The 144,179-nt window shown below is 42.8% G+C and overlaps 2 protein-coding genes across 8 annotated transcripts; one reads left to right on the top strand and one right to left on the bottom strand.

The window, feature by feature from the left end:
- Positions 1–29,287: 29,287 nt before the first annotated feature.
- On the bottom strand, positions 29,288–53,423 carry fkrp (fukutin related protein). Of its 6 annotated transcripts, none has more exons than XM_072269848.1 (5): positions 53,371–53,423; positions 44,013–44,140; positions 38,202–38,588; positions 32,896–33,187; positions 29,288–32,196 (listed from the first exon to the last, which is right to left on the bottom strand). In XM_072269848.1, the coding sequence occupies exon 5, from the start codon at positions 32,028–32,030 to the stop codon at positions 30,525–30,527; it is 1,506 nt and encodes a 501-aa protein (XP_072125949.1). In that variant the 5' UTR covers positions 32,031–32,196; positions 32,896–33,187; positions 38,202–38,588; positions 44,013–44,140; positions 53,371–53,423; the 3' UTR covers positions 29,288–30,524. The 6 variants fall into 6 exon arrangements, with proteins under 6 accessions (XP_072125949.1, XP_072125948.1, XP_072125947.1 ...); XM_072269847.1 differs by lacking the exon at positions 38,202–38,588 and adding an exon at positions 35,949–36,019; XM_072269846.1 differs by lacking the exon at positions 38,202–38,588.
- On the top strand, positions 52,993–137,586 carry LOC140203776 (striatin-3-like). Of its 2 annotated transcripts, none has more exons than XM_072269843.1 (18): positions 52,993–53,221; positions 67,566–67,669; positions 68,722–68,795; positions 78,940–79,021; positions 83,740–83,919; positions 95,087–95,246; positions 96,721–96,862; positions 98,435–98,539; positions 103,707–103,828; positions 105,241–105,416; positions 107,655–107,702; positions 108,127–108,248; positions 112,608–112,775; positions 115,195–115,335; positions 119,216–119,314; positions 121,818–121,904; positions 125,062–125,268; positions 127,511–137,586. In XM_072269843.1, exons 1-17 carry the CDS (start codon positions 53,012–53,014, stop codon positions 125,229–125,231), a joined length of 2,190 nt encoding a protein of 729 aa, XP_072125944.1. In that variant the 5' UTR covers positions 52,993–53,011; the 3' UTR covers positions 125,232–125,268; positions 127,511–137,586. The 2 variants fall into 2 exon arrangements, with proteins under 2 accessions (XP_072125944.1, XP_072125943.1); XM_072269842.1 differs by having other exon boundaries at positions 68,722–68,807.
- Positions 137,587–144,179: the final 6,593 nt, after the last annotated feature.

Raw genomic sequence — 144,179 nt, 5'->3', positions numbered from 1 at the left:
TTTTATTGTCATTTGGACCATAACTGCTGGTACAGTACACAGTAAAAATGAGACAACGTTTTTCAGGACCATGGTGCTACATGAAACAATACTAAACCACACTGAACTACGTAAAACAACACAAAAACTACACTAGACTACAGACTCACCCAGTGCATAACATGCTCAAAACAGTGCAGGCATTACAATAAATAATAAACAAGACAATAGGCACAGTAGAGGGCAGTAGGTTATGTCAGTCCACGCTCTGTGTATTGAGGAGTCTGATGGCTTGGGGGAAGAAATTGTTACATAGTCTGGTCGTGAGATCCCTGAAGATGTCCTGGGTATTTTGCAGGCTGGTGCCCAAGACAGAGCTGACTAGATTTACAACCTTCTGCAGCTTGTTTCGGTCCTGTGCAGTAGCCCCTCCATACCAGACAGTGATGCAGCCTGGCAGAATGCTGTCCATGGTACAACTATAGAAGGTTTTGAGTGTATTTGTTGACATGCCAAATCTCTTCAAACTCCTGATAAAGTATAGCCGCTGTCTTGCCTTCTTTAAGGAAGCAAAGAGTGGGAATAAACAGGACCTTTTCAGAATGGCAGGCAGTGACTAGTGGGGTACCGCAAGGCTCAGTGCTGGGACCCCAGTTGTTTACAATATATACTAATGACTTAGATGAGGGAATTAAATGCAGCATCTCCAAGTTTGCGGATGACACGAAGCTAGGTGGCAGTGTTAGCTGTGAGGAGGATGCTAAGAGGATGCAGGGTGACTTGGATAGGTTAGGTGAGTGGGCAATTTAATGCAATTTAATGTGGATAAATATGTGAGGTTATCCACTTTGGTGGCAAAAACAGGAAAACAGATTATTGTCTGAACGGTGGCCAATTAGGAAGAGGGGAGGTGCAACGAGATCTGGGTGTCATTATACACCCGTCATTGAAAGTGGGCATGCAGGTACAGCAGGCGATGAAAAAGGCGAATGGTATGCTGGCATTCGTAACAAGAGGATTCGAGTACAGGAGCAGGGAGGTACTACTGCAGTTGCACAAGGCCTTGGTGAGACCACACCTGGAGTATTGTGTGCAGTTTTGGTCCCTTAATCTGAGGAAAGACATCCTTGCCATAGAGGGAGTACAAAGAAGGTTCACCAGATTGATTCCTGGGATGGCAGGACTTTCATATGATGAAAGACTGGATTGTCTAAGCTTATACTCGCTGGAATTTAGAAGATTGATGGGGGATCTTATTGAAACGTATAAAATCCTAAAGGGATTGGACAGGCTAGATGCAGGAAGATTGTTCCCGATGTTGGGGAAGTCCAGAATGAGGGGTCACAGTTTGAGGATAAAGAGGAAGCCTTTTTAGGACCGAAATTAGGAAAAACTTCTTCACACAGAGAGTGGTGAATCTGTCAAATTCTCTGCCACAGGAAACAGTTGAGGCCAGTTCATTGGCTATATTTAAGAGGGAGTTAGATATGGCCCTTGTGGCTAAAGGGATCAGGGGGTATGGAGAGAAGGCAGGTACAGGGTGCTGAGTTGGATGATCAGCCATGATCATACTGAATGGCGGTGCAGGCTCGGAGGGCCGAATGGCCTACTCTTGCACCTATTTTCTATGTTTCTATGTTTATAACTGCATCAATACGTTGGGACCAGGTTAGATCCTCAGAGATCTTGACACCCAGGAATGGTAACATCATGGCTAGCAATTTATTTTAAAGTGCGTCAGGCACTGGAGTAAAGGGTGGTGGTTATTGAATGTTGGTGTTGTTGTACCCAGTTGTGCTGATTCCTAACTCGTACAGCCAGCCAGCATGGGACTCCCACACCCACTACCCCCAGCTGGTGCTGTAGAGACAGAGGAAGCAGCTCCAGGAGGTTGTAAGGTGTTGATAATTGTTGGAGTGAAAAGAGGAGGCAGAAAATGCTGGATATGTTTAATAATGTTTCTAAAACCTTAACTGTTTTTCTTCCTTTTGCATTTGCATCATTATCTGGTTTCACTTTAAACTTGCAGAAGTTGTAATTTTTTAAAAAGTTTTAATCTTTTTTTGATACAAATTTTCACTGACAAGGCCAACATTATTACCCAAGTCTACGCCTTTATTCCTTCTGCCAAAGTTCAAAGATAAGCAGCCTTCATAATGCACAAGCAATACAATGTACGGTAGATCATCACAGACAAGCGGCACTTGCACAATCTTCAGGTACATGTGAAAAGTGGTAGCGTTCAAGTAGCAGACAAAGATTCGTAAAGATTAAAGGTTAGATCATAAGATAGAAGGAGCAGAATCAGGCCATTTGGCCCATCGAATCTGTTCCGCCATTTCATCATGGCTGATCCATTTTCCCTCTCAGCGCCAATCTCCTGTCTTTTCTCCGTATCCTTTCATCCCTTGACTATTCAAGAACCTAACAACCTCTGCCATTAATATACCCAGAACTTTGCCTCCACAGCCACCTGTGGCAATGAATTCCACAGATTCACCACTTTCTAGCTAAAGAAATCCCTCTTCGTTGCCATTCTAAAAGAACGCCCCTCTATTCTGAGGCTGTGTACTCTGGTCTTAGACTCTCCCACCATAGGAAACATCCTCTCCACATCTACTCTATTGAGGCCTTTCACCATTCGATAGGTTTCAATGACATCCCCCATCATTCTTCTGAATTCCAGTGAGTACAGGCCCAGACCCATCAAATGATCTAAATTGATAAGCTTTTCAACTCTGGAATCATTTTTGTGAACCTCCTTTGAACCCTCTCCAATGTCAGAACCCAAAACAGCTCACAATGCACCAAGTGAGGCCTCACCAGAGCCTCATAAAGCCTCAAGGTTACATCCTGGCTTTTATATTCTAGTCCTCTCAAAACGAATGCTAACATCACATTTGCCTCCCTCACCACTGACTCAACCTGCAAATTAACCTTTAGAGGATCCTATACGAGGACTCCCAATCCTTTTGCACTTTGGATTTTTGAATTTACTCTCCGTTTAGAAAATAGTCTATGCTCTTATTTCTTCTACAAAAGTGCATGATACACTTCCCAACACTGTATCCCATCTGCCATTTCTTTGCCCATGGTCTTAATCCAACTAAATCCTTCTGTAGCCTCTCTGCTTCCTCAGATTAACTTGCCACATGTACAGCACTGTGTGGAAAGGTCTTAGCCGCTCTAGATTTTTATATGGTTTCAGATGGTACGGCCTCCACGGAGCCTTATCGCAGCATCACCGAGGCTGGCTGGGGTTACCTAGAGACAGAAGCAAGGGAGACAACCAAAGTCTGCAGAAGAACTGTGGCAAGTTCTCCAAGATGCTTGGAAGAAACTACCAGCCGATTTTCTTACAAAACTGCGCAACACACTTCCTCAAAGAATTCAATCAAACCTGCCCCTCACAAAGCCACGTTGCCTATCCCTAATCAGTATTAAATTTAAAGGCATCCGTTAGTTTTGCGAGACCATGGATCTGCGCCTGGAAAGTCTTCACTCTCCAGGACGCAGGCCTGGGCAAGGTTGTATGGAAGACCGGCAGTTGCCCATGCTGCAAGTCTCCCCTCTCCACGACACCGATGTTGTCCAAGGGAAGGGCATTAGGACCCATACAGCTTGGCACCAGTGTCATCGCAGAGCAATGTGTGGTTAAGTGCCTTGCTCAAGGACACAACATGCTGCCTCAGCTGGGGCTCGAACTCACGACCTTCAGATCGCTAGTCAAATGCCTTAACCACTTGGCCACGTGCCAAGTATTAAGACCATAAGATATAGGAGCAGAGTGAAGCCATTTTGCCCATTGAGTCTGCTCTGCCATTTCATTATGTTTGATCTATTTTCCCTCTCATCCCCAGTCTCCAGCCTTCTCCCTGTATCCCTTCATGCCTTGACCAATCAAGAACCTATCAATCTCTGCCTTAAATACATCCAATGATTTGGCCTCTACAGCCACCTGTGGTAATGAGTTCCACAGATTCACCACTCTCTGGCTAAATATATTCCTCCTCATCTCCATTCTAAATGGATGTCCCTCTATTCTGAGGTTGTGTTCACTGGCCTTAGACCATAAGAAACATCCTTTCCACACTCTGGAGAGATACTCTGGAGTTAGGGTATATAGTAAATATTAATTTCAGAAACCAAACTTCAGATCTGATTACGGATTGTAGATTAAATTTAAAATGCAGCTCGGAACAGTAAATTGCAAAACAGAAAACACCCACTTAACTGGTATATGTCTGCATATGCATGAATAGGACTCAGACAACAGCTTTTTGTAAATTGTAGACCAGGGGAGATCCAGATTGTAAACCAGATTGAGATGTCTGCATGGGCATGAATGCCACATTGCATGATTAAGACTCAGCGACCTTAGTAATTAACACTCATGTTGGGTGTGCTGGTAGGAAGACCCGGGCATTTGAAAACTACATGTAACTCAAAAGAAGCTTTAGGAGGGCATTGTAACTATAGAAATTGTCCTATTACCTTAGGTCTTTAACTTATAAGAAATGTGCTGTAATGTTGGGTTGGGGAGTCTGCCTCTGTCCCTCTTGAGTGATTCCAAAGGTTGTCAGCTTGAGTGTGTGTGTCCCAAGTAAAAAAATCTACTCTCTATCAACAGGTTGCTTCTCCCCAGCGACTTTATTCACATTACAACAGAGGCCTTTCAACATTCAATAGGTTTCAATGAGACCACACCCATCTTTATTCTGAATTCCAACGAGTTCAGCCCCAGAGCCATCAAATGCTCATCACTATTAAAGAAGGGAATTATTAATTTTAGGCAGCCACGATGTTTACCCAATGTACAATATTAACAATTACCTTGTTCTACCCATTGGCTATGTGATGGAATTGCAAAGCACATGCCAGTCAAAGTTATCAAAATGAGTAATGGTTTAATAACATAATAATGGGAGTAGACATTGATTTGCACTGGTGCATAAATAGACTCTTCCTTTTAAAAGTCTTTTCACCACCTGAAACAATAAACGTTACACATCATTCATCCGTTATTCATCCTCCCCTATCGGCATTTCCTTCCTTCCTCACCAAACTATTCTTTAAAAGCATTCACCTCAACTTTTCACGGTCAGAGTTAGGTTTAATATCACCAGCATACATTGTGCAATTTATTGTCTTTGCGGCAGCAGTACAATGCAATACATGATAATAGAGAGAGAAAATAAATGTGAATTACAGCAAGGATATATATTTATATTAAGTAGTTGAATTAAATAAGAGGTGCAAAAAAAAAATCAAGTAGTGTGGTGGTGTTCTTGGGTTCAACATCCATTTAGGAATCAGATGTCAGAGGGGAAGAAGCTGTTCCTGAATCATTGAGCGTGTGTCTACCTCCTGACGGTAACAATGAGAAGAGGGCATGCGTTGGGTGATGGGGGTCCTTAATAATGGACACCGCCTTTCTGAGGCCCACGCAAGCCCCATGCCTTCACACCTGGAACTCCGTCTCTGCCACTTGCCTCACGCCCCTCCCACGGTGCTCGACCCTCGCCATTCCCAACACCCCTTGCTCCCGCCAGATTTACAAACCCGCTACCCGCTCCACGTTGACAAATACGAAAGTCTCAGGACCCTAGCTGTATATAGGTGCCTAAGACAGTAGGAGTGGGGTCACAAAGGGCGTGCCAGGTGTAACTGAGAAATAAGGGGGATCAGGAAATATTTGGACTGCAGGTCCACCTGTCCAGAGAAGGCCGTTCCATCAGAGCAGACTAAGCAGGAAGGATTTGGAGGAAACATTTTTGAGACTATTTGAGGCTTGGCTGGGAGATTAGGCATAATAGATATTTTTACAAAATCAATTTGAATCTCAGATTCAGATTCATTTACTTATCACCTGCACATCGAAACCGACAATGAAATACTTCATAAACAAGAGAAAGCCTGCGGATGCTGGAAATCCAAAGCAACACACACAAAGTGCTGGAGGAACTCGGCAGGTCAGGCGGCATCTCTGGAAAAGAGTGAACAGTCGACGTTTCGGGTCGAGACCCTTCATCAGGACAGAAATACCAAATCTGCACCAACAACCAACTCAACCTAAGGACGTGCTGGGGGGTGAGGGGAGCTGTGGCAAGCGTCGCCACACGTTTTGGTGCTAACGTAGTGTGCCTACAATGTTCACAGAACAACACAACCAATAAGAACAGCAAAAACAAACCCTATTCCTGCCTTCCTTTCTCTCTCTCTCTCACTCTCTCACTCTCACTCTCTCTTTCACTCTCTCTCACTCTCTCACTCACTCTCTCTCTCACTCTCACGCTCTCTCTCACTCTCTCACGTTCACTCTCTCTCACTCTCACTCTCACTCTCTCTCTCACTCTCACTCTCTCTCAGTCTCACTCTTTCACTCTCACTCTCTCACTCCCTCAGTCTCACTCTCTCTCACTCTCTCACTCTCTCTCTCACTCTTACTCTCTCTCACTCTCACTGTCACTCTGACTCTCACTCTCACTCTCATTCTCTCACTTTCACTCTCTCACTCTCACTCTCACACTCTCACTCTCACTTTCACTCTCTCTCACTCTCACTCTCACTCTCTCACTCTCTCACTCTCACTCTCTCACTCTCACTCTCTCTCACTCTCATTCTCTCACTCTCTCACTCTCACTCTCTCACTCTATTTTTTAATCTATTGAGTATATGTATACTGTGATTTATTTATTTATTTATTATTGCTATAAATAAGATGAAGAAAAGAAAGGCAGCAGGTCCTGATGAATTAGTAATAGAACAAATTATCGCCCTTGAAGATTATGGAATTGAAAAGCCTACTGATTTGATCAACAACATTTATGAGACTGGGATAATACCAGAAGAGATGAAAAAATCAGTATTTATCACTCTTCCTAAGAAATCTGGAGCAATAGAATATGAATTACATAGGACTATAAGTTTAATGAGTCATATCACTAAGATACTTCTAAGAATTTTGATGACAAGAGCTAAAAGTAAGATACAAGCTGAAATAGGTAAAGAACAATGTGGTTTTGTGAAAGACAAAGGTACAAGAAACACAATACTGATGTTAAGGATACTATCAGAATAAGCTATTCAAGTGCAAAAAGATTTGCTTGTTTTATCGACTACACAAAAGCATTTGATAAAGTGAGGCACAATAAGTTATTTGAAATATTACAGAAAACTCTAGATCTAGATTCGAAAGACCTCCGCCTCATCAGTAATCTGTACTGGGAACAAACTGCCGCTGTAAGAATAGATGGAGAAGTGAGTCAGTTTACGAAAATCAAGAGAGGTGTTAGACAAGGGTGTGTTTTCTCCCCGATTTATTTAATGTGTACAGTGAAACAATATTAACAAAAAATAAGAGACATCTTGGGAATCAAAGCTGGCGGTGAAAACATCAATAATTTCAGATATGCGGATGACACTGTGTTATTTGCAAGTACGGAGGAAGAACTACAAAACTTAATTGATATAATTGTTGAAGGAAGTGCAAAAATGGGTCTATCTATCAATTACAAAAAGACAGAATGTATGGTGATATCCAAAAAGAAGGAGAATCCTATCTGCAGGCTGAGAATAAATGGGGAAGACATTAAACAAGTACAGAACTTTTGCTACTTAGGAAGCTGAGTGACATCAGATGGCAGGTGCGACATGGACATCAAAAGAAGAATAGGGATGGCAAAAGACACCTTTACAAGAATGAAGAGTATACTGACCAATAATAAACTAGGCACGACAACCCGCCTCAGAGTACTGAAATGTTACGTTTATCCAGTTATGTTATATGGCTCAGAATCTAGTTACACGAGGAAACGAGTTGAAGCAGCAGAGATGTGGTTTTTGAGGAGGATGCAAAGAATATCACGGACAAAACGAATATCTAACGAGGATGTCATGAACAGAGCAAGCACAAAAAGAGAAATAATGTATGAGATCATGAAAAGGCAACGTGACTTCATTGGACATGTGATTAGGAAAGAGGAGTTAGAATGCACGGTAATTATGGGAAAGATTGAAGGGAAGAAAGCAAGAGGAAGACAAAGACAAATGATGATGGAGACAGCAGCCAGAGAACTGGAAATGAATACCAATGAATTGATCCACTTGACCCGAAACAGGAGTGTGTGGGCCATGGCAGTCAAAGCTCAAACTGGGCACGGCACCTGATGATGATGATTTATTATTATTATCATTTTCTTCTTCTATATTATGTATTGCATTGAACTGCTGCTGCTAAGTTAACAAATTTCATAACACATGACGGTGATAATAAACCTGATTCTGATTCCAAATAGTAAATTAAAAAACCCAAACTCCAAAGAACTAATCCCTCCTACCTACACAATGTCCATATCCCTCCATCTTCCTCACATCCATGTGGCTGTTCAAAAGTCTCTTAAAAGCCTTTGATGTATTTGCTTCTACCATCATACCAGGCAGTGCATTTCAGACATCCAGCACTCCCTGAGTGAAAAACTTACCCCTCATATCCCCCTTGAACCTACCCCCTCTCACCTTCAATGCATGCCCTCTGGTGTTAGACATTTCAACCCTGGGAAACAGATTCTCCCTGTCTACTCGATCTATGCCTCAATAATTCAATTTCAGAGAATTAATCAATTTATTTGAATTAAATGCTGTTAATATCCAATTATCATATTGCCCGTAGATGAATGTTATTAATTATTCCCTTCGTGAGAGCCCACTTTCTGTTGTATTGCTATTTGTGTCAAGGCTTCAAAAATCATGGAACGTCTGTGATTTAGACAAAAGTATGCACAATTATGAGGGCTATAGATAGGAAAAGTGCAAGCAGGCTTTTTCCACTGAGGTTGGGTGGGACTAGAACTAGGAGTCATGGGCTATGGGTGAAAGGTGAAGTGTTTAAGGGACATATCGGGGAAACTTCTTCACTCACAGGGTGGTGAGAGTATGGAATGAGCTGACATTGCAAGTGGTGGAAGCGAGCTTGGTTTTAATATTTAAGAGACGTTTGGATAAGTACATGGATGGGAGAGGTATGGAGGACTATGGTCCAGGTGCAGGTTGATGGGAATAGACAGTGTAAATGTTTTGGCACAGACTAGATGGGCCAAAAGGCCTGTTTCTGTGCTGCAGTTTTCTTTGACTCTATCTTAGCATGATTTCCATCAAAGGGCTAAGTTGAATTAGTAGAGCAATAGTAAGACAGTAATCACAGGCATGTGTCGTGAAATTTGTTAACTTAGCAGCAGCAGTTCAATGCGATACATAATATAGAAGAAAAAAAAATAAATAATTGAAACAATTACAGCATATATATTGAATAAATTAAAAATCGTGCAAAAAAACAGAAATAATATATATTTAAAAAGTGAGGTAGTGTTCACGGGTTCAATGTCCACTTAGGAATCGGATGGCAGAGGGGAAGACGCTGTTCCTGAATCGCTGAGTGTGTGCCTTCAGGCTTCTGTACCTCCTGCCTGACGGTAACAATGAGAAGAGGGCATGACCTGGGTGCTGGAGGCCCTTAATAATAGACGCTGCCTTTCTGTGACTGAGAGGTGAATGAATTAAAAGATGAGAATTTTTTTTTAAAGTAATTACTGAACTACTTTTTAGTGCAGGTTAGGATTCTGAAAGACTGGAACTTAGGAGTTCGGGAACAGGCAGAGTTTTGGAGAGATCTGAAGTTTGAACAGGATGAAGGAGTCTCACACCTTGCCAGTTCCTCCCACACATCCTAAAATGTTGCCTTTCAAAAGACATTCCATCTTCTGGTAAGGGAGTGGCACATTCAGCCGCAGCCGCTCCTACAAGATCAACCAAAGGTGTTTTTGTCTTGTTTTAAAATATTTTTGTGACTGCAAGACTCTGCTGGACATTGAGAACTTAAAGAACTGTAGGTCTACCCCATCACCGCGTTACTGGTTGGCAGAGAAACTGAATGAGCTGGTCGTGGCTCGGCCTGCGGTAGAGAGGCGTCGGAGGAGCCAGATCGCGAAGGCAGTGTGCAGTCTAACAGCGAGCGATCACCTTAGTCGCTTTCCTCGTGACCGCGGGACCCTGTTGGACGTCGTTAATGTGGAACGTTGCAAGTCCGATTCACTGATTTATGGGCGGACGGCGAGGCTCCCGTCGTAGCGAGGACCAGGCCTCAAGCCGCAGTGTCACCTGTTTACAGCCATCCAGGAGAGAGGCACCGGAGGCGGTGTGGCACGGCGTCCTGGAGTCAATGCTGCCACCCCTCCCCCCATGTTAAATTGGGGGATTGCTGGGTGGCACAACTCGAAGGGCCGATTCCGCGCTGTAGCTAAATAAATAAATAGATTTTGAAGAGCCGAGGATTAAACCAGGTGCACTTGCAAATATTTATTCCTCATTCAGTGACACGGAAAACAGTCAGCCGTGATCACAATATTGTTTGTCATGCAAGTCTTCTTTACACTGTGACCTAATTTCCAAAGTCTTTAGTGCTTGGGACATTGTGTGAAATGTAAGCCTTTTGTACAATATCTGCAGTGGATGATTATGTCATTTAACTCGAGGGTTCGTGGTAGCGTCAACACCCAACCTTCTATTATTTTCTATCTTCTCTTTGTCTGCCTTATCCTTAGAAGAATCAATTCGATCCCATTCAATTACTTCCACTACGTTAAACATGGTAATTATAAGGTTAATGCTGCTATAATTCTGTAATAAAATAGTTCTCCCTCCCTTTCTGTCTTCTTCTATTCCACACTCTGGCCTTTTACCTCTTCTCACCTGCCTATCTGTTACAGGACGCACCTGGCTGTGTCAGCTTCCGGGGTTATCATGCTCTGATTCTTCAGAGTATGGATAGCTGCCTGGTTTCTCTAAGATTCTGGCCCGCTCTGCTAGCTGGCAGCCAAGATTTGGATATTTAAAGAGCTGGTGAACTCATGCTCGGAGTTCAGTTGTCAGCCCAACTTTGGTTCAGTCTGCGATTGCGTTTAGGGTTTCTGACTCATTTGGGTTCTCGTCCAGCATCTCATCAAGAACCCTGTTCCCACCTGTGCCCTGCTCTGCGAGCTTTGCCATGATTTTCTCCCCCCCCCCCCCGCTGTGCGATGATCTGAGACCGAGGCTATAGGCCTACCCCTGCCACTCCAGGCTTTGGGCCTGTGGGCTCAATTTTGTTCTGAATGCTGTTGCTTGCTTTTTGGTTTGCATAGTTTCTTTTTTTCTCTCTCTCTCTCTCCCCACCCCCCACCCCCGTATTGGGTGTTGGCCTATATTTAACTTGGGTTGTAAACACAAAATACTCTGCAGATGCTGGGGTCAAAGCAACACTCACAACACGCTGGAGGAACTCAGCAGGTCGGGCAACATCCATGGAAACTATCAGTCGACGTTTCAGGCCGGAACCCTTCGTCAGGACTGTAGAGGGACGGGGCAGAGGCCCTATAGAGAAGGTGGGGGGAGGGTGGAAAGGAGAAGGCTGGTAGGTTCCAGGTGAAAAACCAGTAAGGGGAAAGATAAAGGGGTGGGGGAAGGGAGGCAGGGAGGTGACAGGCAGGAAAGGTGAAGAAGGAATAGGGGAAAACACAATGGGTAGTAGAAGGAGGCGGAACCATGAGGGAGGTGATAGGCAGCTGGGGGAGGGGGCAGAGTGACATAGGGATAGAGGGAGGGAATTACCGGAAGTTGGAGAATTCTATGTTCATACCAAGGGGCTGGAGACTACCTAGACAGTATATGAGGTGTTTCTCCTCCAACCTGAGTTTAGCCTCATCATGGCAGTAAAGGAGGCCATGTATGGATATATCTGAATGGGAGCGGGAAGCAGAGTTGAAGTGGGTGGCTACCGGGAGATCCTGTCTGTTGTGGCGGACGGAGTGGAGGTGCTCGACGAAGTGGTCCCCCAATCTGCGTCCGGTTTCACCGATGTAGAGGAGGCTGCACTGGGAGCACCGGATGCAATAGATGACCCCAACAGACTTACAAGTGAAGTGTTGCCTCACTTGGAAGGACTGCTTGGGGCCCTGAATGGTGGCAAGAGAGGAGGTGTAGGGACAGGTGTAGCACTTGCGTTTCGGGTTCCTTCTTTTGTAGCTGCCTGTAAGCAGATGAATCTCAAAGTTGTATCACTTGTGTATATACTTTGATAATAAATTCAATTTGAACTTTGAAATCGTGTCGCAACTCTAATCTCAGATACGCCAGCATTTGTCCTTACCTAGGCCTCTCATCACAGCAGTATGATGGTATTGTGAATATCTAACAGTCAAGGTGCCTGGTCCCAAATCTCACTCGGGGGGGGGGGGGGGAGTAAGGTCAATAAGTTAAATGAATCTGATGACTCTGGAATTTAAAAGCCGGTTACTATAATATTCACCGTCCATTAGATTGTTCACAATAAACATCTGGCTCACTAATGTCTTTAGGGAAGTTGATCTCCTGCCTCTTCTGGCCCACCCATTTGCAACTCTAGTACTATAGCATTGGGGTTGCCTTGATATTCATTTGATTCTATTTTATATTTTATTATTATTCAGAGATATATCACGCTAACTGGTCCTCCCAGCCCAACGAGCCCATGTCGCCCCAGTTGCATCAATTAACCTACTGACCACGCATTTTAATTCCACAACCCATTCCCATTCTGAGATGTCTATCCACGGCCTCCTCTACTGTAAAGATGAAGCCACACTCAGGTTGGAGGAACAACACCTTATATTCCATCTGGGTAGCCTCCAATCTGATGGCATGCACATCGACTTCTCTAACTTCCGCTAATGCCCCACCTCCCCCTCGTACCCCATCTGTTATTTATTTTTATACACACATTCTTTCTCTCACTCTCCTTTTTCTCCCTCTGTCCCTCTGACCATACCCCTTGCCCATCCTCTGGGTTCCCCCCCGTTGTCTTTCTCCCCGGACCTCCTGTCCCATGATCCTCTCATATCCCTTTTGCCTATCACCTGTCCAGCTCTTGGCTCCATCCCTCCCCCTCCTGTCTTCTCCTATCATTTTGGATCTCCCCCTCCCTCTCCCATTTTCAAATCCCTTACTCACTCTTCCTTCAGTTAGTCCTGACAAAGGGTCTCAGCCTGAAACGTCGACTGTACCTCTTCCTAGAGATGCTTCCTGGCCTGCTGCGTTCACCAGCAACTTTGATGTGTGTTGCTTGAATTTCCAGCATCTGCAGAATTCCTGTTGTTAACCTACTGACCTGTATCTTTGGAATGTGGGAGGAATGTGGACCAGCCGAGAGGAAACCCACATGGTCACAGGGAGTGAACAAGGTCACCAAAGCTGCTGGATACAGCTGTGTTTTATTCAAGAAAATGAGAGTGCCGGAGGAAGAGGCCTGTTTGACCCGATATTACATGACGTTTTAAGTGCTAGAGATCAAAGTTAGTGGCAGGACAATTCTATAGTTACAATGCATCTACAGTCCTTTCTGTGAATAGATATAATTTCACTCCTCCTTCTTCGCACCCACACTCCAGACACACGAAATGAATGTTAATTTGCATTCCCTGGTTTTCAATTAACTGGTGTCCACAGCTTCAGGAAACTATAGTCGAGGGCTGCATTTTTAAACTTCATCCACAATCCATGTTCAGGTCTAAAGTTTGGTTGCTGAAGTTAATATTTGCCACATATCTTAACTCCAGAATACACCCTAACAGGGAGAATGTACAAACTCCTTACAGACAGCTGTCGGGACTGAACCCACGTTGCTGGTGCAATTGCAGCATTACACTAACTGCTATGTTGTCAAGCCACCATCTTGTCTTGCAAGCAATTAGTTCCAGGGTTTGGAACTAAATGCCAGGCCATGAAAGTTTAAAGAAAGGTTACTCTACCAGCTCTGAGAGAACCATGAGAGCTTCTGGGCAGTTCTGGTCTTCGAGTACAAGGCTAAACTCTAGAAAATTCGCTCGATACATCGACCTTTATTTTCTGCATTGGGTCCACTCACTGGATAAGCTGAAGATTAGCCTTATTTGCCACATGTACACTGAAACATAGAGCGAAATGTGCCATTTGCGTCAAATCAGCGAGGATTGTGCTGTAGGCTGTCTGCAAGTGCACCACACTTCTGGCATCAACATAGTATCACTAACCCCAACCCTCACCGTATGTTCAAAGTTCAAAGTAAATATAAGTCTCCAGGTACTGGGCTGAGATTAGTTTTCCTGTGGGCATACTCTATAGAGTAATAACCATAACAGGATTAATGAAGGACCGCACCAACCAGGGTGTTCAACCAGAAAGCAAGAGGACAACAAATTGTGCAAACACAGAAAAGAAGAAATAATAATAATAAATAATTAAGCAATAAATATCGAGAACATGAGACAAAGAATCCTGGAAAATTAGTCCATTGGTTGTGGGAACATTTCAATTGAAGTGAAGTTGAGTGAAGTTGAGTGAAGTTATCCTCTCTAGTTCAAGAGCCTGATGGTTGAGGGGTAATATCTGTTCCTGAACCTGGTGTGTGGGTCCTGAGGCTCCTGTACCTTCTTCCTATTTGTAGCAGTGAGAAGAGAGCATGACCTGGATGGTGGGGGTCACTGATGATGGATTTTGCTTTCCTGTGACCACACTCCTGTAGATGTGCTCAATGGTGGGGAGAGCTTTACCCATGACGGACTGGGCTGTATCCACTAATTTTTGCAGGATTTTCCATTTAAGGGCAGGGGTGGCATGGTAGCATAGTGGTTAGCCCAATTTTATTACAGCACCAGCGGCTGCCAATTGGGATTTGATTCCCACCACTGTCTATAAACAGTTTGTACAACTCCATGGATTTGCACCAGTTTTCTCCCACATTCCAAAGACAAAGGGAGAAGGTATTTCCTTTATTTCCTACAACAGCGCCTTTATTTCCTGTGGAGCATCAAGAAAGCTCACTTCTGTCCCAGGATACTGACAGACTTTTACCGCTGTACCATTGAGAGCATACTCACCAACTGCATCTCAGTGTGGTATGGCAATTGTCACTTAACGAATCGCAAGGCACTCCAGCGTGTGGTGAAAACTGCCCAGCGGATTATCGGCACCCAGTTGCCCATCATCAAGAACGTCTACCATAAACGCTGCCTGGGCAGGGCGAAAAGCATTATCAAGGATGCATCTCACCCTAACCATGGACTTTTTACTCTCCTACCATCCGGTAGGCGCTACAGGAGCCTCCACTCCCACACCAGCAGGCACAGGAAGAGCTTCTTCCCTGAGGCTGTGACCCTGCTGAACCTCACATCACAGCGCTAAGCAGTATTGCATCCGTATTGTACTGTCTCAGTACTTCTATATTTGTGTGCTGTTACTTTTTATTCACAGTTATTTTGTAAATAACGCTATTCTTTGCATTTCTGGTCAGATGCTAACTGCATTTCATTGGCTTTGTATCTGTACTCAGCACAATGACAACAAAGTTCAATCTAATCTAATCTTATCTACTAGTGCCTCAGGACCCACACCACCAGGTTCAGCGACAGCTACTATCCCTCAACCATCAGACTGCTGAATAATGGTTATTATTCTATAGATTTACTGAGTATGCCCACAAGAAAATGAAGCTCAGGGTTGTATATAGTGACATAAATGTACTTTGATAATAAAAATTTATTTTGGGCTTCGAGTTGGGTGGTGTCACAGTAACAACTCAGTAAGACCAAAGAACTGACTGTGGACTTCAGGATGGGTAAGATGAAGGAACACAAACCAATCCTCATAGAGGGATCAGAAGTGGAGAGAACGAGTAATTTCAAGTTCTTGGATGTCAATATCTGAGGATCTGTCCTGGACCCAACATATTGACACAGCTACAAAGAAGGCAAGACAGCAGCTATATTTCATTAGGAGTTTGAGGAGATTTGGTACAACACCAAAGACACTCGCATTTTCTACAGGTGTATCGGGGACAGCATTCTGACTGGCCGCATCACAGTTTGGTATGGGGGGTGCTGGATGGCTACTGCACAGGATTGAAGCTGCAAAAAGGCGAGGAGGTACAGGAGCCTGAAGACACACACTGAATAATAGAATAATAACCATTATTCAGGAACAGCTTCTTCCCCTCTGCCATCTGATTTCTGAATGGACATTGAACCCATGGACACTACCTCACCACTTTTTTATTTTTGTCTTTTGCACTACTTATTTAATGTAACTATATATATATATATATATATATATATATATATATATATACAAAGTTTGTATATATTGTAAGGGGGTTTCGATTTTTATGTTACTGCGGAGGCTAATTAAAATGGCGTTTTTGTTATGTTAATCTGGGGAATGCGGCTTTGTTGTGCTTTAACGCTGAGAAAGTTTGCGCTAGCAGCTTATTGTGGTTTAGAGGGTGATAAGAGGGTGCTATTAACCAATTGGGATAGTTGTTATGGTTTTGGTGTATTTGAAGATACTGTTTGCGAGGGGGTTTTGGGGGAGAAGGTGGGAGAGCGAGACAGAGGATGGACCAGGTGCTGCGAGTCCGCTAACGGGGTCGGACCCTGAGGAGGGCGTTCGGCAAGGAGACGGAGACGGACTCGTGTGGAGAGTCTGGTCGACCACCGTTGTTGGTCCCAGGTGGCCGGTCGAGGTGGTCCGAGGGGGTCGCAGGGTGAAGAAGAAGGTCCTTGAGCTCCAACGGTTTTTGTGCACGAAGAGATTGAACTTTGATAAGTGTGGCGCCTTTTATTTTCCTTTTATATTTTATTCTCTTTTAATTATATAGTTCCAGTAATATCTATAAACTGTAAATCATTTAATTGCATCTGGTGTAATGTCTGTTATTTGGGCGGGGTGGGGTACCTCACACAGCATCCACACAAACGAATTACCCAGTTTGGCGGGGCCGAGACTGTTTCCCTAGACGACAGCGAGCCGAGCGACCCTGAGGGTGGCCGGGGGGCTACATTGTGGGGGCTTTGTCCGGGATGCTTGAGTCTGTTGGTATGCTGTGTGGGTGCCCTGTTTAAATCTGTAATGTGTATCTCTGTGGGTTATTTGCTGTTGATTGCTGTATGCGTTGTGGGTGCTGTCTTTGTTCGAGTTCAGACTAGCATTGACGAGTTAGAGGTGGCACTCGGAGCTGTCCATGCAGTTGGGAGAGAGAGGAAAGAGTGGTCTGATTTGGAGGTAGAGTCTGCGAATAAATGTTCTAGCTCTGGCAGGCTCCGCCTGGCGTTTGGGATAGTGTCCACCCCAAGAGGGTCGGAGCGGATCTCTCAGTTGTTAGATGAGTGGCAGTGCTTGGTTGAGGGAGAGCAACAGGGACTGGTTGAAAGTTTGAGTAGGCGGGCTGGTGACGGTGTTAGAGCTGTCAGGTTCACTTACACCGTAGTGACAGCTGTCAGTTATTTGAAAGGTGGGGGGGGAGTTTTCAGTGTGTCTTCTCTGGCGAGGAGGGCGGCTAAATTGCTTGTAGTGCCAGGGGGATCATTTCAGGGGATCAGTTGTTCAGCTGATCAGAGAGGTGTCGGGAAACTTAGTGGAGGCCCAGTGGGGGAACGGCCTGCGGTCTCTGGGGAAGCACGTTCCTAGCAATGTACCACTGAACTTCCGCAAGGAAAAGACCCTATTCCTGAAGGCTTAGAGGGACCACGCCCCAGGGTGACGTTATGGATAGAGGGAAGCGATTCTAAAGCCATCCTTCATCCCGGGGCACAGGTCAAGTTGTTGGACAGTTCGTTTTACAACCGGTGTCTGAAGCATTTACCCTTGACAACTGCAAGGGCACCGGAGACTTTGGGTACTAGTGGCAGTAGTTATCCAGAAGACGATGATTGGTTAATGACCCTGGAGTTCATGGGGGCATTGTCTTGGGCACCCAGCGTGTCGAGTTGCTTCTGAGGACGTGTGTAGCAGCCTTGAGCCGGTACCGAATTTAAACGAGACCCAGCGATGGTACGGCTTGGGGAAAGTAGCTGAGGGTGAGACCCTCTTAGTAGATGCTCCGAACCACCAAGAGGGAGGGGAGTTGACCGCTGAAGACACCTCAGTGAGAGAGAGGTCGCGGCAACTGGACCCTGGCGGCGTGGAAGATGAAGGCAGCGTGTGTGTGGATTGATGCGACGTGGTTTAATGTGCTGCATCTGAGGGGTGGATGTTGCCAGATCCTGAGGAGTGCGGCTGTTGAGCCGAAGATGGCCTTTACTAGTTCCCTAGGATTCTTCCCATCCGAAAAGATGCCCAAGGGCATATCCGGAGTCCCTGCATCCTTCCCGAGGGGCATGAGGAAAACCATGGGGGAAGTGAAGGTGTGTGGAGTTTTGACGTATGTGGATGACCGCCTAGAGCTTGGATTCGCCTGGGGGGACTATGAGGCGAGGCGAGTGGCTGAGCCCGGGCGACCGAAGCGAAGTGTCAAATGTGGAGGAGTTTTTGGCCGGAGGAGTTTGGTGCAATGTGAGGAAAATGACCCGACATACCAGTTGAACTTCCTGGTGTTGGGACAGACGGTGGTGGACCGGGGGATGGAAACCCAGGTCGTCAATCTGAATGAGACACAGGGAAGAGAGGGGATTTGCACCGCACTGCGGTCATGTACTGATGAATTAATCCAGCGAGAAGAAACAATGACCCATCTTCGAAGGGATCAGCACAAACTCAAGACGTCCATTCAGAACAGATTGGAAGATTTACAAGTTGGGGAAGATCAAGGAAGTGTTCTGACTAAGGTCAACAGAAAACCGAGAGCCCAGGGAGGGGAGTTTGACTACACTCCCGAGGAGGTAAAGAAATGGAGGACAGATCTCGGAAAAGGGAGGCGGACGCTTGAAAGGAACCTGAAGATGACTATCGCGAGCTTAAATGAAGTGGAAAAACTGAAAGTTGACCTGGAAGACGCCCTCAGGAAGAAACAACCGGAGGCTGAACATCCTTTAACTGCTGCTTTTCAGGTCAGGGTGGAAGAAGCTGGTGGGGTAACTGCGTCCCAGATTGAGATGGCCAGGAACCCTAAGTCAGAACTGCTGAGGCTGTGGCGAGAGTTGAAGGAGTCCCCGAAGAAGCTGACGTCTCGACTGCAGGAGGCTGAAGGGGTAGCCCCAGCTAAATGTTTCAGTTTGGAGAAACTCAAACAGCAGCTACCGATCGAGGGAATGAGGAAGGATACGGATTCGAAGGACGATGTGCTGCACATGTGGTACATGCTGCCTTTCGCTAACTTCCCCGTGATTGAGGAAGAGACCTTTGGCCCTTCTCCCACTGAGGCAGGTGTAGTGGGGAGGGCTAGCTGTGGGCAGTCTGAGTTACGGCAGGATCAGGAAGGAGGAGAGGCGGGGCCCCGGCCACGGGACAGGGGGCTCCGAGCTGTAGTGGTGGCCTGAGTGAGAGAGGAGTTGGCAAGCAGGCCCGAGGTATCCCTAGTAGTGTCTGAGCCTTGTGGGTTTAGGTGAGGGGGTACGGAGGTCTCAGAGGGTTAAGAAGCTCCCAGATAGGTTGGCCTATTTAGCGCCCGTGGGACGGGAGTAAGGTCCACTGTTTGGGGAGCACTGTCACTGTGTGTATCTGTGTATGTGTGTGGTGTATGTCTGTAGGACTGGGTGGCGAGTTATTTAGAAGTCATGAGGACATGACTTTATTTGGTGGGGGGAGAGTGTAAGGGGGTTTCGATTTTTATGTTACTGCGAAGGCTAATTAAAATGGCGTCTTTGTTATGTTAATCTGGGGAATGCGGCTTTGTTGTGCTTTAACGCTGAGAAAGTTTGCGCTAGCAGCTTATTGTGGTTTAGAGGGTGATAAGAGGGTGCTATTAACCAATTGGGATAGTTGTTATGGTTTTGGTGTATTTGAAGATACTGTTTGTGAGGGGGTTTTGGGGGAGAAGGTGGGAGAGCGAGACAGAGGATGGACCAGGTGCTGTGAGTCCGCTAACGGGGTCGGACCCCGAGCGGGACGTTCGGCGAGGAGACGGAGACGGACTCGTGAGGAGCGTCTGGTCGACCACCGTTGTTGGTCCCAGGCGGCCGGTCGAGGTGGTCCGAGGGGGTCGCAGGGTGAAGAAGAAGGTCCTTGAGCTCCAACGGTTTTTGTGCACGAAGAGATTGAACTTTGATAAATGTGGCGCCTTTTATTTTCCTTTTATATTTTATTCTCTTTTAATTATATAGTTCCAGTAATATCTATAAACTGTAAATCATTTAATTGCATCTGGTGTATTGTCTGTTATTTGGGCGGGGTGGGGTATATCACACAGCATCCACACAAACTAATTACCCAGTTTGGCGGGGCCGAGGCTGTTTCCCTAGACGACAGCGAGCCGAGCGACCCTGAGGGTGGCCAGGGGGGCTACAATATATTCACACATATACATTCATATAGTAATTTACAGGTTTTTTTTCTCTATTATTAGGTATTGCATTGTACCGATGCCACAAAATTAATAGACTTCATGGTATCTGCCGGTGATATTAAACTTGATTCTGATTTAAGCATGCCTACCTCTGCTAAACACCTGTCCATTGACAGAAATCACTGTCATTACGCATGTGAACAGAAGAACTAATTCCAGTCATTTTGACAACCTGGTTGCTAACAGACGATCTGATTTTGAGCTGTAGGACTTGCTCCAGTAACCATGTGAAAGGAATCAGCTGCCAAATTGTAATCATTCATTGCACACTGTTTGACAAAACAGTCATACACAACATCCGGATGTTGTTTAGGCAGCTCACTCAGTAAATATTAGTATGACAGGAACATAAAAACTTACATGTACTGTATGTAAACAGAACCTTTCACAGCCACGTCTATCCAGAAAGTGCTTTACAGCCAGTGAGGTGAAGGTGGTAACCAAGCAGTATATAGGAGGGAGATTGAATGATGCTGCAACAGCTCAACATCAGCAAGGCAAAGAAGCTGAATATTGACTTTGGGAGTAGGAAACTGGAGGTCCATGAGCCAGTCCTCATCGGGGGTCAGCAGCTTTAAATTCTTCAGTGTTATTACTTCAGCGGGCTCAGCAGGTAGGTGTGATTATGCAGAAAGCACGGCAGTACCACAACTTCTTTCGGAGTTTGTGAAGGTTTGGCATGTCATCTAAAACTTTGGCAAACTTCTGCAGAGGTGAGGCGGAGAGTATATTGACTGGCTGCATCACAGCCTGGTATGGAAACACCGATGCCTTTGAAAGGAAAATCTTACAAAACGTAGAGGATACGGCACAGTCCATCACAGGCAAAGCCCTCCTCTCCATTGAGCATATCTACACTGAGCGTTGGCACACAAAAGTCGCATCCATCATCAGGGTACCCCACCACCAAGGATGTACTTTTACCTCACTGCCGCCATCAGGAAGAAGGTACAGGAGCCTTAGGACTCACACCAGGTTCAGGGACAGTTATCATCAGGGACCATCAGGCTCTTGAACCAATGAGGATAAAATCACTTGGCCCATCACTGAACTGTTTCCATAACCTATGGACTCACTTTCAAGGACTCTTCATCTCATGTCCTTGATATTTAATGCTTGCTTGCTTATTTATTTATTTATTTATTATTTCTTTTTTATTTGCAGTTTGTTGTCGTTTGCATACTGGTTGTCTGCCCTGTTGGTGCAGTCTTTCATTGATTCTATCATGGATATTGGATTTACTGAGTATGCCTGCAAGAAAATGAATCTCAGGGTTGTATACAGTGAAATATATAATTTGATAATGAATTTACTTTGAACTTTGAAGCAGACTACTTCTGCAAAGCGAGTTTCCACAAACTCAATGGAATATCAATCAGATGGTCACTTACATTAATGCCGATTAAGGGATAAACAATGGTTGGGAATGGAAAGAGAATTTAGATGTTCTTCTACAAATAGTACCATGGTATATCATATCAATTTAATATTTCATATGAAATACAGGAACTTCTTTAGAGCGAATGATTGATTGAGGAACAATTTGCCTTATTTTGTCACATGTTGTGGCCATTACAGAGACTTGGATGGCTCAGGGCCAGTAATGTTACTACAAGTACCAGGCTTTTGATGTTTCAGAAAGGACAGGGAGGGAGGCAAAAGAGGTGGGGGCGTGGCACTGTTGATCAGAGGTAGTGTCACGGCTGTCGAAAAGGAGGCAGACATGGAGAGATTGTCTACGGAGTCTCTGTGGTGGAAGTTAGGAACAGGAAGGGGTCAATAACTCTACTGGGTGTTTTTTTATAGACCACCCAATAGTAACAGGGACATCAAGAAGTAGATAGGGAGACAGATTCTGGAAAGGTGTAATAATAACAGGATTGTCGTGGTGGGAGATTTTAATTTCCCAAATATTGATTGGCATGTCCCTAGAGGTAGGGGTTTAGATGGTGTAGAGTTTGTTAGGTGTGTTCAGGAAGGTTTCTTGACACAATATGTTGATAAGCCTACAAGAGGAGAGGCTGTACTTGATCTGGTATTGGGAAATGAACCTGGTCAGGTGTCAGGTCTCTCAGTGGGAGAGCATTTTGGAGATAGTGATCACAATTCCATCTCCTTTACCATAGCATTGGAGAGGGACAGGAACAGACAAGTTAGGAAAGCATTTAATTGGGGTAAGGGGAAATATGAGGCTATCAGGCAGGAACTTGGAAGCATAAACTGGAAACATGTTTTCAGGGAAACGTACGGAAGAAATGTGGCAAATGTTCAGAGGTTATTTGCGTGGGGTCCTGCATAGGTACATTCCATTGAGGCAGGGAAAGGATGGTAGGGTACAGGAACCGTGGTGTACAAAGGCTGTTGTAAATCTAGTCAAGAAGAAAAGGAGAGGTTACAAAAGGTTCAAAAAACTAGGTAATGATAGAGATTTAGAAGATTCTATGGCTAGCAGGAAGGAGCTTAAGAAAGAAACTAGGAGAGCCAGAAGGGGTCATGAGAAGGCCTTGGCAGACAGGATTAAAGAAAACCCCAAGGCATTCTACATATATGTGAAGAGCAAGAGGATAAGATATGAGAGAATAGGACTAATGAAGTGTGACAGTGCAAAAGTGTGTTTGGAACCGGAGGAGATAGCAGAGATACTTAATGAGTACTTTGTTTCAGTATTCACTACAGAAAAGGATCTTGGCGATTGTAGGGATGACTTAGAGTGGACTGAAAAGCTTGAGCATGTAGATATAAAGAAAGAGGATGTGCTGGAGCTTTTGGAAAGCATCAGGTTGGATATGTCACTGGGACCAGATAAGATGTACCCCAGGCTACTGTGGGAGGTGAGGGAGGAGATTGCTGAGTCTCTGGTGATGACCTTTGCATCATCAATGGGGACAGGAGAGGTTCTGGAGGATCGGAGGATTGCAGATGTTGTTTCATAAATCAAGAAAAGGAGCAGAAATAGCCCAGGAAATTATAGATCAGTGAGTCTTACTTCAGTGGTTGGTAAGTTGATGGAAAAGATCCTGAGAGGCGGGATTTGTGAACACTTGGAGAGGCATAATATGATTAGGAATAGTCAGCACGGCTTTGTCAAAGACAGGTCGTGCCTTACGAGCCTGATTGAATTTTTTGAGAATGTAGAGCAGTAGATGTAATGTATTTTGATTTCAGCAAGGCATTTGATAAGGTACCCCATGCAAGGCTTATTGAGAAAGTAAGGAGGCATAGGATCCAAGGGGACATTGCTTTGTGGATCCAGAACTGCCTTGGCCACAGAAGGCAAAGAGTGGTTGTAGACAGGTCACATTCTGCATGGGGGTCAGTGAACAGTGGTGTGCCTCAGGGATCTGTTCTGGGGCCCCTACTTATAAATTTTATATAATTTTATGAGTTTTATAAATGATCTGGATGAGGAAGTGGTGGGATGGGTTAGTAAATTTGCTGATGACACAGTGGTTGGGGGTGTTGTGGATAGTGTGGAGGGCTGTCAGAGGTTACAGTGGGACATTGATAGGATGCAAAACTGGGCTGAGAAGTGGCAGATGGAATTCAGCCCACATAAGTGAGAGGTGGTTCATTTTGGTAGGTCCAATATGATGGCAGTATAAAGTATTAATGATAAGACTCTTGGCAGTGTGGAGGATCAGAGGGATCTTGGGGTCCGAGTCCATGGGACACTCAAAGCTGCTGCGCAGGTTGACTCTGTGGTTAAGAAGGCATATGGTGCATTGGCCTTCATCAATCGTGGGATTGAGTTTAAGAGCCAAGAGGTAATGTTGCAGCTATATAGGACCCTGGTCAGACCCCACTTGGAGTACTGTGCTCAGTTCTGGTCACCTCACTATAGGAAGAATGTGGAAACCATAGAAAGGGTGCAGAGGAGATTTACAAGGATTTTGCCTGGATTGGGGAGCATGCCTTATGAAAATAGGTTTAGTGAACTCAGCCTTTTCTCCTTGGAACAGCGGAGAATGAGAGGTGACCTGATAGAGGTGTATAAGATGATGAGAGGCATTGATCATGTGGGTAGTCAGAGGCTTTTTCCCAGGGCCAAAGTGGCTAGCACGAGAGGGCACAGTTTTAAGCTGCTTGGAAGTAGATGTCAGGGGTACGTTTTTTTACACATAGAGTGGTGAGTGCGTGGAATGGGCTACCTGCGACAGTGGTGGAAGTGGATACGATAGGGTCTTTTGAGAGACTCCTGGACAGGTACATGGAGCTTAGAAAAATAGAGGGTCATGGGTAACCCTAGGTAATTCCTGAAGTAAGGACATGTTCAGCACAGCATTGTGGGCCGAAGGGCCTGTATTGTGCTGTTGGTTTTCTATGTTCCTGTGTACATGAAACATATCGTGTGCATCAAATCAAATCAGTGAGAGCTGTGCTTCCAGCGCCAACACAGCATACCCACAACTCAAAACCCTAACTGTTTGTCTTTGGAATGTGGGAGGAAACCAGAGCTCGTTCATTCTATACGTGCCGTGTTGTATGAAGTGGGTGATCATGGTTGTTCCATCACCATGATTGTTCTTGGCAAAGTTTTATACAGAAGTGGTTTGCCATTGTCTTCTTCTGGACAGTGTCACAGGACGGGTGACCCCAGCCATGATCTATACTCTTCAGAGATTGTCTGCCTGGCATCAGTGGTCACATAACCAGGACATGTGATATGCACTGGCTACTCATATGACCATCCACCACCTGCTCCCACGGCTTCACATGACCCTGATTGGGTGGAGGGGGGGTGGCGGCTACACCTTGCCCAAAGGTGACCTGCAGGTTAGCGGAGGGAAGGAGTGTCTTACACCTCCCTTGGTTGAGACATATCTCCACCCTGCCACCCATGTGTATATTTTCCTAAAATTCAGTTGTTTTACTTTCTTTCTGTAATTGCCAGCAAGAAGATGAATCTCAGTTTTGCAGATGGTACTTTAAAATAAATTTGCTTTGGACTTTGAACTCTTTAATTTCTTACCAGTTAATCCCCTGATTCCCAACTCGTTAACCTCAGGGAAATAGGTTCTTTCCATTCAAATTGGGGGGTGGGGGGGGCTAGACAGGTGCTACACCTTGCCCAAGGGTGACCTGCAGGACAGTGTAGGTAAGGAGCACCTTACACCCCCTTTGGTAGAGACGTATTTCCACACTGCCACCCGGAGGAAGCTCACACGATTACAGGGAGGATGTACGTACTCCTTACAGATAGCAGTGAGAATCCAACCTCAGTCTTACGGCTGGAACTGTGAAGTGATGTGCTGTGTACTACATCACCGCATGGCCCTTCTACAGCACCTAGTTCCCTTTGTAGATGGGTTATGTACTCAGGTCCAAGCTGTGGTTTTTGAACCCATGTTCTGACTCGGAGATGGACCACAGCTGATAACAAACAGAAAAATGTTGCAATAAGTCCTTGATTCACAGCTCAATACACAGTACTAATTGATGGTGAACTGTTTTTACCTGAACTGGTTCTGTGATGAACATGGAGGGGGAGAAAGGCAATGACCTTGTTGTTCAAGGTTTGTTCACCCTGATAAGTGTATTCAAAGGCTGTAAATCACTTTGGGATGACCTGGGAGGCATAAAGCAGAAAATGCTGGAAATAGTCAGCATGTCAGGCAGCACCTGTGGAGAAACAAGAGTTAACAATGTCTATCTTAAAATAGACGGATGGTCGCATGAGTAGCTGGTGCATATCATAGGTCCTGGTTATGTGACCACTGACACCAGGCAGACAATTGCTAAAGAGGTTTGATAATGACCGGCATCACCTGTCTGCTAAAGACACTGCCTAAGTCAATGGCAAACCACTTCTGCAGAAAAAATTGCCAAGAACGATCATGGTCACAGACTGTGATTGCCCATGTCATATGTCACAGCATATTTTGATGATGATGATCTTAAAATAGAGGCTACAATTAGGTTGTAGGTTTGCACTCACACTCACTGTAGCTGTAGCTCCCTTCTAGAAACCTTACTCTATTCCCTTAAATATATTGTGGGTTACACTAGAACAGCAGTAATGGACTAGTAATCAAAATACCTGGCCTCCTCCAAGAGGACCATAACCTTGTTGTAAGGTTTCGAGGCTTGTGTGCCTCAGTATCCTACAGAACCATGTTGGCTGGAGTCAGGGCTATGTGCTTTGGCACAAGGTAGGGTCACCCACATCAAACAGGTCAAAGGGTAGAGGTCGGACAAATATTCACCAGTCCTCCAGGTTAACAACCCCGACTGGTCAAAAAAGATTTGTTACAGAAATAGTAATGAAGAGTTCTTCTATATCTAAATGCAACGGTGTATGGTCAAGGAAAAACAGAGATGGAGGACCTTCATTGCCGCCCTAAATGCCAGCGGTGTAACAGACAGTAACCAATCAAAATGCCTGGACTAATGATCTGAAGTCTTGCTGTTGAATCTAAACAATACTGCCTAATCAGCTAAGTACTTACAGCACTTTATTTCAAATTTCAAGCCTCTTGGACTATGACAAAAGAACTTTTCGTTATAATCGTGACACCTGTTAAAATCAGCTGTGTGGCTGAGACAGCAAAGGTGATCTACAGAGTCTATAGTTCACCACATAAGAATCTTAGCCATGTGAAAAGTCATGGGGCTGGGTGAAGATTTTTGTGAGAGAGGTTGAAATGCTGATTCTGGCATTTTCCAGGTGAATGTAAAGGGATAATATTCTGATGGTTAATCTTTCAAAGGAAATAGTTGAGCTCTTTCCTGGGAGTGGGCCAAAACCAGACAGCAGAATCACGAGGCCTTTTTTCTGTTCAGTCTTGGTCACAGCAACCCTGATGTCATTCAATATTTAAAGCATGTTGCTGCCTAAGTGAGATCGCACGGTCTGCTGGGTCCCTCAGGAATCATTCAGTGAATCAGTGTACAAAAGTCCAGTCTGGGTAACTGCACGAAGGCTCTCTGGTGGGGGATGAGTGTTAGAAATCAGATTTGAGAACTTGCGAAAAGGAATTTGAAGGCATCCGGGGTTCCTCATTTTGATCAGGAGGAATAAGCCCTAATGTACACTCAGTGGCCACTTTGTTAGGTACACCTGCACATCTGCTTGTTTATGCAAATATCTAATCAGCCAATCTTGCAGCAGCGACTCGATGCATAAAAACACGCAGACACGGTCAAGAGGTTCAGTTGTTGCTCAGACCAAACATCAGAATGGGGAAGAAATGTGGTCTAAGTGACTTTGACCATGGGATGATTGTTGGCGCCAGATGGGGTGGTCTGAGTATCTCAGAAAAATTTGACCTCCTGGGATTTTCATGCACAACAGTCTCTGGAATTTAAAAAGAATGGTGTGAAAAACAAAAAAAGAGTATCCAGTGTGTGGCAGGTCTGTGGACAAAAATGCCTTGATACTGAGAGGTCAGAGCTTCAGGCTGACAAGAAGGGTAGCAGTAACTTAAATAACCAGCAGCGTACAACAGTGGTGTGCAAAATAGCCTCTCTGAATGCATAACACGTCGAACCTTAAAGAAGATGGGCTGCAGCAGCAGACGACAATGAACATACGCTTAGTGTCCTTTATATCAGGTACAGGAGGTCACAAGTGTATGATGCCTTGAAACTACTGGTATTTAACATGGTATCTTTTATGCCCCCAGGATGTTGCAAAGCAAGTTGCAGCTAGTGAGAAAAAGGGGCTGTCAATTTGAACACAGCAAGATCCCACAAAAAGTAATGAGGTAGTAACTAAAAGTGTAACCCAGGACATTGGCAGAGATTTCTTTCTGGAATAATTCACCAAGACCTTTTATCTCTATTCAAAATGGTAGACTCCTCCTCAAACTTATTCCAGGAAGGGCCTGTGATTGCTGTTCATTTGAAGATTGGCATGCCAAAAAAATACAGCATTGCCTTCAGAATTACAGTACTGTTGTGCAAAAGTCTTAGGCACATATATATAGTTAGGGTGCCTAGGACTTTTGCACAGTACTGTAGTAATTTTATGTATTGCACTGTACTGCTGATGCAAAAATAAAGTTTCATGATACATGTGAGTGATGATAAACCTGATTCTGATCTGGGTCTCTATTGTGGACTGAGAGTGGGGAAGGGGAAGAGAGAGGGCAATCATGGTTGAGAAAAGCAGAAGGGAGAGGGGAGGGACCGGGAAGCACCAGATAATAACCTTGCCAGCCGGCTCAGCATTGGGTCTGCACCCATGCCACATCCCCTGCCCTGGCACTCCTCCTCTGCCACCTGTCCCACATCCCTCCCACAGTGCCCCACCCTCACCATTCCCCACATCCTTTGTTCCAGCCAGATTTACAAACTCGCTCTCCACTCCACATTGACAAATACAGTACTGTGCAAAAGTCTGAAGCACATTAGTTATATACCTTCTAACTCTAAAATGAGAACGCTGGACTACGCCAAAAAGATTATAAAGACAGGTCAGGGCAAAACCCAGGTTGGAATCGATGCAATACACTCAGCGGGCACTTTGTTAGGTACCTCCTTTACTTAATAAAGTGGCCACTCAGTTTATATTCATGGTCTTCTGCTGCTGTAACTCATCCCACTTCCAAGTTTGACGTGTTGTGCATTCAGAGATGCTCTTCTGCACACTACTGTTGTATCGCCTGGTTATCTGAGTTACTGTCGCCTTCCTGTCAGTTTCAACCAGTCTGGTCATTCTCCTCTGACCTCTCTCAGTAACAAGGCATTTTTGCTCACAGAACTGCCACTTACTGGATTTATTTTTGTTTTTGTACCATTCTCTGTAAACTCTAGAAATCAATGTACCATAAAATCCCAGAAGATCAGTAATTTCTGAGATACTGTAACCACCCCATCTGGCACCAGCAATGATTCCATGGTAAGGCGACATTTCTTCCCCATTCCAATCTTTGGTCTGTAACAACTAAATTTCTTGACTATGTCTGCATGCTTTTATGCATTGAGTTACTGCCACATGATTTTCTGATATTTGCATTAATGTACCTAATAGTGTGGCCACTGAGTGTATGAATGACAGTTTGATATTAATGGACTGAACAAAAGGGAGTCAGTGAAGTTAATGATTAAAGTTAAGATCCAACTAACAGATTATTGGTTACGCAACAACAGGAATTCTGCAGATGCTGGAAATTCAAGCAACACACATCAAAGTTGCTGCTGAATGCAGCAGGCCAGGCAGCATCTCTAGGAAGAGGTACAGTCGACGTTTCAGGCCGAGACCCTTCGTCAGGACTAGTTATGCTGGAACTATGTTGGGAAATTCAGAGTAATAGCTGGGTAAAGTGAACGGAACAGATGCAAAACAAAAAGTACTTGGAGTGGACACTGTATTTATTGGGCAATGGTGCAGTTCATCAAATTGTGGGTGCACAGAGTTAGCAGCAGATTTTTCAAGTCCGGTAATACATCAGAAGCTTAGCTGTGATAGGGACATGTTCAACACAGGCCCTGCATTGTCAGAGAGCGCCCTCTAGTGTTCTGCGTGCCTTAGTACTTCCAGTTGTGCATGCACATCTGGTCATCTTATATGTTCAGTCCTAACAGAGAACTCTTGTAGTTAAGAGTCTTGAGATGTCTCTGTGATCCTTGTGCAAGTTTGTCTCTTTATATCCTATGATCTGTTTATTCAATCCATTGTCTCACTTACTAGATTTAGCAGAATGAAATCATCTCTACATCGACAGTTGACAAATGCATCACTTGATGTGTTAATGAGTCAGATCAGACCTTTTGTTTGATGACACTGAGGAAACAGACGATCAGATCAGTTGGGAGATTGCTGCTTCAGTGGAGATGCAGCCTTACCTAGGAAAGGCCAGATATGGATGGATGGATGACAGACAGACAGAGGGACAGGATTTAACAAGTCAGATCAGGTCTTTTGTTTGACCACACTGTGTTCAGTGGAGAAAACATTATCAGTCCGGATTGCTGCTTCTGTGGAGATGCAGCCTTTCCTCCTTGGAAAACTATGCACCTGGATAACAGACAGAGGGGCAGGATAAGGCTGAGCTCAAACCCCAATACCTCCCAACCGCTCAGCAACCATACCCACCTGCATTTGTGCACAAAGAAGGCGGTGGCCATGGAACCAGAAAACAGCTCAGAAGAAACAGTTACATGGGATATCATGTCACAGAGCAAGAATACTTCTTGAAAAACTCTTAACAACTGAACCCCCCCCCCTTGTGTTAACTGTGGCATATTTCATTCTGAGATACCTAATAGCTCCCTCCCTCGCCACTTAGTACACCTTCTCCAGTTTTTTCTTTGCAGGATTTGGGTACTGAGGGTTTTCGATGACGCCCTCCCCGAATTTTAGTTCTAGAAACCGCCTGTGATTGTTGGGCGCATAAGCAGTGACCCCAGCAAACTGCATGGGTACCAGTGGCTTCAGAAAGTGCTCGGGGAACTCAACGTCCTGCTTGTGATCCATCCAGCTGTTTTTGGTCATGATGCCTTCCCTGGGGTAGAAGGGCCATAGGTCAACATGCAGGTGATTGCTTTCACTGTACTGCACTCTGTAGAATTCTCCCTCCACTGCCTTTTCCCATAAGTAGCCATTCTCATCAACAATTGAGCCCGAATCCAGGCTCCTCAGCAACTCGCACTTCTCCACGTCTTCCAGGTAAATTCCAAAGTCCACATCGTAGTCCCAGGGAATGATATCCTGCTGACGGACTGCTCCCAGTAGCGTGCCGCCCTCCATCCAGTAGCGGACCCCTGCGGATTCCAAGATCTTGATGACGTACTTGGCGGTCTCACGCAAGGCCCTGAGGCAGCAAGGCGGAGTCCACTTGTTTTCATATAGGTATTCAGGGGTGTCATCATGCACAGTGCCAAAACAGCGAGGAGTGTCTTTGCCGCATCCGTACCAGTGCTCCTTCCCGTCAGCCTCAACCACCCGCTTTATGCCAAAGTCTTTGAAGAGCTGAGCCAACCTTGCTTTGGCATTGTTATCAGCCTTCCACTGATTGTGGGCAGACATGTACAGAGAGCGCTGGTACGAAGAGAAAGCCACGTTACCTGCCGTCTTCACCCTCCAGCCGCGCAGTGCAGACTGAACGAAGAGGGAGGTCATGAGTGGCCTCAGCATAGGCTGAGAGAGGTTGAACAAGTCCTCGGTCCGAAGGAGAACCACGGCATCTCCCCCAATGGCATCACAAAACTGACCGGCAGACAGGCTATAAATTGCACTCCATTCCTTTAGGTTAATCCGCAGGCTTAGACATTGAAACATTCCCGAAGGCTGAACGGGGGCAGCAACCATTCTGGCTTTCTCTTTGTTGGCCTCGAATTCCTGAAGAAGGTGCTCAACTTGCTGGGCTGAGTCCAATTGTACTCCATCTGGCACCAGTAGGGTGTACTCTGTCTTGATATAGAACTCAGGTCTAACGACATGGGGTGGCTGATCAGGAGATGCTTTCAACAGGACCATCTGAATATTCCGCTTATCGGGCAGCCCCAGCGGCGGGTAGGGTAGTTTGTCAGCAACCACCACAATGGGCTGATCCAGCCTTCCCTTCGTGAAGGACTGTGCAACGCCTACCACCCAGTTCTCAAAGTCTTCAAACTCTCTGATCAGCACGGTGATTCCAGTGACTCGCGACAGTGACAGCCTCCTAGATACAACCTTCCCTGGCTCCTTGTGCTTCAGCATTTGCTGTTGTGTTCTGGAGACATAGTAAAGAACCACCAGGTTAATCAGTATTGCCCCAGTCAGCAGAACCTGGCATAAACTAATCCGCATTGTGCTGTTTGCGGTTTCAGTGGTGTTGCTGTTCAATTAGCAGCTTCTCTTAAATAATGTCTTGTCTCCTCTTGACATTACAAAATTAACAATTGTTGTGGTTCCCGATTTCTGGACAAGTTATATTTGCAGTTATTTCCTCAGGAATGTATCATCATGAACAGATCTAAAAACATAAAAGAAAGTCTTATGAAAAACTTATCTTTGTGACCCACAACTTGGAACTTTATCAAATGGCCACCACAAAGAGTTTTTTGATCTCTCTTTCAAGCGACGCAGAAAAATGTAACATCAAACAGGGAGCTGCTGTTCTCCCCTCTCCCTTTGGTAGGAGCGATATCTCTCTCCCCCTCACTAGTGAGAGGGAGAGCCTGTCTGAGATGCTAAATGTTGGGATGGACAGTAGCTTTTTTGATGGACTCTAGATCATGGTCTCTGGGGCACCGTGGGCAGTGGTGGGGGGAGGGGGGGTTGCGGTTGATACGTTTGCTGGAGCAAGTGGGAGGAGGGTTGATGGTTTTGCTGCTGCTTGTGTGTGGGGAGGTGGGGGGCTTTGGGGTTCTAACATTTTCTGTCATTCGTTCTTTAGGGATTTTTCTCTCTGTTTCGTAGATGTCTGCAAAGAGTAAGAATTTCAGGATGTATACTGTATACATTCTCTGATATTAAATTGATCCATTGAAACTATTGAGTGGTGGAAGGCAGAAGCCATCATTCAGGATCCCCATCACTCAGTATGTGTTCTCTTCTTATCACTACCATTACAGAGAAGGGACAAGATTCACAGGGTTATATGGGGTGTCCAGGAGGGGTAGCACCTCTGGTGAAGGGGCTTGACATGTCCATTTTGGGGCAGCTCACTCACCTTTGGTCACCAGACACTCGGCTCCCACCTGTGGCTCTAAGTAGCTGTTCACAAGCGACAGTGGACACACCCTGGTACACCACTTCTTCAGGTGAGCTAAACCAGGTGAGGGTAGCCAGCAGCCTCGTACCCCAGTGAGATGGGGTCATGCCTGCCCCAGCATGTGAAGTCAGCTCTGGTGGACTGGAAGGATGAGATCTACAGTGAGATTCAATGGCCGGGAAGACGGTTCTGCAACGCTCAGTGGAGAGTGAAGAGCATGACAAGGCACAGAAGACGTCACGGTCATCCACTGCAACCAAAGAAGAACTCAGTTTGTGACACTTGTTCGTACCACTGGATCCGGACTTCTGAGGTCAAAAGAGTAGAACTGGCCCAGTGCAATGGCTTTTCCACTTTAAAAACTCTCCCACACAGGTTTCCTGTCATCATCGGACATGATGGACAACCACCACTGCAAGATTCTGAAGACACACCTCAACGGTTTAGGAACAGCTTCTTTCCCTCCACCATCAGATTTCTGAACGTACCATGAACCAACCCATCAACACAACCTCACTATTTTTGCAGTACTTACTTAATTTTCTATATATACTTATTGTCATTTAAATATATTAGACAGCTACCGCGAAACAACAAATTTCATGACATACTGTATGTCAGTGATATTAAACTTAATACCCTTATATTGAACAAGTTATATTTTCAGTTAATTCACCTTCTTTAATGGTAACTTTTATGAAAAATGTAGAACTTACCTTTGTGACCCATAGCATGAAACTCATCAAGTACCAACCATAAGGAGCTTTCTGATCTCCCTTTCTCCATTTCCTTAATGCCATGGTGGGCAATGCTTTCCCTCTGTTATTTCCTTAACTACACCATTCCATATCCTCTTCCTGTTCTCTGTTTTTGCAATGTGTCAGATATTGTCCTACCCTGTCACTCTCCTAAACTTGCAAGTGGTGTAGGTTCACTCCTTCTTCAGACTCTCATTACTCCAACAATTAGCACCCTTTTAAACTTTTTAAATTGCAAGTTTGGCATCTGCTGGTCCTTTTGGAATGTGTTCAGCCTTCGGCTTTACATCCTGTAGGCCGGTTTAGGCCAGTTTTCTCAGCAGCTGTAAGTTTGACCATAAGGCTTAGGAGTAGAATTAGGTCTTTCCACCTTTTGAGTCTGCTCCACTATTCCATCATGGCTGATTTATTTTCCCTGCCTTCTTCTCATGATCTTTGACAATCTTACTAATCTAGAACCTATCAATCTCCACTTTAAATATACCCAGTGACTTGTCCTCCACAGCTGACTGCGGCAATGAATTCCACAGATTCACCACCCTCTGGCTCATCTCAGTTTTAAAGGGATACTCCTTCTTCTGATGCTGTGCCCTCGGATCGTAGGGTTTCCACTGCTGGAAATGTCCTTTCTATGTCCACTCTATCCAGACCTCTCAATATCCGGTAGGTATCAATAAAATCCCCCCTCATTCTTCTAAACTCCACCGAGTATAGGCCCAGAGGCACCAAGCACTCCTCATATGTTAACCCCTTCAATCCCAGGATAATTCATGTGAACCTCCCCTGGACCCTCTCCACTGCCAGCAAGTTCTTTCTTAGATAAGGGGCCCAAAACAGCTCACAATATTCCAAGTACAGTCTGACCAATGCCTTTTAAAACCTCAGTATTACATCCTTGCGTTTATATTCTAGACCTCTCAAAACGAATGCTTAATATTGCCTTTGCCTTCTTTAGCACAGACTTGGTTTTAACTGATATTTTGGAAGCTGTATGGGACACTGAGTGGGACTAAATGACTGTAATTACTGACCCAGTTGATTGGAACACATCGAGACCAGTACATTTTGACCCAATAAAGCGGATGCCGCAGTTTGCTGAAGTTTCATGGAAATAGCCCAAAAAGTCAAACTACCATTATGTATTTAAATGAAATACAAAACAAATTAGAACACTACAGTACCACAAAGCTTTGTATAAGATCCCAATAGTTATGGACGGAGGAATGCATCCAGTATACACTGACGTGTTCTTTTGATTGTAAGTGAACAAAATCAGTGCAGACACCTAGTGTGGATGGTAGACTGCTTTCATACAATGCTTTTGATGATTGCATTCTCCAAATCTTCATTTTCATTGTAATATTCAAGATGATTGCTGATACCTTCAAATTCATCATAGTTCCTAAGTTGTTGAAGGAGTGAAATAGTTTCATTTTCATTCCTGGCCATTTCTGGCATCTCCGAGCCTAAATGCTTGAAACCACAGTGAACAAAACGGTTCTGAGTTGTCTTAGTTGCTTATTTCTTGCCAACTATCAACGACAAAAATCTCTGCTTATTGAGCAGAGACACGCACAACTGTCACTATTTAAAAACTGTTCAATGTAAGCACGGTGTAGTGTCTAATGGCCACAAAAGTGCACACAACTGATGCTAGTGAGAAACCGTTCGGCAACAGTCCCTCCTCCAAGTTAAGTGGCGTAGTATCCCAAATAAACGAAGGGAATCATGGCTATTTTATTGATTAGTTTTTGTTTTCTAAGAGTTGTCCCAAATAAACAGCTACCTTGATTAACCGGTGGCCCAATTAACTGGAATCCACTGTATACGTCATCATCATCATTATGTGACATGTCATATGACGCAGGCAACCACGGCCTTTCCATGACCATGATTGTTCTTGGCAAATTTTTCTACAGAAGTGGTTTGCCATTGCCTTCTTCTGGGCAGTGTCTTCACAAAAAGGGTGACCCTCCAGCCGTTATCAACACTCTTCAGAGATCGTCTGCCTGGTGTCAGTGGTCACATAACTAGGACTTGTGATAAGCACCAGCTGCTCATATGACATCCACTAGCTACTCCCATGGCTTCACATGACCCTGACCAGGGGGCTAAGCAGGTGCAACACCTTGCCCAAGGATGGCCTGTAAGTTAGTGGAGGGAAGGAGCACCTTAAACCTCCTTTGGTAGAGATATATTTCTACACTGCCACCCCACTATATATATAAATGTATGAAACAAGAAAGTACTAACCAAAAAATTCTGCTCAGGAGCCAGTACAAACGATAGTGGCATGGATCTCAGCTCTGAAGGTTAAGTATCTCCTGCTTGCGTAAAAATAAATTTAACTTCTGTCATTTATTTTATTTGTAACATGATGAAAGATACTCCAATACTCTATCAAAACTCCAATTGCTGTGGAAATCTTCAAAAATTGCTGAAGAGCCTCGGAGTCAGAAACTCACAATTTTGAAACCGAGCCCGGGGTGATAATCTTGTTCCAACAATGACTACATCATCTTGGACTCAGGGAAAAGTCCTTCAAGGGAAAAAGTCCCTTTAACAGAGAGATCTTGGGGTCCATTTTCCTAGAACTTTTAAAGTTGTTGTGCAATTTTATAGGGTTGTTGAGAAGCTGTATGTTGTGTTGACCTTCATTAGTTGAGGGACTGAGTTCAAGAGCTGCAAGGTAATGTTGCAGGTTTATAAAACTCTGGTTAGACCACACTTGGAGTATTGTGTTCAGTTCTGGTTGCCTCAATATAAGGAGAATGTGGAAGGTTTAGAGAGGATATTTAACAGGACGCTTCATGGATTTCAGAAGATATCTTATGAGGATAGGTTGAGCAAGCTAGGACTTTTCTCTTTGGAGCAAACGAGGAGAAGAGGTGACCTGATAGAGGTGTACAAGATGTTAAGAGCTATAGATTGAGTGGATAGCCAGAAACACTTTCTCAGAGTGGAAATGGCTGAAAGAAGAGGGAATCATTTTAAGGTAATTGGAGGAAAGATTAGGGGGAACGTCAGAGGTTAATATTTTTATAATACATTAGGGGCACTTGAGAAACTCTTTGATCAGAAGAGAAGAGAAGATGGCGGCGCGATGCAGCACACAGCGGCCACTCCGGAATGAATATCTGTTATCTGTCAAGTAGGATGCCATGCACAATCTTGATTTGATGGAGACAGACGTGACGAGCACAGAGGAACATCTGGTGAAACTTCTGAAAGGCCTGTTTCGCTGCTGCTGCTACTGTGTGATCCAGAATCTCCAGAGGGGAAGGCCCCAAATCCTCGGCTTTGCCTGTTGCTTGGCGGCCGGGGCCAGGGTCGAAACACTCGGCAGAGATGGTGCTCGGTGCTCAGTGTCGGAGGGCTAGTCGGAGGCTCCAAGTTTTCGAACGGACTCAGAGTCGGCTGTGGTTGGGTGCTTCCAGGGTGCTGCATCAGCAAGTTTGCGGCACTGGAGGTTCACGGCAGGGAGAGCTTTTCTTCCTTCTACCGTCTGCATGAGATGATGGGGCTATCGGGACTTTGAGACTTTTTTTTAACCGTGCCCATGGTCTGCTCTTTATCGAATTATGGTATTGCGTTGCACTGCTGTAACTATATGTTATAATTATGTGGTTTTTGTCAGTTTTAGTCTTGGTCTGTCTTGTGTTTCTGTGATATCATACTGGAGGAACATTGTATCATTTCTTAATGCATGCATTACTAAATGACAATAAACGAGGACTGAGTGTCTTCATAATCTCATCTAATTGGCTCATGGATGATAGAAAAATGGAGGGCTACATTGGAGAGAAGGGTTAGATTGATCCTAGAGTAGATTAAAAGATCAGCACAACATTGTGGGCCGAAGGGTCATGTTTCATGTTGTATGTAAGCCTTGCCCAATCTATTAGTGGAGGACTTGGTACTATCACTGATGCGATATTAAATCAGAATCAAGATTATTATTACTAGCATGTGACGTGAAATTTGTTAACTTAGCAGCAGCAGTTCAATGCAATACAGAATATAGAAGAAAACTAAATCAATCAATCAATTACAGTACATGTACGTTTGTATATTGAATAGATTCAAAATTGCGCAAAAACAGAAATAATATATATTTAAAAAGTGAGGTAGTGTTTACAGGTTCAATGTCCATTTAGGAATTAGAGGGGAAGAAGCTGTTCCAGAATTGCAGAATGTGTGCCTTCAGGCTTCTGTACCTCCTACCTGATGGTAACAGTGAGGAAAGGGCATGCCCTGGGTGCTGGAGGTCCTTAATTATGGACGCAGCCTTTCTGAGACACCGCTTCCCTAAAGACATCCTGGGTGCTTTGCAGGCTAGTACCCAAGATGGAGCTGACTAAATTTACAACCCTCTGCAGCTTCTTTTGGTCCTGTGCAGTAGCACCCCCTCCCACCACCCCCCCACAATACCAGCAGTGATGTAGCCTGTCAGAATGCTCTCCACGGTACAACTATAGAAGTTTTTGAGTGTATTTGTTAACATACCAAATCTCTTCAAACTCCTAATGAAGTATAGTCGCTGCCTTGCCTTCTTTATCGCTGAATCAGTATGTTGGGACCAGGTTAGGTCCTCAGAGATCTTGACACCCAGGAACTTGAAAATGCTCCCTCTCTCCATTTCTGATCCGTCTATGAGAATTGGTATGTGTTCCTTAGTTTTACCCTTCCTGAATTCCACAGTCAGCTCTTTTGTCTTACTGATGTTGACTGCAAGTTTGTTGCCGTGACGCCACTCAACCAGCTGGTATATCTTGCTCCTGTACGCCCTCTCATCTCCATCTGAGATTCTACCAACAATGGTCCAGTCTCCTCTCAGATGGCAATTCAAAGGAGTAGAAAGGTTCCCTCTGGCAGCCAGGCTAATATTTATCCCTTAAAGACACATAAAAATATTCAGATGACCATGGTTTGTAGGACCTTACTGTGTGCAGGTGGTTTCAATAATTGAAGCACTCTAAGATCATTTGCATTACCTGTTCTATGTTTGAGAAGACTTGGTATGTCTCCAAAACACCCGAAAATTTCTACAGATGTAGTGTCAAAAGCTTTCTAACTGGCTGCATCATCGTCTGGTATGGGGTAGTGGGGGGGGCGGGGCTACTGCACACGATTGAAATAAGCTGCAGAGAGTATATATACATACAACAGAGGTTGTATGGAAGACCAGCAGTTGCCCATGTTGCAATCTCCCCTCTCCACGACACCAATGTTGTCCAAGGGAAGAGCAGTAGGATCCATACAGCCTGGCACCAGTGTCGTCGCAGAGCAATGTGTGGTTAAGTGCCTTGCTCAAGGACACAACACGTTGCCTCGGCTGGGGCTCGAACTCATGACCTTCAGATCGCTAGTCCAAAGCCTTAACCACTTGGCCACGTGCCCACATACATACACACACACACACACACACACACACACACATACATACTGCAATTCATGTTTTTTCTCTCTGTTATTATGTACTTTTGCTGCAAAGTTAGCAAATTTGATGACACGATGGGTGGAGCTTAGGAGGATGATGGCGCCTAACAGCGACTCCTTTGTTTGCATCTTCAGAAACAGCTCTACTTCTACCTTTAATATCTTTACTTTTCCCTTTCAGGGTTCTTTTGAAGACCCTGACCTGGAGTTACACGCAGGCTTCAGTTCTTTGCGGGAATGGGACCTGTTCTTGGGGTTCCACAACTGGCCGCTATTCAACATGCCAAGGGTTTGGCCTGAGAATCTCGCTCGTGTTCTGAAGCCTAAGATCTCGGGGCTCTGGAGACGGGGGTTGGTGTCACGGCAAGAGACTCAGTGTGTTGTCAGGGAGGCCGGAAAATCTATCGCTGTGGGCCTGAACACCCGAGATCTTTGCGATCTTCGGACACAGAGCTCGAGAAAAGCAACGAAATGGACTTTCAAGATCGTAAACCAGCGGGTTGTTGTTATGACTCCCGCTCGCTGTGAAAATGGGGGACACCTCCCTCTCCCTTAGCAGGAAGAGAGAAGACCTGTGGGCTGTTGAATTTCAGATGAAATGCAAAGCTTTTGGGGTAACTTTGGTCTGTGTCTTTGCTATCGCTTAGCACACGCTTGGGCTCGGTGATTGCACTGACGCATGTTTATTTTTGCTGGTGGGGGAAGGGGGATCGTTGCTTGCTGCCGCTTACGTGCAGGAGGGGAGAGCTGGGGGGGACTTTGGGGTTCTCACGTTTAAATGTCATTCACACTTTGGGGCACTTCTCTGTTTTCGTGGCTGTTTTGCGAAGGAAAAGCATTTCAGGATGTATATTGTATACATTTCTCTGACATTAAACTTGACCTTCAAACCTTTGACATAAGCGGTGATATTAAACCTGATTTACATTCTGATTGAATAAAGCATGGAATTCTGTACAGAATGAGACTAGTCTAGACCTTGGCATTAATACAAATACCCAAGCTGTTGGCTGTCATTTTAGAGGGTAGGACAGAAGTAAAATGCCTTGGCAGATGACATGGTATCAGACAGACAGTATCACACAGTCCACAACCAAGGGAAGAAAGAGAGAGCATAAATGTTCAGAGCACCTGTCACAGCCCCAGGACATTCCAAGATTGTACTGAAGTCCAGTCTCTGTTACAGTACAAAATGAATCCACAGAAAGTATCTGCAGATGGACATGACAGACACCCAGATGGTATGTTGCCACCCAGGTGCCAGGGTCAGAGATGCCTTGGATGGGGTCCATGCCATTCTAAAGGGGGAGGGTGAGCAGCCAGAAGTCTTGGTGCATATTGGCACCAATGACATGGGTAGGAAAATCGAGGAGGTTCTGAAGGGAGAATTTAGGGAGCGAGGTAGAAAGTCGAAAAACAGGACCTCCAGGGTAGTAATCTCTGGACTGCTGCCTTGCCACACACCAGTGAGGGTAAAAATTGGATGATTTGGCAGATGAATGTGTGGCTGAGAAACTGGTGCAGGCGGCAGGGTTTAACATTTCTGGATCTCTCCTGGGGAAGGTATGACCTGTACAAAAGGAACAGGTAACATCTGAACCCGAGAGGGACCAATATCCTTACAGGCCCGTTTGCCAAAGCTATTGGGGAGGGTTTAAGTTAATTTGGCAGTGGGATGGGAATCGGAGTGATCGGGCTGTGGTTTACAATTAGAGACAGTGTGTAGTGAGACTGTCAGGAAGGACAGGTAGACGATATGTCAAAATGGTAGTCAGTGGGATGGGTTGCAGGATAGAAGGGGGACAAAATCGAAAAGGGTGCTAGGTACAGGATTGAAGGTATTATATTTGAATACACGGAATACAGAATGAAGTAGGAGATCTTGCAATTAGAGATTGGCTGGTATGATACCCTGTGCATCACTGAGTCACGGCTGAAAGAAGGTTACAGTTGGGAGCTAACATTCAACGATACACGTTGTATCAAAAGGACGGGCAGGTAAGCTGAGGGGGTGTTGCGGCTCTATTGGTTAAAAATGAAATCAAAAGGCAGAGTCCATTACCCAGAGCATGCCCTCTTCTCACTGTTACCATCAGGAAGGAAGTACAGAAGCCCAAAGGCAGGCACTCAGTGATTCAAGAACATCTCCTTCCCCTCTGCCATCCAATTCCTGAATGGACATTGAACCCATGAACACAACCTCACTGACCTTTATTTGTTTTTGCACTGCTTGTTTTGACTTAACTATTTAATAAACATATACATATATATATATATATATACACACACATACACACATCTAACGAGGAGGTCATGAACAGAGCAAGCACAAAAAGAGAAATAATGTATGAGATCATGAAAAGGCAACGTGACTTCATTGAACATGTGATTAGGAAAGAGGAGTTAGAATGCACGGTAATTATGGGAGAGATTGAATGGAAGAAAGCAAGAGGAAGACAAAGACAAATGATGATGGAGACAGCAGCCAGAGAACTGGAAATGAATACCAATGAATTGATCCACTTGACCCGAAACAGGAGTGTGTGGGCCATGGCAGTCAAAGCTCAAACCGGGCACCTGATGGTTATAATAATGATATCTATACACTTAATTCACAGTTTTTTTCTTTCATTATGCATTGCATTGTACTGCTGCCACAAAGTTAACAAATTTCATGACATATGTGGTGATATTAAACCTAATTCTGATTCTGATTCAAATCCTTAGAAAGAGGTGACATAGGATAGGGAGATGTATGATCGTTGTGGGTAGAGTTAAGAAACCGCGAGAGTAAAAAGACACTAATGGAAGTTATATACAGGCCTCCAAACAGTAGCCAGGATGTGGGCTAAAAATTACAATGGGAAATAGAAAAGGGCAGTGTTGCAATAGTCATGGTGTTTTCAATATGCAAGTATAGATTAGGAAAATCAGGTTCGTGCTGCATCCCAAAAAAGACTATTTGTAGAATGCCTTCAAGATGGCTTTTTAGAAGAGCTTGTTGCTGAGCAACCTAGGGGATCAGCTGTTCAGGATTAGGTGTCGTGTAATGAACCAGAATTGATTAGGGAGCTTAAGGTAAAGGAACCTTTAGGAAAGAGTAATCATAATTTGATAGAATTTACCCTACCATTTGAGAGGGAGAAGCTTATGTCAGATGTATCAGTAATCCAATGGAGTAAAGGGAATTACAGAGGCATGAGAGAAGACCTGGCCATAGTTGATTGGAAGGGGACACTAAGAGGGATGACAGTAGAGCAGCTAGAGTTTCTGGAAGCAATTTGGAAGGTGTGGGATAGAGACATCCCAAAGAATAAGTATTCTAAAGGCAAGATGATGCAACCGTGGCTGACAAGGGAAGTCAGAGCCAACATAGAAGTAAAAGAGAGGACATACAATACAGCAAAAATTAACGGGAAGTTAGAAGATTGGGAAACTTAAAAACAAGTGGAAGGCAACCAAAAAAAAACATACGGGGGGGGGGAGATAGAATATGAAGGGAAGCTAGCTAAGAATATCATAGAGGATACCAGAAGTTTTTTTCAGATATATAAAACATAAAGAGTAAAAGAGAAGCGGGAGTAGTTATTAGACCACTGGAAAATGATGCTTCCCAATGCTTTAACTTCCCACCAGTTTTTGCTCTATTATATGCCCTCCTGACGAAGGGTCTCGGCCCGAAACGTCGACTGTACCTCTTCCAAGAGATGCTGCCTGGCCTGCTGCGTTCACCAGCAACTTTTATGTGTGTTTGGCTTTAATGTTGGCTTTGACTTCTCCTGTTAGCCACAGTTGTGTTGAGGAATTATATGCAGAGTTAAAAGGGCTAAAACCTGACTTATTTGCAGCTTGGCTAATAATGTTGCAAAGATAACTAACGAACAAAGGAGTGCTTGTGCATGAGAAAGCTGCTCTGTATCAAGATGCCTAGCAACAACCAGAGTGTGTATGTGATAATGAATGTTTTAACAAGCAGCCCTAGACAGTACTCTATGAGCAGGACTGAGACACAAGCTTCCTAATAAACAGTATGTAATTTTAAATGAACTGTGTTTAACAATTATTCCCTGGGTCTGAATCTAAAGTCCTCTGGTAGACAGGCAGATCAACAGTGTCAATTTGCCTTTAGAATACTTCTTCCTCTTTGGGATGTATATAATCTGTGCCTTCTGAATTGCTTCCAGAAATTCCAGCCATTGCTGCTCTGCCATCGTCCCTGCCAGTGGTTCTTTTCCCGCCAATTCTGGCCCGCTCCTCTGTAATTCCCTTTACTGTAATACCGATAAATCTGACGTTAGCTTCTCCTTCTCAAATTTCAAAGTGAATTCAATCACATTATGATCACTTTCCCCTAAGGGTTATTTTACCTTAAGCTATCTAATCAATTCTGGTTCATTGCATAACACCCAATCCAGAGCTGATTGGCTGATCCCCTCATGGGCTCAAACCGAGGGGCTCAAAAAAAGCCATCTCATAGGCATTCTAGAAATTCCCCTCTTGGAATCTAGCACCAGCCTAATTTTCCCAATCTACCTGCATATTAAAATCCCCCACGACTATTGTAACATTGCACTTTTGGCACGCATTTTCTGTCTCCAATTGTAATTTGTAGACCATATCTTTACTACTGCTTGGAGGTCTGTATACAACTCCCATCAAGGTCTTTCTACTCCTTCTGTTCCTTAGCACAATGATTCAACACCTTCTAACACTCTGCCACATCATTCTAATGATTTGATTTCATTTTGATTTGCCCCTTGCCATATTTATAGAGTTGCAACTGTAGAGCTCTGGCAATTGATCTATAGATTTAGCAGATGGTGAATTGAGGCTGGGAGGATAGCTTAATGTCTAAGAACAATATAGATTGCGGTTTACCTGAAATTATGGTGAGACAGATTATTCCACCTTGCCTTTAAGTGCTTCTGTCACAACAACTGACGCAGCTGTGAGGTCTCGTTGCTGATTTCTGTGCATTACATGATACGCACGAATGACCATGAAACCTGGATTCATTAAAGAGAAGCCAATTAATTTCCACGTTCAGCAGCGCTATCCAATTTGCAGTACCATGGGGAGCAAACATGGAACTGGAACTAGTTCACAGAAGACCATAAGACATAGGAGTAGAATTAGGCCATTTAGCCCATCAAATTCTCTCCACCAATACAACCTAACAGATTAAATAGATCTTCTCAGCAGTAGGTGAATCAGAATCAGGTTTATCAGTACCGACATATATCACGAAATTTATACTTTATCCTTTATTGTCGCCAGACAATTGATACTAGAACGTACAATCATCACTGCGATATTTGATTCTGCGCTTCCTGCTTCCTGGATTACAAATCGATAGTAAATATTAAAAATTTAAATTGTAAATCATAAATAGAAAATAGAAAAATGGAAAGTAAGGTAGTGCAAAAAAAGCCGAGAGGCAGGTCCAGATATTTGGAGGGTACGGCCCAGATCCGGGTCAGGATCCGTTCAGCAGTCTTATCACAGTTGGAAAGAAGCTGTTCCCAAATCTGGCCGTACGAGTCTTCAAGCTCCTGAGCCTTCTCCCGGAGGGAAGAGGGACGAAAAGTGTGTTCGCTGGGTGGGTTGTGTCCTTGATTATCCTGGCAGCACTACTCCGACAGTGTGCGGTGTAAAGTGAGTCCGAAGATGGAAGATTGGTTTGTGTGATGCGCTGCACCGTGTTCACGAACTTCTGCAGCTTCTTCCGGTCTTGGACAGGACAACTTCCATACTGGAAGAAGCTGCAGAAGATAGTGAAATTTGTTAACTTTGCAGTAGCAGTAAAATACAATACATAATTATAAAAATATGAATTAAAGTAAGTATATAATATAGTTAAATTAAATGGGAAATTTAGAAAAAGGTAGAGTTCATGGGTTAAATGTCCATTCAGAAACTGGATGGCAGAGGGGAAGAAGTTGTTCCTGAATAGTGGAGTGTGCACTTTCAGGCTTCTGTCTCACATCCCTGATGGTAGCAATCAGAACAAGGCACGTCTTGGGTGATAGGGGTTCATAATGATGGCCATTGTCTTTTTGAGGCATCACTCCTTGAAGATGTCCTGGATACTACAGGGGCTAGTGCCCATTCTGGAGCCGACTGAGTTGGGCAGTTTCAGGTTGACAGTGTTGTTAGAAGGCATATGGTGTGTTGCCATTCATCAACCATGGGACTGAGTTCAAGAGCCGTGAGGTAATGTTACAGCCATGTAAGATCTTGGTCAGATCCCACTTGGAGTACTGTGTTTAGTTCTGGTCACCTCACTACAGGAAGGATGTGGGTACTATGGAGAGAGTGCAGAGGAGATTTACAAGGACGTTGCCTGGATTGGAGGACGTACTTTATGAGAATAGGTTGAGTGCACTCGGCCTTTTCTCCTTGGAGCGACAGAGGATGAGTGGTGACCTGATAGAGGTGTATAAGATGATGACAGGCATTGATCATGTGGATAGTCAGAGGCTTTTTCCCAGGGCTGAGATGGCTAACATGAGGGGGCATAGTTTTAAGGTGCTTGGAAATAGGTACCGAGGGGATGTCAGGGGTAAGTTTTTCACACAGAGAGTGGTGAGTGCATGGAATGCATTGCTGGCAGCGGTGGTGGAAGTAGATACAATAGGGTCTTTTAAGACCCTCTTAGGTAGGAACATGGAGCTTAGAAAATTAGAGGGCTATGAGCTAGCGAAATTCTCGGCAGTCTCTAGAGTAGGGCCTATGATGTGCTGTAAATTTCTATGTTCTATGAGTTTACAACTCCCTGCAGCTTACTTTAATCCCACGCAGTCCTCCCTCCCCTCAATACCAGCCGGTGATGCAGCCAGTTAAAATGCGCTCCACAGTACAGCTATAGAAATTTTCAAGTGTTTTTGGTAACAAACTAAACCTCTTCAAACTGCTAATGAAATATAACTGCTGCCTTGCCTTCTTTATAGCTGCATCGATATGTTGGGTACAAGTTAGGTTCCCCAGAGATACTGATACCCAGGAACTTGATATATGCTCACTCTCTCCCTTCTGGTCCTTCTATGAGGATTCGTTTGTGTTCCCCTGTCTTACCCTTTCCAAAGTCCACAGTCAGCTCTTTGGTCTCACTGATGACGAGTGTGTCAGCACTTAACTAGCTGGTATATAGTCATAGTCATACTTTATTGATCCCGGGGGAAATTGGTTTTCATTACAGTTGCACCATAAATAATTAAATAGTAATAAAACCATAAATAGTTAAATAGTAATATGTAAATTATGCCAGGAAATAAGTCCAGGACCAGCCTATTGGCTCAGGGTGTCTGACCCTCCAAGGGAGGAGTTGTAAAGTTTGACGGCCACAGGCAGGAATAACTTCCTATGACGCTCTGTGTTGCATCTCGGTAGAATGAGTCTCTGGCTGAATGTACTCCTGTGCCCACCCAGTACATTATGTAGTGGATGGGAGACATTGTCCAAGATGGCATGCAACTTAGACAGCATCCTCTTTTCAGACACCACCGTCAGAGAGTCCAGTTCCATCCTCACAACATCACTGGCCTTACGAATGAGTTTGTTGATTCTGTTGGTGTCTGCTACCCTCAGCCTGCTGCCCCAGCACACAACAGCAAACATGACAGCACTGGCCACCACCAGTGTTTTTCTCATTCCTCACTCCTGTATGCCCTCATAATATATTTTAGTGAAAAGCAAGGGAAATGGCTAATCAAGAGCAGTAAACTGGCAGCTGGGCAACAGAAAAGAGAAAGATTATAATGCCAATATTTCTTTTCCAATTAAATTTGCTGAAGTATGGACTGGACTAGATACCAAAATGCTCTAAAAATATATATTGAGCCTCATCAATTAGCAAAGATATATCAGTAACAATCAGAAATGCAGAAACATATTAGTTGATGGTCAGGCAGGATGCTGAGGGATGGAAAGCAAGTGTAGGCAAGACAGTGGTTTGAAACGGCTCCATCATTCAATACAATCTAGCTTAAGTGTTTTGGATGACAAGGCAGAAAGACAAGAAAGATTAGCTTTATTTGTCACAGGTACATAAAAACATGGAAGCACACAGTGGAATGCATCGCCTTGCAGCAACGACCAACACAGTCTGAGGATTGTGCTGGGGGAAGCCTGCAAGTGTCACCAACGTAGCATGCCCACAACTCACTAACCCTAACCCTAACTGATTGTCTTTGGAACATGGGAGGAAAATTGAGCACCCTGAGGAAAATCACTTGGTCAAGGGGAGAATGTACAGGCTCCTTACAGAGAGTGAAGGGAAATGAACCCCAATTGGTAATAGTAAAGCAAAGTGCTAACCCATACCACTTTTTAAGGGGGTTGATCTTCTGACTTACTCAATTTACCATATAATCCCATGTACTTTGATTCACTGAGGAGTCCTAAAGCACTTTTAATGTTCTCAAGATGCCCTAAAGTATTTTTAAAGAGAACTAAGAACACTTATTTCTTCATTTCCGATCTCCCCCTCCCCCTCAAATCTCTTACTAGCTCTTCTTTCAGTTAATCCTGACGAAGGGTCCTGGCCCAAAACGTCACTGTACCTCTTCCTAGAGATGCTGCCTGACCTGCTGCGTTCACCAGCAATTTTTATGTGTGTTGCTAAGAACACCTATGATGGTCACTACTGCAATCTAGAAACTGCAACTGAAGATCTTCAAACTTCTATTCTTAAAATTGTGAAGCACATAAAAATGATTTTACCATCTGCATTTTCCTCCAAAAGTAAAGAGAAAGACTTGGAAAAATTCACATACCACCACGATAATAGTTCACAGGTTCACTGTTGTGTACACCTGTGTATACACTGGCCAGGTTCCTGGAACTGCATGACTCATTATCCCAACACAACAGCAGCTACAGAGGACAAACTGAAGAAATGCCAAGTATTTGGAGACACAAGAGACTGCAGATACCGGAAATCTGGAGCAACACATTTGTGGTTTTCATTTCCAAGGGTGATATTGCCAATTTCTTTAATATTTTAAGCAAGAAAACCTTTTTATTTTTTATTTCCATCCTTTACAGTTTCAAAATAACAAAGAAGGAAAAGGGCCCGAAGCAAAAGTTTGGGCACCCTGCATGGTCAGTACTTAGTAACACCCCGTTTGGCAAGTATCACAGCTTGTAAACACTTTCTGTAGCCAGCTAAGAGTCTTTCAATTCTTGTTGGGGGATTTTTGCCCATTCTTCCTTGCAAAAGGCCTTCTAGTTCTGTGAGATTCTTGGGCCGTCTTGCATGCACTACTCTTTTGAGGTCTATCCACAGATTCTCGATGATGTTTAGGTCAGGGGACTGTGAGGGCCATGGAAAAACCTTCAGCTTGCGCCTCTTGAGGTAGTCCATTGTGGATTTTGAGGTGTGTTTGGGATCATTATCCTGTTGTAGAAGCCATCCTCTTTTCATCTTTGGCTTTTTTTACAAACGGTGTGATGTTTGCTTCCAGAATTTGCTGGTATTTAATTGAATTCATTCTTCCCTCTATCAGTAAATGTTCCCCATGCCACTGGCTGCAACGCAAGCCCAAAGCATGATCGATTCACCCCCGTGCTTAACAGTTGGAGAGGGGTTCTTTTCATGAAATTCTGCACCCTCTTTTCTCCAAACATACCTTTGCTCATTGCGGCCAAAAAGTTCTATTCAAAAGGTTCAAAGGAACATCTAGACAAGCCTGATGCATTTTGGAAACAAGTCCTGTGGGCTGATGAAGTCAAAATAGAACCTTTTGGCCACAATGAGCAAAGGTATGTTTGGAGAAAAGAGGGTGCAGAATTTCATCAAAAAATCCCTCTCCAACTGTTAAGCATGGGGGTGGATCGATCATGCCTTGGGCTTGTGTTACAGCCAGTGGCACAGAAAAGATTTACTGGCAGAGGGAGGAATGAATTCAATTAAATACCAGCAAATTCTGGAAGCAAACATCACACCATCTGTAAGAAAGCCAAAGATGAAAAGAGGATGGCTTCTACAACAGGATAATGAACCTAAACACACCTCAAAATCCACAATGGACTACTTCAAGAGGCGGCAACTGAAGGTTTTGCCATGATCCTCACAGTCCCCTGACCTAAACATCATCGAGAATCTGTGGATAGACCTCAAAAGAGTAGTGCATGCAAGACGGCCCAAGAATCTCACAGAACTAGAAGCCCTTTGCAAGGAAGAATGGGCAAAAATCCCCCAAACAAGAATTGAAAGACTCTTAGCTGGCTACAAAAAGCGTTTACAAGCTGTAATACTTGCCAAACGGGGTGTTACTAAGTACTGACCATGCAGGGTGCCCAAACTTTTGCTTCGGGCCCTTTTCCTTTTTTGTTATTTTGAAACTGTAAAAGATGGAAATAAAAAAGTTTTCTTGCTTAAATATATAAAGAAATGTGTCATCTTTAACCTTATGCCTTTTGGAAATCAGTTCATCTTTGATTCGCTTAGCTATTCACAGTAACAGAAATTTTGACCAGGGGTGCCCAAACTTTTGCATACCACTGTATCTCTCTCTCATATGTTTGAAATCTTGGTCAACCCAGCTAGATTCTCCTATCTTTGAGTTTCCTTGACTTTCTTTTATATATCAAAAAAAGCTTTATTCATAATAAAAAATTATTTACAAGAATAAACTGTACACTTTCATAGATGATGCATTAAATAGTGTCTTAGTATAATCCTTAAAATGTAACAACATACAATAAGACTTGTAGCAGCAAAAATTGATCCAAAATCAAAACAATTACCACCATCCTGAGACGCCAGACCAAGTTGTAATACTTGCGTGACATGCCCACAGCTCTAATGACTGCTCTAAAGAGGCAAATTTCTTATTCCGATCTTTTATTCGCAATTAGCAAACATACAATTACTATTGAGCGTTATCACAGTGGTCATCAAAGATGTGACCTCTTGCAGTCCCAAGCTACAAACTGCCACGAAATAAACATGAAAATGTAACAGCCCCCACTCAAGTGACTTGTTACCATAACCAACGCACAACACAGAATACACAGCTCCTACAGGACTGTTGCCACTCAGGAGGCCTCCTGGCATGGTACACTACAACAATAATTCAGGGGCTTGCTCACCCAGCCAAACCACCCCCTCCAGTGCCCGAAGACTCTACACTGCGGTCCTTCCCCAACAAGCCCTTGCGGTGGCTGCACCAAGCTCCACTGCCTCCCTGCAGCTAGTCGGCAGCATTCCTCTGTGGACGTGCTGGCAGACCAGCAAGTTGCGGGCACACCAAAAGGCATCTTTCACCGAGACAATGATCTGCCAGCGGCATTTGATGTCCGTCTCTGTGTGTCCCTGGGAACAGCCCTTGGATCAGAGGGTCCTCTGTCACACAGCTACTTGGCATGAACTGTGACACAGGCCCTGACATCATGACGTGTGCGATCATGGTCTTTCCACGATCCTGATTGCTCTTGGCAAATTTTTCTATAGTAGAGGTTTGCCGTCGCCTTCTTCTTGGCAGTGTCTTATGAGATGAGGATGCCCCATCCATTATCAACACTCTTCAGAGACTGTCTGCCTGGCGTCAGTGGTCACATAACCAGGACTTGTGATCTGCACCGGCTGCTCGTACAACCATCCACCACCTGTTCCCATGGCTTCATGTGACCTTGATCCGAGGTCTAAGCAGGTGCTACACCTTGCCCAAGGGTGACCTGCAGGCTAGCGGAGGGAAAGAGTGTTTTACATAACCTTTGGTAGAAATGTATCTCCACCCACCAACCCAAATAATAATAACATATTTATAGAGCACTTTTCATACAGACAATTTAGTTCAAAGAGCTTTACGATGGAAGTATATAAATGGAGCAAGCATGAAGATAAAAGACAAAAAGATGTCACTTTAACGCAAGGTTTAATAAATAGGTTTTGAGCCCCATCACTGAACTGTTCCCACAACCTATGGACTCACTTTCAAGAACTCTTCACCTCACGTTCTTGATATTTATTGCTTATTTATTTATTATTATGTTTTCTTTTTGTATTTGCACAGTTTCTTGTCTTTTGCACATTATCTGTCCTGTTAGCGCAGTCTTTCACTAATTCTATTTCTGCTATTGAATTTATTGAGTATGGTGGCAAGAAAATTAATCTCAGGGTTGTATATGGTGACATATACGTACGTAGATAATAAACTTGCTTTGAACTTTGAGACTGTCAGCTGAGTCTGCATCCCTCACAAACTGCTGGAGGAACTCAGCAAGCCAGGCAGCATCTATGGAAAAGAGTACAGCTGATGTCTCAGCCCGAAACGACTGTACTCTTTTCCATAGACATTGCTCCCCCAGCAATGTGTGTGTGATGCTTGGATTACCAGCATCCGCAATTTTCTCTTGTTTGAGTCTGTATCCTTGATGGTTTCAGATATTGAGTTCCACAGTTTTGGAGTGTAGTTCAAAAAAAAAGATAACCTGAGGGCGATTTTCAAGTTTGGGACATCGGCAGAAGAAGACCTGAAAGCTCAAGCAGGATTACAAAACAAAAGCAAATCTGTGATGCACTCCGATCCCAGGCCATTGCGAGCTTTAAAAACAAGTAAGAGAACTAGGAAATCAATTCTAAAAGATACAGGAAGCCAATGCAGAGTAGCGTGGATGAGGGTGATATGCTCCCTCATACTTTTTTCAGAATCACAATCAGGTTTAACTTCACTGGCATGTGCCGTGAATTTTGTTGAAATTGCAGCAGTACATTGCAATATCTGATAATAAAAAACCTGAGAATTACAGTATGTATATAAAATAGTTAAATTACAGTTCAAAGTTCAAAGTAAATTTATTATCAGAGTACATACATGTCACCACGTACAACCCCGAGATTCTTTTTAAATAAAAAGTGCTATATTAAATAAGTACTGCAAAAATAGAAGTTAAAAAGTAGTGAGATGGTGTTCATGGGTTCAATGTCCGTTCAGAAATCAGGTAGCAGAGGGGAAGAAACAGTTCCTGAGTCATTGAGTGTGTGCCTTCAGGCTCCTGTACCTCCTTCCTGATGGTAGCAACAAGAATTGGGCATGTCCTGAGTGAAAGGGGTCCTTAATGATGGATGCTGTCTTTTAGAGGCATCACTCCTTGAAGAAGTCCTGGATACTACGGAGGCTAGTGCCCATGATGGAACTGACTGACTTTAGAACTCTCCCAAGCTTTCTTCGATCCTGTGCAGTAGCCCCCCCCCCCACCCATACCAAACAGTGATGTAGCCAGTTAGAATGCTCTCCCTGGCACATCTGTAGAAATTTGTGATTTTTAGTGACATACCAAATCCTCTAAAACTCCAAACGAAATATAGCCGCCGTCCAGCCTCTTTGTAGAGGTGGAGGGACCAAGTTAGATCCTCAGAGATACTGGCACCCAGGATCTTGAAATTGCTCACTCTCTCCACCTCTGATCCCTCTATGAGGACTGCTGTGTGTTCCCTCGTCTTACCCTTAAAGTCTATATCTTTAACATAACATGAAACCATTAGGATTCTGTGAATTACAGTTATCAACCTATCACCGGTTTGTCCCTGAACCAGTACGAAGTTAACCACAATTTGCATGTATGGCAAAGGAGTAGAAACTTAAAAGGTGTTTCACAGAAGTCAGCAAACATTTGAAAGTGAACCATATCAGGAGAAAATACATAACTCAGAAGGTAGTCACATAAAATAGAGAAGGCAATGGTTTACCAAAAGAATTCGTTAAGTTTCCTCCAGCATGTTAAGAGTATTGCTGAAGGCAGAGGATATTATGGTGGCTCACTATTTGGCAGGAAGTCTGCTGCACCTCCCTCAGCGCGCATGCGCGCCCAGCCAAGCGAACGGGGCTCCCACTATTTGGCAGGGCGAGGGGGGGCGGGGAACGGGCTGCGGAATGGACGGACAGGCGACTGCCATGGCTTCGGCGGGCGGCAACGCGGGCTGTCCCAGCCCGGCCCCGGCCTCGCTGGATAAAATCGTCGCGGAGGGCCCCGCCGAGCCCGACGCCTACACGGTGCCCGGCATCCTGCACTTCATCCAGCACGAGTGGGCGCGCTTCGAGATGGAGAAAGCGCGGTGGGAGGCGGAGAAAGCCGAGCTGCAAGTAAGTGGGGGGGGGGGAAGAATTAAACACGGCGGAAAAGCGGCCCTCTATGTCCAGGCCTTTCTTTTACCTCAAAAGGAATCGACGTCTGAGGAAAACGTACTTAGAAAGTGTGTTTTGTGCGGAAGAAACGCTGTGGTTTTTTTTACCTTCTATTGTTACGGAGGGTCGGTGGTGCGCCGCCATCTTGGATTTAAAGATGGCGGCCGGCGGTTATGTCATTAGCCAAGAGAGCCTGGGCAAGAAATTAGTGCGATTGTTCGCTCAAATTTGTATTATAATTTAAAAATCAATGCACAGATGTGCCGCTTCTGCTGCGAGTTTCTGATTTCGTCTGCAAACCTGCACTTTATTATGACAAGACGTGTCGGAGACAGTTCTCCAAATGTCAGATCTCTTGCTGCAAGTGATCTTTCCCTTTGTTTGGAATGTCAGTGTGTGCATCGATTTCGTAGCTTGGTAAATGCACTCGTCCTGTTACATCTGTTCCTACCTGGAATTGGTAGCGTGGCTGGTTTGTAGTGTCAGTCAGTTGTCAGTATTGATCTGTATGAATTGGCGAGTTGCCAAGTTCCGCAAATTACCTTTATAAGTGGATCTAATTTTAAACGGTTTCATTATACACAGGAGAAAAAAAATCTAGGTGTTGGTTGCTGACAAGTAAATTTGCTAAATTTATATTCACTTTCAAACTAATTTGCTTAGCTGTTGCGAGTATGATTTATCATTGATTGGGTTAAAAACCGTGGCCTCTTGACACATATGAAGTATTTGAGCAGGGGTATGGTTGAGTTGATTATTTTTTCCCCACACATAACTGATTTGATAGCTTCAGGTCCCTCATTGTTCACTGCTGTGAAACATGATCTGCAGCCATTCTAGCAGTCCTGTCGTTTGATATCGTCTATAGGGTGATATGTGATCTTAGAAGCCCTAGAGCCAATTTTAAACTGGGACACAGACCTAAATTTGGAACAGTTAATTCCAAAGAGTTTTATTCCCCATCGGTTGAAGCCAACTTGTTACATATAACAGTATTGTAATAATCAGTTAGATTTATAGAAGAAAGGTATACACACTGACAATATCAAAAGTTCAAGGTAAATTTTATCATCAGAGTACATACATGTCACCACGTACAACAGTGAGATTCTTTTTCCTGTGGGCATACTCAGCAAATCTATAGAGCAGTAACTGTAAACAGGATCAGTAGAAGAGCATAGAAGACAACAAACGGCAGGTGCAATATAAATAAATAGCAATAAGTAGGGAGAGCAAGAAATAACAGAATAAAGGATCCTTAAAGTGAGATAATTGGCTGTGGGAACATCTCAATAGATGAGTGTAGTTATTCTCTTTTATTCAAGGGTCTCGTGATTGAGGGGTAATAGCTGCTCTTGAACCTAGTGGTGTGAGTCCTGAGGCTCTTGTACCTTCTCCCTGAAGGCAGCAATGAGAAAAGGGCATGGCTTGAGTGGTGGTGATCTTTGATGATGGACCCCTGCTTTCCTACAACAGTGTTTCATGTAGATGTGCTCAGTGGTTGGGAGGGCCTTACCCATGAATTACTGAGCCGAATCCACTACTTTTAGTAGGATTTTCCATCTTAATATCGTACTTAAAGGTTGATTTGTGGGGAGCAAGGATGAAGTGAGGTTGCCCTGAAGCAGCGATGCACAGCACTGAGAGTGGATTTCCCTGACAGGCAACTATGAAGTTATGCAACAACACTCTTACTCAATGTTCATCTGTTTATTGACGAAATGAAAGTTTTTTACGCTCCTGCGAGCCACCATTTCACAATCGTGGGAGAGGAAGAGAGCCAGGCCAGTGGCCTACTGTTGATCCTGTTGTCAAGGTTGTCATGTAACTAGCAAGCATTATCCCAGGATGTTTAGCTTTCACCCCCACACCTTGCCCCCCCTCCCGGCACTCCTGTTCTCCTATGGCAGTACCTCCAATAGGCTAAATTTGTTATCCCAAATGTATTGCAGCAGCAGCTTAAATAAAGGTCTGTCTCTTTTGAGCAGATAGTCAGGAATGTTTCTTGAATCTCTCTAAATTCTAGTTTTAGCATGTGTTGAAGTGAATTTTGGGTCACCAAACAGTAAACTTGTGGTCTGTTGTCCTGCTGTTAGCATTGTTAGTTGACAGTTATAAACCTTCTATAGTTGCGTCAAAATGGTAGTAAGCCCTTCTAGGCACTTTAATCCACTTCGTAAGGTTGTCGTCAAAATGCCGTTCAGCTGGGAGTTGCATAGCTTTTGCTCTTCCTTGATTATCACTGTCTGCAATTATAATTCTAAGCCCGAATTTTTTGTCCTGGATTGGAGGTAATCTTGTCGTCAATAACCTGCTGCCCACAATAAAGGTGAAGATCCTCAGTTTGGGAAGTATAGATGAGACCCGATGGCCGGAGCCTTGGGTCTTCAGGTCTGCTGGGGAAGTCGAAGGCTCAGTGTCTGTGAGTCCGAGTCCACTGGAGGCCAACGGTAGCCTGTCCTGGCTTTGGAGGGCTGTGTGTGTGTGCGCAAGTGGATCGGAAGGAGGTACAGGGTTTGTTCTGCTGTTGTTGATTGTGTTCTGTGTACATGGTGGCCATGCTGTATTGGTACCAGAATGTCGGAGCACGATTGCTAGCTACCCCAGCACATCCTTAAGGTTGTGTTGGTTGTTAATGTAAACTTGTTTCAAAGTACAAACTTCAAAGTAAATTTTATTATCGGAGTACATATATGTCACCATGTACAACCCTGAGATTCATTTTCCTGCGGCATACTCAGCAAATCTATAGAATAGTAACTGTAACAGGATCAGGGAAAGATCAGCTGGAGTGCCGAATACAACAAGTTGTGCAAATGCAAATATAAACAAATAGCAATAACTAACGAGAACATGAGATAAAGAGTCCTTGAAGTGAGATCATTGGTTGTGTGAACATTTCAATGATGGAAAGGTGAGTGTAGTTATTCGCTTTTGTTCAAGAGCCTGATGGTTGAGGGGTAGATGTGATAGATAAATGAATCTGAATTCTTGCTAAGTTGCTGCAGTACGTCCATTCTGCCATGTGACACCGAATGAGTGTTGGTCATGTTGTGTTCAGCCAGTCAGTGGAGAGTATTCCATCATCCTTTCAATATAGCAGGTAAATATGAGTTTGTAGAGATGCGTTAGGAGGCAAGAGCTGAGTCATTCATTAGTGATATTTGGTTGATTCTGCCTCAGGCTCCAACAGCTGTTTGTAGCTCATTTTTTAGATTTGGATTCTTCTAATATTAGAGAATGTCTATAATATATAACCTTGAAATTCGAACTCTTCACAGACATCCACGAACCAAGGAACCCCATAGAATGAATAATATGACATCAAAGCCCCAACCCCCTCCCCTTGAGGCATCACCCTACCATGCAAGCAACAGCAAAAGCTCCCAAAGAGACCATCAAAAACCACAGTCCGTAACCCAGCATTCAGGTATCTCAGATGGGCTTGCTCTATAGCTGTTTGCATTGTGGCCATTCCCAGTTACAGAGTTTCCTTTGGATATTTGTCCATAAGAATGATTCTTCATGTTGTTGAAAGGTGAGTTAGCATCAAGCAGCAGAGGAGCATGCACAGATATTCCCAATATCCTACTTTATCCCAGCATTGTCTTAAATGCTAAATGAAGAAGAGCGCTTGTATGCACCTTTCCACCACTGATCAATGTCTCATCTCTAAGTGGAGCGATGATGATGTGCTACAGAGCTACGTCCTGAAATAGGACTGGCTTCATGCAACGGATATTCAGCCACAATAATCCTATCAGTGTATCGTGAATTCCAAGCCATAGTTTTAAAGAGCCAGTAACCCACCTACATCTCCATCTGTGTTTCAGCCGTGAGGAACTTTCTGCCATCTTTTGGTTCTATTTTCAGCAATAGCTGGCATTTTAATTCCCTGATTTGACTTCTTTATCACTTGGTCATTACAAAACAAAATTTTTACAAAGTTCTTTACAGAGCAAGTGCTGGAGGAACTCAGCAGGTCGTGCAGTATTTCTGGAGGGAAATGAACAGTCCTGATAAAGGGTGTCCAGCCAAAATATCCATTGGCCATTTCCTTCTACAGATGCTGTCTGACCTGCTGAGTACCTCCAGTATTTTGTGTGTTGCCCCAGAATCAGGTTGAATATCATTGGCATATGTCGTGAAATTTGTTGTCTTTGCTGCAGCAGTACAATGCAATACATAATAGTACAGGGGGAAATTTTGAATTGCAGTTAAAAATATATATAATAGGTAGTGCAAAAATAGAATCAAAGAAAGGAGTGAGGTAGTGTTCATTGGTTTGATGTCCATTCAAAAATCTGATGGCGGAGGGGAAGCTGCTGAATCTCTGAGTGTGTGCCTTCAGGCTCCAGTATCTCCTTCTTGATGGTAGCAATGAGAACAAGGCAGGACCTGGGTGAAGGGGGTCCTTAATGACGGACACCACTTTTTTGAAGCATTGCTCCTTGAAGATGTCCTGGGTACTATGGAGGCTGGTGCTCATGATGGAGCTAACTAAGGTTACAACTTTCTGCAGCTTCTTTCGATCCTGTGCAGTTACACCCCCAACCCCCTGTATCAGATGTTGATGCAACTAGTTAGAATGCTCTCCACAGTGTATCTATAGAAATTTGCCAGTCTCTTTAGTGACATACCAAGTCTTCTCAGACTCTGAATGAAATAAACTCCTGGAATTCCAGTATCTGCAGTTTCTGTTGTGTCTCAGTTTCATGGAGTGATTTACATTAAAGCGAATAAGACAGTGGGAGCAGTCTTGGAAGAAGGACAAAGAGGTAGAGGTTGGAGGGTAGTGATGGTGCAAGTCAGTGGCATGATTTACAAAGAAAGAAGAGATGTGAGGAGGTTTTGAGAGCAGCTGGTAAGATGATAAAGTCAAAGGAATTCCAGCAGATTGTATGAAGTGTCTGGGATAAATATCGTCAAAACCAGCAGGGGAATTACGTTTTCATTATCTATACGTCTCTGCATTTCACCTTGTTCAGACCTCTCGTTCCCTGTAACTTATAATCAGGAGGTTTGGATTATAAAGATACATTTATAAAGATAGATCATAAGATATAGGAGCAGCATTAGACCATTTGGTCTATTGAGTCTACTCCGCTATTTCATCATGGCTGATCAGTTTTCCCTCTCAGTCCCAATCTCCTGCAACACACATCAAAGTTGCTGGTGAATGCAGCAGGCCAGGCAGCATCTCTAGGAAGAGGTACAGTCAGTTGGTCCTGACGAAGGGTCTCGGCCTGAAACGTAGACGGTACCTCTTCCTAGAGATGCTGCCTGGCCTGCTGCGTTCACCAGCAACTTTGATGTGTGTTGCTTGAATTTCCAGCATCTGCAGAATTCCTGTTGAGTCCCAATCTCCTGCCTTCTCACTGTATCCCTTCATGCCCTGACTAATCAATAATCTATCAACCTCTGCCTTAAATATTCGAAATAACTTGGCATCCACAGCCGCCTGTGGCAACGAATTCCACAGATTCACCACTCTCTGGCTAAAGAAATCCCTCCTCATCGCCGTTCTAAAAGAATGCCTGTCCTGAGGCTGTGTCCTCTGGTCTTAATGTCCCTCACCATAGACTCTCCACATGCACTTTTTCGAGGCCTTTCAACAACCAGTAAGTTTCAGTGAGATCCCCCTCATTCTTTAGAATTGCAATATGTAGAGGCCCCGAGCTATCAAACGCTCCTTATTTGACAAGCCCTTCAATCTTGGAATCATTTTGTACTGCATTCTTTTTTAAAAACCACATGTATTAAACATTCAAGGGCATTTTTATAACATTAGCATATCTCTCGTATAAACAACTTGGACATTTTGTTCCGCTGTGTGCCACCATTCGTGTTCAAAAGTCTAGACTGGCTTAAGTTAATGATCCTTGACTCTGTGAATTGCAGCCAACAATGATGGATGCCAGTTATCATTTGCAAATGAAAAGGGGCCCAGCATATGCTGTGGAGTTTTACACCTTCTTATGCGACAGATGGATGCTAATAACATCATTTTATTTGTGTTACAATTACTGTGCTAAATTGCCTGTGGAGGTACATTGCTGCTTGCAAGCTAGCTGCATGTCTAAGGAAAGCAATTTTTAAACTATGCAGATAGGCCAGTCTGTAATGGGATAACTAATTTTACCTCTGAGATGCAATCAGATTTTTGAGAAAAAGATTCTTAGACTTTTATCTTCTAGGAAGTGTGCATGCTTCGATACTGAGTTAAGGGTTTATTTGCCTTTGGTTATTTATCCTTTTTTTTGCTTTGCAATACGGCTCTTTCCGGCCCTTCAAACCACGCTGCCCCAGCAACCCCTGACAAATCTGAATAACTCTAACCTAATCATGGAACAACTTACAATGACAAATTAATCTACTCGATACATCTTTGGACTGTGAGTGGAAACGGGAGCGCCCGGGGAAAACCCACGCATTTCATGGGGAGGACACATGGAGACTCTGGTATCAGACTTCAGTGGTGTAATTTAACGTCAGAGAATGCATACAGTTATACAGCCTAGAACCCTTACTCCTCGCAGACATCAACAAAATAGAGAGAGAAAAATCCCCAAAGAATGAATGACAAGAAAATGTTTAGAGCCCCAAAGCCCCCTCCCCTTCCCATGCACAAAGCAGCAGCAAAGTATTGACCTTCCCCTCCCCCACACTTGTTCCAACAAAAAGCGTCAGCGACCCCACCACCCACCAAGCCCTCAGAGACCATGATCTATAGACCATCAAAAACTACTGAACTGAACTCAGTATGCCGGAAAGGCCTGAGCTGTGTTGGTTAATATGTTAAGGATAACTTTAGAAACCATAGAAAAACTACAGCACAGAAACAGGCCTTTTGGCCCTTCTTGGCTGTGCCAAACCATTTTCTGTCGAGTCCCACTGACCTGCACACGGACCATATCCCTCCATACACCTCCCGTCCATGTATCTGTCCAATTTATTCTTAAATGTTAAAAAAGAACCCGCATTTACCACCTCGTCTGGCAGCTCATTCCATACTCCCACCACTCTCTGTGTGAAGAAGCCCCCCGTAATGTTCCCTTTAAACTTTTCCCCCCTCACCCTTAACCCATGTCCTCTGGTTTTTTTACTCCCCTTGCCTCAGTGGAAAAAGCCTGCTTGCATTCATCCTATCTATACCCATCATAATTTTATATACCTCTATCAAATCTCCCCTCATTCTTCTACACTCCAGGGAATAAAGTCCTAATTCAACCTTTCTCTGTAACTGAGTTTCTCAAGTCCCGGCAACATCTTTGTAAACCTTCTCTGCACTCTTTCAACCTTATTTATATCCTTCCTGTAATTTGGTGACCAAAACTGAGCACAATACTCCAGATTCGGCCTCACCAATGCCTTATACAACCTCATCATAACATTCCAGCTCTCATTAGATTATCCTTTAAGAAAATGAGTTGCACTTCAAGTTCAGAGGATCATGTTCCATAAGCAGCAGTGGTATGCATGATCTGATAGTTGAGCTACATGTATTGTCTAGAACATCAGAAGCTCCCCTAGTCCACTTTGAATAGTGTCAGAGACTTGCTATCTCAAAGGTTTGTTTTATCAGCTCAGCCATTTAAGACTTTGAGATAGGCACATGGATATAATGAAGGTGGAGAGTTCTGGGCTGCATATGAGGGAAGGGGTAGATTGGTTGTGGAGAATGTTTATTTTGGTCAGCTCTACATCGTGGGCTGTGACCTTGTACTGTGGATGCAGACAGTGGAGTGAGTGCTGCCTTACTACTTTTTTCTTTTTGCATTACTTATTTAATTTAACTTAAACTAAATTACAGTAAGTATATATATTATTATATATTGCAATATGCTGCTGCCATATAACAGCAAATTTCAAGAAATGTGGTGATATTAAATCTGATTCTCAACACAATACTAGTGTAATGGTCTTAAGTATTGTGTTAAGTCAGAAAATGATTTTCAAACAGATGCTTCTGAACTGCAATCGCTGCAATCCACAGCCTGTAATTTCTCTTTAAGACAGGGGTTTCCAACCTGGGGTCCACGGACCCTTCAGTTAATGGTCTACTGAGTCTCTGTGGTCGGAAGTTAGAAACAGGGTCAATAACTCCACTGGATGTTTTTTATAGACCACCCAATAGTAACAGGGACATCGAGGAGCAGATAGGGAGACAGGTTCTGGAAAGGTGCAATAATAACAGGATTGTTATGGTGGGAGATTTTTATTTCCCAAATATTGATTGACATCTCCCTAGAGCAAGGGGTTTAGATGGGTGGACTTTGTTAGGTGTGTTCAGGAAGCTTTCTTGACACTAGTAGATAAGAAGGGAAGCTGTACTTAATCTGGTATTGGGAAATGAACCTGGTCAGCTGTCAGGTCTCTCAGTGGAAGAGTATTTTAGAGATAGTGATCACGATTCTATCTCCTTTACCAAAGCGTTGAAGAGGGATAGGAACAGACAAGTTAGGACAGTGTTTAATTGGAGTAAGGGCAAATATGAAGCTATTAGGCAGGAATTTGGAAACATAAATTGGGAACAGATGTTCTCAGGGAAATGTACAGCAGAAATGTGGCAAATGTTCAGGGGATATTTGCTTGGCGTTCTCCATAGGTAAGTTCCAATGAGACGGAAAGGATAGTAGGGTACAGGAACCGTGTTGTACAAAGGCTGTTGAAAATCTAGTCAAGGAGAAAAGAAAAGCTTATGAAAGGTTCAAAAAACTAGATAATGATAGAGATCTAGAAGATTATAAGCCTAGCAGCAAGGAGCTTAAGAATGAAATTAGGAGAGCCAGAAAGGGCCGTGAGAAGGCCTTGGCAAGTAGGATTAAGGAACCCCGAGATATTCTACAAGTATGTGAAGAGCAAAAGGATAAGATGTGAGAGGATAGGACCAATCAGATGTGATAGTGGAAAAGTGTGTATGGAACCGGAGGAGATAGCAGAGATACTTAATGAATACTTTGCTTCAGTATTCACAATGGAAAAGGATCTGGGCGATTGTAGGGATGACTTACAGCAGATTGAAAAGCTTGAGCATATAGATATTAAGAAAGAGGATGTGTTGAAGCTTTTGGAAAGCATCAGGTTGAATAATAACTCTCCTTTACCAGATGAGATGTACCCCAGGCTGCTGAGGGAGGCAAGGGAGGCGATTGCTGAGCCTCTGGCAATGATCCTTGCATCATCAATGGGGACGGGAAAGGTTCCGGAAGATTGGAGGGTCGCAGATGTCATTCCCTTATGCAAGAAAGGGAATAGAGGTATCCCAGGAAATTATAGACCAGTGAGTCTTACTTCTGTTGTTGATAAGTTGATGGAAAAGATCCTGAGAGGCAGGATTTATGAACATTTGGAGAGGCATTATATGATTAGGAGTAGTCAGCATGGCTTTGTCAAAGGCAGGTCATGCCGTACAAGCCTGATTAAATTTTTTTGAGGATGTGACTAAAGACATTGATGAAGGTGGAGCAGTAGATGTAGTGTATATAGATTTCAGCAAGGCATTTGACAAGGTACCTCATGCAAGGCTTATTGAGAAAGTAAGGAGACATGGGATCCAAGGGGACCTTGCTTTGTGGATCCAGAAGAGCTTGCTCTCAGAAGGCAAAGAGTGACAAGGAGTTCGGTGACCAATGGTGTGCCTCAGGGATCTGTTCTGGGACCCCTTCTCTTCGTAATTTTTGTAAATGACCTGGATGAAGAAGTGGAGGAATGGATTAGTAAATTTGCTGATGACACAAAGGTTGGAGCTGTTGTGGATAGTGTGAAGGGCTGTCAGAGGATACAGTGGGACATCGATAGGATGCAAAACTGGGCTGAGAAATGGCAGATGGAGTTCATCCCAGTTCATTTTGGTAGGTCAAAGATGATGGCAGAATATAGTATTAATGGAGCGGCGGAGGCTGAGAGGTGACCTGATGGAGGTGTATACACTGATGAGAAGCAGTGATCGTGTGGATAGACAGAGGCAGAGACTTTTTCCCAGGGCTGAAATGGCTAGCATGAGAGGGCACAGTTTTAAGGTGGTTGGAAGTAGGTATGGAGGGGATGTCAGGGGTAAGTTTATTTACACAGAGAGTGGTGAGTACGTGGAATGGGCTTCTGGCAACCGTGGTGGAGGCGGATACAATAGGGTCTTTTAAGAGACTGCTCAATAGGTACATGGAGCTTAGAAAAATAGAGGGCTATGGGTAACCCTAGGTAATTTCTAAAGTAAGTACATGTTCGGCACAGCATTGTGGGCCAAAGGTCCTGTATTGTGCTGTAGGTTTTCTATGTTTTTCTAATGGTTGGGGTGCAGGACATGAGAAAGGTTGTGAGCCCCTTCTTAAAGGGATGTTCTTTTGCAGTCTTTGTTTGTATTTTTTTTGTAAATTCTATTGTATTTCATTGTTTTGTGAATGCTTGCAAATAGATGAATCTCAGTTTTGTATATGGTATACATAACTTTGATAATAAATTTGAATTTGTTTCTTGTCCTTGGAATGGACTGAAAGAAGTGTTAGGTGGAGATAAGGCATGGATGAATGTGAAATTGGCAACAGTGTGATATTATTGGTATCTTGACTGAAGAAGCAGCATGTAATCATTCAGTAAAATCACTAAGTGACAATATGTTGCAACAAAATGTAAATCTGTGCACTGTTTGAATCCTGTGGCTCTGATAGCAAACATTATGTATATGAATTATCAGACCCGAAATAAAAGGGCTCTCTTCCTCTTCTTAAGCCCCATTGGCCTACTGGGGCATAGACCGCCAGCAGCAGCTTGCCAGAGTCCTCCGTCTTGGGCCAATCTTTCCAGGTGTCTCCAGGTGTAGCCCATTTTCAAAGATCCTTCCTGTCCTAGGGATTCAAAGTACGTACGTGTGCAGTGTAGAACCCTGAAATTCATCTTCCTCACAGTCACGAAACAAAGAACCATAGAACCAGCAACACACGTCAAAGTTGCTGGTGAACGCAGCAGGCCAAGCAGCATCTGTAGGAAGAGGTGCAGTCGACGTTTCAGGCCGAGACCCTTCGTCAGGACTAACTGAAGGAAGAGTGAGTAAGGGATTTGAAAGTTGGAGGGGGAGGGGGAGATCCAAAATGATAGGAGAAGACAGGAGGGGGAGGGATAGAGCCAAGAGCTGGACAGGTGATACGCAAAAGGGGATACGAGAGGATCATGGGACAGGAGGTCCGGGAAGAAAGATGGGGGGGGAGGGGGAACCAACCCGTTTTTAAAAAAAAACACCAAGCATCACACCCCCCCCCCATGTGGGGGGGGCAAAACAAAAATCATGCAAGTGACAGCAAAAAAAACGAGCTGAAATACAGAGTATAAAACAGAAAATAAATAGGCATATAGTTCAGCTCAGTGTTCATTATCTGCAGGTCGCCCTGATTCAAAAAAACACCCAAAAGTAGTAACAAAAAAGAGCTACCAGAGCTAGAAGTAGAAACTAGAACACATCATAAATCTGAATTAGAATCCAAATCTATAATCTGTGTCAATTAAAGCTTGCGCCATTCGCCGACAGCATGAGGGAGGGAGAGAGAGAGAGCATTCAAATGCAAGGACCTTCCCTTGGGAGCAGCGAGCAAGAAAAATGGTCTTTTGAGCTTTTATCAGTGTTGCTGTAGCTCTGGGTTGTTATAAGATGGGGTTGCAAGCCCCCATGCCCAACCATCCTCCTTTCACAACCAGTCTTGGGACCATCCATGGCAGAGTTATATACAGACGGCTTTGCTTTTAAAACTGCCCCAGCTAACCAGCAACTTCTCCATGTTACAGGTGTTCCCCGCTTTTCGAACGTTCGCTTTACGAACCTCACTGTTATGAAAGACCTACATTAGTTCCCTGTTTTCGCTAACAGAAGGTGTTTTCACTGTTACGAAAAGAGGCAGCGCGCGATAAAAAAGCAGCGCACGATAAAAGGCAGCACGTGCCCCGAGCAGCCGCTCTTCCCTGGATTCGGAACGGCATTCTCGCTGGCATTGCTTAAACACGTGCCTGTGAGCAGCTGTTAGCAAGTTCTAAGGTATCGGAAAAGCCTAAAAGAGCTCGTAAGGGTGTTACACTTAACATAAAACTAGACATAATTAAGCATTTCGATCGTGGTGAACGAAGCAAGGACAAAGTGAGTTTGGCTTGTGGAAGTTGACGAAGATGATGTTGAAGAGGTTTTGGCATCCTATGACCAAGAGCTGATAGATGAAGAGCTGATGCAATTGGAAGAGGAAAGGATAACAATTGAAACCAAATGAGCAATGATAAAGTACGACTTTAATTTTGAAAGGGTACGTTGGTTTAGGGCATATTTGCAAGATGGTTTGAGTCCTTACAAAGAACTGTATGATAGAAAAATGCACGAGGCTCAGTAGTCAAGCATACCGTCGTTTTTCAAGCCTTCCACATCAGCCACAGCAGACGACGAACCTCGACCTTCGACATCGAGGCAAGCAGTCGTAGGAGAAGGTGACCTGCCTGCCCTAATGGAAACAGGCGACAATGAGATGACACCCCGGTGTCCCACCATCCCAACCCCCAGGCCACGGACAGATACCGATTCGCGGAGAATGTGGTGGTAGCCGGGAGGCACACAGCACATCTTTAAGAAAAAAGCCGAAATAAACATGCTAATTAATCATGTGCCAGGCGGCACCTAATTAATTAGCTTGTTTATTTCGGCTTTTTTCTTAAAGATGTGCTGGATGCGTCCCGGCTACCGCTGTACCCCTGCATGCTTCACGGATTGGTATCGGTTCGCTGCTCAGAGGGTGGGGGCCGCTGCACCACCCAAACTCCGACGACTCAGCCTAACACACCATCATCAGTGTGCTCTGCGCTGTCTTCCCAATTCCCGTAAGTGATACTACACTGTACATACAGTATTTCTACTTTATATTGGCTGTGTATTCTTACGTGTTATTTGGTATGATTTGGCAGCTTCATAGCTTAAAGGTTACTGGAGAGCGCTTGCACCGTGTTTTTGCCGAGAGCACTTGCGTGAGATTTTCGCTACGGAGAACAGTTCAGGCAATGATTGTGGAAAAGTATTTCTACTTTATATAGGCTGTGTATTTATCATATCATTCCTGCTTTTACTGTATGTTACTGTTATTTTAGGTTTTATCTGTTATTTGGCATGATTTGGTAGGTTATTTTTGGGTCTGTGAATGCTCACAAAATTTTTCCATATAAATAAATGGTAATTGCTTCTTCGCTTTACGACATTCCGGCTTATGAACCAGTTCATAGGAATGCTCTACCTTCAGATGGTGGGGGAAACCTGTATTTAAATAATACATATTTAGTCACAGTTTTATCATGTTATCACTTGGCTTATGTAAGTCTTTTTGGGAAGAATTGCTCTTAAGCTAATACAATTTAACTCTGTGTGACTGATTCCCCCACCAGGAGTATTGACATGGAAGTCTGCACAGTAGTTAAATTTCAAAGGTCAAGGCCTTTGCGGTTTATCATGTTGTTAAGTAAATCTCCTGGGTCAGGTGGAGATTTAATGATAATTTTGCATATCGACCATTGCACTTTATTGAAATTTAAATGCTCTTCAAGATCAATTCATGGCTAGTGTTGTGGCCATCAACAACCTAAAACAAAAACTACTTGAGATTTGGAATTTCTATTGGGTTTATTTAGAATCAATAATGGATGGAATTCTTGAAAAATAATCTAAAGAGACACTTAAATCACAATTAAATTCTTAGTCAATGTTCATTAAACACTCCTGTTCTTCTAGGAATTGTAATCCCAACACTGCATTAAAAGATCTTTTTATTAATTCAAAGTTCAAAAGTAGAAATCTATCTAATAGTATCTGTAACTGGATCATTGAAAGATCAACCAGAGTGCATAAGACAACAAACTGTGTAAATGCAAATATAAATAAATAGCAATAAATAACGAGAACATGAGAATGCAATAAAGATTACTTAAAGTGAGATCATTGGTTATGGGAACATCTCAATGGATATGCAAGTGAGTGTACTTATACCCTTTTATTCAAGAGCCTGATGGTTGAGGGGTAGTAACTGTTCTGAGACTGTTGTACCTTCTACCTGATGGCAGCAGATTTTTCATATGGTCATTTAGAAATTCTGTTTGGTTATTTTGAGCTCTTGCTGAATATGTTACTAAAATAAAACAGCAAACTGTTGAAATCCAAATCATAAAAAATTGCTGATGTTATACAGCAATTTACTTCAAGTCAGAGAGCCATATGCTTCACAATAGGTTAATAATTTTATTGTAGTATGCTTTACCATTACTTCAATGATAATTGGCTTTTATTATTCAGGCACGTGTCTCCTTTCTCCAAGGAGAGAGAAAAGGTCAGGAGAATCTTAAGAAGGATTTAGTCCGGAGAATTAAGATGCTTGAATATGCCTTGAAACAAGAAAGGTGAGTTGCAATTTTTCTGTCTCCACCCTTCCTGTTTGAAATTACCTGAAATGACACATAATTGCTTGGCTTCCTCTTTCATATAGCCAAACCATTTTACTGTTTAATCCCTCTGGCGCTGTAGTCTTCCATCCTTTCACGGACTTAACTTTTTGTTCTTTGCTTCCTTTCCCCATTACTTTGCAACTTTCAACTTGTTTACACCTGACTTTTCCTAGTTCTGATCAAAATTAAAATGACCTGAAATTGCTCTGTATTTTCTCCCCACAAGTGTTGTCTGGCCTTTTAAACATTTCCTGTTTTTTTAAAATCTGGCTTTTAATAACATTTGCTCCAAAAGCTAAGCTCCTTTTATGGAAAATGTTTAAAAATAACTCAAATAGAACTTGGAAAAACTAGAAACTATTGAGTTCCATATAATAAAAATGATCAAAGTAGTTTGTCTTTATATCAAGCACGAATATATTTTGTTACAGCAGAAAGAGAAGTGAGCTTGTAGTGACTAACCAAACAATTCTTCTGTGGGAATAGGTGTTTTCTACTTAGTACTTAATTTTAATACTTCACTTCGGCTAACTCATCTTAGAAAGAATTGGGAGTGACACACGCAAAATGCTAGAGGAACTCAGTAGGTCAGGCAACATCTATAGAAAGGAACACTACTGCTGTGCAAAAAAACCCAAGGAATTTCATGACATATGTGAGTGTTGATAAACCTGATTCTGATATGGGTCTCTATTGTGATCTGAGAGTAGGAAGAGGGCAGAGAGAGGGGAGTCATGGTTGGGGAAAGGGGAAGAAAGAGGGGAGGGAGCAGGAAGCTCCAGAGAGACATTCTACAACGATTAATAAACCAATTCTTTGTAAATCAAATAACCTTGCCTGGTGCCTTAGTCTGGGTGTGTCTGCATCTGAGCCACTCTTCTCCCCCCACCCCCGTCCCTGGCACTCCTTCTCTGCCTCCCATGTTTTAAATCCCTTAACTTGGATGTTTTATAAATGTCTCACCTATTTAATATTAGAACATTTTTGTTTCAATTTTTCTTTTCTAGGACGAAGTATCACAAGCTGAAATACGGAACTGAACCAGTCCAAGGTGACACAAAGACAGATGCACCCGAATCAGGTACTCGAGAAAGTATGCATCTTTTATTATGAACCAATTAATACAGTTAGAGATGCTTTTATATGCATTTGTAGGTGAAGTGATCTGTAAGCTTTTTTTCTGGGCCTAAAATAAGGAAAACTGTTCCAAGGCACTGAATTGTTAATGCCGCACACTCTCTCCATTCTCTGGCAGTGTCATTGCCATGTCCTCTAGAACTATATAGAGTGCATTTTGGCCCTTTTGAAATTGTTAATACATTAGAATCTGGACTTAATTTGAGATTGGCCTTATGGGTCCTGTGGGATATCAAAAGTTAACGTCCTATGACTTGGGTTTGGATCACAGCTTCTGTGCCTTGCCCTCTGTTGGGTACTTATGTTATATGGCACAGAAACAGGTCCACAGCAACCAAGTGCACGCCAGTCATCAAGCACCAATTTACACTAATTCCAGTTCGTATTCTTCCCTCTTGTTCCAATCAACTCCGCCTCACCTCGCTAGATCTGACCATTCATCCACACTGAAAAGTTCAAAGTACATTTATTAACAATGCAACTTTGAGATTCGTCTCCTTACAGACAGCCACTAAGCAAGAAACCCAAAAGAACTCATTTAAAGAAAATGACTGTCAACACCCAGTGTGTAGCGAGAGGGGGGGAAAAAAAACAAATCGTGCAAGCAGTAAAAGTAAGCAAATAGCATTTAGCAGGAAAGTGAGTCCTCGGACACAAGACCCAGAGCAGGCTTCAAGCCTCAGCCTCAATGCAGCAAAGAATGGAGTAAAACGTCACAGAGAAGCGAGCAGAACTGGCCAGACCTTCGCCTCTGGTCCTGACACCCTGTCTTTTTGATCCACTATACAGTCCTAGCCCACATGTCTTTAGGACAGGGATTCCCAGCCTACTTTATGCCATGGACCAATACCGTTGAGCAATGGGTCAGTGAACTCCAGGTTGGGGGCCCCTGCTTTAAGGTCAACGAAATCCTAAAGATGATGGAAGATGTGAATACGCTCTACATAGACAGCATTGGAAGTCAGATTTGAACCTGGAGCTGTGAGGCTGCAGATTGATATCTCTGAGCCTGTACTCGCTGGGGTTTTGAAGAATGAGGGCGGATCTTATTGAAACCTATTGATTATTGAAAGGCCTAAATAGAGTGGATGTGGTGAGGATGTTTCTTGCAATGGGGGAGTCTAGGACCAGAGTACACAACCTTGGAATACAAGGACATCCCTTCAGAACAGAGATGAGGAGGAATTTCTTTAGCCAGAGGGTAGTGAATCTGGAATTCACTGCCACAGATGGCTGTAGAGGCCAAGTCATTGGGTATATTTAATACAGACAGTGATAAATTCTTGATTAGTATGAGCATGATGAGATATGGGGAGAAGACAGGAGAATGGCATTGAGAGGGGTAAGAAATCAGCCATGATGGAATGGCAGAGCAGGCTCAATGGCCAAATGGCCTAATTCTGCTCCTATGTCTTTTATGGTCTGAGGTCAGTGACCACTTTGAGGTTTCTCCTCTGTATGCCACTCTACTCCCACCTCTGGTGCCTCTGTCCTGTTGATGTCACAGGATTATTTAGGGGTTCCGATGTCACATTCTATAAAGGGTACAATTCTATGATCATGACTATACCAGGTTGTAAATCTGACCTAGTTTTCTAATTTGGGCACTAGTCATCAGATGTTTGTGACGGAAACCTTAGTATCAGTAGATTGGTTGAGTTGGGCATGAGTTTGCCATGCTTGAATTTGACACCTAGTTTGGTACCATATTTGTCCCTTTTTTTGTTTTACAGTAGGGGAAGTGTTTTAACTAAATGGCTTGTTAAGCAGCTTCTGGGGCAAACTGGGAAAGGACAACAGATTTCCTATGCTGAAGGACATTAATGACCCAGTTGTGCTTTTAGAATATTCTTGCCAGTTACATTGTCATCATTATTAAGACTAGATTTTTGTAAAAAAAATAACATTCTACTGAATTTAAATTACATGGGTACCAGTCATCATTGTAATTTTGTGCCTATCTGTGAGGCTGGCATGGGCAGTCTGGCCATCTGAGGAGTTGTGACAGACTGGAAATAAACAACAAACAGCCTCTGTTTCAGAGATTACTGCAGAGGAAAAAAATCATTGATGACACAGATATTGGACTATTGGACTGTCATCTAAGGCTGCATCTATAAGGAGCTCCTGGGACTGTGGTGCCTGGTGACTTCCAACCTTCCTGTCAGACATGATTCCGGCCACTGGAAGATTTTTTCAATGAACTTCCATAACGCTCTGCTAACAACTAGGTCAAGCAACTTGCATGTTTCTGATGAAATCCACTGGATATTTTGGTGAACATTTAATAACTTTGAAACCCGTGAACACTCTCTCTCTTTTTGCACTACCTATCTTTTATGTATATAATTTATTTATTTTCTTACTAGCTTAGCTTATTGCCTATTATGCTGTTGGCACTTAGGGCAGCAGTGAAGGTCCTCCATCTCTGATGGCTTTCAAGACTTCCTTCATCATGTCAGTAGGTTTTCTCTCGATTTTCACTACTGTCAGTCATGCATGTCCCATGTGGAGATTCAGGAACACCATTGTAGTCAGATGTAGAAGATTCTTCATTGCTGTTTTCATAATAGTTTTGTTTTACCAGTGAGGGTGGTTAGCCCTGAGCTGAACCCCCGAACATGAAGGATGGATGGACTGCTCTTAGTCTGTTCTCTACCGTTTGACCTTTTAGCATGGGTAACCCCACCAAGAGCCAAAGCATAAAGCCCTGACTCCAGCCAACATTATTCTCCTGGTCGTTGATGCCCGTAAGCCTCCAAACCTAACGACAGGATTGTGATCCTCTTGGAAGATATTTCTTATTGTAACATATAAAATACTATTGTAACTTTATTTTATATATGTATTGCTCTGTACTGCTGCCACAATAACATATTTCAGTGATAATAAACCTGATTCTGATGGCAATAAGCATTATTTACATCCTCTTGCCTCTTCCAATTCGGAAGAGGTCAAAATTATTTGACAGTAAGTCTTCCATTAGCTGTCATTGATGTATTCAAATTTACTAAATTAATACATTAAATAGCAATTAGATCTCTCTGAAACATTTTAGTATCTCCAACAGGCAAACCTAGAATTATACAATTAGCAGTTTCAAATTGAAAGCTATTAAGTCCATATTGTTAACGCAAATAAGCCTTTGGCTTACCAGTCCAGTAAACACTGTGCCACCAGTGTGCCATATGTTTGCATTTGAATCCATGGACCCGCTGACTACAGATTGTTGGCAGAACACTTACCTGTGGAGATCCTTGTGGTTATCTGCCGTTCCATTGGCACATGTAGGCTGCTGATCTCTTCTTTCCCCAGTACCTTGAGTTAGACTGCTTATGTCAGTTAGAGCCCAGTGTGGATGGGTAATAACATCTCTTTGCTGACTGTTAATACCTTGAGGAAGCATCCTCAAGGATGCCCGCTTAGCCCATTGCTCAGTCATCTCTACGCTCATTATAGCCTGGCTAAGGGGAGCTCAAATGCCATCCATAAATTTCCTGATTGCACCACTTGTTGGTAAATGCTCATATGGTGAGGAGAAGGCTTATAAGAGTTTAGATAGTTTAGCTGGTTGATTGATGTTGCAACACACTCCCACCCAAGTCCAGAAAGACCACGGAGCTGATTGTGGATTTCAGGGGAAGTCGGGAGGACACACGCCAGTTCTCATTATGGGATCAGCAGTGGAAGGGTGAGCAGCTTCAAGTTGCTGGGTGTCAGCATCTTGGTTGCAATCACAAAGAATTGATTGGTCACCAGTGGCTCATAAATTTTGGTGGAGAATATTATGATTGATTGCACTGGTATGGAGCCTCCAGTGTGCAGAACTGCAAGAGGCTGCAGAGGGTTATAGACTCAGCCAGCTCCACAGCCCATCAAGAGCACAACCAAAGATCAAAGTAAAATTTATTATCAGAGTACATACAGGTCACCACATACAACCCTGAGATTCTTTTTTCTGCGGGCATACTTTTAGCAAATGTATAGAACAGTAACTGTAAACAGGATCAATGAACAACAAACTCTGCAAATGCAAATATAAGTAAATAGCAATAAATAGTGAGAACATGAAATAATAAGATAGAGTGTCCATCGGTTGTAGAAACACCAGAAGTAGAATGAGTGTAGTTATCACAAGAGAAAATCTGCAGATACTGGAAATCAGAGCAACACACACAAAACACTGAAGGAACTCAGCAGGCCAGGCAGCATCTATGGAAAAGAGTACAGTTGACGTTTCGGCCTGAAACGTCAACTGTACTCTTTTCCGTAGATGCCTGTCCTGCTGAGTACCTCCAGCATTTTGGGACTGTAGCTATCCCCTTTTATTCAAGTGCCCGATGGTTGTGGGGTCGTAACTGTTCTTGAACTTGGTGGTGTGAGTCCTGAGGCACTTGTACCTTCTACCTGATGATGGCAGTGAGAAAAAACCATGGCCTAGTTGGTGAAGATCTTTGATGATGGATGCTGCTTTTCTATGGCAATGTTCCATGTAGATGTGCTCAGTGGTTGGGAGGACTTCACCTGTGGGCTGAATCTACAACTATCAAGGATGTGAAATAAAGGACAACCTCTCCATTATGCGTTCAAGAGGCAGTGTCTCAGGAAGATGGCATCCATCATTCAGGATCCTCACCTTCTGAGGCCTGCCTCCTTGTTAATTGCATCAAGGAGGAGATACAGGAGCTTGAGAACCCACACACAATGATTTAGGAACAGCCTCTTCCCCTCCGTCATCAGATTTCTGAATGTTCTGGGAACACTTAAGATTTGCACTGTTTAGTTTTGTAATTTGTATATATTTTTTGTCTTTTATACTGTAAAGCAACAAGTTTCACATCATACAAATGAAAAAGTATAATTTTTTTATGTTATTTACTTAATTGGGTTCTCTTTGTCTAGTCTAGTTTTAGGACTTGCATGAAGATCCGATCACATTTTGGGTCATATTTATTCAGAAATAGAGAAAATTCTGAAGGGTTTACAGACTTTGTAGTACCACTGTTTGTCAGTGATAAATTTGATTCAGATTCATTGGGTGATAAGGAGGAATTTCCTAAGTCAGAGAGTGGTGAATCTGTGGAATTTGTTGACACAGGCAGCTGTGGAGGCCAAGTCCTTATGTAGGTTGATAGATCCTTGATTGTTCAGGGCATGAGGGGATACGGGGAGAAGGCAGAAGATTGGGGCTGAAAGGGAAAATGAATCAGCCATGACGGTTTTATGGTCTTATATTGTTTAACTCCAGTCAGACTGGAAACTGGGAATCCTTCTGTAGTGTGTATCAGAGCTTAGTGCTATGTCTGTACCCATAGAAAGAACAGTTAATTTGGACCTCTACTGGTTAAATTTTCTGGAAAGCAGAATTACTTTCAAATTAAATTGTGATTTGTTGCTAAGTGAAATGTTACGTAATAAATATTTGTGTTAATAGCATCCATTAAACACTTTGGAATTCTAAATTGCACAATTCTAGGCTTGCCTTTAAGATCTTCTGTGGATTTCAGTGGTTCCATTTAATATCAGAAAACGTATACAGTTTACAACTTGAAATTCTTACTCTTCACAAACATCCACAAAATGGAAGAAAACCCCAAAGAATGAATGACAGAAAAACGTAGGTCATCAAAGCCCCCTTCCCATGCACAAGCAGCAGCAAAGCATCAATTCTGCCCCCTCCCCTCCCTCCACTTACTCCAGCAGAAAGCATCAACCCCCACCACCCACCATGCAGGCAATAGCAAAGTCCCCAATTTGCAGAGAGGCATTCAAATCCTATTTAATGCTCTAATTCAGGGGTTCCCAACCTGAGGTCCACGGACCCCTAGGTTGGTGGTAAGGTTCCATGGCATGTAAAATGGTTGGGAATTTCTGCTTTAATTGGACTTCTATGAAGATATGAATGTGGAGTTGGCCATTAAGTCTCTGAAGCCATCAGCAAGATGGTGTCTGATCTATTTTTTAACCGGCTGTGCTTTCCCATCTACCCCTAGTAACCTTTCAACTCACCAGCTTATTTGTGTATCAAATCTGTGTCTGTCATGTAAGTATGTAAAAGTTCTGGCATCATCGTCCCTTGGCAAAATTCATTCTAAATACGCAGCTTCTATGTTGGAAAAATTTCACCTCACCTCAGCTTTGATAAATGATCCTTATTATTAAACTGCAATTTCCTGGTTCTCAATTATCCCACAAGAGGAAATCTCATGTCACGCACAAAAATGGTGAAGGAATTCAGCAGGTTGAGCAACGTCTATGGAGAGGAATAAAGAGATGAAGTTTCAGGCTGAGACCCTTCCTCAGGTCTCCAGAGATGCTGCCTGACCTGCCGAGTTCCTCCAGCATCTTGTATATGTTACTGCAGATTTCTAGCATCTGCAGATTCTTTTGTTTATAATTTCCTGTCACGACTTCTCAGGAGCTTACATCCTTCAATCATGTACTCTCCTTGAACTGTTGCTGCATTTGTATGCTGCGTTATATAGAGTAAGGAGACCAATATTCTACCAGGGATTCCCAACTTTTTTACCCCTACTGTTCACAGAGGGGTCCGTGGACCATCAGTTGGGAACTCCTGCCAGATGTAGTTGCAATACTGTCCTGTATAACTGAATCCTAATTTCCCTACTTTTGCTTGATAACTCCCTTAGCGATTAACAAAAAACATTCTGCTGGCTTTCCTAATTACTTTTTCTGCAATAAAAGTTTGGGGATACAGACCCTCCTCAGGTTACAATGCCTGATTCATGGACATCTTCCACATACATATAAGTATTTGGGAGCTTGGCCAGATGGATGGGGAGGGGCTTGCCAGTTGGGAAAATGTTTTTTCCATGTACTGCCTTCTCCCTCCTCCCTCTAAGCTACAACGATTGGAGGCTGAGTCAAGTTGAGCAGAGCTGAGAACACTGAACGGACTCACTCACTCACTGAAGCCCGCTGGCATTCACATTTCCCATGCTTACTCATTACAGCTATTACCCATTACAGCTATTCCTGCGATCATTTCCTGTACGGTGTTAATTTCCAACTTGCAATCAGCTTGGTTTATGAATGAAGTCAAAAATAGGACCCTGTTGTAACCTGGAGACTCCCTGTATATGCTATTGTGAAAAATGTAATCAAACTGTTATGATTTTGGACTGTGCCAGTTATCTTAAAGAAATGAGAAGTCAGAAACAATGTCCAAGATTGATAACTGCTCAATAAATTTCACCACAATCACGTTAAGGTTCAACCAGGAACCTGTTTTTTATTTATATATTGAGATACAGTGCAGAATAGGCCCTTTTTTTCCTATCTTGGTGTGACTATTACAAAAAACCCAGATGACCTTTTGCAAGTGAATTGGCGAAACGAAGTTGAGCAGGTTAAACACAATATTGACTTTTGGAAAACCCTTCCAATTTCTTTGGTGGGGAGGGTTAATGCAGTCAAGATAATTGTACTGCCATAATTTCTTCATCTTTTCCAGTCAGTTCCATGTTTTATTCCTCTGTCATATTTTAAGCAATTGGATTCAATTATTATACCCTTCATTTGGAATTATAAAACCATTAGAATTACTAAAAAGCACTTGTCAAAGCCTAAGGAAACAGGTGGTTTTGCCCTACTGAACGTTAAAATGTATTACTGAGCTGCCCACCTATCCATTCTTGCATGGTGGAAAAAAGGCCCACCCTCTACCTCAGATTCGTGCCCAGCATGGTTACTCATAGAGCGAGTGCTTTGTAAGAAGACTTCCTTACCAGCTCTCTTTAATAGCCCCACTGCAGTTAATGTCTCATTTTAGTAACAGCTTCGTGGTTGGCAACACTATAAGAATTTGGAAGTAGATTCAACTACACATTAAGGCCCCAAAAACTTATATTAACACTCCGATTTGTGACAATCATTTCTTTTTGCCTGGCCTGAATGATACTGTTTTTTCTACCTGGAAACAGAGAGGCATCTGTAGTGTAGGTGACCTATATATTGAAGGAAACTTTGCCTCATTTACACAGTTACAAGCAGTTTACAATATCCCTGCATCTAGTTTTTTTAAGATATTTACAAATTCGAGATTATGTTAGGAAATATATACCTAACTTCGAAGTTTTAGACAAACATGAGTCCCTAGAGGCAATAAATAAATTTGATCCTGTTACTCGTAGTGCGGTGTCCTGTTTTTATCAGATCCTACATTGTGGAGCTCGGGTGAATACTGCAGGTCTTGGGTGGATGAATTGGGTACAGAACTGACAGAGGAGGCCTGGGACGAGTGTTTAAAGAGTATACATGATTGTTCGGTCAACGTCAGACACAGACTTATACAGTTTAAAACAATACATAGACTTCATTATTCCAAAGAAAAGTTGCACAACTGCTACCCTGATGTTTCACCAGTTTGTAATCTGTGAACAGTAACTTGTCACATTCAGTCTGGTCATGTTGTAAGCTTTATGCATACTGGAAAAGTATTTTTCACTGTTTCTCTGAGGCTTTTGGGAAGCGGTGGGAACCAGACCCGCTCATAGCCATCCTTGAAGCAACAAGCTTTCTATCTTCAGCCAATAAGTATGAGAAAAAAGGCTGTATTGTTTGGCATGGTGATTGCTAAGAAGTTAATCCTGCAAATGTGGAAAATGGACTCTGTGCCTACGTACAATCCGTGGCTGAGAGAACTGGCAAATACTTTACATTTGGAAAAACTGAGACTATGTAATGAGGACAGAGGGAACATTTTTGAAAGGATATGGGGCCCTGTATTGGACTTTCTTACGGGGTGAGGACTGAGGTTTTTTGGTGTGGTGCACCTCTGCTGTGTATGTTTACTTCTGCCTTTATATTTTTCTCCCTTTTGCTGTTCAATATTTAATTAAATTTTGTTAAGGTCATGGTTTTTGTAATTGTGCTTTTTTTTTGTTTTTTTTCTTTGTAATATATAAAAAATATTTAAAAAAAATAAACTGTTCTTAGTAATGTTCTTAGTAATTTTCTATGTTTCTATGTAATGAGCAGATTGTCCTGATTGTTGTAATGCCAGTCCTTTGGTATTACCTGAGAAAATTGACTTGGGCTCTCATCTCGCCTCCCGTTTCAGGCCAGGACCACAGACCTGATTAACATTCTCAATCAAAAGAATTGATTGTTTATTTCTCTTCATAGATGCTGCTTGACCTACTCAATGATTCAGGAACACCTTTTTCCCTTCTGCCATCTGATTTCTAAATGGTCATTGAACCCATGAACACCACCTCACTACTTTTTTATTTCTATTTTTTTGCTACTTATTTAATTTGACTATTTAATATATGTCCGTACTGTAACTTACAATTTTTAATTATTATGTATTGCATTGTGCTGCTGCCTCAAAGACAACAAATTTCACGACATGGGCTGGTGACATTAAACCTGAATCTGATTCCTGCAGCATTTTGTGTGTGTGTTCATCTGTATTTCCAGAATCTCTTGTGTTTAAAAGTCCCACCTATCTGTCTTTAAATCTTAGCAGCATTGCCAAATACCCAACTTTAATATCTTGAGGAATATCTTGGGTAATATGTTGATCACGTTTTGATCAGTGGTAATGTGGCAGCGCTGAGATCTAGGATGGTCATGGATGCAATCCCAGAATTGTCCCTTTATTATTTGAATCTATCTAGGTAAAAATGACACAGAACAGGGTACTATCCTACCATATTGTCAACCTCAAGAAAGCAAACTTGCATGAATAGGCAGCAAATTTGACAAAATATTGGTGAACTGCTTCAAGTCCTGAATGTAACTGGTCACTTTTATGCATTGATTTTCAGAGCTACTTTTGGACTTGAAACAGAAAATTATGTTACTTCGACAACTTTTTATTTTTTTCTTGCAAGCATCATTCTGCTTAATTTGTGTTTTGTTTTTCCAGTGACCATTGAAATGAAGTTATTAATAAATAAAGCAATTTTCTCCCTGCTCAAAAACGTTCCATGTAGCAATAGGTATAACTGCCCCACTATGTGGTACAAAAGTAAATCAGCAAACTTTTTATTTCTGGAACTATTTTTGGGATGTTTGGTTGCACAACATTAATCAACTTTTTTTTTGTGTATGTGTTTCAGTTATAAATAATGGCCTTGATGTATCAGCATTAGAACAGAACAGTCCATCATCATGGAATGAAGGACGCCAGCTACTGAGACAGTAAGCACTTGCTATCCTCTATTTCTAACAGAAAATTCTTTTGAAAGAGTTATGCTGCATAAAGATATCCAGGTGGGTTCTGAGAGTCGAGTACATAAAGACCAGTAAACTTAATGGTTGTGGGTTTTCCTAACACTTGCTGTATTCTTCTTCTTAGCCCATCACCCCTACTGGGGCATAGGTCGCCAATGACAGCTCGGTCCTCTGTCCTGCGCCAGTCTTTCAAGTTGTCCCCAGGTTCTTTGTTTATCCTTCCTCTCCCAGAGATAAGATCTTTGGAGCTTCTGTTAGTGTTTTTATAGCTCTAGGTTTTTACGGGATGGGGTTTCTAGCCCGCATGCCTACAAGCCCCCCACCTCCCGGCGCAAAAGGGCTTGGGACTGTCCATGGTGGAGTTACTTGTTGTATTACCTTACATTAATTCTATAGCAGAGGGAGCACAGGCCATCTCACTAGTGTATAAATGCTAATTTGGAACAACAGGACTTGTTTGAATCAGGAGTTTGATGTTTATGCAAATTAATGGGAACCAGAATTTAAATTTTCTGTGACAATGCAGCTTTCCGTGCTATGCACTAAAGTAAACCCCAGAGTCATCAATTCATGGAAAGTAGCTTTTATGCAGTTTGTCTGCTAATCTCTTTATGAAAGATAAATCACCTTTGCACCTGCAGTGGTATCTATTTCTGTTGCAATGTATGCCCAAGGTAAGCAGAAAAAAATCTTAAAGTGTGCTTGTGCTATTCTGACACGTTGGACAAATACATTCTTGCCTGTACATTAATGTTTTAGCAATCAAACTACAACCAATTAACAACCACTTTGTGCCAGACATGTTTAACCTAGTGGTTGACGTTCTTTGAAAACGTTCAACCTTGTAGGCTTTATGTATTAACATCTCATAAAAACAGCCAGTATATATCAGCCTTCGTGATTCCCTGGATGTCATGCTGGAGTAATTCTGTCATCTTCTTCTCCAACCATTAATTCTCTCCAATTTCCATTTCCTTCCCATACATTCAAAGTAAATTTATTATCAAAATATGTATATGTTGCCATATACTACCTCAAGATTAATTTTATTTAGTGAGATACAGTGCAGAATAACCCCTTCTGGCCCTTCAAGCCACACCGCCCAGCAATTCCCCAATTTAACCCCAGCCTAATCACGGGACAATTTACAATAACCAGATAACTTGCCAACCAATACGTCTTTGGTATGTGAGAGGAAACCAGAGCACACAGAGGAAACCCCCGCAGTCACGGGGGAAATGTACAAACTCCTTACGGGCAGAACGGGAATTGAACCCGGGTCACTGTAAAACAATACACTACCATGCCCCCCCCCCGCACTTTCTTGCAAACTTTTAAAATACAATAGGATCTTTGAAAAGCCATACATAGAGACATTGTGAGCACAGTAGCGTAGCGCTTAGTGCCAGCTGTAAGAAGTGTATTCAATTCCTGCCATTGTTTATCAAGAGTTTGTACGTTCTCCCCATTACGGTGTGGTTTTCCTCCTGGTGCTCCGGTATCTGCCCATATTCCACAGATGTACAAGTTAGGGTTAGTAAGCAAGTTGTAGGCATGCAATGTTGACACTGGAAGCATGGCGATACATGGCGCACCTAACACATTCCCAGACAATGTTGGTCACTGACACAAACAGACACATTTCACTGCATGTTTCAATGTACATGTAACGTAAAGCTAATCCAATGTAATCTATCTAGACCAGGGGTTTCCAACCTGGGGTCCATGAACCCCTCGGTTAATGGCAAGGGTGTGCAAAAAATGACAAGCTACAAATAAAAAAAATACTGAGAACTTGAGTTGTAAAGAGTCCTTGAAAGTGAGTATGTAGGTCGTTGAATCAGTTCAGAGTTGTTGTAAGTTAAGTTATACACGGAGGTTCAGGAGCCTGATGATAATTACTGTTCCTGGTGTGATATCAATTCTTCTGTACCTTTAGATCTTACCTATCCAGGTTATTTCCCCAAGTTGGTTTCCAGACCTCATGTCCATAAAGTTCCTCAAGCAATTGTCTTTGGGTGTGATTCCCTTCCCATGAGGCAGAGGGGTGATGAAAATAGTAAAGTTGGAAGTTTCTTCAACTCATTGTTTTGATGAGGTAGACTTGAAATGTAAAATTTCAAGTGCAGGAATGTTTGCATTGTTTCTATAGCTCTCAGAAATAAAGCATTAATGACTGTGATCATAAATGGAGCATATGCAAATGGAGTCGCTAAACAGGTGCTACACCTTACTCAAGGGTGACCTGCCGAATAGTGGAGGGAAGGAGTGCCTCACATCTCCTTTTGTAAAGACGTATCTCCACCCCGCCACCCCAGTTGTGAATAGTGGAGTAATCGAAGTCACTGGTCTCTCATGTCAAAACTGAAGACTGTGAGAGAAGAGGGAGGGAGATTTCAGAGGTAAGGAGTGGTTAGACTGTGGAAGGGATTTGAGGATTGGGACAGGAATTTTAAAAGCAAGGTGGATTTGGACCATCAGGCATAAGGCTGATGGGAGAGCTGGATAGTGTAAGTCAGGGTTCTGGATAAGGATGGAAAATAGGGGGGCTGGCCAAGAGACAGTTGGAAGGTGAGTTCAAGGAATAACGTAGGTTTCAGCAGCTATTGAACAGAAGCACAGTTGCATCTGAGTGGAAGTAGATGATTTGGTATTGGCACAGATACGTGCTCAGCACCTTGTCTCCAAGATGAGTAAGAGTCCAAGTTTGAAGGGTTAGGAAGCCTTGGGAAATCATACTAGTGGATATTAGGGGAGAGTTATGGCAGCAGGAATGTGTGGACAGCCACTTTAAAAGCAGTAGATGGGTTGAGAAGGATTGTTTAAGTTTTATAGTGTGTATTTGTGAATTTATTGAGACATGGTGAGGCAGGGACAGAAATGCAATTTTGAAAGTCTACTTCATGGAATTCTGGAAAGATGAGCATTGATTTGAAAACTGAAGCACATTTGTACATTAGGAGATTTGGTATGTCACCAAAGATACTCGTAAATTTCTACAGATGTACCATGGAGAGCATTCTGACGGGCTGCATGGCCCTCTGGTATGGAGGGGGGTGGCTTCTGCACAGGGTTGAAATAAGCTGCAGAGTTTTAAATTTAGTCAGTCTACCATAGGCACTAGGCTCCATAGTATCCAAGATATTTTCAAGGAGCAATGCCTCAAAAAGGCATCATCCATCGTTGAGGACCCCACCACCCAAGTCATGCCTTGTTCTCATTGCTACCATCAGGCAGGAGCACACACTCACTCACTCACTCTGCTGTCAGATTTCTGAATGGACATTGAACCCATGAGCATTACCTCACTACTTTTTTATTTCTGTTTTGTACTACGTAGATAATTTATCTGTTTAATACATGTATACTTACTGTAATTCAGTTTTCTATTATCATGTATTGTGTTATACAGTTGCCACATAGCCAACAAATTTCACGACATATGCCAGTGATATGAAACCTGATTCTGATTTAAGAATTGTAAGGGAAAGTGAGATTGGAGAACATGGTTGTAGTTTAAAAGAACGATAAAATTAATCAGATCAGTGAAATCCAAATATGTCATTGTCAGGCATGATTTTAAACTAGAAGTAGATTACTCACTAGATATGCATACATTCTTGTCTGTAATTTCTTCCACACTTCTGAATTATGAGGTAATTTTTCTGTTGAAGTTTTAGATCAAACTACAAAGTCCATTTATTAGCAAAGTATGTATGCTATGTACAAAGTATGTGTACTATTTCCTTACAGGCAGTCACAAAACAAAGAAACCCAATTGAACCCATTAAAAAAAGACCTTCAGACACCCAATGTGCAATAAAAGATAAGCACATACCATTCAGACATAAAGTTCGCGGAAGTGTGTTCACAGCCACAAAGCCAGTCATCACCGTAGCTGGTCCAGGAGCTCATTAGTTGCAGGCCACAGTTTCAGTGCAGAGGAGAATAAGCCTCGCCAAGCAGTGAGCTGAATACTAGCTCCTCTCTTACTTCTGGCCGTGACACGCTGACATATTCAACCTGGCCTGGTGCTTAAATCAGCTAAACTTCTCCCCCCCCCCGACTCTGCCTTGCCTCGGCTGCTTTGAATCATCGCTAAGTCCGCTCCGGCAATAGCCAAACATTGGCCTGTTCCTCACTTGCGGACACGGGCCCAAACACCTAAATTTGGCTCTTACGTATCGCCCTACACTTTTGAGACATCAGTTCACTCCACAAAAATGGCAGGTTGTACGGGCGGTTCAAGTGTTCAACCCTGAAAGGGACTATTAATTGTAGTGATCGTCATCCAGAAAAATTGTGATTAATACAGTAGATAGTAGATTTGTTTGCTGCCTGTAAGGTGTCGCTGTGTTTCTCCAATACCATCTTAAACTGCCAAATTGGTTCCTTGAAGACTTTCATTGAAACTATACAAAATCATTGCAGTTTGTTTTCTCTATACTCTTATATATCCAAGCTTTATGTCCACTTTGCATTTTCTTAGTTGTCTGCCATGACTATTAATATCTGTTGGTTTCCATTTTGTAAATGTGAAGCACACTGAAATTTAAAAGTACTGCTGCGTTGTGAGAATTTTTGTCTAAATCTATAGATGATATATTAAGATATTCAAAGCTTTCCACGAAATTTCTGCCTTGTTGAAAACTGACTGTATCTAACTTTTTCAACTTTATTTTTAGATATTTACAGGAGGTGGGTTATACAGACACTATCTTGGACGTGCGGACAAAGAGGGTGCGATCCATGTTGGGCCATTCCAGTCTTGAGCATAATGGAGCAGCAGAGTCTAACAGCTTGGGGCAGATTCTGAACGGTGGTGACTCTCCATTAGTTAAACAGATAGAAGAACAAATTAAGAGGTATGTAGCTGAATGAAAAAGTACGCAGCTGCAAGATACTGAGGATTTATAGATCCATTAGCGATCAGATTCTCAGGACTTACTTAAAGCAAACTTGTATCTGTCATTGCTAGGACATGTTGTGACTTAATGAAGCCGCCAGAGAGAGAGACAACATTACATCACATCTATATGTTAAAGAACAAAGAATAACAGGACAATATCTATAGTTACAATGTATTCATAATGGCTGCAGTGATGCAGCCTGTCAGAATGCTCTCCACGGTACATCTATAGAAGTCTTCAAGTGTTCTAGTTGACGGACTAAATCTCCTCAAACTCCTAATGAATTATAGCCACTCTCTTGTCTTCTTTATAGCTGCATCAATATGTTGGGACCAGGTTAGATCCTCAGAGATCTTGACACCCAGGAACTTGAAATTGCTCACTCTCTTCCACTTCTGACCCCTCTGAGGATTGTTTCCTGTTCCCTCATCGTACACTTCCTGAAGTCCACAATCAGCTCTTTCGTCTTGCTGACATTGAGTGCAAAGTTATTACTGCGACATCACTCAACTAGCTGGTATATCTTGCTCCTGCACACCCTCTCATCTCCATGTAAGAGTCTAGTAACAATGGTTGTATCATCAGCAAATTTAGAGATGGTATTTGAGCTATGGCTAGCCACACAGTCAAGGGTATAGAGAGAGTAGAGTAGTGGGCTAAGCACACACCCCTGAGGTACGCCAGAGTTGATCATCAGCGAGGAGGCGATAATATTAACAATCTTCACAGATTGTGGTCTTCTGCTTAGAAGTCGAGGATCCAATTGCAGAGGGAGGTACAGAGGCCAGGTTCTGTAACTTATCAGGATTGTATGAATGATGGTGTCAACTAACAGCATCCTGACATAGGTGTTCATATTGCCAAGTGAGCTAAGGCCGTGTGAAGAGCCATTGAGATTGCGTCTGCCGTAGACCTGCTGTGGCAATAGGTAAATTGCAGTGTGTCCAGGTATTTGCTGAGGCAGGAGTTCACTCTAGCCACGACCTACCTCTCAAAGCATTTTATCACAGTAGACATGACTGGTACTGGGCGATAGTCATTAAGGCAGCTCACAGAGTCACCAGGTGCAGCAACGATCTTCACATCTGTGGTTATATTCTCCCTTTCAAAGTGGGCATAGAAGGCATTGAGCTCATCTGGTAATGAAGCATTGCTGACATTCATGCTATTGGGTTTTCCTTTGTGGGAAGTAATGTCTTGCAAACTCTGCAGAGTTATCGTGCGTCCTATGTCGCTTCCAATCTCGCTCAAAATTGTCTCTGCCTTTGAACTAGCCCTCGCAAGTCATACCTGGTTTTCTTGTATAGACCTGGATCATCAGATTTTGCCCTTAGCAGACGATGTACATCCTGGTTCATCCGCAGCTTTTGGTTTGGGAATGTACAGCAAGTTTTCATAGGCACCCCCTGACCAACACAGGTTTTAATGAAGTCCGTAACAACTGCGGCATACACATCCAGATTCAAAGATGAATCCCTGAATACAGTCCAGTCCACTAATTCAAAGCAGTCCTGTGCTTCCCTTATCCATATCTTCTTGGTCCTCACTACTGGTGCTGCAGTCTTCAGTCTGCTTATCCCCGGGGGAGTAGACTGTCTGAAGAGAAGGTGCAGAATAGCACAGTAGGCATTCTTGATGGTGTAACAGTGGGCCAGTGTGTTGTTTACTCTGGTACTACAAGTGATTCGTTGATGGTAATTATTTAGTGACTTTTTCAAGTCTGGTTAAAATCCACCAAAATGATAGTGAAGGTATTAGGGTGTACTGTTTTGTGCATGTTGATCCCATTGCTCAGATCATCTAGACCTATTTGACATTGGCCTGAGGTGGAATGTATACCGTTACCAAAACGATTGCAGAAATATCCCGCGACAGGTAAAATGGACAGCACTTAATTGTGAGGTATTCCAGGTTTGGGGAGGAGAATTGGGACAACGCTGATAGATTTGTGTGCCAAGAGGAGTTGATCATGAGGCAAACACGTCCTCTTCTGCTTCAATCTGAATTGCTGCGTCCAACATAGAAGAGGTTAACTGAGATTCCATGAAACAAAGGACGCACACGGTCCTAATGTCCCTCTGATACAGCACTCTAGCTCAGATCTTCAATTTTATTTACTAGAGACTATGACAACATGATAGTTGGTACTGGGAGCCGAAAGCCCTGTTTCCTTCAACTCCCTCGTTTCCCTGACCTGCAGCCACATTTCCTACATGGGGAGAAGTTCGGTCACACTCGCATTGTATCTGTTGCTTATAAGTAACAATAGTTTATTCAATTGCATTAAGACATCTTTATTAACTGTACAGACCTTGGAAGCAGTTATGATTCTCAGCTGTATCAGGCTGAAGCGGGAATTGTATCCGGCTGAAGCGGGAATTGTATCCATCAAGCTCTGCTGCTCAAGATCACTGTTCTGTCCCTCAGTCTACGATTAACCTTAAAATTCAGCCCCAGGCAGACTATTTTTCTGACTATTTCAGCCCCAGGCAGACTATTTTTCTCAGCAATTCAATCTACTACAATCCACATTCATTTCTGAAGATTCGATGCTGTTCAAATTAATATTTGCTATGTTCCATATCTCCAGAATATGCCCTAACAGGACACTGATATATTAATGCAACTCCTACCTTTGGTTGTATCTTGTACAGATGTTTTAAAGTTTTATTTTATTCAGCCATCATATATTGGCTGTCTGCAGTTGCACTTGATAAGATGGCGATGATGTGCTTTGAACCAGTGAAAATGTTACCATGGCAACAGTAAAGGAAGGTAGGAAGTTGGTGGATGGTCGTGTTCCCCAGCGCTTACTGCTCTTGCCCAACTTGTTGGTAATGATCTCTGGTTTAGGAAATGTTACTGAAGAAATCTTGGTGAATAACGGCAGGGTATTTTGTAGAAGGTAAACACGGTGTGCTTTTGGTGGAAGGCATGCATGTACAGATTGGTAAGTAGTGGGTCAATAAAGTGGGCTGTCTTCTCCTGCTTTACGTTAAGTCTCTTGATATTATTGGACCTACATTCTAAATGGAGAATATTCCAAAATCCAAACTATGCCTTCCTTGTCAGTAATGGAACCACAGTGCAGGGGGGATGGTGGGGGGTGGAATTGATTCACTCACTGCCAGATACCAGGATTCCGAACTATTATAAACTCAAGATTCTGCAGATGCTGGAAAACCAGAGTAAAGCAAACAAACAAACAAACAACACACACAAGCACACACTCACTGTCCTGGCGGAACTCAGCAGATCAGGCAGCATCTATGAAGATGAATAAACAAATGACATTTCTGGCTGAGACCCTTTATCATGACCAGAAAAGAAGCGGGGGAAGAAGCCAGAAGGCACGACACCAGCTATATTTCATTGGGAGCGTGAGGACATGTAACATTCACACATTTCTACAGCTGTACTGTGCAGAGCATTCTAACTGGCTGTATCACATCTGGCATGGGGGGAGTGGCAGTGGTGGTGGAGAGGGCACTGCACAGTATCAAAATAAGCTGCAGGAAGTTGTAAACTCAATCAGCCCCATCTGTGGCACTAGCCTCCCCAGCATCCAGGACATCGTCAAGGAACAATGCCTCACAGAGTTGGCATCCATCATTAAATATCCCCATCACAAGACATGCCCTCTCCGGAAGACACACACTCAATGATTCAGGAACAGCTTCTTTCCCTCTGCCATCCGATTCCTAAATGGACATTGAACCTATGAACACCACCTCTCTCCTTTTTTCCTCTTTTCACACTATTTATTAAATTTAACTTTTTAATATGCATACTTACTGTAATTCACGTTTTTTCCGTTATGTATTGCATTGTACTGCTGCCGTACAACAACAAATTTCTTGATCTATGCCAGTGATATTAAACCTGATTCTGATTCTAACCTGAGAATAGCTGAACTATTAAAATCGTTTATGAACTATTACTTTCCTGATTAGTCAGCACATGATGGGATATGGGGTGGCGGTGGGGGAGGGGGGAGGCAGGAAATTGGGGCTGAGAGGAATAACGGATCAACCATGATGAAATAGTGGAGCAGACTCAATGGGCCAAATGATCTAATTCTGCTCCTATAGCTTATGGTCTTATGGTTATAATCATTAATGTCCAGTTAAGTTTCTGGACAGGAAACTCTGAATTGTTAACATCATCAAAAGTAGGTGGTTAGACAGATGTTGAAGTTGTACTTCTCTGAGACACTTTAATACGTGCCCATGTGTTGATCTGTCAACAGTTGTGTCCTGTCTGCTTCTATTTATCCCTACTACCTGGTTAATGTAAGAGTTGAAAAGTAATCTACCTACTTGGAACGTGTTATGCAGAGGTACAGTCGAAAAACAGAACGTGGAAGGAGGTTGCAAATTAAAATAGATGAAGAACTATCAAGTTTATTGTGTATCTGGCTTGAGAGGAACGAGACATGCTTGGACTTAAAGCTTTAAGACAAACATTTTAATCTTTTAACCTTTACCAGTGATCCTCTATTAGTTCGTTGATCTTCTAATTTGGTGGTTATTAATTAATTACCAGAAGTCAAGCTGGGAGATGAAATGGAGTTCACTGTAATTTACTAAGGGAACACAGTATGGAGGAAGGATTCTTGCTGATATAAGCAGATGGTTAATAATCTGTAAGTCAGTGGGTACAGAGCCAGGCACAATTTTATTTTTCACAGTATGCGTACTTCTGTTCCTTTACATGCAGTGTGCAAACAGATCAATACGACCTGCTCTTCTACTGATTGATTTACTGCACAAGTCAGTCGGTCCTCCTTTAATCTCTGCCAAATGCGTTGGTTTTATCAACTGTGAAAGCAGGAAGGGACTGGAATTATACTGGCCGTAGCTGAGGGAGGGACAAATGAATCACATTCTTCTTCCCAATCAACATACAGTTGCAAGAAAGCCTTTGCTACTACCTGGTTATCTGCATTCATTACTCATAACATGTGGCCTGATCTTCATCTAAGACACAATAATGGACAAGCACAATCTGCCTAAGCTAATATCACACAAGCAATTGTACTTTAATCATTCACAGTCCAGGCTGGAAAATGTATGTGACCCCTTGTATTTAATAACTGGTTGAACCTCCTCTAGCAGCAATAACCTCCACCAAATATTTCATGTAGCTGCTGATCAGACTTGCATAACGGTGAAGAGGAATTTTAGACCATTCCACCATGCAATACTGTTCCAGTTCATCAATATTTCTGGGAAATCTTGCATGAGCGGCACTCCTCAGATCATGCCCAGACACATCATATAATTGTGAAGAGAGCAGCACAGCACCTCTACTTTCTGAGGAATCTCCAGAGATTCACCATGTTATCTAAAATCTTGGCAAACTTCTACTGATGTCTGGAAAGTGTACTGACTGGCTGCATTACGGCCTGGTATAGGAACATCAATGCCTTTGAGCAGAAAATCCTACAAAAGGTAGTGGAATTGGCCCAGTACATCACTGGCAAAACCCTCCCAACCATTGAACACATCCATGTGAAACATTGCCGTAGCAAAGCAGCATCCATCATCAAAGACAAGGAAATCTGCAGATGCTGGAATTTCAAGCAACACACCTAAAAGTTGCTGGTGAACGTAGCAGGCCAGGCAGCATCTCTAGGAAGAGGTGCAATCATCATCAAAGATCCTCACCACCCAGGCCATGTTCTTATCTTGCTGCTGCCATCAGGTAGAGGGTACAGGTGCCTCAGAACTTGCACCACCAAGTTCATGAACAATTACTATCCCTCAATTATCAAACTCTTGAACAAAAAGGGATAACTACACATTTAAGAACTTTTTATCTGTTATTTCATGCTCATTATTTATTGCTGTTTATTCATATCTGCATTTGTTTATAACTGTTTGTTTACAGTTGCTGATTACAGTTTACGGATCCTGTTTACGGATACTCTTCTATAGATTTGTTAAGTATGCTCACAGAAAAAGAATCTCAGGGCTGTATGTGGTCGCATGTGTGTACTCTGATAATAAATTTTACTTTGAACTTTGAATGCCACATTGGTTTAAGGTCTGGATTATGACTTGGCCATTCCCAAAACTCTGAATTTTTTTCTTTTTAAACCATTCTGTTATTGACTTACACTTGTGTTTTGGAACATTGTCTTGTTGCATCATCCAATTTATTTTAAGTTCAGGCGATGGACCGCTACCCTGACATTCAAGTCAAGTCACTTTTATTGTCATTTCAACCATAACAGCTGATACAGAACATAGTAAAAATGAGACAATGTTTTCCAGGACCATGGTGCTACATGAACCAATACAAAACTACACTGAACTACGTAAGGAAAAAACACAAAAACTACACTAGACTACAGACCTATCCAGGACTGCATAAAGTGCACAAAACAGTGCAGGCAATAATAATAAATAATAAACAAGACAGTAGGCACAGTGGAGGGCAGTAGGTTGGTGTCAAGCCAGGCTCTGGGTATTGAGGAGTCTGATGGCTTGGGGGAAGAAACTGTTACATAGTCTGGTCGTGAGAGCCCGAATGCTTCGGTGCCTTTTTCCAGATGGCAGGAGGGAGAAGAGTTTATATGAGGGGGGTGTGGGGTCCTTCATAATGCTGTTTGCTTTGCGGATGCAGCGTGTGGTGTAAATGTCTGTGATTCTCCTGTAAAATGTCTTGATACAATTTTAAATTCTTGTTCCCTCAATTACTGCAAGCCGTCCAGACTCCAAATCGTGATGCCTCTTCCACCATGCTTCACAGTTGAGATGAGGTTTTGGTGTTAGTGAGCAGTGCCCTTTTCCCTCCACAAATAGCGGTTTGCATTTCTGCCAAAAAGTTCAACTTTCGTCTCATCTGTCCACAGAACATTGTCCCAGAAGCATTGTGGAATATCCTGGGTGGTCTTTTGCAAACTTGAGACGTGCAGCAATGTTTTTGTTTTGGAGAGCAGTTGTTTCCTCTGTGGTGTCCTTCTATGAACATCATTCTTTTTCAGTGTTTTTCTTATAGTGGACAAATGAACAAAGACCTTAGCAAGTTCTAGAGATTTCTGCAGGTCTTTTGCCGTTACCATTGGATTCTTTTTAACCTCCTTCAGCATTGCACATTGTGTTCTTGGTGTGGTCTTTGCAGGACGCCCACTCCTAGAGAGAGTAGAAAAAGTAATGAATTTATTCCATTTGTAGACAATTTCTCTTACAGTGGACAGATGAACACTCTGGTCTTTAGAAATGCTTTTGTAGTCTTTTCAAGCTTCATACATCTCTGGAAGTTGTCTGAAAGTTCTCTGAAAGTTGTTTTGATCAAGGCATGGGGTGCATAAACAGATCTTTCTTGGGAAGAGCAGGCTCTGTCAGTAACCTGACTTTGTGTGCCTTTTTTTTATATAGGACAGGGCACCTCTACAACCTACACCTCCAATCTTATCTCACCTGACTCCAAATGGCTTTTGTAGAAGGCATTACCCCGGAGTTTCACATACTTTTTTTGAACCTAGACTGTGATTGGTAAATGGTATACTCAGTATTGATGAGAAGAAGTACAACTGTTTGTGTTTTATTAATTTAGGCGATTGAGGATGTCTATTATTGTGACTTTTTGATGAAGATCAGTTCACATTTTATGAGTAATTAATGCAGAAAATCAGGTAATTGCAGAGTTCACAAACTTTTCCTTGCAGCTGTATATTTTTAGGTGCGGGGAAACAATTTGCTCTAGATGGAATTCCCTCCAAGTATCAGTCTGTTTTCCTCCTCTTGGATACCTGGTCGCTACTTTCACCAGTCTTTAGTTCACTTCCCTAATAAAAACTTGTATGTGACCCTCCGGTGATCAAAGAACACTTCACAATTAACAGGGTTACTTTTATTTGAAGTGTCTGCGTGAGCACGCAACCAGCTTTCTCAACTGGCAGTGTTATGATAATGAGGTAATTTTGGCTGGAATATAAATAATGACAAGGATTCTGACAAGTGCTTTGTTGTTCATTAAATATCTGCTTGTGTGCTTTATTGTCAAATTTTGTTTGGTAATGATGGCCTGAGGTTCCTTAAGATATGTTACCTCATGGAAGTTGAGATATTAATTCATTACTTTGGAAACAATGGATTTATATTAAAAAAAATTAAATGGAACTACGCTGGAAGGCGAGATGATCATAACATAGGAAATGTTTGCAGGCACGCTGCTTGTGGGTCCTTCATGCCTGCTACATCACTCATTAAGATCTTGATTAATCTTGTACCACTGTCAATTTCCTCTACTAACTCCATATCCCTTGAAAATCCATCGATGTTTGTCTTAAATATGCTCAGCAATTGAGCCTCTACAGCTCCTTTGGCTGGAGAATTCCAAACATTCACCTCCCTTTGAGCAAAGATTTTTTTCTCTCTTATTATAGCCTTTAATGGTCAAATCTTGTAACTTCTGGTCCTAAGCGCCACAGCCAGGGGAAACAACATTCTGTTATGTACCCTATAAGCCCAAGAATGATTTTGCTTCAATGAGATCAGTTCTTTTCCTTCCAAGCAGGAAGCAGCCCTGTCTGTTTAAATCTTATTTTGTAGGGTAAACAACTCACCATCACAGGAATCAAATCTGGTGACTTTGTTACATTCCCTCTATCACAAGTATACACTCCCTTAGGAAGAGAGATCAGATCTGTACGACAATATTCCAGGTGCAGTCTCACCAGGACGGTTTAAATGCAGTAACTTGCAAATGCAGTAAGTCTTAACTCTTATACTTAAATTTTTCATGTTATATTCTACCTGCACCTGATTGCCTAATCACTTAGTTCATCTATATCAGGGATTCCTAACCTTTTCATGCCATGGACCTATACCATTCAGCAAGGGGTTCATAGACCATAGGTTGGGAACCTATATCCTCAAGTAGCCTCTCTGCATTTTCATCACCGTATGAACTGCATCCTCCACAGGCCACATTTCCGCTTATTAGCAGATAATATATCCAATATCCTTAGGCAGACAACATTATCTTTCAGATTAAACTCATACACTTTCAATCTTCATATCACAATCATATTATGTTTATTCTTCCTTAGCTACCATAATCAGGTGGCAGGGTGGAGACGTGTCTCTACCAAAGGAGGTGTAAGGCACTCCTTCCCTCCGTGAGCCTACAGGTCACCTTTGTGGCGTCTGCTTAGCACCCCCCAAAATCAGGGTCACGTGAAGCCGTGGGAGCAGGTGGTACATATCACAGGTCCTGCTTATGTGTACACTGATGCCAGTCAGATGCTCTCTGAAGAGTATTGATATTGGCAGGGGGGTCACCGGTCGTATAAAAGACACTACTCAGAATAAGGCAATGGCAAACAGTTTTTGTCGAAAAATTTGCCAAGAACAATCATGGTCCTGGAAAGATCATGGTCATCTACATCATATAGCATGGCACATAACAAACGTGCTACCATATAAATAATTAACCACTTTACAACACCACATCTAAAATAACTTGTGGGTTCCTTGACTTGTTAATCTAGAAAGCATTTCTTAGCTATTCCATGAATGCATCTTCCACACTGATGCTGTTAATCTGATCAGAAACATAAGTAGTTCCTGAAAGATGTTTCTACTCCAATGTTGATTAATTAGATGGTTAATAAGTTTCAAAGCCTAACACTGATGCGATGTCCTCCATTACTTTCATTGTAAAGTTAATTTAAGTTTAGCTATATTTGATTCAATGCTTTCATGTTTTTTTTCTTTTATTGTATCTGATACATTTAAATTAGATACTAAAGCACAGTTACACAGGTTAAACCTGTATAATTCAACTGTGTTCTGGTGTGTGATGTAGCATTGATTTAGCAATGAAATATAATCTCGCTTGTCAGTTGTCCAACTCAAAGGGTCAAGGAATATTATTTCAAGCTGTGCTTTTGCAGTGGATGCAAAAAGCCTTAAGATGAGTGTAAGTCATTCATGGCATGAAAACTGTATCCTCTGTACTTTATACTTTATTGTTGCCAAACAATTGATACTAGAATGTACAATCATCACAGCGATATTTGATTCTAGTATACAATATTCCCACCTTGTATCTAGCTGTGTTAAAACAGCTTTTGTCTACATTCTGGAAATGTGGGTATTTTGTCTCCTTGTTCTCATTGTAACTCTCACTGTGACAGTTCACATTGTATAGCACCAAACCTCCAGCTCAACACACACTTTTTTGTCCGAACATCCCTTGTCATCATCTGCACACGACCTACTTTGCAACCAGACTCTATAGCCTTTTATTCCCTTCTGTCTTGTGTATGTAGTGAACATCTCTAAATGGGTCAACACTTCCTGCTTCAACCACTCTGCAAATCCACATTCTCAGCAATCCCAAAAAAAGTTCTAAATGATCCATATAATGCATATGATTTCAAATAAATGTGGAAAAAAAACTTAAACTTTCTATTTCTCAGCTCAGTTACAAACCATTTTATTATTTCTGTATGGGTTGCAATACCTTCCCTAATTTGTTTTTCTGAATTATTTGACAGTCTAATGTTTGATTTCAATATCTAGCCAATTAATGTAGATTATAAGCATTCTGGCTGTAAAGGGAACACAACACTGTTCTCTCTCTCTCTCTCTTCCATTCTAATCATTGTAAGCAGGGCTATCTTTAGCCTGCCAAACAATAATCTAAGAGATCTCAAAACTATTTACGGAAGCTTTGGACAATAGCAATATTTTAAAAACAACTAAATACAGTGTGAGAAAGAAAACAGGAAATCTCATATTTATATACATTCAGCTACTGATTAATTGAACCTGGATCTGTAATAGGAGCATAAGAATTAGTCTTTTTGGGCTAATAAGTGAAATGCAAGTCGTTTTTTTATTATTTACTCGAGATTCTGCAGATGCTGGAAATCCAAAGCAACACACACAAAATGTTGGAGGAACTCAGCAGGCCAGGCACTATCTATGAAAATGAATAGGCAGTCGACGTTTCGGGCCAAAACTTTTCTCCAGGACTGGTTGAAGGGTCTCTGCTCAAACGCTGTCTTTTCACTTGTCTGACCTGCTGAGCTCCTCTAGCATTTTGTATATGTTTCTTATAATTTAGGTTGCTTTGGTTTAACATTGCCTTTTGTCCTTTGCAGGAATGCAGGCAATGAATCTCGGGATGGGCTAAGGAAGTCGATGCTGGAGAAGATGCCTTTCTTGCGAAATGTGGATGATGATAGCGATGAGGATGATGATGAACTGGATAGCATTCCTTCAGAACTATCTGTCACACAGAGACTAAACAAGAAACAAAGGGTAAGTCATGATGCTATAGCTTTCTAACTATTCAGATACTTTTGTGAATGTTCAGCATTCTGAACATTCAGAGGGTCAGACATCCTGAGCCAATAGACTGGTCCTGGACTAATTTTCCATCTGGCATAGTTTGCATTTTGTTGTTTGATTGTTTGTGGATTTGTATTGCTATATTTATGCTCTATTCTTGGTTAGTGCGGCTGTAACGAAACCAAATTTCCCTCGGGATCAATAAAGTATATCTATCTATCTACCTATCTATCTATCCAGAGAGAGAGAGCGAGAGCCACCATTCGAATGTAGAGGCCTACCTTCCAGCCATAGCAAGTGATAGGCTGTCACATAGACTCCTTCTGTGGCAGCAGAGAGAGAATTCAGTGAATGTGAAGACCACCTTGGAAGTTATTTTCTGGATCAACACTGAGTGAATAAAGTGTAGTGTGTTAAGATTTTTAAAAAACAAATAGAAATCTATCAGACTTCTAAATGCTAAAAGAACTTGCAGGATGTTCCTATTCAACCTTGAAGAGATATAGATAAGAAGACTGGATAAACTGGGGTAAATGCTCCAAAGAAAATGGTATATGATGTGTAATTGCAAAATGAGTTAATACATAGTGTGGAGTAAATCCATTTAGTCAAGCCAACAGGAGAAGGGCATTCTTCTTCTTAAGCCCATCACCCCTACTGGGGTATAGGCTGTCAACAGCAGCTCACCAGAGTCCTCTGTACTGGGCCAGTGGAAGGTTGATCATCCCTGTGGATTCCACTTCCACCACACAACTTCCTACAATTTTTAAATGAAGGTGCTTCCTCTCCCAGGATTGAGGTGCTTGGAGTTTCTGTAGCTCTGGGTTTTTACGGGATGGAGGTTGCTAGCCCTAAGCCAAATCACCTTCTCGCAGCCAGGTGTGGGACAGTCCATGGTGGAGTTAGGAAGGCATAGGTGAATGGAATTGATAAGGAAGAATGTTCATTTTTGGATTTGGGTATCGTGACTGCACGGGTTTACACACTTGGGGTTTGCTGTATCCCTACCTAATTAACAGTGAAAAAAATCACTTTTGAGTGTCAATATCACAGCCTACAGTACTGTGCAAATGTTTTAGAGATCTCTCGCGCGCTCTCTTTTTTTATTTATAAATACTGTGTAAGCCTTTTACACAGTTCTATATATTATGTCTTTCCAGTTATCAAATTATACTTAATTCTACTGAGCTAATTACTGTTATTTCTGTTTCCCAATCACTTTCGTATTTTAACCAATTTACAGTACTGTGCAAAAGTCTTAGGCACCCAAGCTATATATATGTGCTTAATACTTTTGCAGAGTACTGTATAATCTATCATACGTATTTGTTCTGAAAACTAGCCATGCAAGTGATGTTGCAAAATGGTTGACTGGCCATTCAGATGGTTCCCTTGCTTGATTTTGTATTTGAGTTACAAACTGATGTTACTCGTGAAATTACAGATAGGATCTGAGATGACCACGGTTGATTCTGGCATGGACTGCGAGACGGTGGATGCTCTGAGTGAATTTCACTTCCTGGACACTGAAGTGGATGAAGAAAGGACTGAGGATTCTAGGAGTTCAGGGGATGGGAAAGAACTAGGTAAGATCTATCATAAATGAAGTGTGTCAAGGTATTGTTATATTGCATTTTCTGCCATTGTGAAAATAAATGATAGAGAATTTCTCCTCATTGTATAGTATATTATTTAAAAAGAGAATTACTTGGCTTCATTCGTAACTTAGTCACCAAAGCATGAAAGAAGGTCAGATTCAATCCTGTATTTCTTCTGGGTTAGTATTCAGAGTCACTGATGTAGAGGGAACAGATTAATCCTGTGAGGAATTGCAGGCAGGTAGAAGTAATTACACAATATGGGCAGCTTAAGGAGTGGAAAACAACTAATTAGTGGATTGGGAAGGGAACCAAAGATAGATGCGCTTATATAACAAGGCACCTATGTCAGGATGCTGTTTATTGACTATAGCTCAGCATTTAGCACCATGGTTTCTACAGTCCTAGGCCTCTGTACCTCCCTCTGCAGCTGGATCTTAGACCTTCCAAACCAGAAAACCACAATCTGTGCGGATTGGTAGTAATATCTCCTCCTCATTGGCACAGCACAGGGATGTGTCCTTAGACCACTGCTCTACTCTCTCTACGCTGTGTGGCTAGGTACAGCTCAAACAGCGTCTACATATTTCCGGAAGATACAACAATTGTTGGTAGAATTTCGGATGGTGAGGAAAGGGTGTACTGGAGTGAGATATACCAGTTATTTGAGTGACGTCACAGCAACAAACTTGCACTCAATGTCAGCAAGACCAAGGAGCTGATTGTGGACTTCTGGAAGGGTAAAACAAGGGAACACAGACCAATCCTCAGGAGTGGAAAGAGTGAGCAGTTTCGAGTTCCTGGGTGTCAGTATCTCTGGGGACCTAACCTGGATGCAACATGTTGATGCAGCTATAAAGAAGGCAAGACAATGGCAATATTTCATTAGGAGTTTGAGGAGATTTGATTTGTCAACTAAAACACTCAAAAACTTATACAAATTACTGTGAAGAGCATTCTGACAGGCTGCATCACTGTCTGATGTGGGGTGGGGTGCTACTGCACGAGATTGAAATAAGTTTCAGAAACTTGTAAAATTAGTCAGCTCTATCATCAGTACCAGCCTCCGTAGTATCCAAGACCTCTTCAACGAGAGGTGCCTTAGGAAGGTAGCATCCATCATTAAACATCTCCACCAGGACCCAGGACATGCCGTCTTCACACTGTTACCATTGGGAAGGAGGTACAGAAACCTGAAGGCACACACTTAATGACTGAGGAACAGCTGCTTCCCCTCTGCCATCCATTTCTAAATGGACATTGATGCTATAAACACTACCTCACTATTTTTCTTTGTTTCTGTTTATTTACAGTGACTCAGTTTTTGTTCCTCTTATGTTTGTTTATTATGTATTCCATTGCACTGCTGCTCTAAAGTTAACAAATTTCACAACATGTGCCAGTGATACTAAATTTGATTCTGATGATGCAAATTAAGAGAGAAGCATAAACTGTGAGCCAGTTTATATGTTTTACTTATGCCGTATTTCAGTGCTTTGTTCATTGTAAATGTGAACTTGTGTTTTGTGAATTGCTGATTGTGTAATCCTTTATTCATAGGAAGTCACCGTTCCAAACGTCAGGAGGTACTGCCTGATTTCACGGACATCGATGGCTTGCCTTCCATTCCAGCTGGGGTAATTGGTCAAACCAAGCGAAAAGAAGGTACCAGTATTTTCCCCTCTCCCCCCTCCCCAAAAAGAATTGCTACAGAATTCCCAAAGCGTTTGTAAAGCATGGTGTCACAGCGGTCACTGTTGACATTTGGATAGACGGGAGGGCTATGGTCCAGGTGCAAGTCAGTTGGACTATCAGTATAACAGCTCGGCAAGGGGTAAATGGGCTGAAGGGCCTGTTGATGTGCTGTGCTGTTCTATGATGCTTGAGGAGTACAATTTTTAAATACTGTTAACTTCACAGTGCGTATTTTTTTTTCTCTGTCCCGATTAAAGGTTAATTTACTGGACGGGGAGCCAGAGTCTGGGGTCATTGGTCCATAGGAATGTGTTTGAATCCCACTATGATGGTTTGGGAATTGAAAGTGATTAAGTGAAACTGGAATTTAAAACAAAACATTTGCAACCATTAATGAAATTACTGGATTGTTGTTTTAAGTAAAAACAGAGGAAGAAGTTCTGCCATCTATACTTGGTCTGACCAGTGTGAGTCCATAATCAGAATCAGTTTTAATATCACTGGCATATGTCACAAAATTTGTTGTTTTGTGGCAGCAGTACTTTGTAATACATAATAATAAAAACTGCAAATTGCAGTAAGAAGTATATAAGTGGACTTCAGGCATGCTAGGAGCCACACTCACGTCTCCATCTACATCATCAGAGCTGTAGTGGAGCGTGTTTCAAGCTTCAGATTCCTTGGTGTCCACATCTCACCTGGTCCCTGAACTCCTCTATCCTGATCAAAAAGGCGCTTCCTGTGGAGCATCAAGAAAGCTCACCTCTGTCCCAGTATACTGACAGACTTTTACCGCTGTACCGTTGAGAGCATACTCACCAACTGCATCTCAGTGTGGTATGGCAATTGTCCTGTAACGGACCGCAAAGCACTCCAGTGTGTAGTGAAAACTGTCCAGCAGATTATCGACACCCAGTTGCCCACTATTGAGGACATCTATCATAAACGCTGCCTGGGCAGTGGGAAAAGCATTATCAAGGATGCATCTCACCCAAACCATGGATTTTTTACTCTCCTCCATCCGGTAGGTGCTACAGGAGCCTCCACTCCCGCACCAGCAGGCACAGGAAGAGCTTCTTCCCCAAGGCTGTGACCCTGCTGAACCTCACATCACAGCACTAAGCAGTATTGCACCCATATTGTACTGTCTCAGTACTTCTATATTTGTGTGCTGTAACACTTACTTTTTATTCACAGTTATTTTATAAATAACACTGTCCTTTGCTTTTCTGGTCAGATGCTAACTGCATTTCATTGGCTTTGTGTCTGTACTCGGCACAATGACAATAAAGTTGAATCTAATCTAATCTAATCTAATCTAATATATTAAAAAGTCAAATAAGAGGGAAAAAAAGTATTGAGGTAGTGTTCATGGGTTCAATGTCCATTCAGAAATCTGATGGCAGAGGGGAAGAAGCTGTTCCTGAATCACTGTGTGTGTGCCTTCAGGCTTCTGTACCTCCTTCCTGACAGTAACAATGAGAAGATGGCATGTCCAGGGTGATGGGGTCCTTAGTGATGGCGGCATGTCCTGGGTGATGGGGATTCTTGATGATGGATGCCGTCTTTTTGAGGCACAACTCCTTGAAGTTGTCCTGGATACTACGAAGGGCTAGCACTCATGATGGAGATGACTGAGTTCACAGCTTTCTGCAGTTTATTTTGATCCTGTGCAGTGGCCCCTTCATACCAGATGGTGATGCAGCCAGTTAGAATGTTCTGTTTGGTGACTTACCAATTCTCCTCAAAACTCCTATTGAAATATATCTAGTGTCGTGCCTTCTTTATAATTGCATCAATATGTTGGGCCTAGGATAGATCCTCAGATGTTGACACCCAGGAACTTTCCACTTCTAATCCTTCAATGAGAACTGGCGTGTGTTCCCTTGCTGTACCCTCTCTGAAGTCCACAATCAATACTTGGGTTACTTACTGATATTGATTACAAAGTTGCTGCTGCGACGCCACTCCTGTACGCTTTCTCTTCACCATCTGAAATTCTGCCAACAGTAGTTACGTCATCAGCACGTTTATCGAAGGTATTTGAATTGTGTCTAGCTACACAGTCATGGGCGTGGAGAGAGTAGAGCAGTGGGCTAAGCACACATCCCTGAGGTGCGCCAGTGTTGATTATCAGTGAGATGTAGCTGATTCTCAGTAGCCTTCTCCATCCAGAAACAGTTAGTGGATGATCTGTAAATGCTGGCAACAACCATGGATCATGAATGAATAAAAAGCTTCTGAACATTTACCAAATTGTTAGAGACGTGACAATGAAAGCTCCTTTACCATTGCTGACTTTTCATAACCCAAGTTAGTGAACAATGAAAGAAGAGTAAAATACTGCCAGTGCTGGTGCAGACTAATACAGTCAGGGAGTCCCTAGTTTAATTTGCAGGCCGCTAATTAGCTTCTGGAAATTTAATAATAAGGAGCTCATTATTGTATTAATTTGCGTTCCATCCAGTCATGAGCCCTAAGTTGTCACCTTACTGAAATCACACAGAGCACTTTTATCTGTGAGCCAAAAGGTGAAGAATTTTAATTCTATTCCAGCGGGTAAAACACGAAAATAGATACATTAAATGCTGCATGAATGCGACCCAGTTGGAGAAATGGTCTTCCAGATGCTGCATTAAACTTGGTATTAGAGTCATAGAAAAGTACAGCACAGAAACAGGCCCTTCAGCTCACCTAGTCCATCCCGAGCCATTTAAACCTCCTACTCTCCACGACTTTCACTCGGTACCAAAGCCATCCATACCCCTACCATCCATGCCCCTATCCAGACTTCTCTTAAACATTAAAATTGAGCACACATGCACCACTTGCACTGGCAGCTCATTCCATACTCTAGTCATAGTCATACTTTATTGATCCTGGGGGAAATTGGATTTTTGTTACGGTTGCTCCATAAATAATAAATAGTAATAAAACCATAAATAGTTAAATAGTAATATGTAAATTATGCCAGGAGATAAGTCCAGGACCAGTCTACTGGCTCAGGGTGTTTGACCTTCCAAAGGAGGAGTTGTAAAGTTTGATGGCCACAGGCAGGAATGACTTCCTATGATGCTCTGTGTTGCATCTCGGTGGAATGAGTCTCTGGCTGAATGTACTCCTGTGCCCACCCAGTACATTATGTAGTGGATGGGAGACATTGACCAAGATGGCATGCAACTTAGACAGCATCCTCTTTTCAGACACCACCGTGAGAGAGTCCAGTTCCATCCCCACAACATCACTGGCCTTACGAATGAGTTTGTTGATTCTGTTGGTGTCTGCTACCCTCACGATTCTGAGTGAAGAAGTTTCTCCTCATTTTCCCCTTAAACGTTTCACCTTTTACCATTAACCCCACTGAGGTAGTGCCACCCAGCGTCAGTGGAAAAAGCCCACTTGCGTTTACCCTATCTATACCCCTCACAATTTTGTATACCTCTGTATACGTTCCAAGGAATAAAGTCCTAACCTATTCAATCTTCCATATAACTCAGTACCCCCAGACACGGTAACATCCTGGTAAATGAAGAAACACAATAGAATTTAGGAGAATCTATACAATGTGAGAAAGAAGACAAACTGTGCAAATAACAAAATAATGGAATGGCAGAGCTGACATGGATAGGACAAATGGCCTGATTCTGCTCCTATGTTTTATGGTTTTATGGACCTTGACAGATACATTAGCTAAGCTGAAAAGACTGAATGCAGTGTTCCCTCTAAGGTGTGCGCATGCACACATTTTTTGCTCCTAGTGTATAAAGGAATTGCACGAAGAATTTGTGCCATGATGGACTTTAGGACCCAGGGGAGCCGGGGTAGCTCAGGAATCTCCACCTGCGGTTGCTGCTGAGCCGAGTCAGGAGTAAGTCAGTGTAAATATAAATTTGCAGAGTGAAATAAACACAATTCAAGAATTATTGATCCGTTGACTTTAATGGGTTAACAGCACCCATCAATGGATCAGGAATACTGCGGATTCAGCAGCAGCCACAGCGGGCATTTCCTGAGCTTCCCTGCATCCTAAAGCCCATCCTCGGGATGCAAATTCTTTTGCAATTCTATTAGCAGAAGATGTGTGTGTGGCAAACATCTTAGAGGGTACATTAATTGAATGTCTTCAGAACAAATATTTCAGATAGTTCCCTATGCTAGTATGATGCCTTCCAAGACAGATTGAATTTAAAAGCTGTGGTCTGAACAAATGCTAGGATGAGATGGGATAAGGCCTACTTCGATAGATGAAACTGAGCAATGGTTAGTAACGGTAAATGTGAGCATCCAAATCTACAGTATTGTGTGTATGTAAAATATTCTGTAAAGCAAATAAAAATAATGAAATGAAACATTTCTAAATAATCAAAAAATTACTACAAGGAGTGGGAAACAGTTTAAAAAAAAACACCTGAATCAAATCAGTATTTGGTGTGACCACCCGTTGCCTTTAAAATGGCATCAATTCTTGATAAACTGTTGTGCAGTTTTATAAGAAAAGTAGCTGGTAGATTGTTCCAGGCATCTTGGATAATGTGGCACAGTTATTCTGCAAACTTTGGCTGTCTTGCTTGCTCCTGTCTCTTCAGGTAATCCCAGACAGCCTTGATAATGTTGGGATCAGGTCCCTGTGGAGGCCATACCCTCTGAAACAGTATTAAAAAAACTAGGGTGCTGAAGACTTTTGCACAGTACAGTATTTAGAAGCAGATGATATTAAGCGAAGGCCCATCTGCTTTATCAGGCAGGTGTCAAAGATTCTGTAGCATTGTTTCCAAAAAGAACAAGGGATTTATTTCTGGTGCTCTGGCTGTTATTTATCCTTCAGTTAACATAAGTAAAACAAATTATTTTCTCATCACAGTTTTTGCTTTTTGCTTGTGTCTAAAATCCTTTCCTATATTAGCACATTTCAAAAGTAGTTAAATAATTGCAAAGCTCCTAAAGCAGAAAGATTGTTCCTTTTATTGTGCAGGGATGGTGTCTAACTCTAATTTTATTTTGAACAAATAATTTCATTTTGTGGGGAATGAAATGCCCATCAACACACATTAGGCTGAAATAATAAGCAAGGCTAGGGTAACTTTGTCATGGACAATTGATGATAACTTTATTGAAAGTTCTTCTCTTTATTCCCCAGCTGCTCCTCTTGCCTTTCCCCCGCATGCCAGCAAACCATTTATACTTGGAGCGGATACTGTTGGAGATGGAGAGATGAGCTTAGGCGAGCTGGCTGGGCTGACTGTCACTAATGACAATGATGTAAGTGCTTAACCTCTTGTGCTAACTTCCCTAGCATTGTAAGAAAAATTGTTTTAAATTATAACATTGAAATCTTGATTTATGAACTATTGGGTTCACTGAGCATGAGACTGGTGACCACAAGAGAAAGCACTGTTATTTAGACCACTCAGGCTTTTATTCTTGCCAAACCTGCAGGTACTGACTCATCCAGCTGAGTTCCACGAGCACAAGCAATCCTGATTTGTCAAGTACGAGTGATCCCAGGCAGTTAAACCATGCAGGACATCCCTCACAACACGCTGAAGGAACTCAACAGGTCGGGCAGCATCTGTGGAAAAGATCAGTCGATGCTTCGAGCTGGAACCCTTCGTCAGGACTGTCCTGACGAAGGGTTCCGGCCCGAAACGTCGACCGATCTTTTCCACAGATGCTGCCCGACCTGTTGAGTTCCTCCAGCGTGTTGTGAGTGTTGTTTTGACCCCAGCATCTGCAGATTATTTTGTGTATGCAGGACATCCCGCTTTGGGCTTCTCTAATGTGTGCACAACATCTAGATGTTCATACTGCGTAGTGACAGGGACTATGACCAATGGCTTTTTTTGTTCTTCAACCTTGTAATCTAGAGTCAGTGGGTGTGTTTATATAACACACACAAAGTGTTGGGGCAACTCAGCAGGTCAGGCAGCATCTGTAGAAAGGAATTGTGCACTGATAGTAATTGCACTGAATGACAAATTTTTTCGAAAGTGTTAATTCCTTTGAAATTTTTTTGTGTTTATGATAGGCCACTTGAAGCTGAACACAAATATAATTTCAGACTACTTGTATCATGCTGGCCATGCTTATCACTGACACCGCCAAGATTTGCAGGGAATGGGAATGCAGAAAATGAATCTTTAGTGACGGGTTGCACTTCATGGTTTTGTACGTGTGAAGCATGTTGTCAACTAGCTGCACATAGTTTGGTGCTCTGTAGTTGCCAAGAAAATTTTCAACAACATTCTTGAATGCCTTCCATGCAATTTTCTCCGGTCCCACTAGTTGTTCAAATTGTCCGTCATTGATGACCTGTTTGATTTATGGACCAACAAAGATGCCTTCCTTAATCTTGGCATAAGTTATTCTCACTTGAATTATGAATTGAAATAACAAATGTAGGCAATTCCAAAAAAAATGGTGTGTGATAGGGAAACTTCAAGGTGATTTTCATGATCAGGAAGCAAAATCTTTATAGGGTGCAATCTTAGTTTCTCAAACGCAGCATTAGGGTCTGACATATAACGTGCAACTTCCTGAGCAGATTGCTTTGTCACAATGATAGCTAAATATTACCAAGGTCCGTCTCTCCCCCCCCCATATGATTTTCTCCATCAATCCAAAATATTGTGCAGAGAGGTCGAAATAGCGTAATTTCTGTCCCTTGTTTTCAGATGTCCGATAGTAAGGATGCCTTTAGGAAGACCTGGAATCCTAAGTATACACTGCGGAGTCACTTTGATGGGATCCGTGCGCTGGCATTTCACCCGGAGGAGCCAGTGCTCATTACTGCTTCAGAGGATCGCACACTGAAGCTATGGAACCTGCAGAAAACGATCCCTGCCAAGAAGTAAATTTTATTTATCTAACTACTTAGAACAATGTTTCTGTATTATTAGAATAAAGAGGAAAATCTGGTTGATAGAATGATACTCATGATGTGCATACAGTCACGGGGGGTGACTTACCTCACTAAGAAACTACATATTGTAGTGGGCTTCTGATCCACCAAGTTGGATAGTGGGTTTGGCTAGTTTTAACCCAAAGCTTTGTAGGTGAATGCACACAAGCAAAGTGACCTTAGTTGTTGCCCAAAGATTGGGGCAGCACAACAGTGTGACGGTTAGTGTTACATTATTACAGCCAGTGGCCTGGGTTCAATTCCACTGCTATCTGCAAGGAGTTTTTACGTTCTGCCTGAGACCACATGGGTTTTCTCCGGGTGCTCCAGTTTCCTCTCACGTTTAGAGTCGTATACTTTAGTAGACTAACTAGTCACATGGGCTCAATGGCCAAATGACCTGAAACTGTGCTGCGCCTCTAAATCAAATTTGCTTCAGACCCTTGCCTCTTTCTTAATTTCCATCAGTCTTAAATGCTTCATGATAGTTTTTATACTGTGGTAACATCTTTATACACATCCTTGAGTATAATTGTATTACTAGTAAAAGAATGATTTCAGCTACTGTGACCTAATGATCTGAAATCTTCCTCCTAAACTTCTCTACTACTCTGCTCATTTCAGCATCTCTTTGATCAAGTTTTGGTCCTTCTGTGGCTCATCATTAAGTATCATTTGAGGGTACTTTTGAAGTGAACATAGAACACTATAGCACAGTAGTATCTGGCTCACAATGTGTTCCTTTCTAAAAGTCTCTTAAATGCCCCTAATTTATCTTCCTCTTCCACTAGCCCTGGCAAGGTTTTCCCTGTACCCGCCACTCTGTGTTTTTAAAAAAAAACTTTGCTTTGACATACGCCTTCACTTTTCTCCAGTTGCGTTAAAAGTTATTCCATCTGGTATTACCCTTTTCCATGCTGGGAAGAAAGTCTCTGCCTATCCACTTGATCTGAGCCTCTTATCATTTTGTATAGCTCTATCAACTCATCTCTTGTACTTCTTCATTCCAAAGAGAAAAGCCCTAACTCACTCAATCTATTTTCATAAGACGTGCTTTCTAACAGAGGCAGCATCCCTGGTAAATCTCTGCACCCTTGGATTGTTAATATGTTATATGGTTATAGTTTTTGTGGTCACAAGGAATCTGGCCTGGAGAGCTTAAAGACAAAACATCATACCATGGCTATAGTAGTTTAGAATTCTGACGTGAGATCATTACTATGACAGCAAAAAGAGCTTCCCTGTGCAACTAATCTGAGGGTACTCATTGCTGACAATGTATCCTCTGGTTCCAGCACAAACTTGCCTTACACAAGAATCTTGTGTCGTGGATGACTTGCGAAGGGCATGTGATTGTTAGTGGGCCAAATGGAACTTTTACATATTTCTTTTGTACTTTGAGAGACTTTGAAATTCAAAGTAAATTTATTACCAAAGTACATATATGTCAGCATATACAACCCTGAGACTCATTTTCTTGTGGGCATACTCAACAAGTCCATAGAATATTAACTATAACAGAATCAATGAAAGGCTGCACCAGCTTGGGTATTCAACCAGTTTGCAAAATACAACAAAAACAAAGAAGTAATAATAATAGATAAATAAGCAATAAATATTGAGAACATGAGATGAAGAGTCCCTAAAAGTGAGTCCATAGGTTGTGGGAACATTTCAATGATAGGGCAAGCAAAGTTGAGTGAAGTTAACCTCTTTGGCTCAAGAGCCTGATGGTGATGGCAGCAGCGAGAAGAGAGCTGACCTGGGTGGTGGGTTTGGTGGGGGGGGGGGGGGGTGGTCCCTGAGGATGGATGTTGCTTTCCTATGACAGTGTTCCATGTAGATGGTGCCAAGATGGACTGGGCCATATCCACTCTTTGTAGGATTTTCTGTTCAAGGGCATTGGTATTTCCATTCCAGGCTGTAATGTATCCAGTCAATAGACATCTATAGAAGTATGCCTGATTAGGGCTTAAAAATGTACTGGGATTCAGATAGAATGTGGCACATTTTGGACCAGAAGAATTGATATTGTTAGGTTTAAGCTATTCTTTGGGTGTTCACAGAAAGTCAAAAAGATCTGAAAGTGACTAAAGAAAATTTTAGTGTTTTTTTGAGAGTAATTATGCTTGAGTATTTTATGAGCGAAAAAAATGTTCTGCACTGTTTAATCTTGTTTTCTTTTAGGAGTACTGCATTGGATGTGGAACCCATTTATACATTCAGGGGTCATGTGTGAGTATAATTGGACTCTGCTGCTCCATCAGACTTATTTTTTGCACTTTTTATATAACTGAAAATTTCCTAATTTTTAACTTTTTTCTGCCATGTTATTTATTTTGGTTCATATTCTCTGACAGTGTGATATGATGTGACATTAGTAGTGCAAGCAAACAGCTGACATCCACTCCTGATCAACTGAAACTGGCTTATTCTGTAGCACAATCGGTTTCTGATTTGATCCAGATTCTGTGCCAACTTGATCTCATCAGAACTGAAGTTGTTAAATAGCTAAATATCCATTTATCAAAAAGCCAATACTGTTCTCCAGTGTCAGTCAGAGAGAAATTACTACATGTACTTTACTGCGTTGCTACTGGTAAATTATCTGGCCATTTTCTACGCAGTCTGGTGATCTGTTTATCTCCTGTTGTTACAGAGACCCAGTGTTAGCAATAGCTGTTAGTTCCAAAGGAGATCAATGCTTCAGTGGAGGGCTTGATGGCACAATTTGCTGCTGGAATATTCCAAGTTTGAACACTGACCCATATGACACTTACGGTATGTACCAAGTAGCACTTACACATAACAATACAGCATTCTAATGCCTCTCCTCTCCTATCAGATTCCTTCCTCTCCTGCCCTTCACCTTTCTCACCCACCTGGCTTCACCTATCACTTAGCTATCCTCCTTCCCCTCCAACCTTCCTTCTAGCGTAGCCTCCAACCGGATAACATAAATACTGATTTCTCCTTCCAGTGAAAAATAAATTCTCTCACCCTCTTTCCCCACCCACCCCCTCTTCCCCACTCTGATCTTTCACCTCTTCTCACCCTGAGTCCCACCCTCCTTTCCTTTCTCCTATGGTCCACTCTACTCTCCTGTCCGATTCCTTTTTCTCCAACCTTGACCTTTCCCACCCATCTGTTTTCACCTATCACCTTCTAGTTATCCTCCTCCCCCTCCCCCAACGTTTTATTCTGGCACCTTCCCACTTCCCCCTCAGTCCTGAAGAAGGATCTCGGCTGGTTACATCAACTGATTGTTCATTTCCATCGATGCTGCCTGACCTGCTGAGTTCCTCCAGCATTTTATGTGTGTGCTGCAGCCTTTTTTGTGTTTCTGATGACTATATATATGGTTTGCTGATGAGACATGAATGTAGTATCACTAGGGAAATGCATTGCCTACAATGATAGACGTCAAATAAAAATTATTTGCAACAGCATCATTATCATCTTCATTTTGTGCAGTGCTGTAAGACATGGCATTTGTGGTCTTCTGTGTGCCTTTAAGCTGTTCTCTATCCATGACCATGATTATTCTTGGAAAATTTTTCTACAGAAGTAGTTTGCCATTGCCTTCTTCTGGGCAGTGTCTATACAAGACGGTGACCCCAGCCATTAGCAATCCTCTGCGGAGCTTGTCTGCCTGGCAAGTTCCTCTGTTTTTGGAAGAATGCTATGTTTTCACAAAAGTTTCCTTTCATTAGACAAATGCCCTTGCTTGAATTAACTAACTCTGTTAGCAGTGCAGCGTATTCTCCATCCTACATGTTCTCGTCGCCTCGTCAAAGGATACTCCATCTGACCGAGAGGGCAGTCTAGCCACAAGTTAGTTTGACATAGTCAGCTCAACCCTGTAATGTCTCATTTCATTGATGTGTTATTCTGACTGCACCCTCCTTTATTGAGAATGTTTTAAGTAAATGTTAACACAAGAGTACAATCAATGGTTGACTTCTATCCAAGACCAGTAGCAAACGCAGACTTGGCTCTAATGAAAGTTTATTAGCGACTGTTGACATCAGGAAAAATAAATCCCATATAACCATTATTGAACACGTTTTAGATACCAACAACAAAAGTCAACAATTTTGGGACAGAGAAATAAAGAAATAACTATATTAAAAAAAAGAAATAAAGCAGAAACAACACACATCAAAGTTGCTGGTGAACGCAGCAGGCCAGGCAGCATCTCTAGGAAGAGGTGCAGTCGACGTTTCGGGCCGAGACCCTTCGTCAGGAGTTGGCCATTCAATCTCTAGATACTGAGATACTGCTTTTCTAATCATGACCATGGATGATCACTAGAATTCACTACTTAATTCTATTGAAATTTGCATATTATTCTCATCATCACCTCAACAGTGTATGACTAATGCTGTTGCTCAGCTGGCGAGGTGGCGATACATCTCTGCCAAAGGAGGTGTAAGGAGCTCCTTCTTCCGCTAGCCTGCGGGTTACCCCGGGCGAGGTGTAGCACCTGCTTTCCTTCCCACCACCCCGATCAGGGTCACCTGTAGCCATGGGAGTAGGTGGTGGACGGTCATATGAGCAGCTGGTGCATATCACAAGTCCTGGTTATGTGACCACTGACGCCAGGTAAACAGTCTCTGAAGAGTATTAACAATGGCTGGGGCCGCCTGTCTTGTAAATACTCTGCCTAAAAAAAAAGGCAAAAGGCAATGCAGAATAAATTGCCAAGAACAATCATGGTCATGGAATGACCACGATCACCCATGTCATATGACACAGCTCATAATGATGATGATAATTAATCTTCAATCATCATCAGGTTTCTGAACCAGCAGGGATAATCCCGCTCATTCAACACTGAACTGTTTCTCCATCTCATGAACTCATTTTCAAGGACTCTACAGCTCATGTTCTCAGTATTGTGTTTTTCTGTATTTGCACTTCTTTGTCTTCTTTTGCACGTTGGTTGTTCGTCAGACTTCATTTGGGTAGATTCAGCTGTATTTCTGTTTTACTGTGAATGCCCGTGGAAAAATGAATCTCAAAGTATATGGTGACATAGACATTCTTTGATAATACATTTACTTTGAACTTTGATTTGCATGTGTCTGCTGCTGTTATCCTGCTAGGAGGTAGTGTTGCCAGCTTTAGGAGGTGGTTTCAAATTAGTCTAGACCTGTATCTGCAGTGCATGTAGGCAGTGTGTGATGATGGAGAGAATTAATAATTAGGTCACTGGTTGAGCTGTTGGTCAAGTTGGCTGTTTCATCCTGGAATTCTGAGTATTGTTGGAGTTGCTTTCATCAGGGCAAATTGAGACCATACCTTGCTACTATTTTTGAGTTATAGATGGTTTGGAGGCTTTGGGTTATCAGGTAGTGAGTCAGCTGCGACTGGGCATCCTGTTTCTCAACTGCTGTTCTATTCATTGTATCCGTTGTACTGTGTACAGGTCTGGTCGCCCCACTGAGGATGTTGATGCTTTGGAGAGGGTTTGATGCAGAAGAGGTTTACCAGGATTCAAGGGCTTGTGCTATCACGAGAGGCTGGATAAACTTGGGTTGTTTTCTCTGGAGCGGTGCAGGGGAGACCTGATAGAGGTTTACGAGATTATGAGAGGTACAGATAGAGTGGACAGAGTGTATTTGTTTCCCAGAGTTGATATATCTAATACCAGAGGGCATGCATTGAGAAGAGGTAGACTCAAGGGGGTATGAAGGGTCAGTTTTTTCACTCAGAGAGTGGCCAATGCCTGAAATCTACTACCTGGTATGGTGGTAGAGGCAAATAAATTAGAGGCTTTTAAGAGGCATTTGGGTAGGCACATGGATGTAAGGAGAATGGAAGGATATGGAGCAGTGTTTAGCCCTCTGCTGTACTCCCTCTATACCCATGACTGTGTGGCTAGGCATTTCTCAAATACGATCTGTAAATTTGCGGGTGATAGTTGGTGGAATCTCAAATGGTGATGAGAGTGAGTACAGGAGCGAGATATACCAACTAGTGGAGTGAGATATACCAACTAGTGGAGTGGTACCACAGCAACAACCTTGCACTCGACATCAGTAAGATGAAAGAGCTGACTGTGGACTTCAGGAAGGGTAAGACGAAGGAACACATACCAATCCTCATAAAGGGATCAGAAGTGGAGAGAGTGAGCAGTTTCAGGTTCATGGGTGTCAAGATCTCTGAGGATCTAACCTGATCCCAACAAATCAATGCAGTTATAAAGAAGGCAAGACAGTGGCTATACTCATTAGGAGTTTGAAGAGATTTGGCATGTCAACAAATACACTCAAAAACTTCTATAGATGTACCATGGGGAGCATTCTGACAGACTGCATCACTGTCTGGTTTTGGGGGGGGGGCTACTGCACAGGACCAAAAGAAGCTGCAGAGGGTTGTAAGTTTAATTTAGTAGCCTACAAAGCACCCAGGATATCTTCAAGAAACAGTGTCCATTATTAAGGAGCTCCAGCACCCAGGGCATGCTCTTTTCTCATCAGGGAGGAGGTACAGGAGCCTGAAGGCACACACTCAGCGATTCAGGAACAGCTTCTTCCCCTCTGCCATCTGAATCCTAAATGGACATTGAACCCATGAACACTACCCCACTTTTTAATATATTATTTCTGGGGTTTTTTGCACAATTTTTAATCTATTCAATATACATATACTGTAATTGATTTACTTATTATTATTTTTCTTCTTTATTATGTATTGCATTGAACTGCTGCTGCTAAGTTAACAAATTTCACAACACATGCCAGTGATAATAAACCTGATTCTGATTCTGTTGTAGGTAGGAGGGATTAGTGTTTGAGTGTTTTTTGATGTACTTTTTAGTTGGTTTGGCACAACACTGTGGGCCGAATGGCCTGTTCCTGTGTCGTACTGTTCTGTGTACCACGTTGGCTGCTTCTGTTGAGTTCGTGCCTGAGGTGAGCCCACAGGTCTTGCCATTGAATGTTAGAACTTTGACGGTTAGACCATCCTTTTAGATGTGGTTATTGCCTAGCGCTACGTGGTACAAACATTACCTGTCTCCTTTCAGACCTGTCTGAATGTTATGTTATTTCCACCCTGGCTGACTACAATATTGTTTCATGAAGTTCGTCCTTCAGCAGATTGAATCAATATGTTCTCTTTTTTTTTTTACAGATGACAGCATTCTATCCAGAACACTAAATGGTCATACAGATACGATTTGGGGGCTTGCGTTTAGTACCCTGAAGAATCGCCTGATTTCGTGTTCGGCAGATGGAACTGTCAGGTTATGGGATGCAGCTGCCAGTCCAGCCTGTGTTAGCACCTACAACAGAGAAAAGGGTGAGTATGGGCAAATGCACAGCTCTTATGGAATAATTGAGAAGGGAGGGGGTATGTTGAAAGGAGAGACATGTACATGGATCAATGGCTGGCAGGGAGAAAAAGTAGGGTATCACACACTGGGTGTGTTCTTGGCATGGGGTGAAGAACGGGAGAATAAAAAAAGGATCTTTGATTCCTGGATATGCAACATTGTTGTTCATCCTTTCCTCCATCACCTTTGTTCAATTAAAGCAGAGTTTGTACCGAAAGATCTAAGCCGGGGGTTCCCAAACTGGGTCCACAGACCCCTCAATTATTGCTAACAGTCCATGGCATAAAAATAAATTAGGAACCCCTGATCTAAAGCAAAAAGGGAGAAAATAAAACACGAGGAAATCTTCAGATGCTGGAATTTCAAGCAACACACATAAAAGTTGCTGGTGAACGCAGCAGGAGAGGCAGCATCTCTAGGAAGAGGTACAGTCGACGTTTCGGGCCGAGACCCTTCGTCAGGACTAACTGAAAGAAGAGCTAGTAAGAGATTTGAAAGTGGGAGGAGGAGGAGAGATCCAAAATAATAGAAGACAGGAGGGGGAGGGATGGAGCCAAGAGCTGGACAGGTGATTGGCAAAAAGGATATGAGAGGATCATGGGACAGGAGACCTAGGGAGAAAGAAAGGGGGGAGGGGGGAAGCCCAGAGCATGGGCAAGGGGTATAGTGAGAGGGTTGTAAGTTTAATTTAGTAGCCTACAGAGGGACAGAGGGAGGAAAAGGAGAGAGAGAAAAAGAAAGTGTATACAAATATATAAGAATAGTATGTATTTTATGTAATAAAGAATACTAGGAATTTCGTAGTACAGGTAGAATGTTTGTTCTTCCAGTCTTTAGCCTCTCCAAGCTATTGAACGAGGCAAAGTGGTCTACAAAATCCAGTGTGTGGCCTGCAGCAAATATTACGTTGGCCAAACTGGGAGAAAACCATCCACAAAGGTCAATAGGCGTTAACTGGCTGTTAAGCAGCATAACCAACTCTCCCTAGTCTCAACCCATGAAAATCGAGAGAGGCACAAATTTGACTGGGCATCAGTGAAAGTCATGGTACAAGCAAACACATGGCATGCAAGAGAATTCCTAGAAACATGGTTTTCTACGAACAGTTCTATAAACAGACATGTCAACCTCGATCCCATTTATAAACTAATGTGGGCAAAAATTCCAGACAGCACACAGGTATGCCACACAACCAATCGGTGACACGATCACCTCCCTACATCACAATTGAGTTTCTGTAATGACAGCCAGCCAACCAACTGATCGATAAGTATATAAAAGCAGAGAACAACTGAAGTCAGCCATCAACGATTCAATCTATACATTTTCCAAGTTATTTCCTTTGGTCTCTTCATAAAGTCGTGCCATTCTTTATTGGATGATCTTCCTTTGGATTCGACCATCATCTGATAACCTGCCAAATTCACTGTTACTCTTGACCTTTTGAGACCAAGAATGTCACCTTTATTTTAAACACTGGGGAGGCTGCTACACTTGATACACAAACTTGAAACCTTGGGATTCACAGGTTCGGAAACAGTTACTAACCCTTGACTACTAGGCTCTTGAACTAGTGGAGATAACTTCACTTGCCCCATCTTTGCAATGTTCCCACAATCAATGGACTCACTTTCAAGAGCTCTTCATCTCAGGTTCTTGATATTGATTGCTTATTTATATTATTGTTTCTTCTTTTTGTACTTGCACATCTTGTTGTCGTCTTCACTCTGGCTGATAGCCCTAGTTTGATGGTCATTCATTGATTCTGTTATAGTTCGTATTCTCTGGATTTGTTGAGTCTGACCACAAGAAGATGAATTTCAGGGTTATACGTGGTGACATATAAGTATTTTGATATTAACATTTACTTTGAACAGTAACACAGTGGAGCTGCTCCCTCCCTCGCATATCCAGTGATTTGGGTTCCATTCTGATTTAGTGTTGATTTGTGGAGTGTCTATGTCCTCCCCATGATTATATGGGTTTCTCTGGCTGCTGCAGTTTCTTTCCACGTCCTGAAAATGCACAGGTCAAAAGATTAATTTCCCCAAGTGTCAATATGAAAAGTGGAATCTAGAGTGAAAGAGTAAGTTAATGGGGAAAGTGAGAAGAATAAAATGGGTTAGAGTCGGATTAACGTAAACATGTTTTTTGTAGTTGGTTCACTGTCTGTACCAAAGGACCTGTTTCCATGATGTATCTCTTGGTGGACACCTTCATGTAGTAAGAAAGTAATCATAAACAGTGACCTCTCCCCCGTCTTAACCCCTGAGGCAGCACAAGATGGGACTCCCATTTGATAATCAATATAACTGTTTACTTTTTCAGTTTGAGCCCAAATTTGGTTATATTCTTAATTCAGACTTTATTCAATTTTTTCCCCAGAAAATGGGATTCCTACCTCCGTGGCATTCTTAAGTGACCCTGCTCATGCCGTGACTTCCTTCACCAGTGGAGATGTGGTCATCTACGATTTGGAGACACTGCAGCCAGTCATCACCCTGGATTCGAAAACATCTGACAGTGGTAAGCTGACCAGAGGCTAGAAGAAGCAAGGAGGGCCTGTCCTCTACACAGAAGCAATACTCCTACCTTGAAATTACATGTTTTATTTGCTCAGAGATACAGTATGGTAACAGGCCCTCCTGGCCCAATGAGCTCACGCTGCTCAATTACACGCATGTGACCAATTAACCTGCTTGAATGCGGGAGGAAACTGGAATACCTGAAGGTTACAGGGTGAACATACAAACTCCTTACAGATAGTGGCAGAATTGAGCCCTGGCACTGTAATTAATACCCGCTGTGCTGCTGTCCCATCCAAAGGGGAAGGGGAGGTTAATGGAAAGAATCCCTAACTGTTTAACTTAGAAATGATAAAGAGTTGTTTGTAAGTGGCTTACCAGTTCATACCATTTGTTGTATTCTTAGGATTGTAAGCAAGGCCTGTATTTAATGCTCATCCATAATTTTCCCTGTGAAGGAAGTGGATTTCTTTTTATATTTGATCAATTAGGTATGGGTATTGGGGTGGAGATATGTCTCCACCAAAGGAGATGTAAGGTGCTCCTTCCCTCCACTAGCCTGCAGGTCATCCTTGGGCAAGGTGTAGCACCTGCTTAGCCCCCAGTCAGGGTCATGTGAAGCCATGGGAGCAGGTGGTGCATAGTCATATCACGAGTCCTGGTTATGCAACCACTGATGCCAGACAGACAATCTCTGAAGCGTATTGATAATAGTTGGGGTCACTCACCTTGAAAAGACACTGCCCAGAAGAAGGCAATGGCAAATCACTTCTGTAGAAAAATTTGCCAAGAATAATCGTGGGCACGTAGGACCATGATCACCAATGTCATACAACACGGCACATAATGTTGGTGTTGAATCAAGTGTATCAATGAGGGAGAGGAGTCATTGTAGTTTGCATACAGGGCATTTTGGCCACCTGGATTCAACATTGGCTCAGCAGTAGGAGACAGAAGGTGATTTAGAGGGATTTTTAATGATTGATTGCCTTTTACTAGTGGTGGTCCCCAGGAGTTGGCGCTGGGAACTGTGCCAATTGTAACATATGTGAAATTTTTAGACTCTGTACCCACTTGAATAGTTACACCTGGAGGGTGCGTAACAAACAAAAGTTAAATTATTGTCAGAAGTAAAGTAGGAAACTTGTTTTGCATGCTATTCATGCAGATAATTTCATTACAACAGAGCATTGAGATAGTAAAAACAATAACAGTATGAAGACGTTAAGCATTTGGTACTCTGCATTGTAGGCATGATTGTAAAGCAGGTGAATTGCAGTTGACATTAAAGGGGAATCAAGGCTGCATACTGAGGAGAGAGTAGTGACCTCTTGACCTAGTAATATTCAGCCATCATCTTTCTGTCACTTAACAATGAAGAAAATTGAGGTGTCCAAAATAAGACAGAGTCTATGCTGGTGGCGTAGCGGTATCCACACCCGGACTTCGGAACAAAAGGTCCAGGGTTCGAATCTCCTTGCAAGCTTTCCATCCGTGCTGAGTTGAGCATCAAGCTAGCAACTCGGCCTTGTAAAATAGAGAAATGCTAAAGAAATGGCAAGGTTGCTGCCCGATGCGCCAAACAAGGCACGGGGAGGAATTTTTAGTATCCCTATCCGTCATATGAGAAACCTGAGTTCAATTCTAAAACAGGTTAAAAAATAAATAAAATAGAAGGATTCTGGAAGTATTTAGCATCTTGAGTCCTCTTCAGATTTCTAATGAAAATTAACCCCTTTCCCTTCTCACAGATGCTGACTGACCTGCTGGCTATTTGCAATGTTTTCTGTTTTTATTTTAGATTTCCAGCATCTGCAGTTTATTTTAGACTTCCAGGTCATTGCCTATCTGCTTCCCTCACAGTCTACAAGTATTAAAATTTGGCTAAAACTCGGAATGCAGAATCAGGTTTAATAAGACAAAGACAAAGGAGCAGAAGTCAGCCGTTCGGCCCATCGAGTCTGCTCCGCCATTTTATCATGAGCTGATCCATTCTCCCATTAAATCCCATTCCCCCGCCTTCTCACCATAACCTTTGATGCCCTGGCTACTCAGATACCTATCAATCTCTGCCTTAAATACACCCAATGACTTGGCCTCCACTGCTGCCTGTGGCAACAAATTCCATAGATTCACCACCCTCTGGCTAAAAAAATTTCTTCTCATCCCTGTTCTGAATGGGCGCCCTTCAATTCTTAAGTCATGCCCTCTCGTACTAGACTCCCCCATCATGGGAGACAACTTTGCCGCATCCACTCTGTCCATGCCTCTCAACATTCTGCATCTCCCTTGTCTAGCCTACTTGTAATTTCCTCAAAAATCACTGCTCTTGTTTGACCCTAGTTAATTTTGTAGAGGGTGGACTTTAAAACATGACCCTGAGGTGCAATTTTTCAGGGCAATGTACACAAAATGCTGGAGGAGCTCAGCAGGTCAGGCAGCATCTATATCTATAGCTGAGAATGAACAGTCGGCATTTCGGGCCAAGACTCTTCAGCAGGACTGGAGGAAAAAAGATGAGGAGTCAGAGTTAGAAGGTGGGGGGAGGGGAGGGAGAAACGCAAGGTGACGGATGAAAGCGGGAGGGCAAGGGCTGAAGTGAAGAGCCGGGAAGGTGATTGATGAAAAAGATACAGAGCTGGAGAAAGAGGAGTCTGATGGGAGAGGACAGAAGACCATGGAAGAAAAGGCAGGGGAAGGAGCACCGAAGGGAAATGATGGGCAGCTAGATGGTGAGAGAGGGAGACAGGAATAGGGAATGATGAAGGAGGGGGTGGGCTGGAGGTTCAAGAAATCAATGTTCATGCCATCAGGGTGGAGGCTACCCAGATGGAATATAAGGTCTTGCTCCTCCAACTTGAGTGTGGCCTCATCACAGCAGTAGAGGAGGCCATGGACTAGGTCCAGGGACCGGTTCACTTGACTTCAGGCACTGTCTGGAGTGCACATGCACCTTCGTAGGTTCAGCCACACGCTCCAGTTTTGTCCCATATCGGAAAGTCATCTTGATTGTTAATTGGCACAGAGTGTAGGTTAATGGCAAAAAATAATCAAAGGGGGATTGATGGACATTTGTGTGTAAGGTACGTGGATTGGAAGGGTTTACAAGCTGAATGCAGATAAATGTGACGAGCTCCAGAAGGCACCTTGTCGGTGTGGACCGTGTTACATACTACACGGAGCAAAAACTACAATGGAATAGTGTTTTTACTGACTCAAGTTAGTTACGGTACGCCTTATGCAACTTACAGTGTAGGAGCTTTGAAGCGGGTCTGTTCAGATGAAAAACATACACACCCAGAAGAGAGTCCTCCATACGCACACCTGCAGTGGATCTGATACGGTACATATGAGCTGGATGGAAGGGTCTGTTTTGTACTGCAACTCTTATGTATTATTATTTATTTATTCATTCATCTGTTTATTTATTTACTTATTACTATACAGCGTGGAATAGGCCCTTTGGGTCTTCAGGCCATGCCACCCAGCAACCCCCAATTTAATCCTAGCCTAACCACGGGAACAATTTATAATGGGCAACTAACCTACCAACCAGTAGGTCTGCGGACTGTGGGAAGAAACCGGAGCACCCGGCGGAAACCCACGTGGTCACAGAGAGAGCATACAAACTCTTTACAGGCAGCGAGGGGAATTGATCCTGGGTCACTGGTACTGTAAAGCGTTGTGCTAACCATTACGTGACCATGCCGGCCCCTTCAAAAGATTAAGTTGCATTGTATGGAGAAATAGAGAGGGAGTGAACTAATGGAGTGCTCTCCCAGAACTTGGCATCAGCCGAGTAACAATGGCCTTCATCTGAATCTTTATAAAAATAAAGTAAAAAAATGCCTGTCTTAATTGCATTTCTCTGTCTTTCTCAGCTGCTAATCAGATCAACCGGATTGTCACTCATCCCAAGCTGCCGATCACCATTACTGCACATGATGACAGATGTATTCGCTTCTTTGATAACAAGACAGGTAATGATATTGATGTCTTAAAGAAGATACGTACAGTACTGTGTAAAAGTCTTGGGGGGGGTGTGTGTGTGTGTGTATATATATATATAAAATATATACACACACACACACACACACCCTCCCCTCTCTCTTCCCCTTTTCCCAACCATGATTCCCCTCTCCCTGCCCCCTTCGCACTCTCACTCCACAATAAAGACATTACAGTGCAATACATAAAATTACTACAGGTCTGTGCAAAAATCCTAGGCATCCTCGAGAGATAGATGTATTGAAGACTTTTGCACAGACTCCCCCGGGATCAATAAAGTATGACTATGACTATTATGTGGTAAATGAGGTGAGAGGCATACAGCATTGTTTTAATGGTGAACACAAGAGATTCTGCAGATGCTGTTAATCCAAAGCAACACACACAAATTGCTGGAGGAAGTGAAGAAACAGTCTACATTTTGGGCTGAGACTCTTCAGGACCTGAGAAGGGTCTCAGCCAGAAACGTCGACTGTTTACTCCTTTCCATAGATACTGCCTGCCTTGCTGAGTTCCTCCAGCATTTTGTGTGTGGTGCTTTGTTTTAAACAGTGCAGTTGCACTTCTTGATCAGATACTTGCTGTGGCGAAGAATGAGATATGATCTCATTGAAGTACCCAATATTCTGAAAGAGTATCAAGAATCAACTTGAGTTGCCATATATGTTAATGGGTATTAAGAATCTGCTGTGGTGTGCTTGCACTGCATGCAACTAAAAGCAATATTTAACAATAATAAAGAATTATTAAAGTTAGAAGTACTGATACAGAATAAAATATGCATAAATGGTACATAAATACCAGCATGTATTTACAATATAAACATCATTAGAAAAAATAGTTTAGTGTTTGCAGTGCAGTGATGGGGGTAATAGCTGCAGAGTGGTTGATCAGATTAGTTGTCTTAGAGAGGAAATTTTTAAGATGACATGGTTTTTTTGTTTCAGTAGCTCTATAGCACTTTGCAGAAAAGAGCTTTTGGAAAAGTCAGTTTGCTGGGTGATATTTTCTGCCCGCTTCTTTATCCTGAACACACAATTTTTAACCTTTCCTGATGTTCTAGCAGTTTGCTCTAGTTTTTGTATATTGTGAAAGGATGCTGCATCTAACTAGACAGTAATTTCTATTCAGAGGATGGTCTGTATTAAGATAGTGTAGAATTGCAGCAGTACGTTCTTAAAAGATAGAATTTTCCCAGCTGCCCCAAAAAATGCACTCTGCCAAGGTTTGTGGTTATTAAGAGACTTGGTTCTCCTATGAGGGGTTCTGCAAAATAGTGATGCCCAGAAACCCGAATGTTGAAATGGTGCAAGTGGTCCTAACTGTAGAGTTATTGATGAGTGTGTGGAGAGGAGATGCATTTCTCCTGGTCGATATGCCTCTAGGTTCACGCTAGGAGGCTATTTTCTTGAGCTGAAAGAATGGATCCAGGGGTTATAGCCTTTGAGGACTTAGAAAAAAATGTTTTTACACAAGTGTTGTAAATCTTTTGGAAATTCTCACCTCAAAAAGTTGTAGAGATTAATAATTGATTATATTCAGGGCTGATAGATCTTTGGTCATGGGAACTTTTCTGCAAAACTGATGGGACATACCTATGGTCAAAATGTTATTGCTGTTTGAATAGGGTCAAGGAGTTAATTAGTTTATTGTGTAAATCTCTTGCAGTGATTGAGATGGCAAAGAGTCTGTAATGAGATGTAACTTAACAGCGTGTCGAAGAATGAGCTAGTAATGGTAGAACTTTGCGTTAGTTGTGAAAGTTATTTCCTGTGAATGATGTTGTAAAGGACCCAACAGGAACCTGAGCAATATCCAGTTTTAATGTACAAAGAAAATTGAAGGAGAAACATCTGGTTCAAAGTTCAAAGTAAATTTATTATCAAAATATGTAAATATGTCACCATATACCACCCTGAGATTCATTTTCTTGTGGGCATTCACAGTAGAAAAACTACACACAAAGTCGGACAAATAACCAATGTGCATAAGAAAACAAGCTGTGTAAATACAAAAAAGCTAATAGTAAAATATAAGTAAATTAATAATACTTAAGTAGGATCCTTAGTTCCCCCCACTCATCACAATCACAGCACAAAACTATCTAAAACATTTAAAGATTTAAACATTTAAGATTTAAACATTTTGAAGTGTTTACCTCATTTTGTATGCCTAGTTCTATCCCTAATGTGATCTTTGAAGGGAATTTTAACCTTCAGTCACGATGAAATGGCACAGCAGACTATCTCTTGTGGTCTTAAATTTGACACCTGACTGCTCCCTCCAATTATTAATGGAACCTGACACCACCATTTAATGGTGAGTTGAAATTTGAACCAAGTTGAGGCACAGTCTAGATTTGGGAATATGGAGACAACCATTGACATGGTCAGTGCAAGACATAGTGGAGAGAGCATGATTGACTGCAATATTGTCCTCCTTCCTGTCTCTGATGTTCTTCAATCCACTTTTTAGGGAAAATGGTTCATTCAATGGTTGCTCACTTGGATGCCGTCACCTCTCTCGCAGTAGATCCTAATGGAGTATTCCTGATGTCAGGAAGTAAGTATCGCTCAAACCACATTTGATCTTTAATCCATTGTCTGCAGATTTTTGTATTTTTTTATCGCATTAAATTCTGCAAACACCAAGACATCTCAAAATATAGAGAGTTAAGTGCATTTGTTTCAAAAGGTGTTCAGTTGGCAGGAGACACTCGGTCACCACTTTCTTAAGTGTGATCTTCTGCTGCTTCAAGGTTCAATGCTGTTGTGCACTCAGATATGCACTTCTACATACTACAGTTGTGTCATGTTGTATTTTGAGTTACTGTCACCTTCTTGTCAGCCTGAACCAGTTTGCCCATTCCCCTCTGACCTGTCTCAAGGTCTTTTCGCCCACAAAGCTGCCACTCACACTTTTCTCTGTAACCTCTAGAGTAGGAGTTCCCAACCATTTTTTTATGCCAAGGACCAATTCCATTAAGCAAGAGCTCTGTGGACCCCAGGTTGGGAACCCCTGTTCTAGAGACTATTATGTGTGAAAATCCTATGAAATCAGCAGTTCCTGAGATACTCAAACCACTCTCTTTGGCACCAACAATTATCCCTTAGTCAAAGTCACTTAGATCAGCAGTCCCCAACCACTGGGCCGCAAAGCATGTGCTATCAGGCCGCGAGGAAACGATATGAGTCAGCTACACCTCTCCTCATTCCCTGTCACACACTGTTGAACTTGAACATAGGGTTGCCAACTGTCCTGTATTTGCCGGGACATCCCGTATATCAGGCTAAATTGGTTTGTCCCATACGGGACCACCCTTGTCCCGTATTTCCCCCGCTAAGGTAGAGCGTTCCTATGAAACCTTTCGTGCCGAAATGGCGTAAAGCGAAGAAGCAATTACCATTAATTTACATGGGAAAAAAATTTTGAGCGTTCCTAGACCCAAAAAATAACCTAACAAATCATACCAAATAACAATAACGTATAGTAAAAGCAGGAATGATTTGATAAATACACAGCCTATATAAAGTAGAAATGATGTATGTACAGTGTAATCGGGAAGATTAAGCCAAAACTGATTTGTGCAAAAAAAATCGCACGTACACGCATGCGCACACAGGTGCCCGCGCAAGGCTTCATGGTCATGCTAGTCTTTCTTGGGGTAAACACAAGTGTCCTGTCAACACACACACAAAAAGTGCTGGTGAACGCAGCAGGCCAGGCAGCATCTATAGGAAGAGGTACAGTCGACATTTGGGGCTGGGACCCTTCGTCAGGGTTTGACTGCTACTTTTGTCCCTTATTTGGGAGTGAGAAAGTTGGCAACCCTAACTGTAAAAGGCATGTTGAGGTGAGTTTAACCCTACTTGAACACCTCCCCAGTCAGCCGGTCCGCAAGAATATTGTCAATATTAAACCGGTCCGCGGTGCAAAAAAGGATGGGGACCCATGACTTAGATCACATTTCTTCCCCATTCTGATGTTTGGTCTGAACAGCAAGTGAACCTCTTGACCATGTAGGGGTACCTAATCTGTCTCTGGGGTTTGATAACAACTGGTTAGTAGCCACGGTGCTATTCTTTCCTTGAAGAGTTATGTTTTGATAAGAATTTTCCCATTATATTCCTCCTACCAGACAGATGCCTGCCACGCTGAGTTTCCAAGCAGTAGCTAATTAGATGAATCCACTACTTGAATGTACTCAAATCAGGGAAACGTTACGCAGAGCATTGTTTCTGTAGAATGGTGACCCCTCTACTGAATCCACTTTGGGCAGCTGTCAAACTACAATCTGCAGTTAGCTCAATGGAGGGCGAATAGCAGCTCCCAGTCCTCCACTGAAAGAGTAGACAGGAGAAAAATGATGGGGGGGTGGGTCGAGAAGCAGAGTGGTGGTGATAAACTGGGGGGGGTTGACCTAATTTGGTCCATTAGCACTTCTGATTACTTTGGTGTCAGTCGGTATCTTTGAGTCTTTGCTTCCGATTCCTCACCAGTTCCATTTTGAGAACGGAAGTAAGCGAGAACTTGCCAAAGGCTAGATGGTGAAGGACATGTCATATATTTTATATGGATTTAGTAATGCCAAAAAGATGCACTCTGTTACATCGCTGATGGGTATCAGATATTCCAAAAACAATGTCACCTGGTTTGCATTGAAGGGTGAAAATAAAATAAAAGAATGGGTTTGGAGAGTTGTATTATTTGTTTATTTGTTGAGATACAGCGTGGAATAGGCCCTTTCAGCCTTCAAGCCTGCCACCCAGGAACCCCCTGATTTAACCTAGCCTCATCACAGGATAATTTACAATGACCAACCGATACATCTTTGGACTGTGTGAGGAAACCCGGAGCACCTGGAGGAAAGCCATGTAGTCATGGGGAGAATGTACAAACTCCTTACGGGAATTGAACCCAGGTCGCTGCTGCAGTAAAGTGTTGTGCTAACCACTACACTAACATGCCAACTCATGTTTTTCTTGTTAAGGTTGTGCCTCTGGAAATTTAAGAGAAGCTTGAGTAAGTACATGGATGGGACAAGTACAGGAAAACACTTGCTAACAGCTTGACTCAGTTGCCTAAGAGTCTGTCAGAAGGATTGTGTAGAACTGAATGATTGCTGCACTCTCTTTTGGGTGAATTGTTAATCAATTGAAAAACCGTGAGTCTCCCCAGATATTAACATTGACTCATTAAACTTAAATGAGAGACATTCTCTGGGTGGATTTAGGTCTATAGTTTCAATACAGATGCCAACTCTTTCAGTCAATGTGTGTTACCCCTTTGGAACTCCACGCAACAGGCGTGGGGATGCCGTGTCAAGCGTATATTCAATAGTGAGATCGATAAGGTTTCAGGAAACTTGGAGAATTGAGGATCCCTGAGCTGCGTAAAACCAAAAAAGGGTTTGTAGTAAACAATTTACTGTTTTATTGAATAGTGTTCCCAACCTGGGTCCAAAGACCCCTCACTTAATGGTTTTAGGCCATGGCATGAAGGTTGGGAACCCCTGCACTAGGAGATATATGGCCAGCTACAGGAAATGATCTGATACTCTTGTGCTCTTTTATGAGATCTTCCCATGAGATAATTGGCAGTATTTCAATAGTACTTTGGAATGTCTATCATTATCTGTAACACTCCTTAATTTTTTGGAGGTTGTGTTGCTGTTGTAGACTTTGCAAGTTTAAATTCCTGAATGTACTTGTTTGCACAGGTCACGACTGCTCAATACGCCTGTGGAACCTGGACAATAAAACCTGCGTTCAGGAAATTACAGCGCACCGGAAGAAATATGATGAAGCGATTCATGACGTCACCTTCCACCCAAGCAAAGCTTACATTGCTAGTGCAGGAGCAGATGCCCTCGCTAAAGTGTTTGTATGACACAGCTTAACCTCCCTGGTCTCATTCCTCTGAGCAGGTGAGCTTCAGCCCACTGGGGTAGAAAAGCACTCTATAACATAATGTTTGATTCATTCTTTATGAAAGGGGAGGTGGGGTCAGGGTGATATTGGCCCAGTACATTTGTGTTGTTGTTGAGTGCCATCAACTCATGGCGCCCTATGGTTGGTGTAGTTGTTCCTGGGGTTTTTGTGGCATGTAGATTGCCGGGCCTTTCTTCCGCACAGATACTGCTGCTGCCCAGTTTGGGACCCAGCCGGATTCGTATGGTAAAATGGTAGGTTCGGTTTAACTGACGGGATAGTTAATTTTGATGCCTCAACATGCACAAGTAATTGACTCCCCATATGTGGTATAACTGACATGGGAATGGTTGAGAGGCTTCGTCCAAGTTTCCTTCAATTGTTTTCTACTCTCTTTTGGATGGCTTGGCAGGGTAGCGTAGTGGTTAGCATGATACTTTACAGTACCGGCAACCCAGCTGCTGCCTGTATGGAGATTGTACGTTCTCCCCATGACCACAAGGGTTTCCTCCCACAGTCCAAAGACCCAAAGTTAATTGATCGTTGTAAATTGTCCCGTGAATAGGCCAAGATTAAATCCGGTTGCTGGGCAGTGCAGCTGGAAAGAAGAAAAACAGGGTTGACGTTGATAATCAACCACCCGAACCTTCCTTTAAGATAGAAAAGTTGACACACCTGTCACGTTGTCTTACGCACGGTTTGGCAGAATGCACACTTCCCATTGACCATTAACTAGCATTCTTGCAAGACATAGTGGGGTTATCCTGGCCGTTGAGATATTCCAGGCGGTCCTCTGGTGTTTTTCATGTTGGCCAAAGTGTGCTTGTGTTAATCCCATTTCCCAAGTCTTGGTCTGCCACCTTGTGACAAAACCTGCATAGTGATATACAGCATTGTGCAAAAGTTTTGGGCACCCTAGATTTTTTTGATGTGATTTCAAATTGTGTGGCCTCCACAGAGCCTTGATCTTAACGTTGTTGAGGCTGTCTGGGATTACCTGGAGAGAAGGAAGCAAGTGAGAACCAAAATCTGCAGAAGAACTGTGGCAAGCTCTCCAAGATGCTTAGAACAAGCTACCAACCGATTTTCTTATAAAACTGCACTAGTGTACTTGAGAGAATTGATGCAGTTTTAAAGGCAAAGGGTGATCACACCAAATATTAATTTGATCTAGATTTTTTTTCTGTTTACTCCTCTTCATAGTAGCTTTTTGATATTTAGAAACTTTTTGTTGTTTTGGAAGCATCTTCACTTTACACAAGTTTTTACATTTGCCTCAGACTTTTGCACAGTACTGTATAAGTAGTTAGATAATAAATTTATTTTGAACTCTAGGTTTCTGTACAAGGTGGCAAACCGAGACTAAGTTTACAAAACCGCAGGGAAAGTTATTTATTTTATTTAGAGATACAGCATAGTAACAGGCCTTTCTGGCCCAAGTCCTCTCTGCCCAATTACACCCGTTTGACCAATTAACCTACTAATCGGTATGTGTTTGGAATGTGGGAGGAAACCCACACAGTCACAGTCACTAGTGCTATAATAGCACTCCGATGACCACTACGCTACTTTATTGCTCCTTTGTACGTGATGTGTTTCTTTAGTAATACTTTAATTTACCTCCAATCTCTGCCCTCTATTAAACTCTCTGGAGTGTATATGACCTTTCTTGTCAAGAGTCACATAATATGATACAGGTGACCACCTCCCCCAACGTTACAGAAATTTGCCCTGATAGAATTTACACTTAACGAGAAAAATTTGACAGAGTAAAATTCACTTCATGGAGTTAGTGTGAAAAACGGTAAATAAATACATTTTTTCAGCTCTCAGTGTCTGCACAAAACTCATGGCTTTGTGCTACAGAAAATAGTGATAACAGCTTGTTTCGTGGAAGTGTACCACACACATATCTCCTGCAATGTGGTGTTTGCCTGTATTTGCTGAAAATGGTTAGATTTATTTTGGCATGTTAACACAGCTAGAGCCATGTAGCAGCCATCTTCCAGTAATACCTGGCCTGCCACAAGATGTGAAAAAATTCAGAGGAAACTTAAAAATATTTGTGGCTTTAAAAATAAATCCCAGTATGTAATTTGAATGTTACACTTCTGCCATCTACTGGTTGAACATAGAAACAAATGCATTTTCTGCCATTTATAAAGGAAGATGTAATGAGTATCTGGTTCATCTTATTTTTTAATTTACGTTTTCTTCCTGTCCATCTTCCCTTTCCAGACTGGTTTCTGTTCATCTATAAGGGTTGATCCCACATTCCTCTTCGAATGGTTGCCTTGAATTGGTGAATGAAGACGATTTGCCTCCAGCCTTGAAATTTGCAGTCCTGGGTTGTGCCCATTCACACTTTCTCAACAAAGCTCAGGGTTTGCATTTAAAACCTTTAAATGGGCTTGCGTTCACTGAACTTTCTATGGAACATGTAAAAGTTTTAAGCTTTTAGAAAGAAAAATTGTAAATTTTGTATGGGTATCCAATAGTTGGCTGTGTGGAATAAGTAGAAAACGTAGCAATGGTCTGGGTCAAACCATATAAAAGTGCAAGAAAAGGTTTTGCGCTTAGCTAAATTATTTTTTTAAACGGTTGGGCTACTTTTTAATACAGCCTGGAACCTTGATAAATATATTTCCTTTTCCCAGACAGTTATCCGTGAAGTACCAAGATGTCAGTAGCATGGCGAATCACATAGTTTCTCTGCGCTCCCCACAAATTCTGGGAATTCTGTGAGGGCATCCACAAGAGTGGACCAAGGCCCCCCTGTTTTGTTATGTATAACCAGGGTGGCTTGCGACCACCTCCCCCCCGCCTCATCTGAGGATCACTTAATCCGACGGTGTTGAATGTACTCTATTAACACCATGGGGTAGATTTTGCGAAATGATGTTCCTGCTTGTCTGACGCTGGACAATTTAATTTGACAATTAGTAATTTTCCATACAATTTCAGATCCCTTCTTGCAATTCCTTTGAAGCCTAAAAGCCTTCTTTAGTATCTTCTCATTACTGGGGCCTTTGATATCCAGCCTAGTGGTTCTTTTTGGCATTATTTCTGATGCTTGAATGCCTCCCGATGCAATCTTCCAAGAGCACCATACAATTTAACCAATTACTACTTCAGATCTTACTGATTTACTTAAATATGTTTAAGTCAGCAAACCCACCAAGGAGCAAGGATTAAATCTGCGGCCGTGCTGTTTAGTGTGACCCAGTAAGGAATGACTTTACATGTGAGCCTTTATCACAGATGCTAGTTAACTAATAAGGAAGTTTCCTGTGTCAGCTGTCACTGTTAAGTACAAGTGGCCAGTATGGGAATTTTGTTTACACAGAATAGTGCTTAAGTCATTAACTGAGAACAGGGCATTTCTTTACGGTGCCAATAATTTCCAACTATTTCACTAGCATGAAAACAATGAGATAAACAGGCAGCCCTTACAGTTTTTGTGGTTCTGCAAATTCACATGAGGAATTTGGATGGAGGGGTCAGCTCACATGGCTCCATTGTTAAGATTAAGGATGTCAAAATCCTTTGGGATGGGCTGGCCTTCATGGTGGTATTCCTACTATATCAGGAAGGTGTAAGATACGTGGCCACCATAAAGGAAACCAAACTGCATTTCACGCTGTTTAATTAGACCATAAGATATAGGAGCCAGAATTAGGCCATTTTGCCTATCAAGTCTGTCCATCATTCCGTCATGGCTGATTTACTGCTCCCCTCAAACCCATTCTTACGCCTTCTCCCCATAATCTTTGACGCCCTTACTAATCAAAAGCCTATCAACTTCCGCTTTAAATATACCCAATGACTCGGCCATCCATGGCAATGAATTCCACCTTATATCTAATAATATCATCGTCTCTGAGCCACTTGAACAAGCTTCCTCATTTTAATTCGCTGCTGCCAGGATCCGTGTCATTCATTTATCCTTGCTAGGTGGGAATTTGTGAACATCAGTTGAGAGCGGGATTGGGTTTGCTGGCAAATTGCCCCGTGGTCTGTCAGCCTGCTGGCATCATTACCAAGGCTGCCAAATGGAAAGTAACCATTTGCCAAGGGTGGCACTGTCCTCTCCTCTGAGTGAAGAAATGTTACCCATGAGCCTGGTATTGGCAATACCTCTGAAAAAGAAAAACTCTTACATTAGCAGAAATGCAGAATGTTTAGAAGTGAAATAACAGTGTATTGTACAGGATTCTGGTTCCTAAACAAAATTTTCAGCTGAGGCTGTCTGAAGTTCCTGCAGGGACAGTAACATCACTTGTGCCAGTGTTCAGGTGGGAGGTGGGGAATGTCACGCAGAAATTCAAACCCGCTCTCCACCCCAGTTAATTTTCATTTTAGTGGGCAAATTGTATTTGGAGCAAATGGCATGCAGGGAAATGCCTTAGCTTAGTACAGGTCCTGAGAACTTCGTTCTCTGTCACTTCCTCAGCTCAATTTGGAATATTACTGTTCTCAAACTGAAATGTAGCAGTCCTTTCAGGACAGGGCATGATCCACATTCAAATCATAAGTACTAGCACTTCAGCAGTTTCTGACCTTTTCCATTTATACATTTGCATATCTCATTCAGTATATTTTCAACTTAGCTTGGTCCTAAGAACGCTGGTTTAAGTCCAACAGCTTAATCCCACTGGTCTTATAGAAACAAAGGTAGTAGTATATCTGGCCAACTTGCTTACTGCCCATTACGCCACTGGCATTTAGGGCAGCAGAGAAGGTCCTCTTCCTGTAGCGATGTTCAGGGCTTCCTTTATCACGTCAGTAGCTTCCCCTAGGTTTTCACACAAGTCCCAGGTGGAGGCTCGAAAATACCATCACACTCAGATGCAGAAGGATTTTTCATTGCTGTTTCCATAACACCTTTGTTTTACCAGTCAGGGTTGTTAGCCCTGAGCTGAATCCCTGAACCTGGAGGACTAATAGACCACTCTTTCTCTGGCCTCTACCCTTTGACTTGTTATGAGTGATCCTGTCAAGAACCAAAGCATAAGTCCTGACTCCAGCCAGCATAGGTCTGTGGTTCATTGAGGCACACAAACCCCAGACCCTACAACAAGATTGTGGTCCTCTTGGAGGATCTGGCCAACTTAGAACAGTTCAGTGCTCAGCATGGTGTTCAGTCTCCCAGAAGAGCTACCAGAAAGAAAATAAAAACACCTTAACTTTTTGGAACCATGAATGTCTATTCCTTCAAGGAAGTAACTTGCTTCCAGTCCCTCCCTCATCATCCTCCTGACAAACAGCCAAACTTCACCAGTTTATTCCCTGTTTGATATACACTCTCCACTTCTGTGTGTATGATGTGGTTAAAATACTTAAGTACAATGGGCTAATGGTCCAGAGACCAAATTGCAAATCTCTCTGCTCTAGCCAAGGAGTTGAAATTCACTAAATTTGGAAATCAAAAAAACTAAATTTACCACAAAAACTTGAACTATTTTAATGGCAGATCTGATTCGGTAAATGCAGATCTCACTGTTCTGTTGGAAGAGTTGAAATTCACTAAATTTATCAAATTTGGAATAAAAGGAAACTGAATATATCGAAAAAAATGGATTATTTTAATGGCAAATCTGATTCACTAAGATTCTTGAGGGAATGAAATTCTTACCTCTTGAAATTGGCTGGGAAAAAACTTCACATGTGCCAAACTATATCACAGTTTAAGAAGATTGCTGACCATGACCACCTTGGTTACAATTGACAATAAGCATTAGCCATGCTAACAGCTCCTCGCCTGCCCCTGTTCTAAGAATGCTTCTGATAGGTGCCCAGATGGTCAAGAAGTGAAGCAGTGCAAATATCTCAACCCTGCTTGTCCCTGGTCCATTTAGAACACAAATACCAGGACTGTGTGCTTTTCCTGATCCCTGTCTGGTGAGGCATTCTGGACTGGGCTGGAGAGACAAAATGCCTCAATTTCAGTGCTCTTCCACGGTGAAGTAGCCTGCCAACAGGTTTACACTCAGGTGACAGCTGCTAGTGGAACTCTTACCTCATCATGTGCACGGCCTTCAGAAGAGGAGGAAAAAGGGAAAGAAAATGCCTTGAGTTGCACTGGGTAAACAATGGCAACCTCCCATCTTCATACTTCATTAATTGCATGTAGTTAATTAACAAAGGGATCAATACTTCACTCAACTGTGTTCCAAGGAGAATAAGTGAATTTTGCAAGCTGCATCCATATTACAATAATCCATCAGTAGTCAGTTTTAAAAGTCAGTGTTTTCTAAATCAAACTATAACCAATAATGTTTAATAGCAAATACTATTGTGAATGTAAATATGCAGGGGACAGCAGCACCAAGAGGTATCCTCTCAGATGTTTTAATTGCTTCTTTTTTCTAGGGCTTAGTTGGTTATAGATTGTGTGGTATGCAATTGGGTTGATTATTATTTTGTTTGTACACTTAATACTTCGGGCTTTCGCAGAATCTCAGGATGGAGCTGAACTTTTATGGGCTTCGTTTTAATCCCCAAGTCAGTGCAGATCACAGCAGGCACAGCAATTGATGGTAAAAGGTGGTTTAGGTTCGAGCAGGAAAAAATAAAATTAGCTTTGCCGCTGAGGAGTTCATTTGCAAGGGCTAGGCGAGTCACTGGAAAGTGTATGGGAAGGTCTGTGTGCGCTGAATGAATTCAGGTCTCTAGGTGAGTAGGGTCATTGGGTGAAGCTGTTCAAACAGTCGGTAGAGTTACTGGAAAGATAATTGCAGTTCAGGTAGTTAGAAGTAACAGTGTGTGAGAGCATAGGATGAATGAGGATGAGGGAGAGGGTAGCTGGTACTGGGTTATTCGAGGACTTTGAATACTAGGTAGGTTTGAGTGTGATGTGTGCCGACATCAGTGGCTTTTCAATCTGGTAAATCAGCACCCAAGAAATGAATCTGACACCTGCTTCCCCTTTCTCCATCTCTCTCTGTCTCCATCGTCATTTAAGACAACAGTGAAAGTCCTCCATCACTCTCGGTCCTTGGCCATTTTCTCTAATGTGCCCCAGGTGTGGTTCAGGATCCTCCTTTCTGCCTCATTTTAGGGCAGCAATAAAGGCCCTCCATCTCTTCCTGTCCTTGGCCATTTTCTCTATTGTGCCCTAGGTGTGGTTTACGGCCCTCATTTCTGCCTCTACAGTATGGTGCCAAGTTGTCTTTGCTGTCCTGCATTTCCTCCGCCCTTCAGGGGTCCAGTGAAGTGCTGTCTTGATGATGGAGTTGGCCTCGCTTCTCATCACGTGCCTAATTTATCTCCAACGTTTCCTTGTGATGATTGTGGCCATGTCCCCTAGATGACACTAAAGGAGTAGAGCATGATTGGAGATCATTCTTGGCCAGAAAATAAGGAGGAGACAAACTGTCGACCAATATCTTTATAAACCTACAGATTCCCATGGTTACCTTGACCAAACCTCTTCCTATCCTGTCTCCTATAAAAATGCCGTTCCCTTTCCTCAGTTTCTTCGTCTCCGCCACATCTGTTCCCAGGATGCAGTTTTCCTTTCCAGGACGTCAGAGATGTCCTTCAAAGAACTGGGTTTCCCTTCCTTAACCATTGATGCTGCCCTCACCCGCATCCACTTCCAGAACATCCGCACTCACTCCATCTTCCCACCACCTTAACAGTGATAAACTTCCTCTTGTCCTCACCTACCACCCCATGAGCTTCCACATCCAGCACATCAACCTCCACCACTTCTGCCATCTCTAAAGGGATCCTACCACCAAACATGCCTTTACCTCCTCCCTCTCTCCATTTCCATGGGAATTGCTCCCTCCATGATTCCTTTGTCCATTCATCCCTTCCCACTAATCTCCTTCCCGGTACTTATCCCTGCAAAAGGCCAAAGTGCTACACCTGCCCATTTACCTCCTCCCTCACCTCCATTCAGGGCCCCAACCAGTTCCTTCAAATGAGGTAACACTTCAACTGCAAATCTGCTGGGGCCACATATCATGTATGGTGGGGACCACTTTATCGAGCACCACCACTCCATTCGCCAAAAGCAGAACTTCCCAGTGACTACCATCTTAATTGCCATTCCCATAATGAAAATGTCAGTCCATTCTGCTTGGGTGGCCTCAAACATGATAGCATGAATATTGATTTCTCCTTCCAGTAAAACTTTTTTTTCTCCCGTCCTCTCTTCTATTCTCCACTCTGGCCTCTTATCTGTTCTCATCTGCCCATCACATCCCCCAGGTCCTCTCCTCTCTCCCTTTCTCCTATGGTCCACTTTCCTTCTGCTGTCAGGTTCCTTACTCTCCATCCTTTACCTTTCCCACCCACCTGACTTCTATCACCTTCTAACTATCCTCCTTCCCCTCCCCCTACCTTTTTTATTCTGGCGTCTCTTCCCCCCCCCCCCCTCCAATCCTGGTGAAGGGTCTCGGCCCGAAATGTTGACTGTTTATTCTTTTCCATCAACGCTGCCTGACTTGCTGAGTTTCTCCAACATTTTGTGTGTGTTGCTTTGGATTACCAACATCTGCAGCATTTCTCATGTATAAAACAACTTCTATTGCAATTCCAGCAAGATCATACAATAGTTCTTAGAGTATTTACTTCCTCTCCTCGTTCAGTTGGGAAGCAGTACGGCGAGAGCAGCTCATAAATCGGCACGTTCTTGTGCTCAGGTTTTCTGCCGCTCTGCTCTCCCATTCGATCTTCCTCATTTGATTTTTACACAAAGGTGCAAGGTTTCCTGTTTGCTGATTACTACTGGGAAAAGCCCTAATGTAAACTTCAGGGGAATATATGACCAGTCTTGCTGTGATACAGCCCCTCCACTCTCCTACCATATTCAAGCAGCCATGAAGTACTTATTTCAAATCTACTTACGATCTTGGCATAGTATCTTCAAGAAGGGAGTATTGAAGTATACAGTACTTTATTATATTACAAGCTAGCAAACTGAGCAACTGTATCCTTCCAGTTATTTATATAAGTGTGAACAAAACGCCTCGTTGTTATTATCCATTTGTTTCAGCACTAACATTTCCTTCACGTGGCATTTATCAAATAGAATCGAACCATGTAGCAACCTAGGAAGCAAAAAAAAAACAGTTCAAAGACTAATGACTTTAAATATATATATCAGTTCATTTGTACTGTTAAGGGTGTACTAAAAGCTGTTCTATTACATTCAGCACTAAGTTCTGTACAACAAGAAATGTCCAGGTTTTTGGGCTTCATGGGATTTTTATATCAGTGGTCCCCAACCACCGGGCCGCAAAGATGTGCTACCGGGCTGCGAGGATACGATATGATTTGGCGATATGAAATGATATGAGTCAGCTGCACCTTTCCTCATTCCCTGTCACGCACTGTTGAACGTGAACACCCCCCGTCAGCCAGTACGCAAGAATAATGTCAATATTAAACCGGTCCGCGGTGCAAAAAAGGTTGGGGACCCCTGCTTTAGATGATTCCTTGAGGCTAGAGAATTTCTCTTCACTTTTACCTCAGTTTGTTGCTGCTACCTGCTTGATTGGGAATTTATCAGCTGTGCCAAGAAGCAACTTTACCAAACTGCCAGATCCACAAAATCCAGGCGACAATAAACTGGCAAACCAGTACAATCACACCTAAATTGCCAGAGCCTCATTGTCCGTAATTTGGACACTTCTACTGTACAGGACACTTTCCAGTCACAGAGCTTCTGCTTAAAACTTCTACTTTAACAAAGTTCCCATTGAGCTCTGTCTCGCTGTCAGTTTTCCTTCAAGCTTTTTACTGATTGTGAGCAGGCTGGAACACCAATTTAGTCTGTGGACTAAGAACAGAATGTTGAAGAAATGTGTGTTTGGAAAGAGCATAGTTTGGAGGTTTTTAATTAAAAAAAAACACTTGCATAAATCAGGCATTATCCCCTAGATACCCACACAAAATGCTGGAGGATCTCAGCAGGCCACTCTGGAAAAGAGTGAAGAGTTGACACTTTGGGCCAAGACCCTTTCAACAGGACCGCTCACAAATCAACAAGACCATATATATGCTCAAATCTCTCTGTCGCTCCTTTCTCCCATTTGATTTCTACACGAAGGTGCCAGGTTCTCAAAGTTCGTATCTTATTACTATGACAGGAAACTAATCCCTGAAGACACTCCAGGGAGGCCAATCTAAATGTCCAGATTCTTGATTACCCATTCTGATGAAGGGTCTCTGCCCGAAACATCGACTGTTTACTCTTTTTCCACAGATGCTTCCTGGCCTGCTAAGACCCCCCAGCATTTTGAGTGTGTTGCTTTGGATTTCCAGCATCTGCAGGTTTTCTCGTGTTTGTTATCCCGTAGTTTTGCAGAATGAGGTCTATATTATAAGAAACTGGGATCACTTAATTCCATATTCTTTGATGGGAATATTTTTGTTTGCTTGCAAGAAATTCTAGACTGCCATGGGATTTTGAAAGGGAATGGAATGTTGGACTCTTACTCTGGGGGTTTGGGGTTCCATTTATCCTTTCAATCCTAATTGTTTGCTGTTACTTAGCAGCCGTGCCAGATTTCCTCTTGCCATTGAGTTAGGGTGGTTTCATGTCTGTTAACAAGCTGGCCTTCAATGGAATCTTTCATAATGATTCAGAAAAGAGAACCAGTCAGTAAATATCGTGTTTCTTTTTTTTAAGAATTTCTTCCCCATAGTAAAAGCAGAAGACATCCTCAATCTTAAGTATGCATTTTAGGTGACAGATTCTGAAAGTTCATATTTTATTATCATGACAGAAAACTGATCCCTGGACACACTCCAGGTAGGCCAATCTAAATGTCCAGATTCTTGATTGCCCCTGTTTTTGAATGGACCCTTTATGTCACCACAGTTCGGTTTTTTTAAATGATGTTGGTGCCATTCTCCTGAAAGCATTCACGAGTCTGGACATTGTGCAAGGACCCTCGTTGGTTTACAAAGATGCAAGGTGCAAGCTTTGAGAAGAGGACCTGCTTCGTCCCTTCTCAAATTTACCTTTGCAAAGCAGACAAAAAAAAATACCTGATACAATCGCCCTTTGTGGATCAGTACTACCTGGGTTTAGTGTCTGTCCTCATTTTTAATTTATGTGTAAGAAATGCAGTCAACAGTGGGATGTTTGTCGGCTGTCACCTGTTTGGCTGAAAGATAAATGAGAATTCCCGGTGTATATTTCTGGTTGGTACTCAATACTGCGATCCCTTTTGAACATGTTCTGGTTTTTAAAAAAAAATTAATGTTCTGTGATTATTTAAGTGGTGACCAGCATGAAATGTGATGGAAAGAATTTTGTCCAGTGGTTGATATTGGTTGCATGCAGTCCAGATTGCTCTTGTTGCATCATCATCCATCATCCTTAGAGTCCCGTAGCTCCAGCCTGAGTTAACATGGGCTAGTGGGAGATCCCCCATTGTCTTTTCTGTAGGAAGTTGCAATAGTTGATATAGCCTTCCCTCTTTATCTTCAAAATCAGACGGGCTTAGTTTTGGGTTGTGTTTCACTATGACACTCTATCATTATTCAGGTAATTATAGTTTTAAACAGCACTCAAAACAAAAGGTTTAATTCCTATATTGACAAAATTAAGTTGGGAGTGAAATTCATTTTTTTCATTGTGACGTTCTTGTTTTGCAGTAACAGTGTTTGACAGATTGCCATCACAGCTTGGATTTTGTTTGTAGCTATTTGGCCTTTTGCCCCCTTTTCCTCCATATTTCAGACTCAATCCCTCCCCCAGCTCTTTTCCCCCCACCTTCCCAGTGAACACCTAAAGAGCTCAATCCAATCCCCCCCCCAAAAAAACTAAGAGAGCTGAATCCCTATCTGTGTCACTGCCGACCAAAAGCAAAATAATTCTGAAAGAAAAAATGACTAGTTCAGAAAAGACAATTGCGTGCGGTTCAAACAAAATCAATGCAAATCTTTGGAAATTGTGTGACTGGGGTCTTGTTTTGCACAGTGGGACGGGGTTTAACTCACCGCTGGCCAGCCAGTGGGATTTTTTTCCTTTTTAGAAAAAAAAGTAACTTTTTCTTCCTCTACAAGTTTATTTGTAAATGATGTAAAATTTTAAATATGTGATATTTTGTACATCTCACTGTATCTGAGATAGTTGTGTATTTATCAAAGACTACTGTAACTCTTTTTTATGGCACTTGGTTTTTCTTGTATATTTATTTTACTTTTGTCCTCTAATTAATCAGTGATGTTCTGTTTGTGGAAAGGTCTGAAAGTAAAGTGTTTGTTTTCTACGGACTCAGTGATAAAACATTGCAACTTTCACTTCATCTTAATCTGAACACACACCTTACTTGCCTTCAGCTGGTTTTTAATGCACTTTATAAATAGTAAGTTGGGAGATGGGCTCCACTGCGTGTCAGGGTTGGGTCCTATTAACCACAATACTATAGGTAACTGTTTATATACAAGATTTCCACTCTATATTACATAGATTTGTGCATGTATTTAGAAACTCTTTGACTTTTCAACCTTCTGCACCATATGATTTCACATACCTCCCTGACAAAACCTAAATGGCCACTAAATGTAAGTGCAATCATTCAAAAATAGTGTCATAGAGATTTTTTTGCGCATGGGAGCATTCTGATATTCTTGTTGCTGCTTGAACGTTTTTTTTCCGCATGAGGGAGGTGGTTGATGTTTTTCTTTGAATGTCTTCCCTGGTTTCCATTGTTTCGTGGCTGACTGTGGGGAAGATGAATATACTACATACGTACTTTGATAATAAATGTACCTTGAAACCCCCCCCCCCCACACAGCTTGGAAGTAGGTCCTTCAGCCCAACTCATCGATGACAATGAGGTGTCTTGCCGAGCTTGACCTCTATTGGGGCCGCATCTTTCTCAACCTTTCTGATCTGTGTATCTTGCATAAATGCCCACCAACTCCCCTTTGATTTATTTTCTGTAAACACAAACAAAACATGTCTTTGCGTGACATTTTTGAAAGATGTTTATTGTCAAGTGCACCATGATAGTGAAAAGCTCTTTGCATGTCAGCCACGCAGATTGTTCCGTATATAGAGGTAACAGAAAGAAAACAATGTAGAATGTAGTGTAGCAGTTAGAGAGAAAGTGTAGGTAGACAAATAAGTTGCAAGGGCTTTGATGGAGTAGACTGGGAGTTCAAAGTAAATTTATCAAAGTACAAATATCATCATATTACAACCCTGAGGTTCATTTTCTTGCAGGCATACTCATAAATCCAAGGACCATAATAGAACTAATGAAAGACCACACCCAACATGGCAGTCAACTAGAATGCAGAAGACAACAAACTGCAAATACAAAAGGGGGGGGGATAAATAAATAATGTTGCCAACATGAGATGAATCTTAGAAAGTGAGTTCATAGGTTGTAGGAACAGTTCTGTGATGGCAATTGAAGTTGAAGGGTTCAGTTTGAGCCTGATAACATTGTGATAGAAGCTGTCCTTGAATCTGATGGTACGTGCCTCAAATAAATGTGCATGATTCAAAATTGACAGGATTGTCGCCTTAAGATGGAAAGCTGCTGCTGGTTATACTCCAAGCTGGCTGGCTTTAAGTATCCTGAATCCTACAATGTCCCATTCTGTAGAACAAGGGTTCCCCACCTTTTTTATGCCATGGGCCCTACCATTAACCAAAGGCTTCGTGGACCCCAAGTTGGGAACCTCTGCTGCAGAGAAGCTTCTGTGCTGAAACTGCAGTGTAATGCCAAATCCTTCGGATGAGATGTGAAGCAACTAGTTTGCTGGTCCCACTTTGATAAGGGATGTGAAAGTTTCCGGAATACAATTTGCAGAGGGCCATGGGTGAGTCTCTCTCCACACCCATTTGTCTGATCAAAAACTAGTCCCTGACACTGCCAAGAGCTTAGCTGACTGTATCTTGATTGAAGCCACTTACATCCTTCACACTGTAAATAAAGTTCGTCGAAACTTGTTTGCCAATAGCCTAATTCATGCCATTGTATTTATTTCTTACACTTGAACTATGGGAAATCTCTGATACTGAATCACCTTTTGTTTAAGTCACTCTTCTCTCTTGTATTTGCAGTTTGTTGTCTTTTGTACACTGGTGGTCTGCCCTGTTAGATGCGGTCTTTGCCACAGGAAACAGTTGAGGCCAGTTCATTGGCTATACTTAAGAGGGAGTTAGATATGGCCCTTGTGGCTAAAGGGATCGGGGGTATGGAAGGAAGGCTGGTACAGGGTTCTGAGTTGGATGATCAGCCATGATCATACTGAATGGCGGTGCAGGCTCGAAGGGCCGAATGGCCTACTCCTGCACTTATTTTCTATGTTTCTGTGTTTCATTAGTTTTGTTATGGTCCTTGGATTTACTGAGCGTGTCTGCAAGAGAATGAACCTGAGTCATGTACCGGTTTTTAAGTTAATTGGTCACTGTAAAAGTGGGGGATTGTATGGAAGGACCTACTCCATGCTGAATCTCAATAAATAAATAAATTTCCATTGTTCCTTAACTGACAGCCATGTGCACAGACCATACACACCAGAACTTCTCCCTGAACCTTTAGTCCCTATAGCTTTAGGCAATTTTTGAAAGGCACTTGCATATAAGCGTGAGTGTTTATTAAGGGTTCAGTGATCGAGCAACTCTTTAGAATTGACAAGGAAAGCTATGTTTCACACCATTGGCTCATGACACAAGTAGTTCGAATAACAAAACAAACTGTGTTACAATAATCTGAATTGTTGGATGGTATTAGTATCCCAGCTCACTTGCAAGTCACTTTAGAAAATTTATCGTAACTCTGTTACGTCTTTAGTGAGCCCAGCCCAGAAGAGCTTCCTGTGGATTTCATGTGAGCTCAAGAACCAGGGATCAGTGAGTTTGAGAATAGCAAGGGGAAAATGTGTGAACCAGATGGATTTGTGAAGAGATGATATCAGTTTGTTGGAGTTTTGCTGTATTGAGTGCTCACATTTATATAAGCCCCGTCTGCTTGCCTCGGTCCTTTGAATTCCATTGGCTCGCGTTTCTTTGGCTCTTAGGGGTTCGTAGATGGTGTCTAATTTGGTATGCTTGTTGGTGGAGTTATCAGAGGAGAACCACGCTTCTAAAAATTCTTGTGCCTGCTGCATGTTTGCGTCAGGACGTCTGCGGCGAAGGAGGGCCGATTTAAACACGAACACTGCCAGGGAGAAGCACCAACAACTATGCACTGGAGGTATCACCTCGACTGGTGATGAGCACCAGGATATCAAATGCCTCACCACCATCCCAAACCCTGCCAGGTGGTCGTCTGTGCTGGAGAGTGATTGTCCCCCTTTCACGTTCAAATCCTGTGTGTGGACTAGGGGTGAAGAGGGAAATCTCCCGACCCCTTTCTGCCTTCCCCAGGGACCACTCCCTCCATGGCAGGGGTCCGTTACCCCTCGTCACTCACCCCTCCCTGACCCAGGGCACTTTCTCCTGTAACACTTATTCTTCGACCTCCCTCACCACTATCCAGAGGGCTAAATAGCCCTCTGAGTGAGACAAAGGTTCACGTGCTTCCCATGGGGTCTCCTGTACATCGGCAAGGCCAAGCATAAATGAGCTGACCTATTTGCCGAGCACTGGCATTCCATTTGGAATGGCATCCGTTACGGGAGGGGTGAAGGAGGGCTGGAACTGGGAGAGGAGGAAGAATGAAATGTGTGGGTAAAAGGTGAATGGCACAAGGAGAAGAGGTGGGTGATGAAAAGTTCAATGTAAATTTTATTATCAGAGTACATATATGTCACCACATACAACTCCGAGATATATTTTCCTGTGGGCATACTCAGTAAATCTAAAATAGTAGCTATAACAGGATCAATGAAAGATCAACCAGAGTGCAGAAGACAACAAACTATGCAATCCAAATATAAATAAATAACGAGAACATGAGATAAAGAGTCTTTAAAGTGAGATCGTTGGTTGTGGGAACATCTCAATGGATGGGCATGTGAGTGTAGTTATCCCCTTTTTTTCTCAAGAGCCTGGTGATTGAGGGGTAGTAACTGTTCCTGAATCTGGTGGTGCAAGTCCTGAGGCTTCTACCTTCTACCTGATGGCAGCAGCGAGAAAAGACCACGGCCTGGGTGGTGGGGATCTCTGACAATGGATGAAAATGGGAAGTCACAGAAAGGGGAAACTGAGGGAGGGATCTTTTTTTACTCAGAGGTGGTGAGAGTGTGCAACGAGCCGCAAACAGAAGTGGTGGATGAGGATTTGATTGCAAGATTTAAGAGAAGGTTCAGTAGGTACATGGATGGGAGAGATATGGGCCAGGTGTAGGTCAGTGGGACTAGGCAGGTTGTCATGGACTAAATGGGCTGAAGGGCCTGTTTCTGTGCTATAGAGCACTGTGACTCTGACACAATGCTACTCAGATGGGGTGATGCACATGCCCGGTGTCAGAGGGGCTTCCCCACCCAACTCTGGCCCTCCAAGTGCAGTAGCAGAAGGAGCCTTTGCATTGGCTGCACTGAGTACATCTCTCACGGTACAGTTATTATCAAAATAATATATTCATTGTGCAACCTTGAGGTTCATCTCCTTACAGGCTGCTACAAGGCAAAGAACCCATTTTTTAAAAAAAGAACATCAAACGCTCAATGTGCAGAGAGAGAGAGAAAAAGAAACGAATCATGCAAACGATAAAAGTAAACAAACAGCATTCAAATCAAAAATGAGTCCACAGACATGAACCCCGGAGCAGGCCACAGCCTCAGCCTCAGTTCAGCACAGAGCTGAGTAAATGTTGCGGAGCAGCGAGCCGGTTGCCTGACCCACACCTTTCGGCTCGACAGCCTGCCTGTTCAATCCATCTGGCCCGGTGTTTAAATGTTCGAAACGTCAGGTTCTTCCTCACACTAGGACCCCGGGCCCTGTCGGAGTGCTCTGGGCCTGGACCCCACCGCCACATTTGGGCCTGTGTGCATCCTTTCCAAAGCGGCCTGGTGCTTAGCTTGATCAAACCTTGCTCTCGGTACACTTGCAGCCTGGAATATTGCAGTCGTTTCGCTGTGCTGCAACGCCACAGGGTTTGGGCAGACTAAAGGGTGCCTTTCACCGAGTTGATTACATTTCATACGACTTCTGTCTCTGTGTGTCCCCGAGAACAGCCCGGAAATCGGAGTCCTCCATAATGCAGTCACTGGGGTGTGGACCCTTGCATGATTCTCCATGTCCTCTTTGCAAATCCATAGCCTGGAAAGATGTAGCCATCCTGAGGGTGACATGCGTTGGAGATATCTATACAGGCAAGACCTGACTGTGAGGGTTCCTGACACTACCAGACTTGGTGCTTGTTGATTTCTACAGTGGCTAAAGAGCTGCAGACAGTGATTAGGGAGTCTCCACAGGACCAAGCCTGGGTCCGCAAGTGATTCTGCGGAGCCTGGAAATTTATTTATCGACGTACAGCGCGGAATTGGCCCTTCGAGCCGTGCAGCCCTGCAAACCCCCATTTTAGTCTGAGCCTAATCACGGGACAATTTACAATGACCGATTAACCTGCTAACCCGTCTGTCCTTGGACACCGGAGCACGCAGGGGAAACCCATGCAGTCATGGGGAGGATGTGCAGGCAGCGGCGGGAAATGATCCTGGGCGTTGGCGCTATAAAGCCTCGTGCTAACCACTGCGCTACCGTGCAGAATACTGTGGATCAGGTAGAGTCAACGGAAGGAAATAAATAGTCGTCATTTTGGGCCAAGAAGCCTCACCGGGGCTGATCAGGACTTCTTCGAGACCTGACGAAGGGCCGCAAACTGATAAAGGCAGCTTTTTTTTTCCAAAAATACTTTATTCAGAAATATTACAAAATAAAAATAATTACATACAGGAAAAGAAAACCATTCGTTGACTGTGAGTCCTTATTCAATACAGTTATTAACAAAATTTTGCGTTGACTTTGTTCATTTACAAATGAAAGATGTTTACAGTAAATCATGCGTTTACTCTCAACCCTTGGTCAAGTGTTAAGACTTATTAACAATCAAAATTTTCAACAATAAAGGCAGGCAATGGCTCTAATACTTTCCCAAATTAACAATTCCACCCATTCCTTGGGCACCATGTTGATTATCTGTTCACACCGCTGATGAGGGTAGGTCTCCTCCCCACCCAACCTCTCCCCCTCCTACGGGTGATGAACGTTAAACTGCGGTCCTTCCCCACCGGGCCTTCGCGGTGGCTGCACCAAGTTTGAGTGCATCCCTCAGAACGTACTCCTGCAGACGAGAGTGTGCCAGTCGGCAGCATTCAGTCACGGACATCTCCGTCAGCTGGCAGACCATCAAGTTTCGGGCCGACCAAAGAGCGTCTTTCACCGAATTGATGATCTGCCAGCAGCACCGGATGTTGGTCTCCGTGTGCGTCCCCGGGAACAGCCCGTAGATCACGGAGTCCTCGGTAACGCAGCTGCTGGGCATGAATCTTAGTACTGTCCCTTCCATTCTCTTCCACACCTTCTTTGCGAACCAGCAGCTGTTTAGTTCCCTCCGTAGATGCTCTCTGAGCACTGAGCTCCAGCATTTTGTGTGTGTGTTGCTCAAAGCTGGGTCCACTTTCCTTAAGGTGACATTGAGAAGTTTTGAATTAGGACTTCCCAAAGGACCCGACCTTCCTTCGCCTAGCACTGAGAAACCCTGAAAATGTTCTGGATTCCTATCTAACTGATAACCTTCTATCTGAAATGCCATGAGAGCCGTGACAGCAGTAGTAACGCAAGTCGCACTGCCAGTGACCTGTGGAAGCTGCCAGTTCCCAGCACACCCAGAAATACCTTTACTTTCACAAACAGCTGATTCAACTAAACACGCCTTGACAATGGCGTTTCAGTAGGAGGCTGGTGTTCAGTGACTGAGCCGACGAATGCCATTGTCCTTTCGACGTTTGTCCAGAATGCAAAAGAAAAGTTGAAGCA

Source organism: Mobula birostris, chromosome 10 (genome assembly GCF_030028105.1).
Source record: "Mobula birostris isolate sMobBir1 chromosome 10, sMobBir1.hap1, whole genome shotgun sequence".
Classification (NCBI taxonomy): Eukaryota; Metazoa; Chordata; class Chondrichthyes; order Myliobatiformes; family Myliobatidae; genus Mobula; species Mobula birostris.
The sequence above is the reverse complement of the archived record's forward strand: the minus strand, read 5'-3'. Positions and strand labels throughout refer to the sequence as shown.

Bases quoted from the DNA above. Each gene is read 5' to 3' on its own strand.
- fkrp (XM_072269848.1), bottom strand. From the start codon at position 32,030: ATGCGGATTAGTTTATGCCAGGTTCTGCTGACTGGGGCAATACTGATT.
- LOC140203776 (XM_072269842.1), top strand. From the start codon at position 53,012: ATGGACGGACAGGCGACTGCCATGGCTTCGGCGGGCGGCAACGCGGGC. The intron at 107,703-108,126 runs GTGAGTATAATT...CTGTTGTTACAG, and splicing joins TATACATTCAGGGGTCATGT to AGACCCAGTGTTAGCAATAG. The intron at 108,249-112,607 runs GTATGTACCAAG...TTTTTTTTACAG, and splicing joins TGACCCATATGACACTTACG to ATGACAGCATTCTATCCAGA.